At 45.8% G+C, this 142,377-nt stretch overlaps 3 protein-coding genes, 5 long non-coding RNA genes and 2 pseudogenes across 8 annotated transcripts; 5 read left to right on the top strand and 5 right to left on the bottom strand.

The window, feature by feature from the left end:
- LOC147571227 (pleckstrin homology domain-containing family M member 1-like) overlaps positions 1–33,906 on the bottom strand; it is a 66,514-nt pseudogene extending 32,608 nt beyond the window's left edge.
- Positions 16,877–19,862, bottom strand: LOC147571228 (uncharacterized). The gene is made up of 2 exons (XR_015247600.1): positions 18,283–19,862; positions 16,877–17,058 (listed from the first exon to the last, which is right to left on the bottom strand). It is a non-coding gene; the product is annotated as an uncharacterized LOC147571228 (long non-coding RNA).
- LOC147571224 (uncharacterized) lies at positions 33,857–59,042 on the top strand. The gene is made up of 5 exons (XM_086696512.1): positions 33,857–38,747; positions 41,248–41,319; positions 43,396–43,467; positions 58,324–58,395; positions 58,958–59,042. Exons 1-5 carry the CDS (start codon positions 33,922–33,924, stop codon positions 59,040–59,042), a joined length of 5,127 nt encoding a protein of 1,708 aa, XP_086552638.1. The 5' UTR covers positions 33,857–33,921.
- LOC147571226 (uncharacterized) lies at positions 48,161–53,289 on the bottom strand. Its single transcript, XR_015247593.1, has 3 exons — positions 52,997–53,289; positions 48,911–52,709; positions 48,161–48,218 (listed from the first exon to the last, which is right to left on the bottom strand). It is a non-coding gene; the product is annotated as an uncharacterized LOC147571226 (long non-coding RNA).
- On the top strand, positions 54,918–56,111 carry LOC147571225 (uncharacterized). Its single transcript, XR_015247598.1, has 2 exons — positions 54,918–55,221; positions 55,848–56,111. It is a non-coding gene; the product is annotated as an uncharacterized LOC147571225 (long non-coding RNA).
- Positions 59,043–68,263: 9,221 nt separating the features above from the next.
- On the bottom strand, positions 68,264–73,867 carry LOC147571223 (pleckstrin homology domain-containing family M member 1 pseudogene; annotated as a pseudogene).
- A 60-nt stretch (positions 73,868–73,927) lies between these two features.
- Positions 73,928–125,907, top strand: LOC147571220 (uncharacterized). Its single transcript, XM_086696511.1, has 17 exons — positions 73,928–78,811; positions 81,312–81,383; positions 83,446–83,517; positions 87,378–87,449; positions 88,199–88,279; positions 98,376–98,447; positions 99,010–99,079; positions 106,829–107,018; positions 109,287–111,094; positions 111,476–111,580; positions 115,743–115,792; positions 117,322–117,376; positions 117,456–117,598; positions 117,700–117,781; positions 122,832–123,018; positions 123,884–124,909; positions 125,240–125,907. The coding sequence occupies exons 1-15, from the start codon at positions 73,986–73,988 to the stop codon at positions 122,877–122,879; spliced, it is 7,746 nt and encodes a 2,581-aa protein (XP_086552637.1). The 5' UTR covers positions 73,928–73,985; the 3' UTR covers positions 122,880–123,018; positions 123,884–124,909; positions 125,240–125,907.
- Positions 91,361–93,464, bottom strand: LOC147571222 (uncharacterized). Its single transcript, XR_015247595.1, has 2 exons — positions 93,053–93,464; positions 91,361–92,765 (listed from the first exon to the last, which is right to left on the bottom strand). It is a non-coding gene; the product is annotated as an uncharacterized LOC147571222 (long non-coding RNA).
- LOC147571221 (uncharacterized) lies at positions 94,974–96,159 on the top strand. Its single transcript, XR_015247597.1, has 2 exons — positions 94,974–95,277; positions 95,896–96,159. It is a non-coding gene; the product is annotated as an uncharacterized LOC147571221 (long non-coding RNA).
- Positions 125,908–127,212: 1,305 nt separating the features above from the next.
- LOC147571219 (integrin beta-3-like) lies at positions 127,213–141,839 on the top strand. Its single transcript, XM_086696510.1, has 5 exons — positions 127,213–128,005; positions 129,169–129,269; positions 131,376–131,495; positions 137,635–137,801; positions 139,131–141,839. The coding sequence occupies exons 1-5, from the start codon at positions 127,674–127,676 to the stop codon at positions 139,194–139,196; spliced, it is 786 nt and encodes a 261-aa protein (XP_086552636.1). The 5' UTR covers positions 127,213–127,673; the 3' UTR covers positions 139,197–141,839.
- The last annotated feature ends 538 nt before the right edge of the window (positions 141,840–142,377 follow it).

The following is a 142,377-nucleotide window of genomic DNA, read 5'->3' as shown; positions in this document are numbered from 1 at the left end:
AAGACAGACCATACACAGGATTTGATCCATGGGCCATAAATAATAAATATAAATAAAGGCAGATGGTATATGAACACTTACATAACAAGGTTCATATGGGTGTCCATAATTGCTCAGACCTCATTACCCCTTTTCCTCTACAACTGAAGGGCTTTTTCCTAGATCTTGTCTATAAAATTAAAAAGTTGAAAACGCATAGGAGGTATTTAATGCTAGAGATGGGCTGGGTCCCCACAGACTTACAGAGTTATACAATTTAATAGAGAGAGTTACAGAATTCTACTGTTAGAAGAAATTGTTGCAATTATCTAATTTGAACCCTGTATTTTTTAATAAATAATATAACTAAAAACTCATAATAAATGATGAACTGATTAACTTACAAATACTGGAGGGATAGCAGGCCTTCAAATGTGTCTTTACGTAATTCGGTCAGATAATTTTCACTGAGAATTCTGCAAAATGAAAAGGTCATTTCTGGGTCAAAATGCAAAATAACTACAACTATTTGCTACACAGGACCGCTAGATGTGAGAGAAACCTGGGTAATGGTGCCACCAAATACACTAATTCTTATTTAATGTAGGGATGGCGACCTCTGCTGTTTGATTCAAATATTTTCTTCTCACATACTCCTTTGTCTCTCTCTCTCTCTCTCTCTCTCTCTCTCTCTCACACACACACACACACACACACACACACACACACCCCTATCCACTCTTCACACCAAAATGTACATTTAATGCCTACTCTCTGGATCACAAAATCTCTGTTAGAATCCAGCCCTGAGTGGCAAAAACATGGACAGAACTGCCACTTCCTCCTCTCTTTTCCCAAATTTTATTGTGGAAGCCCTATTTATAACCATATCAGTGCTACGAGTAAAGCCATCTAATTTTTTTCCCCAACCAAAAAGTATCTGTGAGAACTAAAAATGTGCATAAAATGCACATAACATAAATGCTCAGTTTAATATGTATAGAGTAAATACCCGTGTAACGCTATTTGTTCTTTCTACTGTTGGTGGATACTAGATTTTTCTAATTTTTAGTTATTATAAACAGTGCTGCTTTGAACATTTTTCTGTTTATATCCTAGTACACATTTGCCTAAGTTTCTCCAGGATTTAACAGGGGTACAAAATTGCCTTCCTAAGAGGTTGTGCTATTTCAAGCTGGCAGATTGAAACATGCCAGGTCTCTACCAAACTCCAAACTCCACCAAAGTCCCTAAGAATGATTAGAAAAGATACAATTAGAAAATCCACAACCTTAGCTCAAAGCCAAGGGAGTAGCTCTACAAACACTCCCCACCAGAAATGCCTTGGAGCCACCTACAGGGTGATTAGCTGGGATACTGCAGTAGGACCAAGGACAGCACATCAACCCCACATCCTTCCTCCTGGGATCTGGCAGCAAAGGGTGTTTTCTTCCAGGCAGGAGCCATTGGTGTTAGAAGGGGGCAGGGTCCCAGAACCCTGGAGGAAGGGTCTACACTCTGACTAGCCATTAGAAGTCACCTCCCACCTCTTCTTTAACTCTCAGGGGGACCTGTCACCAATAACAAGCCCCGTGGTTCATTTCACCTCTTCCTTAGGACCAGAAAACAGAAGCAAGTCAAATCTCAACTACAAAGATAAATTGCACTCAGGAATGACCATGTGGAGTGAGAAAGCCAATTCCATTCAGGACAGAAAATAAAAAACAAATATAACAGCTTATAGTCAATGACACAGTTAACAGAGAAAACACAAAAGGATTTGAGAATACCAACATTAATGGGGCACCTGCGTGGCTCAGTCGGTTAAGCATCCGACTTCGGCTCAGGTTGCAGTCCATGGGTTCAAGCCCTGCACTGGGCTCTGTGCTGAAGCTCAGAGCCTGGAGCCTGCTTCAGATTCTGTATCTCCCTCTCTCTCTGCCCCTCCCCAACTTGCACTCTGTCTCTCACTCTCTCTCTCTCTCTCTCTCAAAAATAAACACTATAAAAAATTTAGAATAGCATCATTAATATATCCTCAGATAGAGGTAAACAGTACATCTAATAAAAAGAACCAACTCAAGATTATATGAATGAAAAGTATTATCATTAGTAAAAAACTCAGTCTATGAGCAGCAGAAATGGTCGTTGAATAAATTAGAAAACTTGAGGGGCGCCTGGGTGGCTCAGTCGGTTAAGCGGCCGACTTCAGCTCAGGTCATGATCTCGCGGTCCGTGAGTTCGAGCCCTGCGTCGGGCTCTGTGCCGACAGCTCAGAGCCTGGAGCCTGTTTCAGATTCTGTGTCTCCCTCTCTCTGACCCTCCCCCGTTCATGCTCTGTCTCTCTCTGTTTCAAAAATAAATAAACGTTAAAAAAAAATTAACACAGAATTGCAATCGGTAGAGGTTGAGTTGGGATATGGAAGGGGAAACACCTTTCCTCAGAGCTACTGACTTCAAAGTTCTGGACCAAGAAGGACCTTAGAATGCATATAGATATAAAATTTTTTTTTCTAAAGTCGTCTCCACGCCCAGCTTGAAGCTTAACGCAGGGCTTGAACTCCCCACCCAGAGATCAAGCCGTGAGCTGAGATCAAGAGTCAGATGTCCAACCGACTGAGCCACACAGGCGACCCGTCCCTTCTTATACTTTTTATATGAGAATAGGGCTCCCTATTTTAAAGGGCTCCGTTTTAAAACTGTTACAAAGTAGGTTTTATATTTGCACTCAAACCAAACACTTCATCATTATGGTCTCTGGTATAAACCAAATCAAAAGAAAAGGGAAAAAAGTGTAGCAGCAACAACAGATTAGTGTCAATCAAGAGTTGGGGCCGACGTCATTTAGGAGCTGTGAGTTACAATGAAACTTATTCTGACGACCTTAGCTCAATGATGGCTCTTTCTAAACTAAAGAAGACTCCGTTTGTATTGTTCCTTTACACTCCATCCAATCCTGCCACACCTTAGATTTTTTTCGGACGTCCCTGGGCTCTCCAAGTGAATAGTAAACTAGGTGTAGGGGCCCTGACTCCCACCATCTCTACCAACCCAGAGCAGTGAGTTGGCAGGTGCTGGACAAACAATTTATCATCTGTAAGTGTGACTTTCCCTTCACCTAGTCTACTTAGCAGGTAGTCGCGGCCTCGAAGATCCCATGAGCCGTCCGGCCCAACGTCCCCACGCATCAGGCCGGACCCTCCATCCGCCGCCGACTTGGGCATCCCGCCAGAGACAGAACTTCCGAGCCGCCCCCGGCAGCGCCCCGGCGGAAGGACTCGGCCTCCACACTGGCGGGCGCCCGAGGCCCCAGCCAGGGGAGCCGGCCTCGCCCAGCCTGGCTGCGCCCCCGCCCGTGCCCCGACGCGGCCCTCACTTGTGCGTTTGCTGGTACAGCGGCTCCACGTCGCCGGCCCCGCCGGGTCCGGCCCTGGCTTCCCTGGAACACGTCCTCACGGCCCCCCCCCCCCCCCCCGTCCGGCTTCCGGCTGCCGGCTCCCGGTCGCAGGACCCGCCCCCTCCTGCCGGCCAGGGCTGCCCCGGCGCGCGCCCTGCCGGTGGTGATGGAGACAGAAGAGGAGGGCGACGGAGAAGAGGCCCGGACAAAAAGGCTAAGAGTAGTCAGAGGCACTGCCGCAGATCGGGGACGAGGAAGCATAGTTGTGGGTAGGGGGGCGGGCTTCGGCATCGAGTCAGGCGTTGACAAGGGCAGTCGGAGAAGTAGGGACGTGAGGTCCTCAGAGCAAAGCTGCAGGAGAGCTGGTGTACACCTGCCATTCCCCAGCGGAGGCAGGCTTGGGGGGGCTGTTCTCGCTCTGCTTCCCAGTAAGCTGCTCAGTTGTGGGTCTGGAGCTTGCGCTCCGCTGGGCTCTTGTGCGCAAGCATCTCCTATGTCAAATATGTCCGGTTACTACTCCCCCCCCCCCCCCCCATTTATCCTTCCAATAAACTCCCAATGAATGAGTGGTAACCGTGTCTTGTGTGCTGTGGGGAAACCGGTTCCTCTTGCCCTCAAGAGAGGTCGCGGTCTAGGAAAGGAAGTGAGATAAGGGTACAAATAAACAGCTGCTTTTTTTTTTTAATTGTTTTTTCAACGTTTTTTATTTATTTTGGGACAGAGAGAGACAGAGCATGAACGGGGGAGGGGCAGAGAGAGAGGGAGACACAGAATCGGAAACAGGCTCCAGGCTCCGAGCCATCAGCCCAAGGGGAGGCTGAGAAACGGAGCTCCTTGCGTCCCCGCCTGGAACCAGAAGGCTGTCACCCTCTCCTGCGCGGGGACTAAAAGTTCCACACCCAGAAAACGGCGAGGGGTCACTGTCTCTCTGTGCAACCTCAGCGCACTAGCTGGCTCTCCCTACCAGTCCTGCATTCACTGGTGCTCTTATCCAGCAGGGCCCAGTGGGTGTGAATAACTCAGCTCTCAAGGCAAGAACGACGCCTCAGTGCATATTTGAAAAGCCAAATCAAGTACACCGGGCTCCGGGGCAGGCGTCGGACTTGGCCTCCCTTGGGCCCAGAAAGCCTTCCTTTCTCCAAACAGCCCCTGCCACCTGGCCTTCCCCGCCCCGCCCCCGCCCCCACCTCTAGCCCAGCAAAGCCACAGGCTGACACTGCCTCCCAGCGCCCTGCTGGCCCAGCCTGGCTGGCTCTAGGCCACTCATCCGAGGAATTGAGACAGCGAGGTGGTCCCCCCTCAAAAAACCCTCAGTCCTTCCTCCTTTGGTCTCCCTTATTCCCCCCGCATCCTTTCCTACTCTGCCCTCCTGCTCCAACGTGGTTGGGGACCCTCAGTTCCAGTCCCCCCCGCAACCTCTGTTTGCTGGGTGTCGAGGGAGGGAAGGGCTGCCGGGCCCAGTGGAGAGGAGTGCGCGCGCGCGGGCACCGACTTCGGGGTGCGCGCCGCGTGCGCCTGCCTGGGGGGCCTCCACGTGGCCGAGCAGCGCGGGGTCCTGGCAGCGCCCCTCTTCCTTCCTTGCACGCCCAGGAGCTCTCTCTGTTCTTCCCTCGTATGGGGCCTTCATTCAGGGCCTGAGCGCACCGTTCCTTCCATCTGTAACACTCTTTCCTGAGTCTTCCCCTTTCTAACTCTGACTCATTCTCCAAGGCTCATCTTATATGTACATTCCTCCAGGAAGTCTTCCGGGCTCTGCCCTCCTCCACTCCGGATTAGAGGGCTCACCTCTGTACTTCCAGGCATCCTGCCTCCCTTCTAGCTCCCTCTAGGCTGTTGTAGCAGCTCTACAGGCTGTTGTAGCTCTAGGCTTACTCATCTGCCTTCCCTGTGAGAGGGTAGGACCGGGTCTACCTTGCTCAGTGTGGAGCTCACAAAGCTGGCTCAGTGCTGAGCACTTGGTATGTTCTCAGTAAATAACTGTTAGATGAACGAGTAAATGAATGAATACATGAACAAATAAAAACCACTCCCAAAGCTTGCGGTAATTTCCCCAACCTAGTGGGAAGGTGATTTCTGCTCGGCTCTGGCATTTTTCCTAAGGGGGCGTCTTGGGCGGGCACTAGCTGCATGCGTGTGTGTGTGTGTGTGTGTGTGTGTGTGTGTGTGTCCGGGACGCTCACCTCTTGCTCAGCTCCTTCAGGGCCCCACTTCGGCACAGGCCCAGGTAATCCCCCAGAAGCTTCAGCTGCTCCCGTCTCCTCCGGACGAGGCGCATCTGCTCCACATGCTCGTACAGCGAGGCATTCACCAGCTGCAGGTTGATGAGGGGTGGGCCCGGATCTGCGTCAGGAACTTCAGAGCCTGCCGGCAGATCTGGGACACCACCAGACGGCAGACGGTGGCGGTTGGGGGGGGGGGGCGGGACAGAATGGCCGTTCGGTGAGCATCTCTGCGACAGGCACAGTATTACCCACCCACTCACCCGCCCTGCCACCACCGTCCAAGGGAAGCGGTGCCATCTTCATTATACAGATGAGGAAATGGAGGACCAGAGATGATGTGACCGGGCCTAGGTCCACAGCTCATAAAAGTCAAGATCTGAACCCAGTTGCCCTAACTCCCAAACCTACTCTCCCTCCCAGGCACTAGCTGCGGTCCCTCCCCGGCCACGTTGGGTCAATGCCCCTCTCCCCCCGGGCCTACAGATCCTTCCCACTATTTCCTGTCTTCCCAGCCCCCATTTTCCTGCCTAACAGAAACAGGCACTGCCCCAGCGCCGACCCGGGAACCAGGTGACTGTCTGAGTCAGGCTCCAGCCACAGGAAACTACAGATCAGACACAGCTTAACAAGGTTTCCCGAGCGCCCCCACCCCAAGCTCTGGCCAGCAGCACCAACCAGGGCTCCCCCAAGTCCCCGTGTGGAGGGGAGCGATCAATCCCAGCCTCTCCCACTGACAGGGTGTTACAGGTTCTACCCTCGGCCCTGACCCTAATGCCAAAGCCGGTTACTGAGCGCCTACTATTTGCCCGACGGTGGGCTGCGGATCTCAACCATATCCTTTCTTCGGGCTGATGACAATTCAATGGGGGAGGTGTCACCACCCCCATTTTACAGATGAGTAAATGGAGGCTCAGAGAAGCTAAAGTGGCTTATCCAATCTACCTGCAGAAAGCAGAGCCCGGGTCTAAACTGAGGTGTTGTCTCTGCACACTTGGCTGCCTCATTAACTACCAAGAAGCTTCTCTCCCCTTCAGTCTCCTCCTTGGTGTAATAAGAAGGCCGGAGGATCTGAGATGGTCTCCACCATCAACTACCATGCAGTGGTTAGGAGTCAGGCTTTCAAGTCAGAATTGAATTCGAATCCTGGCTCTACCACTGCCTACCAGTAGGACCTTGTGACACTTATTTAACCTCTGTGACTCAGTTTCCTTGTCTATAAAGTGGGGAAAAGAAAAGCATCTCTTACGGAATTATTTTGAGTTTAGGTTAAAATAATGATAATAATAATAATAATAATAATAATAATAATAATGCAGGGGCGCCTGGGTGGCTCAGTCGGTTAAGCGTCCGACTTCGGCTCAGTTCATGATCTTACGGTTCACGGGTTTGAGCCCCATGTCGGGCTCTGTGCTGACAGCTCAGATCAGAGCCTAGAGCCTGCTTTGGATTCTGAGTCTTCCCCTCTCTCTGCTTCTCCCCCACTCGTGCTCTCTCTCTCTCTCTCTCTTTCTCTCAAAAATAAATAAATGCAAAAAATAAAAAATAAAAAAAAAAAAAGTTGTCCGGATGTTGTAAATAGCGAGTGTGTTTTATGGCCAAAGAATTATTTGCATCTGTGGCGGTTCTGAGGTTTAATATTCTATATGCAGTTAGTTAAATACTTACCACTGAGGGCAGGAGTGAGGACAAGGTAACCAACAAAAAGCCAAAGTGAAGCTAATGTCCTTGGGGTTCCGGTCCCCAGCAAGGTGGAGGCTGGGGTGGCACGGAATCTAAGAGTCACGTTCCCTGTGCTCTGACGACACATCCACACGTCAAGACTGCATGGCCAATAGGCCTGGGTCTTGAGAAACAAATAGCTTCTTCTTTGTGCTTCTGTGTCTGTCTTAAGCAGAAATCTGTGCCTTTGGGAGAAAGCCAAGTTTGTGCTCCTCCAGGCAGGCTCTGACTAAGTGAATGAGGGGCTGAAGGTGTGGCAGGCCTCAGGAGAAAGAAAGGGCACTGATGTAAGGCTCTAAGAGACTGGCGGGTGCCATCTCCTGTAATGTCCTCTGAGGCAGATACTTATTAATCCTTCTTTATAGATGAGGAAACTGAAGTTAAATAATTTGCTAATGGTAACATAGCTAGGTAGGTGGGTAAGCTCAGGTGGAGAAGAAGAAAAGAGAGATCTTAGAATACATCTTATTCAAAAGCATTTGGTGAACATAAAAAAGTACTCAAGACTAAATCACACTAAATGGTACCAAGTGGACAGAGCCTGTTATAAATCAGTATGAGTCCAGAACGATCCCAACTTTACAAATGTATGTAAACAAATATACAGAAAAGGCTGACTGCTCCAAGGGGAAGTACAGCCAGTTGGCCAGCCCACCCATCCATCCACCCGTCCATCAGTCCACATCCATCTACCCATCCCTCCATCCACATCCATTCACCCAACCATCTGTCTACATCCACCCGCCAACCCATCCACCCATCTATCTATTCACAACTATCTACCCACCCATCCCCCATCCATCTAGAAATATAATCTATCCTAACTATCTTTCCTTATCTATTCTTCCTCTCCCTCTCTTTCTCTCTCTCTAGTTGCTGGTGCCTTAAACAGTTTTCTCCATGGCCATGGGAGCTGCAGAGAACCACCCTCAGACCTCCACCTGAGGAACGAGGCAGGCACTGACAGAGTTCTGCCCAGGGGCTACAGACCAGCAGCACAGTTTTCTCTTGGTTGGCCCTCCCACCATCATGGGGCCTGAACCAGTGACCCTAAATTCCCTAGAGCCAAACTCCTCCACACAAAGAGCAGCAACAAAGGGGAGCGACCATTCCTTTGTCACTCCTCAGCCCTGTGTGGCCACGACTGGTTGGGCCCAAGGCTTACCGGGCGCTTGGTGAGGTCCCAGTTGTGGATGATCCTGGCCGGAATCACCGAGGCATCGTCCTGGTGGCAGATGTCGCAGTAATAGAGGCCAGAGAAGGCACAAAGCTTGGGTCGTACAAACGAGAAGCCAATCTGCCGGGAGCAGCCTGGGGAGAGGGACGGCAGGAGAGTGAGCAGTGGCGGGGCCAGAGTCTGGGGACAACGCAGAAGCTCCTAGGCAGAAGGACCTGCTATTTAAGGAAGGGGCAGACATACAAGGAGGACACAAAGATCAAACAACCGTCACTCACATGCCCACCGCTGAGAAACAACCCCATTACTTAGTCTTTACGACAAAACACCATTAACAATTATTGCTGCCATTTTGCAGCCGAAGCAGTCGGTGCACAGAGAGGTCAGGAGACCTGCCCAGTCACAGGACGATTAAGTGGCAGAGCCGGTAATCGGATTTGGGTTGGGTTGGTGTTAGAGCCCACATCCTCTTCTACCTAGCTGCCTGTGTTCAGTGTTCCCACTGCTTGCTCACCAATGCCAACCTCCCGTAGGCCCACCCCTCCACTGGGGCCCAGAAACGGAAGCAACCGAGTCAGCGCCTCAGCAAGCAGGGTAGGAGCTGGGGACATGGGGCCGGCCGACAGGCAGGGAGTAGGTGGGGAGGCCAACCGGAGGCAGGACCGTCTGGACACTGCCTGGTGCCAGCTTGGAGTCAGACAGGCCGGACATCTCTGGACAGTGGTGCAGGGTCCGGCTTCAGCTCCTCTGCTGGAGGTCCCTCCACAGCGGCGGGCGGTGGGAGTCAGAGTGGGGCTCAGATCCTGAGCACATGCCTGCCTCCCACAGGGCCAGGGGAAAGAGGCCCTCTGGCCTTGGGACGAGAAGGGCTGGCTCTTCTGCCTAATAGCTGCCTCATCCTAACCTTCGTCGAGGTTTTACGAGGTTCCATTTCAGTATCTATAAAACTCAGCTGCTCCTTGCTCTCCTGTGGGGGTGATGACCAAGTTTAAATGAGATGAGGCTTTGAAAGTGCCCTGTGAACCATGAAATACAGCCAGATGCCGGCGGTGGGCATCCACCCGGCCACAAAGCCATGCCTGCAGCAGGAAGGAAGCCCAAGCCCCCAGATTCAGTCTCGGCCTGAGGGCTGGCGGGTGAGAGGCACAGTGAGAGCCGCCCCCTGCCAGCATTCACACCCACTGGGGGACCCTCCTCACCAGCCCTGGGGGGCCTGGCCTCCTCCACGAGCCCAACACCCACAGGCGGAAAGTTCAGAGCGTGAGTGTTAGGGGTTGGCGGGTGTGAGGAGGGAGTGAGCAGGGACTTGAAAATGTCTTCTGCAGGAAGAAAACCGCAGACCACTTCCTTCCAGATGCCCGAAGCAGACTTTCCCTCCGGTCCCACAGGCTCCAGCCAACAGGATGGTCCTCAAACCACCTGCAGCTGCGTCTCCTGCTAGGGCACCCTGCGGCAGGGCAAAGTCCTCACAGTCCCCCTGGAGAACCGAAGGTGATGGAAACAGGGGTCTGGGTCGGGGAGAAGAGCTAAAAATGGAACGTGAGCCATGGAATATCTCACAGCCTTGAAAAGCAATGGGGTGGAGAGGCCCTGCGGGGACACGGCCAGAGCGAGCCTCTAGGACCGTCAAGGTCCTCATCTGGCTTCACCACAGGACAGGTTATTGTTAGGACTAAGTTAAATAATCCAAATAAAGCAGCTGGCCCGGTGGTCCCACACAGAAGGATCAGACTTGAGGACAGTAATGATACGGCAGATGTACTGACGTAGAATAATATCCATGATACATTCCTCAGTAGAACAAAACCAAGTTGCAGAACAATATATACAGCTGTGCTGGCCCGTACGGTGGCCACAAGCCACAGGCGCCCATTTCAATTTAAATACCTTTAAGTTAAACTGAAAATTTGGTTCCTTAGTCACACTAGCCACATTTGAAGTCCTCAGGGGCCACAGATGGCTTGTAGTTACCATATTAGACAGCACAGATCTAGGATATTTTCACCATCGGAGAATGTTCTATTGCACAGCACTCAGTAGGATGAGCTGTGCACCCACAGGTCCCAACCCTCGGCAGGGCTGCTGGCCTCGGTGGGTGCTGGGGAGGAGCAGAGGCTACGTCTGCTGCAACATCCCAGGGGTGGCATGGGGACGCTCGTGGAGAGCCAGGACAGGGCAGAGAGCCTAAATCGGGAGCCCCACCCGAGGCAGAGTGAGGCGGGCAGGCTGGGGGTGGCGGGACAGCAAGGGGGCACCTGCACAGAAGCAGCCCTGGGAGTCGAGGCCTTTCTCCGTGGGGATGGCCACGAGGTACCGCAGCAGGAAGCCGTTCTCCCGCGTGGCGAACTTCAGCACCTCCTGACAGTTTTCGTCCAGACTCCCGCCCAGTGTCACCGCCTCCTCGGCCCTCTCCAAGTAGGACGCCAGGACCTTGCGCACCAGCTCCCTCCACAGGGCGGCCTCCTCAGCATTCCCGGCCTGCAGCTTCAGGACGGCCTTGGCCGTGATGATTTTGAAGAAGGATGGGCCCCCGAGGCTCGTGTCTGGCAGGATGTCTCGGATGGTCTCAACTCCGTGGCTGTCACTTAACATTTTCTCGTTGTTTCTCACTCGGAAGCACTTCAGAGACTCCAAGGATAGGGAAAAAATATAGGGCATCCAGGTCCTGTCCGTGTACAGGTACAGAAGGGATTCTTTAATAGCGTCTGGCTCGGGAACTTGGGCAGAGGACCAACAGAACTGTGTGCCCTGGAGAGTCTCGGGCTCAGTGGGTGGGTCCGGGTGGGAGGGGAGGCCACCCTGGGGGGCGTCTGGGGGGTCCTCGGGCTGCTCCGGGTACTGGATGTTCACCCACTCATCCTCCTGCTGGGGCCGGCACTTCTGTAGGGCCTCCCGCACCCGGTCCAGCCAGTCCTCGGCTTCGTCCTGGGAGGAGGCCCGCAGGGCCAGCAGCTTCCTGCCAGAGAAGACCAGCTCGAAGCGGCCGTCGCCGTGGGCTGGCCCCACGGCCTCGCATCGCAGCAGGGAGCAGTTCTCCACGCAGGTGCGTTCCTCGGTGTTCAGGTAGAGGCGGAACTCCAGAGGGGAGAGCTCGCAGAAGAGTTCCTTCCAGATGCCCATCGCCCCCCGCCGCTCCACGGTGCCCAGCTTCATGAGACCCCGGAATGGGTTGGACAGCCCTGGGGGCAGAAAGAGGCACTTTAGACGGCGGGCCAAGCCTCTACCTCCCGAGGCCCTGCAGCGGGTGGGGACAGGGGCTGCCGCGAGAACGCTTTAGGAGTGCCTTCGTCCCATCCGCACCCTCAGCTGTTGACCTTGTTCCTGAATTTTACTGAGAAAAAAAAAAAAAAAAAAGGACTAAAAAAATTACCTCCACAGAGCCCTCACTATGGCATCTGTACCCACACTCAGACTTCCCCCTTGTCACCGGGGATGAACTTCCGGCTCAGTCTGAGGCCTACTCCTCCGTCTGCACAGGGGACCCCTCCCCACTGCCCACTCAAGGACAGGGACGTCTCTCCAGCAGCCCCCCCCCCCGCCCCCCACCGTGTCACTGCTTTGTCCCTTCCCTCCTGGCTCGTTCCCATCAGCACACAAACACGCTGTTATTTCTGCCATCTTTAAAAATAGCTTTCTTGATGGCACTCACATTTCTAATTACCACCCTGTTCCTCTGTCCCCTTTACAGAAAACCTCGAGGAGGTGTCACAACTGTCTCTGGTTCCCCTGCTCCCGTTCCATCTTGAATCTGCTCCAGTCAGGTTTTTGTCCCCTCCTTCCACTGAAACGGCACTTGGGAAGCCCCATGCCCTCCTTGTCACCAAATCCCAAGGCTAATCCTTGGTGCCAATCTGGCCTGACCCATCAGTATCTCAGGACACAGCTGAGACCCTCCTGCCCTCATGAGACACTTCCCTCACACGGCTGCTGAGGGGCCACTCTGGGTACTCCTCCGCCACGACGGGCCACTCTTCTGTCCCCCGGGCTCACTCCTCCGCCTCTCCCTGACATGTCAACATTGGAGCACCCCAGAGCTCAGTCCTGGGTCCCCTTCTCCATTGACACCCGCCTCCTACCTGATCGTGCCTACGCTCAGGGCTTTATGCCAACAGCTCCCCAGCGTTTATGTCCAGCCTGAACCTTGCCCTTGAACTTCAGGTTCAGATCTCCACCTGTGCCATGTATGGCTGATATCTAATAGGCATCTCAAAATTGACATGCCCGAAAATCAATTCCTGCCCCTCCCACTGCAAACTAGCTTTTCTCCCAACATCCCTCATCTCATAAATGGCAAACTGCATCCTTCGAGCTGCTTGGGCTAAAAACCTTTCCTTTCTGTCACACACATACACACGCAGCCCGTCAGCGAATTCTGCTGGCACATCCGGAACCCTCTGCTTCTCACCACCTCGACCGCTACCACACGGGCTCCGACGGCTGTCACCCCTGGCCTGGCTTGTGGCGAGAGCCTCCTGACTGGTCTCTCTCCCCTGAGGTCCTTCAACATACGAGCCAGGATGACTCCCCATTTAAAGGAAGTCAGATCACGTCCCTTTGCCCCAAACCCTGCAATGACTGCCATCTCCCTCGGAGGGAAAGCTAACGTCCCTTCTGTGGCCCGCGAGGCCCTCCGTCACTCCGCCCTCATCTCTAACTACCCCCTTCCCATCTCCTTGGTTTCCTGGGCACGTGCCCATGGCAGGATCTTTGCATCTGTTCCCCTGCTGGAGCCACACAGGTCGGCCCGTGCCTTCCTGCCTCTCTCCCTGCACATCTCCTCAAATGTCACCTTCTCTGTGAGGGCTTCCTTGGCCACCCATATGAAATAGTACGCTCCCCCCCGGCACTCCCCAAGTTCTCCACAGCAATTATTATCACCAGTCCATACTATACATTTACTTGTTAATTCCCTTCTTCCCTGCCTCTTGCACTAGGATATAAGAAGTCTGTGAAGACAGGGACGTTGCTTTGCTTCCTGCTGTGTCCCCAGCACCCAGAACAGCCTGGCACAGCACAGATACTTAATAAATACCCGCTGAATGAGCGTGTGCCTGGACACCACACACCCCTCTATGCTCCCTGGTTCCTAGGGCTCTGCCAGCAACTGGGGGGTCCAAAGGATGCACAGTTCTCTCTTCCGCAGCCTGAACTAGCCTTGGAGATTTCAGATAATTGTATAGGGTCTTCCTACCCTTCAGGGAACCTGACGGCCTAGGCATGAGGCACACTTTCTCTGGCATGGTTACACGGACTACAAGAAAAACCTAAAAGAAGCCAGTGTGGAGACCAGGGCTCTCCTGAGCTAGGAACCTGGCCGGAATCGTCTGCTGGGTCATGGCAAACAGAAAATGAAGTGAGAAAGAGACCGGCTCCAGGGCAGACTTTTCTGTTTGTGGGGGTTGTGGAGAAATTCGCTTATGGTTACTGAACGCTTTTTAGAATTGCACAGGGTGCGGAACTCGAGCTGGCCTCGTTGTAAACAGCGCACAGAGGACGGCTAACAGATGGCAGAGCTGATACACCCCCACCAGAGCTGTTAAACAAACCATCGAAGACAGAGGTCTCGGGAAGGGGCACTGAAACGCCTTCCGGAGGCAGGGTTTGCTCTGAGCTACAGGCAGAACCCAGAGTCGTGCATAGTCACACGACCTCGGGGGGGGGGGGGGGAAGTTTCAGTATTTCAATATATGAAACAGGTTTGGGGGCATGATACTGTGGAGCTCTCATGAGAAAATATAGCACTTTTCCTGAAATGCTTCCCTGAATTACTCAGCAAGGGTGTTCCTGATTACATTTTGGGAAGAGGTTTTGCTCGTGAGAATACACTACCCAACCAGTAATGGAAAAGAGGGCTCTGGCACTGCTCTCCGAAAGGCACTGTCCCCGCGGCAAGGTCACTGGAACCCTGCGGTCACCTACCCATCTGCCTGCGGTGCACCACCCTGAAGTTCTGGTGCTCCTGGGCCGCCGCTGCCCTGCTTGGCCGGCCTCCTGGGGAAGGCACGCAGGCTTGGTCTAAGGCCCCTGTGGAGTGGCTTTTCCTTGGCCCTTGAGAAAAGTGCCGGAGGAGCCCAGGCCTGGACTCCGGAGTCCCTCCGGAAGAAGCCACGGAGTGTTCTGAAGGGCTCTCTGTGGGCGGCTCCTGGGGAGGCCGGTAGAAGTCATCCTCTGAAATCCAGCTCCTGCTCTTCTAGTGGGAAGGGAGGGAAGACACAGGTGGTGGTTGAAGGTTTTTGTGTGTTTGTTTTGTTTTACAGACATCTTGATGGAGACACAATTCACCGATCATCAAAGGAACCATTTAGAGTGCACGACTGAATACTTTCAGTGTATTCACAGAGTTGTGCAACCAGCACCACGAAGTTCAGAACATTTTCATTCCTCCAGAAAGAAACCCCGTGCTCGGGAGCGGTCAGTTCCCATTTCCCCTCAACCGCTCCAGTTCTAGGCCACCACTAATCTACTTTCTGTTTCTAGAGATCTGTCCATTCTGTTTACATAAACAGAATCTTCATTTATGGTTTGTCTTTTTATTCATTTGTATGTATATTTATTTTGGGGTGTATGGGGGGGAGACAGCATGAGCAGGGGAGGGGGACAGACAGGCAGAGAAAGAGAGAGACAGAATCCTAAGCAGGCTCTACACTCAGTGTGGAGCCTGACGTGGGGCTCAGTCTCACGAACCTGGGATCACGACCGGAGCCAAAATCAAGAGTTGAACGCTCAACTGAGCCACCAAGGTGCCCCAATATAAAAGGAATCTTATAAATGTGGTCTTTGTGTCTGCCTTCTCTCTGAACATCAGGTTTTCTAGGTCCATCCATGTTGTGGCAGGCATCGGTATTTCTTTATTACTAACTAGTATTCCAAGGTATGGATGTAGCACATTTGGTCTGTCCGTTCATCAGCTGATGGGCATCTGGGTTGTCTCTGCTTTGGGGCAATTATGAATAATGCTGCCACGAACATTCACGTAACCATTTCTTTTTTTTTCTTTCTTTTTTTTTTTTTTTTTGTTGGGCAGACTGGAGGGCCTTTTATTCGCGAGGATCGGGGGTGGGGTCCCAGGTGTGGAGAGACAATAAATACTGAGGAATGTCGGGGTCTCAGTGCATCCAAAACGTGGATTAGGGTGCTGGGGTCCTGGAACTTGGCGGGTCGGAGGACAGGTCAATAAATACCCAAACTGCCGAGGCGGGCGGAGCCTGCTGTGGCCCCCAGAGCTACATACGTGAGGAGGGCGCGCGAGTCCCCGAAAAAGCGGGGCTGGCGAAAGCAAAATGTTCTCGAGAAGGCGGGCGGGGCTCGCACTAGACGTTCGCCGCGGGAAGAGAACATTCCCGGGATAGTAGGGCCTCATGCACAGGGATTTGTGGTCTGCGAGCCGATAGGCGGGGGGCGCGTGGAGGGTGAAAAACTGATGGCCGAGCCCTGGCCCTGCTGTCTCCTCTAGATCGCAGTTTGCCCATCCACGGCGGGGCCTCAGCCAGGCCGGAGTTAGTAGGTGGTTGGTCTGCCATTCTCCCCAGCAGCAACTGCAGCATTCCTGGTTGCAAGCCTCCATGGAGCCCCCTGCTCCTCCCTCCCCGGCCGCCAGGGGGCGGGCCCGGATCGCAGGGCTGGAGCTCAGCCGGAGACCCACGCTGGGAGGCGGTGTGAACGGGGAGGCGGTAGGAATGGCTTCTGCGCCGTGCTCAGGTCACCCAACCCTCCAGCTTGGGGTCCTAGGGTTCAGGGGGCGAAGGCGGCTCCCGGGTGGCGCCAGACCGGGGCGAGACGGTGGGCGCAGGCCACCAACCCTGTGCAGCCCAAGGCGGCGGCAGCAGCCAGAGCAACGGCGAACAGGAGCAGGGAACGCGCCTCCGATAGGTCAGGCTGGCAGGGAGCAGCAGGTGGCGGCGGTGCATGGGGCCTGGCCCCACCAGCCGGCCTTGGCCCAGAGCCACGGCCGGGGGGCCATATGGGAAGGTGCATCCGTGGCCCGGGGACTGGGGACCCCCGTGACAGCTGCGTCTCCCCCGGCCTGCAGCAGCTCCATCCGCTCCTGCAGCTGCCGCACGCACGCCTCCACGTCTCGGTTCCGGGCCTCGGCCTCACGGAGCTGACCAACTTGACCATGGCCCTCCCCTCTTCTCCAGTCCCTGGGCGTCCTCAGGAGAAGGCCTGCCTCACCAAAAGGCCCTGTTTGGTTTGTCTCTGTCTCCACGTAACCATTTCTGTGTGGACCTATGTTTTCCGTTCCGTTGGGTACATGTCTATGAGTGCAACTGATGGGCCATTCGGTAACTATGTCTAACTTTCTGAGGAATTTCCAAACTCTTTCCCTAAGTGACTACACCATTTTACATTCCCACCACATATGGGGATTCCAATTTCTCCACATCCTTTCCAACGTTTTTATTATCTGTTTGATTATAGCCATCCTCACGTGTGTGAAGTACCGTCTTGTGGTTTGGGTTTGCAATTTCCCCAGTGTCTAAGGACAATGACACCGAGCATCTTTTCACGTGCTCAGTGGACACCAGTAGATCTTCTTTGGAGAAATGTCTATTCGAATTCTTTGCCTATTAAAAAAAATTTTTTAATGTTTATTTATTTTTGAGAGAGACAGCGGGGGGGGGGGGGGCAGAGAGAGAGAGGGAGACACAGAATCGGAAGCAGGCTCCGGGCTCTAAGCCGTTAGCACAGAGCCCGACGTGGGGCTCGAATTCACGAACCATGATCTGAACCGAAGTCGGAGGCTTCACCGACTGAGCCACCCCACCCAGGCTCCCCTAAGTCTCCAACTGATTTTGAGTTAATTCTTGTGTATGGTGTGAGGAAGGGGTCTACCTTTATTTTGTCGCAGGTGGACATCCCATCATCCCAGCACCAGTCACTAGTGCCCAGCGACTACAGTTTGTCAGCCCTGCTTATAGGGTTTGAGATGAGGGAGGCATGGGTGAGCAGGACCCAGGACCCCTTCTGTTGCTGAGACTGAAGCTGCTCACCAGTGGGAGAAGTGGGGTGGGTCTGGGGTCACAGAATTGTGGGAAGGGATTTTAGCTTCCCCCCTCCCCCATTTCAAGCACTCCCTGCCTTTCTGTGCCTAAGCATGGATGAGCAGAGTCAAGAAGAAAGCTGGCTGGACTGCCCTAAGTGGCTGTCTACACAGAGGAAGTGACTCACACGAGAGGTGGGTCCAGCCCAGCTATTTTGTTAAGTGTCACCAGCCTCACCCTGAAGTTGCTATTTCCACCCCCTAAATGAGACTGCCCTCTCTGCTCCCGTAGACGCGGAAGGGGAGTAAGGCTTGGGCTGCCCTAGAGGGATTGGTTTGCACAGTTTAATCCATTCAGATGCTTTCTGGCACCTTAAGCCAAGAGTGGAGAACTCTGAGTCGGGAGTATCGGGGCCTCAGGGCTGGGCTCCAGGGCTCCCTCTGAAAACCCTCGGAATTAGCAGGTGCTTCCTTCAGTCAGTGACAGGACAATGTGTCAATCAGGGTGGCTACTTGGGAAGCATTTGCAACACAAGATTCTGAACAAAGCCTGCCTGGGCCATAGAGACCCAGGGGAGCTCCCCGAGGAAAATGGGCAGGAGCCCCACAGAGCCTGGCACACACACCTGGGAAGTCCTGCGGCCTCCCAGCTCACTATTCCTTAAGACTCAGCTCAGGGGCCGTCCATCACCTCCTCTGGGAAGCTTTCCTGACTATTTCCCAGCCTACACTCCTCCCGCTGCCTAGCTGGGTCAGGGACTCCTCGGGGCTCCCACGGCATTCTTTGCCCACCCCACCCAGCACCTACCAAGCTGTATGCAATGGCCACTCTTCTTTCTGCCTGGCACAGAGTTATCACAGGTGAGGGAATAATTCTTGAGTATCAAACGTCTTTGGCATAAAATAACAAGGCTGGGGCAAGGGGACTGGAAGGAAGGAGACAAATGTGAATTGTGAGGTGATAGAAGTTCACTGGTGAGGGCTCCTCTCTCCAAGGAGGTGAGGGAGACGATCGGGAAGTGTTCAGACTCGGTCCAGCGGCCACAGGTCAGCCCCCAGGAAATGATACTCCAGGAAACATCTTTTGTTCTCTTAGACAACAGACAAAACCAGTGGGAACACTGGGTCCTTGGAGCTACTGCACACAGGCCTGGACGGAGCTCTGTAGCTGTGCCCCAGCCAGGGCCCCCGGTCACCAAGCGGAGTGTGGGGGGAGCACCCCACTGTTCCCCCTCCCCCTTCCTACCACCTACCTTCCTACCTTCTGCTCATTCAAGCCCCCACATCTGGCCAGTTCCCTGCCGCTCTAACGGTGGAGGAAACCGCCACAGACCACGGGTCAAAGCCATGGCAGCACCTGCCACGAGGGGCCCGAGACAGAGGAATGCCACTTTCACTGGGTGAAGTCTTAGAATCCAGACTGTCCTCTGGAGTGCAACTGAGAAATCCGTTCACAGCCCCCCGGAGTCCACAAATAGAAGTCCCCTTAGCTCCCCCACTCCCGGCCCCTTTCCTTCCTGGCACTTGTCACCAGTGTAATTATGATGTGGGTAATGACTTGCCTGATCCAGTGTCTGTCCCCAAGGAGCAGGGCCCTTGTCCGTCCTGTTCCATCACCGTACCAAGTATGGTGCTTGGCCCAGAGCAGGGCCTCTGTGGTGAATGAATTTAAAATAATGGTTTTTGTTTCTTTTTTAAAGAAAGACTGAATGGCTCTCATGGTTATACGACTTGACAGTCAGAACCCTCTACTCACCCCCCCACCCCCACCCCACGCCACCAAAGTGTCAAATAAATGGCAGTGACTAAGTGACAGAAGCACAGGAAAATGAGACTCACAGGGGTGACACGCGGGGTGGAGCCGGGGGTCCACCAGGTGGGCTGCACGGGAGTGCCCAGCGACTATCTACTTAGGGGAGGGATGAGTGGGTCCTGTGGGCTCTCAGCCACCTGAGTCCCCTGAGGCCTGCGGGGAGGCGGAGCCCGCCCTGGTCAGACCCACCAGCCCAGCCCATGCACTTGGCGGCCTACTTCTCAGCGTAAACTCCCAAGCTGGCATCTCGAGAGTCTCTGAGAGTTCGAGAGCCGTTAATTACGCCTGCACTCACCCAGGTACGGTGTGCAGAGCTGACCTTACAGAAGGGAACAGACATGCTCTTCCGTATCACGGAGCCGATATTCGAGTCCAGAGGCAGGAAATCAAGTGAAGCAGGCAAATGGGAAAGGGAGTCACTGGGGACGGTGCTTTTGGGACAGGGTGCTGGGGGAAGGCGGAGACAAGGGTGAGGAAAAGGGGCGAGCTGGGAAAGGGTCCGGGCAGATGGAATGGCAAATGGAAACGCCTGGGGCTGAAAGGAGCCTGCGGTGGCAGAAGCTGCCGGAGGCCAGAGGAGCAACGCCCGGTGAGCCGAGGAGCTTGGGTGACAAGTTAAGCTGCCCTGTCCCATCAGCTCTGGGACCCTGGCAAGACAGGATGTCGGAGCTGAGACACAACACGAGTCAGGTCTTGGACGGGAGTGAACTCAGCTTGGTCAACGCCACTCTGTGGCATCCTACTAGGGCGCGCAGCCCCAGACCCTAGGGGTAGCCCCCTGCTTCCAGCTCAAGCCAGGGGCTGTGGAGTCGTTCTTCTTTACCCTTCAGGGTGTTGACAGTTGTCGGCTCAAAACCTTCAGAGTCCTCTGACATTCTGGGCCCTGAAGACTCTTCAGGATAGTAAAAAATGGAGACTGTGACCTCACTTATACAGCTACATGGCTTATACAGTCACATTCAGTCAGTGGTGCTAGTCGGTCCGATATCTGTATGGACAAAACGTGACTTTTGACTCTTACCTCACACCATACACAAAACTCAGTCCCAAGTGGATCATAAATCTAATTGCAAAAGGTAAAACAACAAAGCTTCTAGATGAAAATACAGGGGTCTTCACAGCTTTGGGTAGAGATCTTAAAAATAGACACAAAATACGTAAACCACAAACAGAGAGGCCAATAAATTGAAGAGCATTAAAACCAAGAATTTCTGCTCCACGAAAAATACCATTAAGAGATTTAAAACACAAGCCATAGGGGCACCTGGGTGGCTCAATCAGTTAAGCATCCAACTCTTGATTTCGGCTCAGGTCATGATCTCACAGTTTGTGAGTTCAAGCCCCAAGTCAGGCTTTGCACTGACAGTGTGGAGACTGCTTGGGATTCTCTCTCTTTCCCTCTCTTTTTCTTTTGTTTTTTTAATGTTTATTTATTTTTGAGAGAGAGACAGAGACAGAGTGCAAGTGGGCAAGGGGCAGAGAGAGAGAGATGGAGACACAGAATCCAAAGCAGGCTCCAGGCTCCAAGCTGTCAGCACAGAGCCCGGCGCACGGCTTGAACTCGTGAACCGCGAGATCATGACCTGAGCTTAGCCGACTGAGCCACCCAGGCATTCCTCTCTCCCTCTTTTTCTGCACGCGCATGAGCGTACACACTCTCTCTCAAAATAAATAAATAAACGTTAAAAAAACAGGCAAGCCATAGACTTGAAGAAACGTTTGCTATATGTATATGCGACATATTTTTTTCTCTAATAAAAGACATATCCATAATATGTAAAGAGCCTCTACCAATGAATCAGGAAATACACACAACTCAATTTAAGAATGAAGCAATGACTTAGAGACTTCCAACAGCCAATAAGCAAACGAAAAGGTATCAAGATCGTTAGTCATCAGGGAAATGCAAATTAAAACCACAGTGAGGTCCCACTGCACACCTATTAGAGTGGCCGAAATGAAAAAGACTGATGACCCACTGGCTAGGATAAAGAGCAATGAAAATGCTCACATATTGCCAATGTGAGTACAAGTCAATGCAAGCACTGTTAGAAAACTGCTTGGCAGTATGCACTAAAGGTAAACATACGCCTTCCCAATGACTGGGCGATTCCGCTCCTAGATATAAACCCCCAGAAAAGAGTGCAGAGGGGTTCACAGAAATACAAATGTAAGAACGTTCACATCAGCTTTCATCATAATAGCCCAAACCTGGAAACAACCCAAATGTCTGTTAGCAGGAGAATGGATAGATGCACTGTGATATACTCTTACAATGGAATGCTACAGAACAATGGAAAAGAACAAACTATAGCCTCATGCTATATGCACAGGTGAACCACACAGACATAATGCTCAGTGAAAGAAGCAAAAGAGTATGCATTGTACAGTTCCTTCCATACGAATGAAGTCGAACAATAGGAGAAATTAATCTACGGTGCTAGAAGTCAGAATAGAGGCTTCCTTTAGAGGGGAACAATGGGACAAGGCATGAGAGAGCCTTCTGGTGGGCTGGAAGTGTTCTATGTTTCCATCTGGAGGGTGGCCATAGAGGGTACATCGTATATAAGTACTCACTGAGATGTGTACTAAAGATCACTTTACAGCATTCCTCGAAAACGTTCTAAAGGGGGAAATAATAGTCTTTTTTTCTGGTAAATTTTTAAAAATCTTTATTTTTGAGAGAGAGAGAGAGAGCGCGCGCGCAGGGGAGGGGCAGACAGAAAGGGAGACACAAGAATCGGAAGCAGGCTCCAGGCTCTGAGCCGTCAGCACAGAGCCCGACGCGGGGCTCGAACTCACGAACCACAGATCACGACCTGAGCTGAAGTCGGACGCTTAACCGACTGAGCCACCCAGGCGCCCGGAAATAATAGTCTTTTGAACAAATGGTGCTGGTACCACTGTACATCAATATGCAAAAGAATCGAGCTGGGCCTCGTCCTTATACCACATACAAAAGTCAACTCAAAATGGATCATAGATCTCAATGTAAGAGCTAAAACTATAAAATTTTTAGAAGAACGCATCAATCTTTGTGACCTTGGGCTAGGAAACGGGTATACACGGGACACCAAAAGCACAAATGGCGAAAGAAAAAAATAGGTAGACTGGACTCTATCAACATTGAAAACGTTTATGCTGTAAATGTTACCACCAAGAAAGTGAAACGACAACTCACAGGATGGGAGGAAACAGTTGCTAATTATGTATTTAATAAGGGTATACAACCCAGAATATATAAAGAACTATTATAATTCAATAATAAAAAGACAAATAATCCCATTTTAAAATGGGCCAAGGGGTACCTGGGTAGCTCAGTGGGTTCAGCATCTGACTCTTGGTTTTGGCTCAGGTTGTGACCTCACGTTTCGTGAGTTCAAGCCCTGCATCGGGCTCTGTGCTAGCGGCAAGGAGCCTGCTTGGGACTCTCTCTCCTTCTCTCTCTGCCCCTCCCCTACTCATGCCCGCACTCCCACAAAATAAATAAGTGAAAAATAAACAAAATAAAATAAAAATGGGCCAAGGTTCTGAATAGACATTCCTCCAACGTAGATCTACAAATGGCCAAAAGTCACACAAACAAGATGATGCTTGACATCATTAGTCATTAAAGAAACGCAAATCAAAACCGTAAGTAGATACTGCTCCTGCCGCCTGCTAGCTATAATGACAATTTTTAAAAAGACAGTAAGAACTGTTGGTGAGGATGGAATACATTGCTGGTGGGAATATAAAATGGGGCCGCTGCTTAGGAAAACAGTTTGGTAGTTCCTCAGAAGGTTAAATATAGAGTTACCATGTGACCCAGAGATTTTGCTGCTGGGTATACATCCAAGACAATCAAAAATATACCCACACAAAAACTTGTACATGAATGTTCATGGCTGTGTTATTTATATTAGCCAAAAAAATGGGGGGAAAAAAACAAAAGTCTATCCACTGATGAAGGACAAAATAAAATGTGACGGGTTCATACAAAGGAATCTACAATGAATTATTACTCCCTGAAGCACAGATCAGGCTCCAACAACGATGAATCCTGAAAACAGTATGTTAATTGGAAGAAGCCAGTCACCAAAGGCTGCATATTACAGGATTCCATTTCTGTGAAATGTCCAGAATAGCAAATCTATAGACAAAGGAAATAAGTAGTTGCCAGGGGATGAGGGGAGTGAGGCGGGAGGAGGAGGATGGGACGTCACTGCTAATGGTAAGGGATTTCTTTTCTTTTCTTTCTAAATGTTTTTGTTTATTTTTTGAGAGAGAGATAGAGACAGAGCATCAGCAGGGGAGGAGCAGAGAGAGAGGGAGTCTGAAGCATGCTCCAGGCTCTGAGCTGTCAGCACAGAGCCCGACATGGGGCTCGAACTTGTGAACCACAGATCATGACCTGAGCTGAAGTCAGACCCTCAAACGACTGAGCCACCCAGGCATCCCAAGGGATTTCTTTTATGGGGGATGAAAATATTTTCAAATTCGATTGTAGTGATGGCTGCACAACCTTGTGAATATACGAAAAAAAATGGAATTATACACTTTAATTAGGTGAATTGTATGGTATATGAGTTATATCTCAATAAAGCTATTTAAAAGTGTGTGTGTGTGTGTGTGTGTGTGTGTGTGTGTGTGCGCGCGCGCGCGCGAGCGCGTGTCCTAATCTATTTCACGGCCTTGGCCCCATCCTGAGTTACAGGATCTGGAAGCTACCGGATGAGAGATATGCACGGATGGAGCTGAAAAAGCAAGACTATATCCTAACGTGACCCCAGACAACAGCTGGGATAAACCTGGGGTTCTGTATGTCTGCATGCACACGTGCATACAACTTCCTACCCTGGCTATTCATCCTAAAGGACAAATGTGAAATGGCAAAGAGCTCAGGTCCACAGCTTTGACAACCGCTTCACTGGGCCGATGGTTCTCAAGCCTCTGACCCATGGCTCTGTGCAGGAGATTCCCAGGGCTGGCTTCCCTCGGGGTTATCAACAAAGGAGACCGGCCCATTCTAGAGCTGCACTGCCCAACAGAAACAGAATTCCAGCCACATGTATCATTTTAAATGTTTTACTAGCCACGTTTTTAAAATGTAAAAAGAGGGGCGCCTGGGTGGCGCAGTCAGTTAGGTGTCCGACTTCAGCCAGGTCACGATCTCGCGGTCCGGGAGTTCGAGCCCCGCGTCGGGCTCTGGGCTGATGGCTCAGAGCCTGGAGCCTGTTTCCGATTCTGTGTCTCCCTCTCTCTCTGCCCCTCCCCCGTTCATGCTCTGTCTCTCTCTGTCCCAAAAATAAGTAAGTGTTGAAAAAAAATTAAAAAAAAAATGTAAAAAGAAACACGTGTAATTAACTTTTATATTTAACCCAACATCAAACATATTTTCATTGTAACACATAATCGATAAATGATTGAGTATTTCACCTTCTTTTTTTTTCAGACGAAGCCTTCAAGATCCAGTGTTTATTTCACAGAGCTTATCTCAGTTTGAGCTAACCACATTTTACACGCTCATTCAACAGCCACGTGTGGCTAGTGGTTACCATAGGGGATGGTGCAGTTCTAACCTGGCTCATATTGCAAGATGAGTATTCTCAAAGTCTGGTATTTTAGCAAATCTGAATTTAATAATAACAAGAGCTGAGGAGGAAACCAAGGCTCAGTGAGGCAAAGGGCCTCGCCCGAGGCCTTGAGCTGATAAGTGGCAGTGGTTATGCGCAGGGTCTATGATCAGATGAGAATTATCTTCTCTACGGGGTCAATGTGAGAGGACAAGAGAGACCCATGGGAAGGGACTGGCACCGTGCCTGGCTCACGTCCGCCGTGACAGATATGAGGGGCTAATGGAGACAAGGCAGAGACCACTCGGGGTGGCTAGCTGGGGAGACCCTGCACCAGCTCTGAGACATTTCCCCAAGACCTCTCCCCGAAAAGCTTGTATCACTCACCGGGCTGGTGGGTGAGGACACCCCAAGGCTCCGTGCAGCTCCGTCATCCTCCACAGACTTCTGCTGGCCGCTCCCCGGGCTGAATGCTCTGGCCGCCGCCTCTCCCACGGGACTGGAAGGCCTCTGGTCTAAAATGCTCACCGAGGGGACAGCTTTGGCAGTGCCCAACTGCAGCAAGCCCAGGGTGCCAGGTGCCTGGGGAGGCGGCTCCTGCTTGCGGTCCCCATCTTGAGTCCCAGAGGATGCTTGGGGCGGGAGGGGCTCTGCGGGCACATCAAAAGGGATGCTGGCCTCCAGGCCGGGGAGGGGGAGTGAGGCCCGCCCCGTGGGAATCTCCATTTCTCCACTCAGTCCGCTCAGTCCATTGGTTGGCACAGAGTTTACCTGGGCTTTGCTGAATTCCGACAATACCCTGGAAGTTTTTAAACAGAGAAACCTGTGTGACAAGCTGTCAGCTAGAATGCCCAAGGCTATTGGGACGGCGGTAAGAAGGCAAAACTGCTGTCTGGGGATTTCCAAAACAAAACATCCTCGTCATCCACCCACCGTGCTCCTCTGCTTACACACAAGCCTTCCTCTGACACGCCTCACAAAGTTTCTCCCCAGCTGGGACTGAGGTAGAGTGGGCGGCCAAGGGAACTGCGGGGCCCGGGATCTCCGGTGCAAGCGCTGGTCCACCAGAGCTGGGCCGTATGTGGGGTCCCAGATGCCTCCTGTTCCCAGGACCTGCTGCCGGAGATCAGTGTACACGGGGTGCAGGAGTGTGCACGCAAGTATACATGGGGTGTGCACCTGCTCACTCTTCCAATGGTACTGCCTCTTCCTGCCCTTCAGTGGTGCTTCAGGGACTACAGGGAGCCAGTGTTACTGTCTTTACATACACACACACACACACGCACGCACATGAAAACTACTCTGGGCCTTCTAAAATGTGCACTGGCTAGTGGCTGCTCCCCTTCTCCTGAGGCTTCTGAGAATCCACATTCTGTTTCTGAACTAGAACTATTTGCTGTCTCCTCCTTTGTTTATGAACCAATAGAGTATGTCACGGGCGAATACAGATTCCTACAACAACAAAGCTACCCGGGGCCCAAGAGATTGCCCATATCTGCCCTAATGGTTTACACTGGGTCAGAAGACGTGCCAAACTCCCCTTAATGTGGGCTCATTTCCATAAGGATTTTAGAACTCAAGTTTCTACCTTAATGTCTTCTGGCTGAGCTGTGTGCTCTTATCTACATCATAACCCCAAACAACATTTCAAGACATGCTAGTCAAACATTGGTGAACAACCCATACATTTATGGGCAACTGATCTGCAGCCCAAGACATTTCAGTGGGGAAAGAATAGTCTTTTCAACAAATGGTGCTGGGATAAGCGAACAGTCCCATGCAAAAGAAGAAAGTTGGACCCCTACCTCATACCATATAAACAATGAACTCAAAATGGATCAAAGACCTAAAAGTAAGAGCTAAAACTATAAAACTCTTAGAAGGAAACAGGTATACATCTTTGGATCAGGCAATGGTTTCTTATATGACAGCCAACAAATAAGTAAACAATAAAAAATAGGTACGCTGGACTTTATCAACACTAAAAGCTTTTGGGCTTCAAAAGGATACTATCAAGAAAGTAAAAAGATAACCCATAGAACAGGAAAAAAATCTGCATATCTTATATCCAAGGATTATCACATATCTGATAAGGGTCTAGTATCCAGAATATAGAGAGCTCTTACAATTCAATAATATTAGAACAAATAATCTGACTGAAAAATGGGCAAAGGTTTACAGAGACACTTCTCTAAAGGTATACAAATGGAAAGTACATGAAAAGATGCTCGATATCATTAGACGGGAGTGAAATACAAATCAAAACCGTAATAAGATACTACTTTATGCCTACCAAGATGCCTATAATAAAAAAGAGAGAGGGGCACCTGGGTGGTTCAATCAGTTAAGCATCCGACTTCGGCTCAGGTCATGATCTCACGGTTCGTGGGTTCGAGCCCTGTGTCGGGCTCTGTGCCGACAGCTTGGAGCCTGGAGACTGCTTCAGATTCTGTGTCTCCCTCTCTTTCTGCCTCTCCCCAACTCATGCTCTGTCTCTCTCTCTCTCTGTCTCTCTCTAAAATAAGAAACATTAAAAATTTTTTAAAAATTAAAAAGACAGAGAATAACAAGTGTTGGCAAAGGTGTAGAGAAAATGGAACTCCTACACGCTGCTGGCGGAAATGTGAAGTGGTGCAGCCTCTGTGGAGAACAGTTTGGTAGTTCCTTAAAAGTTAAACATAGAGTTACCATATGAGTCAGCAATTCAACTCATGGGTATATACCCAAGAGAATGAAAAGACAATGTCTGCACAAAAACCTGTACACGAGTGTTCACAGCAATATTATTCACAGTAGCCAAAAAGTAGGAATAGAACAAATGTCCACTAACTGAAAAGATAAAACAAATTGTGGTGTATTCACACAATGGAATATGATTCAGCCATGACCCATGCTACAACACGGATGAACCCTGAAAACCTACTAAGTGAAGGAAGGAGGTCACAAAAAGCCACATAGTGTATGATTCCGTTGGTATTAAATGTCCAGAATAGGTAAATCCATAGCTAGTGGGTAAGGGGTTTCCTTAAAGGGTGATGTTGGTTGGCTTTGGTTGGCACACTGCTGTGGCCCCACAATAGGTTCCTAAAGTTCACGGACTTCATTCCTTTACCCGTAAAACCGGCACGGTAACAGCACCCACCTATGACTGTGTTCAAGGCTGAATGAGATCATATAGGTAAAATGCTTATAGAGTGTCTGGCACAAAGTAAGTACTCAATAAACATTAACCTCAATTTGTCATTGGTTGTTCTTATCGCCACTGGCAAGACTGCTTAGCCTCTACACACATGGCTATAAAAATGTAAGGAAAGAGAATTACGGAAAGATTCACCAGCATTACCGAAATGGTTATCAATTATAAATGACCCCTCGTCTGTAAGACACATTTTAATGATGGAGTGGACTGGGTGTGGGAATAAAGAAACACCACCCGACAGCAAGAAGCTTGTGTGATAAATTAGAGTTTCCACCAAATCAACACCACGGTCAGGATGAAATCAAGTTCACAGGAATCTCACCAGGATCAGAGCTGGTCGGCAGGACCCAGAGAGAATAAGAGACATGCACATCAAGTGGGAAAAAGTGCTAGAGATGAGGTTTTGAAGGAAAAGTGAAAGAAAGAGAATTTTCAAAACTTTTGAAGAAAATGCAACCAACATAGGGCTGAAACGGTGACACCGCTCCGGTCCTTCCACTTCTGTCCAGCTCAGGGCAGCGTTTTTCAAAAACTGCCTGTTGAAAAATTCTAGAAGTTTGTGCTTTCATTTAGAAGACAGTCTGGAAACATATACGTATTATACACATACGTATATTGCGCGTACACAGAGGCGTAGGTGTGGAATAAAAGCATGGGCTGGAGAATCGGCATGACCACCCCATAAAGTGCCCCCGCCAAGCGATTCTGAGCCTGCGCTTTTCCTGAGCGCGTGGACTAGCGCGTTGGGGTCCACGGCACCACCTGGCGGTCAGGGGTGCTCATGAAAGTACAGGAGGGGGCCGCATGTGCGAAGAATCATTTCCCCCAAGAGAAGGCCTCATGATAACGACCTCTGACAAATATCACCAAGCACAGATCTGCAGCCGTGTATACACAGACAAGTAGCGCGAGAACTGACATCACGGGGACCCCCAGTAGTAAAATGATGATGACACCGCCTATGGAGCACTCACCCTGTGATTGGCACTGCTCTAAGCGCTTTGCATACCTTAACTCACTTCCTAGCATTCTTATCCCCGTCTTGCAGATGAGGACATCAAGGTCAGAAAGGTTGAGTATCTTGCCCGGGGTCGCAAAGCTGGTTAATGGAAGACTCCAGCAGTCTGGCTCCTGAGTCCACACTCCTAACCACCGGCCCCTAGCTGTGCTTCTCAGCGATCACTGTAATTCAGACCCAACCAACACAAAAGAAGCTATTCAGGCCATCAATCCTCTATTCACAAAGCAAACTGCAGTTTGGTTTCCAGAAAACATTAAGTTAATACATTTCCTTGGAATGTTACATCTTTTGTACTTTATGTTTAACTTGTAGATGATTTTAAAAAACTTTTTTTAACATTTATTTTGATAGAACGCCTGTTCTCTCTCTCTCTCAAAATAAATCAACTTTAAAAAATCCACGTAAACAAATATTTAAGTAATATGACAAAAATAAGCGAACTCTTAACTGCTGATGTGACTCTTCACCCTCAGACACACCCTCTAAGAGCTGGTGTGTGTGGACGTGCGAAGATAACTTCAAGCCCAGCACTCAGAGTGACGGTGCTGGATGTGTGTTTGTGCATCTGTGTGCTCTGTGTTTGCTGGTTCCGCACGCCACTGCCCCGCGCTGGTCTGTACATCCTGACCCTCTTCCCTTGACTTCTCCCACAATGCCCAGGATGACGCTTCCCACACAGGGTGGACGGTCACTGATTCAACGGCCTTAAGCTGGAATTTTCCAATCACAAGACTCACGAAAGATAAAAGCAGGGCACATGACAGACAGAGGGCCGGCGGGCTGGCCTGTGGGAGGAGGAGACACAAGGAAGGGTTCAGACAGGTGAGTGAACTTAAGTCACGCCATGGGCCCAGCCGATAGAGCGGGGATTGCTCCCTTCCAGGATGTTCTACCTAAATTCTTGTTTGATGTTTGAAAGTTCTAGCTAATGTGCTCTGTTGCTCAGAAGCTGCTTCAGCCGTAATTCGCCCCCAGGCATCTGATCTGATTCTCAGCCAGAGAATCCCTATGAGGGAGCCTCCACTTTACAGATGAAGAAACAACCTCACAGAGCCAACGCTTGGCCTGCCGTTACTGGACTTGTGACTGGTAGAACAGGGCTTGAGGCCGGATCCTGCTACAAGCCAGTCCGTACCGGCACCCAATCTGGTGTTCTTCCCACAGCAGCTGGGAAACCTGTAAAGACTTGAATGAACCAAGAAGGTAGGGGCACACAGGAGTAGAAAAGAAGATCCTAGACACTGGCTGAGGGAACATGGGTCTGGCTGAAGGAAGCGCTTAATAAAAGTTTACCATTTTCGGGGCGCCTGGGTGGCTCAGTCAGTTAAGCGTCCGACTCTTGATTTTGGCTCGGGTCATGATCTCATAGTTCCTGGGATCAAGCTCTGCATCACGCTCTGCACTGACAGCAAGGGGCCTGCTTGGGATTCTCTCTCTCCCCCTCTCTCTCCCTGCCCTTCCCCAACTCATGCTCGCTTGCTCTCTCTCTCTCTCTCTCTCAAAACAAATAAATAAACTTGAAAAAAAAGTTTATCATGTTCTACCTATTAGATGAGCAAATATCCAAAAGTTTGATAATACCTTCTGCCTACAAGGCCGAGAGGGCACAGGTACATTCCTGACAGAGTGTAAACAGGCGGTTATCTATGAAAATTGTAGATTCATTTATCCTTTGCCTCAGCAATTCTGTTTCTGGGACTTTACTGAACAGAGATAGTTGCATAGAATTAGAATATCACATACACACGGTTATTTATAGAAAGAGTGAACTCCAGTGTCCAGTAAATACAGGGCTGGTCAAATAAACTAAGGTACATTCATACAATGGAAACACATGCCACGGGGAAAAAAAAAAAAAAACTGAAGAAACTGATATGAAGCTCCAAAACAAAAATTCTGATCTCTTCTGAGACAAGGTATCAAACAGTATATTTATAATAGCTTTGTGGGGATGAGGCAGAGATAAGAAATATAAAAGACATTTAAAAAGTCTATCTATTCATATCTGTTAGGTGCATTTAGAAACATCAGAAAAAGACATGTAAAGGGGGTGCCTGGGTGGCTCGGTCAGTTAAATGTCTGACTTCAGCCTAGCTCATGATCTCACGGTTCGTGAGTTCGAGCCCCACGTTGGGCTCTCTGCTGTCAGCACAGAATCTGCTTCAGATCCTCCGTCCCCCTTTCTCACTGCCCCTCCCCTGCTCATTCTCTCAAAAATAAATAAATAAACTTTAAAAAAAAGAAAAAGAGGGGCGTCTGGGTGGCTCAGTCGGTTAAGCGGCCGACTTCGGCTCAGGTCATGATCTCACGGTCCGCTCTGTGCTGACAGCTCAGAGCCTGGAGCCTGTTTCAGATTCTGTGTCTCCCTCTCTCTCTGCCCCTCCCCCGTTCATGCTCTGTCTCTCTCTGTCTCAAAAATAAATAAATGTTAAAAAAAAAATTTAAAAAAAAAACAAAAAAAGAAAAAGAAAAAGAAAGATGTAAGGAATTAACAATTATGGTTACAAAGGTGGAAAAGACGTTTCACTGTAGGTAGACTTTTTTTTCTTACCATAAAAATAAATCTATTAAAAAATGAATGTTTCTTTTTTTTTTTTAATTTTTTTTTCCCAACGTTTATTTATTTTTAGGACAGAGAGAGACAGAGAATGAACGGGGGAGGGACAGAGAGAGAGGGAGACAGAATCGGAAACAGGCTCCAGGCTCTGAGCCATCAGCCCAGGGCCTGACGCGGGGCTCGAACTCCCGGACCGCGAGATCGTGACCAGGCTGAAGTCGGACGCTTAACCGACTGCGCCACCCAGGCGCCCCAAAAAATGAATGTTTCAAAAGGGCCTGAACGAAGAAGGCTCTGCTGTGGTGAGCATGGTTAACATAGAGAGATGGTGACTCACTACGTTGTACACCTGAGACTAATATAACACTGTGCGTCAACAATACTCAAATAGAAAAAAGTTCTTTTAAAGAGATAGCTCTGCCCAGGGTCCCTTCTCTAGTCAAGTTCATTGCTCCCTGTGCTCTTCCTCCACTCACTTGCTTGGCCCCTTTTGTGCACCACCTCCTCCAGGCCTCATTCAGGGTCTGTGTCCTTCAGAGGCCTTCTGGGAGGTCGCAGCGTAGCACCCTGACGCGCTGGGCTTCACTGCGTCTTTTGGAAGTCGTACATCTAACTCCGAACCGTTAGTTTCCGCCCTAGAGGCAATAATATTTTACACGAAGCCTCAGACAAATTAGGTAACTTGTCGAAGATCAGCCAGGGGCAGAGCCGGAGCCTGATTCAGCTCTGAGCCCTCCCTGAATCCATTCTCCTCGCTGCCCCATGTTGCCTCCAGTTATAAGTCCCGGCAACTCCAGTCCCTGAGGAAGAGCCACGGTCCTCTTTTCCTTTATGCTCTTAGAGAGGTCAATGCTCAGTGACAGGCAATCACATGCCATAGGAAGGGAGAGAAAGAGGAAGAGGAGAAGGAAGGAAGGAAGGCAGGGGGAGGAGAAGGAGTGGGGGGAGGACACTCACTCTTGCAGAGACGGGTCTGAGTCATCGGCATTTGCTGTCCCCAGATCGGAGTCGTAGGACATGGGCTCCTCGGAACGGTCTGGACTCTTGGAGCCATTCACTTGGAGTGGGCAGCTATCAGAGTTTAGGCTGCAAGACAGCTGGGATGAACTGGCGGTGTCCAGGCTGAGGGAGGAGGCCGTGAGCTTCCGGTTCCGTCGGATCTTATGGCCTGAGTGCTGGACTTCGATGTCCTCCGAGCCTGAGGAATGGGAAACTGAATCCAGAGACTCTTTCCGCTGTAGTTCTGTCCCAGAGGTGGTGAGGGGGTCGAGCTCAGAGAGTGGGCAAAGCCCAGAGAGAGCCAGTGGGGTAAGCGTCCACTCGTTTAAGATGGCGGACTTGTAGGAGAGCTGGAAGGATAAGGACGTCAGTCCCTGCACTTTTGAGAGTGAGAAAGAGCGTGAGCTGGGGAGGGGCAGAGAGAGAGGGAGACGCAGAATCTGAAGCAGGCTCCAGGCTCGGAGCTGTCAGCACAGAGCCCGATGCGGGGCTCCAACCCATGAACCACGAGATTATGACCCTCTCTGCCACTCCTCCACTCGCACTCTATGTCTCTGTCTCTTGCTCTCTCCAAAATAAACATTAAAAAAATTTTTTTTAAAACAACAATAAGCGGGGCGCCTGGGTGGCGCAGTCGGTTAAGCGTCCGACTTCAGCCAGGTCACGATCTCGCGGTCCGTGAGTTCGAGCCCCGCATCAGACTCTGGGCTGATGGCTCAGAGCCTGGAGCCTGTTTCCGATTCTGTGTCTCCTTCTCTCTCTGCTCCTCCCCCGTTCATGCTCTGTCTCTCTCTGTCCCAAAAATAAATAAACGTTGAAAAAAAAATTAAAAAAAAAAAAAAACAACAATAAGCATTTATTCCTCAAAAAACATATTTTTTAATGTTTATTTTGAAGAGAGAACAAGAGAGAGAGAGTACAAGCAGGGGAGGGGCAGAGAGGGAGACATAGGATCTGAAGCAGGCTCCAGGCTCTGAGCTGTCAGCACAGAGCCCAATGCGGGGCCGAAGCCATGAATGGTGAGACCATGACCTGAGCCAAAGTCAGCCGCTCAACCAACTGAGCCACCTGGGCGCCCCATTCCTCCAAAGGGACTGGGGGAGTGGTGGCCTTTGCAGGGTGGAGGGAGGCCTGGGCCCCAAGTGATTCTGGGAATAGGGCCCGCTCTGGTGGTGCAGAGCCCATCTCCAGGGGCTAATAAAGGTGGCCTCAATAAAGACGTCAATAAATAAAGGGTGGGGCTTAGGCGGGGGAGGGGCGCGCACTTGCTAACAGTGCACGCGCGCATCACGGGGCTGCCATAATGGTTTGGCTCCCGCTCAGTTCCCAGCGCCAGTACCCCACTCGCCTGGGTCGCTGCGCCCCGGAGCCTCCGCAAGTCATGTCCCGGCTGCGCCTGTTGGCCCCACTGCTTGTCCTTATGTGGCAACCGTTGTGGCTGCTGGTCCAGGCAGCTCAGCCTCCAGAGTGGGCCCTGGACCCTGCCCAGCTGACCTCCGACCCCCTGGAGGCGGCTGAGCCCTGGTCGTCGCGCTCCTCTGATCCCCCACCCGAATCGCCCCAGGCGCTTACACCCCCAGCTGGGCTGGGGGGCTTTAATTACCTGGGGTCCTCTGCTCCAGCCCAGATGTTGGCCCCGCCTAAGGAGTTGACGGAGACTTTGGTTCCATTCCTGGACACGGATTCCGTTGGAGAACTACCCCCAGGGCCAGATGAGGATCTGAATGACCAGCTAACCCAGCATCAAAGGCTCCCAGAGGTGGTTCCAATGCCAGGTTGGGATTATTTAATGTTTCCCAGGGTTACAGGTAAGCCTTTAGATGTGGAACTTACCACAACTCCAGGGCCTGAGAAAGGTGTTGCACCTTCTATAGCCCAGCAAGAGGCCCCACCTCAGCCTCTTGAACATACTGAGGAAGCAGAACTTTCTCTAACCCAGCAAGAGACCTCGGGTAAGCCTCCAGAGGAGGTTGAGCCTTCAAGTGAGCGGGAGACCCCAGGTCAGCATTCCGAGCCTCCTGGGGTGATTGATCCTTCTCTAAGGCAGCAGGAGACCCCAGCTCAGCCTTCAGTGCCTCGTGAGGAAGCTAAGCCTTCTCTAAGCAAACAGGAACCCCCAGCTCAGCTTCCAGACCCTTTTGGAGAAGCTGAACTTTCTCCAACCCAGGAGGAGGTCTCAGCTCAGCTTGCAGAGCTCCTTAATGAGGCAGAATCTTCAACCCAGCAGGAGACTCCAGCTCAGTCTCCAGAGGAGATAGAATCTTCTGCAACCCTGCAAGAGCAACCAGCTCAGCCTCCAGAGCTGCCTTCCAGGGAGGTGGAACCTTCTCCAACCCAGCAGGAGCACCCAGCTCAACCTCTATGGCATCATAAGATGACAGTTTCACCTCCAGGTCACTACCGTGATCAACATTTAAACCTGCCCAATGTCAGTTTGAAACCTCCAGATGTGCAGCTTACCATGACTGCAGAACCCACTACAGAGGTGGGACCTTCTGCAGTTCAGCACGAGACTAGAGCTCAGCCCTCAGTGCCTCTTAATGTGGAACCTTTTGAAACCCAGCATGAAGCCCCAACTCTGCCTCCACAGTCCCCTGAGGTTGAATCTTTGCCAGTTCAACAGGAGACTCCAACGCAATCTCCAGAATCTACCACACAGGAGAAACTTCCAACACAGCAGGAGACCCCAGTTCAGTATCCAGAATATCCTGGCGAAGTTGAACCTTCTCCAACCCAGCAGGAGGTCCCACATCAGCATCCAGCGCCCCCTGAAAATGTTGTATCTTCTCCAGTCCAGCACGAAGTCCCAACTCCACCCGAAGATTTTCCTGAGGAAATTGAACTTTCTCCAAGCCAGCAGGAGAGCTCAGCTCTGCCTCAAGTGCCTGTTGCAAGTAGAGAACCTTCTCCAATCCAGCAAGAGGTCCCAGCTCAGCAACCAAAGCCCAATGAGGGGGTCGAGTCTTTTCCAGTTCAGTATGAGCATCCAGCTCAGCCTCCAGGGTCCTCTACAGATGTTGTAGCTCAGTCTCCAGTACAGCATGAGGTGACATTCTCACCTCCAGGTCCAGGTGAAGCTCAGCATCCAGTGTTGCCTAATATCACAGTTAAACCTGTGGATCTGAGGATTTTCATAAGTCCCCAGGCAACTAAGGAGGTTGAACATCTTCCAGTGCAGCAGGATGTCCCTGCTCAATCTCCTATTCCCCCTGAGCAAGTTGAATTTTCTCCAGCTCAGTCCAAGCGTCTTTCCCAGTCTCCAGAGTCCCCTGAAGATGAGTCTTCTCCAGGCCAACAAGAGGTCCTAGCTCAGACTCCAGACCCCCGTAAGGCTGTGGAACCTGCTTCAGGCCAACAGGAGGCCCCAGCTCAGTCTGTAGTCCCCCAGCTGGCCCCAGCTGTATCTCCTGAGCCCCCTAAGGAGGTAGAACCTTCTCCCACACCACAGGAGGCCCCAGCTCAGCTTTCAGAGCCTCCTGAGAAGGTAGAACCATCTCCAGTTCAGCAGGAAGTCCCAGCTCAGCCTTCAGAGCCCCCTAATGAGGCAGAATCTTCTCCAACCCCGCAGGAGGCCCTGGTTCAGTCTCCTGTCCCCCAGCAGGCCCCAGCTGTATCTCCTGAGCCCCCTAAGGAGGTAGAACCTTCTCCCACACTGCAGGAGGCCCCAGCTCAGCCTTCAGAGCCCCCTAATGAGGCAGAGTCTCCAACCCAGCAGGTGGCCCCAGCTCAGTTTCCAGTCCTCCAGGAGTCCCCAGCTATATCCCCTGAGCCCCCTAAGGAGGTGGAACCTTCTCCCACACCTCAGGAGGCCCCAGTTCAGCCTTCAGAGCCCGGTAATGAGGCAGAATCTTTTCCAACTCAGCAGGAAGCCCCAGTTGTATCCCCTGAGCCCCCTAAGGAGGTAGAACCTTCCACACAGCAGGAGGCCCCACCTCAGCCTTCAGAGCCTCCTGAGAAGGTGGAACCATCTCCAGTCCAGCAGGAAACCCTATCTCTACCTCTCGAGCCACTTAAGGAGATAGAACCTTCTCTAACACAACAGGAGGTACAAGCTCAGCCTTCAGAGGCCCCTGAGAAGGTAGAACCATCTCCAATTCTTCAGCAGTCTCCAACTCAACCTCCGGAGCCCTCTAAGGAGGCAGAAACTCCTCCAGCCCAGCAGGAGGCCCCCGTTCAGCCTCCAGAGCCACCCGAGGAGGTTGTAGCACAACCTCCAGTCCGTAATGAGGTGACAGTTCCACCTCTAGGACAAGAGCAAGCTCAGCATCCAAACTTGCCCAATGTTACTATTCAGCCTGCTGACCTGGAGCTTACTGCAACTCCAGAACCTACTGTGGAGGCTGAGCATTCTACAATCATGCAGCAGACTATAGCTCCTCCAGAGGACACTGCGGTGACACCTCCACATCCAGAGCAGGTCCAGGCTCAGCATCCAAATTTGACTGAAGCCAGAGTTCAGCCTTTAGACCCGGAACTGACCATAACTCCAGAACCCACTACAGAGGTTGAAACTTCAACCACGCAAGAGATCCCAGGTCACCCTTCAGGGCCACCTAAGAAGGTTGTAGTTCAGCCTCCACTGTTTCGGGAGGTGACAGTTCCAACTCCAGGTCTGGATCGATCTCGTCATCCATTGTCACCTAATGTAACAGTTCAGCCTTTGGACCTAGAGCTTACCATAACTCCAGAACCCACTATGGAGGTTAAAGCTTCTACAGCCCTGAAGAAAACTACAGCTCCTCCAAAGGACCTTGAGGTAACATTTGCACATCTAGAGCAGGTTCAGGTTCAGCCTTCAACCTTGAATAAGGCCAAAACTCAACAGACCCCAGACCAGCCTCCAGAGCCGCCTAAGGAACTTGTAGCTCAACCTCCAGTATATCAAGAGGCAGCAGTTCCAACACCAGATCAGGATCAAGCTCAGCGTCTGTGGTTGCCGAATGTAACAGTTCAGCCTTTGGACTTGGTGCTTACCGTAACTACAGAACCCACTACGGATGTTAAACATCCCTCAGCCCTGCAGCAGACTACCGCTCCTCCAGAGGACCTTGAGGTGACATTTCCACATTCAGAGCACATTCAGCATCCAACCTTAACTAAAGTCACAGTTAAACCTTTGGACCCAGGGCTTCCCATAACTCCAGAATCCACTACGGAGACTGAACCTTCTCTAACCATGCAAGAGACCCCAACCCAGCCTCCAGAGCCACCTAAGGAGGTTGTTCCGTATCCATCCCAACAGGAAGTGACAGTTCCTACTCCAAGTAAGGATCAAGGTCAGCAACCAACATTGCCCAGTGTCACAGCTCATCATGTGGACTTGGGGCTTACCATAACTCCAGAACCTACTACAGAGGCTGAACATTCTACACCCATGAAGGAGACTACAGCTCCTCCTCCAAAGGACCGTGAGGTGACACTAGCACATCCAGAGCAGGTTCAGAGTCAGCATCCAAACCTGACTGAAGTCACAGTTCCACCTATGGACCTGGAACTTACTGTAACTGCAGGATCCAGTGTGGAGACTGAACCTTCTCCAACCATGCGAGACACCCCAACTCAGCCTCCAGAGCCACCTAAGGAGGTTGTAGTTCAATATCCATTCGAGCAGGAAGTGACAGTTCCAACTCCAAGTAAGGATCAAGGTCAGCATCCAGCATCACCCATCATCCCATTTCGTCATGTGGAGCTTACTATAACTCCAGAACCTATTACAGAGGCTGAACATTTGACAACCCTGAAGAAGACTACAGCTCCTCCCCCAAAGGACCTTGAGGTGACACTTGCACATCCAGAACAGGTTCAGAGTCAACATCGAAACCTGACTGAAGTCACGGTTCCACCTATGGACCTAGAAATTCCTGTAAGTCAGCAACCAGAGTCATTTGAGACAGGTTTTCCTCCAACAACTCAACATTCTGTGGTGCATTTTGTAAACTATACCTCAGAAAAGGCATACACAACTTTAACTTGGCAACCAGAACAGAATGCCACCACAGACCTCAAAATATGTGAGCGCTGTACCTGCAAAGATGAGACACTGTCGTGTGTTGGTCTCAGCCTACAGCAGAGGCTCCGCAGAGTGCCCGAGCCGGAGCCCGACACCTACAACGGCACCTTCACCATCTTGTAAGAATCGCCTTTACTTGTTCGTTCTCTGCCTCCTGCTTGACATGGCCGTCTCTTCCTCAATGTCGTCCTGGGCCTTCCTCATCTCCCCAACCACGTTGACTGACTTTCTGTTTTTACCTTTTCTTTGTCAACTATCCCTTATCTTCATTTTCCTTTTTACTACTGTTCGCCCTTCTCCAATCTTTTACTTGTAATTGTCCTTATTCTTTTTCCTTATCCAATTTTTAGCCCCATTATTTCATTCCTTAACCTCTACTCTCCCATTTTTGCTCCATCCTCTATAATAGGATACAACAGAGTAGTGAAGAGTAGAGATTCTGGAACTAGATTGCCTGCGTTTGGGCCGAGGTCTGTCATCTATTAGCTTTGTGACTCAGTTTCCTTTTCTGTGAAATGGAAATTATGATAGCTACCATCTCATGGGATTATTGTGAGATCTAGATGAGGTAATACATATGAAGCACTTGGATCAGTGCCTGGCAAAATATGAGTGTTAGCTGTTATTATTTTGATTCCCCAGACCTCATCTTTGACCCCCGGCCTTCCACATACAGTACTCGGTTTGGGCCCAACCCAAGAGTAAGTACGATGGGCGCCACACTAGGATGAAATCGTCTTCAGAACATGAAATGACAGGTGGGAAGAAAGGAAATGGTCATAAAAAGGGAGGTGGCATGTAATTAAGTACTAAAAGAGGTACCATGGGTGTTGGAATTCAGCAGACTCTGTACTCAGTGGAGTATGGAGGTCAGGGAGAGCTGCATGGATAAGCTAACACTTTAGCTGAGACTTAAAGAGTGGCTCTGATGTGTTAAATAGAGAAAAAAATGGGTATAAGTCTAGGCAAAGGCATGGCTGCAGGAATGATCAGGAATTAAGAATTAGGTTAGGGGCGCCTGGGTGGCTCAGTCGGTTGAGCGTCCGACTTCAGCCCAGGTCACGATCTCACAGTTCGTGAGTTCGAGCCCCACGTCAGGCTCTGGGCTGACGGCTCAGAGCCTGGAGCCTGCTTCCGATTCTGTGTCTCCCTCTCTCTCTGCCCCTCCCCCATTCATGCTCTGTCTCTGTCTGTCTCAAAAATAAACAAACATTAAAAAAAAAAAAAAGAATTAGGTTAAGCAGTTAAAGATCCAATTACGAGAAACCTTGACTATCAGCTAGAGAGGTTTGAACGTTACATTCTGAGTTACAGAGGGCCATTGAAAGTTTTCAAGCATGAGATACAGACCATTGAAACGAGGATTATTTTCAGTTCCCCATATAGGGCGATCTGGAGAGGAGAGCTTGATCCAGCGAGACCAGATAGAATGTTCTAACAAAACCTAGGGGTAAAGTAACAAGGGGCCGAATCAGAGTTGCTGAAAAGAGTAGAAAGAAAAGCCTTGAGAGCACTGCAAAGGAGGAAGTGACAAGATAGACTAACTGATGACAGTCGCGGGTGGGGTGTGCACGGGAAAGAGAAAACTCAGATATTACTCTGAAACTTCTGTCCCAGAAAAGGAGAATGATGGAAGTTGAGGCATCTTTTACCAGGGAACATAGGAGCAACCAGAAGGCTTCAGGTTGACTGGAAATGTCCACCAGGCACAGGGGCAGATGGGTATCTGTTTTGAATTTATTCCTGACTCCCCTGAAAAAAATGTGTATATAAACTGACCAGGTAAGCTGTTGTTGAGGGAAGAGGACAAAACTACAGGTAAAGGTTCAAAGTCATACGCAGGGTTAGCGGTTGAAACTGAACCTCAGGCATTTAATAGCTTCTTTTAAACATGTGTAATTCATGGATACATGAGTTATCATGGATACTTTTTTTTGTTTTTAATGTCACAGGTATAGAGGATAAAACGTGAAAATCCCACCCCACCCTCCCTACCACTCATAAGATAACTCCTGTCACCTTTTTGGTGTGTGTCCTTCCTTCCCATCTCTTTCCTTTGCATTTTTTCCTAATTTCCTAATGAGGGGATACTTTTTAATTCCTTGCCCAGTGATTTGTTGCTTTTCCCTATGCAATATGTCTAAGAAATCTTTCCGTGTTAGTTATTCTAATTTCTAACTTCCCTTATCCTTCTAACACCTAGAGAGGTTTCAGTAGAGGGCTTCTTTACATTTGTTTGCTGATAATGGTAAATTTTTTACCATTTTTTTCGTTGAATTATTATTTTCTCATTGATTTGTGGAAGGAACCATTTTAGACACATAAGTGATTTGGGGGAAAAAAATACTTACCTCCAGAGTAATGAACAGGCGTTATCTACCCAAGGAATGGAACAAATAGGACGTTCAGGTTCTAAGGAGCTGCCTTGTTTGTGCCAGTGGCCCCACGCTAGCTCTTTATTAATTGCACCACCTGGGATGCTGATAGCTGCGGAAAGTAGAAAGTTGGCATTTACTGCATTGGAATATTCCCCACAGGGTTGCCAGTGATTCTCTTATTTATTCCGTTCATTCCCTTCCTACCTATTCAAGGATCTGAACTGTGTTTGTTTCTTCACAGAAATTTCCAAGGAAACTCTATTTCTTACATTGATAAAAATGTATGGAAGGGATACCGTTGGGCTGAGAAACTGTGAGTATATTCTCTCCAAATATGAATACAAAAAAAAAAAAACAAAAAAAAAAACTAACTGCATTCTAAGGTCCTTCTTGGTCCAGAACTTTGAAGTCAGTAGCTCTGAGGAAAGGTGTTTCCCCTTCCATATCCCAACTCAACCTCTACCGATTGCAATTCTGTGTTAATTTTTTTTTAACGTTTATTTATTTTTGAAACAGAGAGAGACAGAGCATGAACGGGGGAGGGTCAGAGAGAGGGAGACACAGAATCTGAAACAGGCTCCAGGCTCTGAGCTGTCGGCACAGAGCCCGACGCAGGGCTCGAACTCACGGACCGCGAGATCATGACCTGAGCTGAAGTCGGCCGCTTAACCGACTGAGCCACCCAGGCGCCCCTCAAGTTTTCTAATTTATTCAACGACCATTTCTGCTGCTCATAGACTGAGTTTTTTACTAATGATAATACTTTTCATTCATATAATCTTGAGTTGGTTCTTTTTATTAGATGTACTGTTTACCTCTATCTGAGGATATATTAATGATGCTATTCTAAATTTTTTATAGTGTTTATTTTTGAGAGAGAGAGAGAGAGAGTGAGAGACAGAGTGCAAGTTGGGGAGGGGCAGAGAGAGAGGGAGATACAGAATCTGAAGCAGGCTCCAGGCTCTGAGCTTCAGCACAGAGCCCAGTGCAGGGCTTGAACCCATGGACTGCAACCTGAGCCGAACTCGGATGCTTAACCGACTGAGCCACGCAGGTGCCCCATTAATGTTGGTATTCTCAAATCCTTTTGTGTTTTCTCTGTTAACTGTGTCATTGACTATAAGCTGTTATATTTGTTTTTTATTTTCTGTCCTGAATGGAATTGGCTTTCTCACTCCACATGGTCATTCCTGAGTGCAATTTATCTTTGTAGTTGAGATTTGACTTGCTTCTGTTTTCTGGTCCTAAGGAAGAGGTGAAATGAACCACGGGGCTTGTTATTGGTGACAGGTCCCCCTGAGAGTTAAAGAAGAGGTGGGAGGTGACTTCTAATGGCTAGTCAGAGTGTAGACCCTTCCTCCAGGGTTCTGGGACCCTGCCCCCTTCTAACACCAATGGCTCCTGCCTGGAAGAAAACACCCTTTGCTGCCAGATCCCAGGAGGAAGGATGTGGGGTTGATGTGCTGTCCTTGGTCCTACTGCAGTATCCCAGCTAATCACCCTGTAGGTGGCTCCAAGGCATTTCTGGTGGGGAGTGTTTGTAGAGCTACTCCCTTGGCTTTGAGCTAAGGTTGTGGATTTTCTAATTGTATCTTTTCTAATCATTCTTAGGGACTTTGGTGGAGTTTGGAGTTTGGTAGAGACCTGGCATGTTTCAATCTGCCAGCTTGAAATAGCACAACCTCTTAGGAAGGCAATTTTGTACCCCTGTTAAATCCTGGAGAAACTTAGGCAAATGTGTACTAGGATATAAACAGAAAAATGTTCAAAGCAGCACTGTTTATAATAACTAAAAATTAGAAAAATCTAGTATCCACCAACAGTAGAAAGAACAAATAGCGTTACACGGGTATTTACTCTATACATATTAAACTGAGCATTTATGTTATGTGCATTTTATGCACATTTTTAGTTCTCACAGATACTTTTTGGTTGGGGAAAAAAATTAGATGGCTTTACTCGTAGCACTGATATGGTTATAAATAGGGCTTCCACAATAAAATTTGGGAAAAGAGAGGAGGAAGTGGCAGTTCTGTCCATGTTTTTGCCACTCAGGGCTGGATTCTAACAGAGATTTTGTGATCCAGAGAGTAGGCATTAAATGTACATTTTGGTGTGAAGAGTGGATAGGGGTGTGTGTGTGTGTGTGTGTGTGTGTGTGTGTGTGTGTGAGAGAGAGAGAGAGAGAGAGAGAGAGAGAGAGACAAAGGAGTATGTGAGAAGAAAATATTTGAATCAAACAGCAGAGGTCGCCATCCCTACATTAAATAAGAATTAGTGTATTTGGTGGCACCATTACCCAGGTTTCTCTCACATCTAGCGGTCCTGTGTAGCAAATAGTTGTAGTTATTTTGCATTTTGACCCAGAAATGACCTTTTCATTTTGCAGAATTCTCAGTGAAAATTATCTGACCGAATTACGTAAAGACACATTTGAAGGCCTGCTATCCCTCCAGTATTTGTAAGTTAATCAGTTCATCATTTATTATGAGTTTTTAGTTATATTATTTATTAAAAAATACAGGGTTCAAATTAGATAATTGCAACAATTTCTTCTAACAGTAGAATTCTGTAACTCTCTCTATTAAATTGTATAACTCTGTAAGTCTGTGGGGACCCAGCCCATCTCTAGCATTAAATACCTCCTATGCGTTTTCAACTTTTTAATTTTATAGACAAGATCTAGGAAAAAGCCCTTCAGTTGTAGAGGAAAAGGGGTAATGAGGTCTGAGCAATTATGGACACCCATATGAACCTTGTTATGTAAGTGTTCATATACCATCTGCCTTTATTTATATTTATTATTTATGGCCCATGGATCAAATCCTGTGTATGGTCTGTCTTGATACAACCTATGAGTTCAGAATGATTTTCATGTTCTTAAAGGGCTGTAAAAGAGAAAAGAAGAGAGAGAAACAGAGAATATGTGACAGAGACCGTATATGGCCTGCAAAGCCTAAAATATTTACTGTGTGGCCTTTACAGAAAAGGTTTGAAAAAGTTGGCTTAGTAAAATGAGAGGAATTGAAGTTAACCTCAAATTGTCACCTACAAGACAAGAAAATATAGAACACTTACATTAATTTGAATGCCATTAACCCAGAATTTTTAAATAATTTAATCTAAATGAAATATTTAAATATGAAATATTTAAGCAGGTGAATTATGTAAGCAGTATTACCAAGTACATATTAAATTATCAAGAGAACAGATTAGGGATTTCAGTGTGGGAAATTTTATTAGTTTATTTTTTTATTATTATTTTTTATGTAATTTATTGTTAAGTTAGCTAACATACAGTGTGCTCTTGGCTTCAGGAGCAGATTCCTGTGATCGGTGTGGAAATGCTTATGCCACCATAAAAATAGATGTTTAAAATGATGGTTAAGGGGTTGGGGCTCCTGGGTGGCTCAGTTGGTTGGGTGTCTGACTTTGACTCAGGTCGTGATCTCACAGTTTGTGGGTTCGAGCCCCGTGTCGGGCTCTGTGCTGACAGCTCAGAGCCCGGAGCCTGTTTCAGATTCTGTCTCCCTCTCTCTCTGCCCCTCCCCCACTCATGCTCTGTCTCTGTCTCTCTCAAAAATAAATAAACATTAAAAAAAAGATGGCTAAAGGGCACGTGGCTGTCTCAGTCATTAGAGTCTGCAACTCTTGATCTCGAGGTTGTAGGTTAGAGCCCCATGTTAGGTATAGAGATTACTTAAAAAAAATGAAATCTTTAAAAATATAATGATGGTTAAGTGGTATAGTTAGAAATGTTTACACTAAACAAACATCAGAAATGCCTCTAACTTCGCTAATTACAGAATAAACATCTCTCCAGCCTCATTGTCAAGGAAGAAATGTTTGCATATATCTCTGTACATTAGACATACAGAGATACTAATGTTCTTTGCTATGGAGGTTCAGTGTTTATTCTTTGCCCATGCCATCCAAAGCTGTGTATTTCATTAATCCTTTTTTTAAAAATTTTTTAATGTTTATTTATTTTTGAGAGAGAGAGAGAGAGAGAGAGAGAGAGAGAGAGACAGAGTATGAGCAGGGTAGGCACAGAGAGAGAGGGAGACACAGAATCCGAAGCGGGCTTCAGTCTCTGAGCTGTTGGCCCAGAACCCGATGCGGGGCTCGAATTCATGAACAGTGAGATCATGACCTGAACCGAACGAAGTCAGATGCTCAATCGACTAAGCCATCCAGGCGCCCCTCATTAATCCTTATTAATGATGTGCTTTAGAAAATAGATTCTTCTTGCAAATGTAGAAGGCTTAAGGGTAGTGAGTAAAAGGAATCTCATATGACACTAAAAATAGTCCTTCAAATTATCAAACCTTCCAAGTCTTAGGGGACAACCACTTTGTATTGGTCTTCTTGGCTACCTCTGCCATCTGGGCTCCAAACGTTACAAACACAGTTTGGAGAAAAACAAAAGAGACAAACTGCGCAATGGATTGGGCCTTTCATTATTTCTACTATGAGGTACTTTGTAAGCCAATTATTTCATGTTAGGTGAAGTGTTCTCATTCATTCATTCAAAAAAAAATGTGAATCAAAACCTAAAAAAGAATGTGACAGGCCCTATGCCCAGTACCATAGGCACGCAGATGGTTAAGACAGGCTTCCCACCCTTGTAGGAACTCATGATTTCACAGGGAAAATAAACAGAAGCTTAAACCATAACGCATAAGCACTAAATGGATGATGAAGCACTGACAGAGTGCAGAAGCGGGAGCCACAAAGTCATAAAACCACATTTCTTTTCAGTCATTTTGCTCCTTCTACTCACTACCCAGCTGTTAATTTATTTTATAAATATTTGAGTTTGTTCTTTGTCCATGCATCAGTTTTAAACACAGTAGACAACGCAGATGAGCAAGACTAGTCCATACTTTCATGGAGTTTATGCCCAGAGGAAATGGAATGCCAGAATAACTATATTAAGAAGAAATTGGGGCACCTGACCGGCTGAGTCAGTAGAGCATGCGACTCTTGATCTCAGGGTCGTGAGTTCAAGCCCCAGGTTGGGCGTGGAGTCTACTTTAAAAAATTCAAAGAAGGAGAAGAAGGAGGAGGAGGAGAGGGGGAGGGGAAGAAATGGATTTGGGCAATGAGAAGTATAAGTTGTTTTTGGAACATAGAAGAGGGGGGAAGACTTCAAGTTGGATCAGGGAAGTTACTAGAGAAATGCTGTTTGAACAGAACCTTGAATGGCTATGACGTGTCATCGGATAGACATCTTGGGAAGAATATGCTTGCAAAATAGAGTGAGTGAAAGGCAAAATGCAGGAGAAATTTCTTTGGTATCTGTAGAGTAGGAAACTAGAGCCAGATTTAGGATTTTGAAGGCCTTGGATAATATGCCAAGCTACCGTGTTATCACAGCAGTGCTCTAGGACAAACTTTAGACTGCACCAGGGTCACTTGGAGGCCTTGTCAGAACACAGGTTCCACCTCCACAGTTCCTGATTCACTCAGTCCGGAGTAGAGCTGAGAATTTGCATCTTGAGTAAGTTCCCAAGTGACTCTGATATTTGAGAACCACTCCTGGAGAATTAATCTGGTGACTGTGTGCAGTATAGATTAGAATGGGAGAGACCAGAGATGACAATGCCAGCCAGAAGATGGTGGTACCCATGTAGGTGGAAAGTGAGGGACTCGGCTGAAATCAATGGAAATAAGAGGGTCAACTATAATCAAGAATGGGTGTTTCCAAATAAAAATCCAGTACCATGTTGTTTTTTTGTTGGCCCCACTTGCAACTGAAGCAGTTGATAAATTCATAGAGCGTTTAGGCAATGTACAACCAAAAATAAATTTCTATTAATATGATAATATAATTCTGAGTTCGTTCAAAGTTAGGTATTGATTAGAGGAGTAACTTCTTTTCAAGTTAAATGAAAAGGTATCTTTTATCTCTTCTGGTATTGACTTGGTGTCGAGAAATACAACTAAACCAGGAAGGTGTGCTAATGTGAGAATATCCCTTTTAATATTAGAAATTATATGTGGAGATCACAACTTTGAGCTCATAATTTAGAAATTGATGAGGCCACAGAAAGTCATTTAATCAATTCTTCTGCTCTCAGGAAAGATTACTTCCAAGATCTATCAAGATCTATAGTTGTATGTTTTATGTATGAAGATCACAAAGGTGAGACTCTTAAGAAAGGTGAGGGCAGGGTTAGGGGCTCTGGAAGGTTCAAATAACAATTCCTAATACTCAGAGTTTAGCCAAAAGCTACTTATTCAATACTATCATCCTACTAATTAGATATCTTATAGCTAATTGAGGCAATATTTTCCTTTTCCTTTTCCTAGAGATTTATCCTGCAATAAAATACAATATATTGAAAGACGTGCATTTGAATCCCTACCTTTTTTGCAGTTTATGTAAGTTACAAATATAATTTCATTATATTTGGAATTTTTATTAAACTTAATTGTAAACCTCTTTGTTATTCACTTTGAATGAATGAAACTTTATTAGTCGAAAGCTACTAAAATTATGTAGCAAATCTTTTTTGTCTGTGGCAGTTTGGTGTGAGAGTTATTATAGAGATCAGAGTGAATCGTTCTAGAGCAGCAGTTCTCTGCCAGGGTGCTTTTGCATCCAGGTGACACTTAGTAGTGTCTAGAGACATTTGTGATTGTCAGACTGTAGATGTGCTGCTGGCATCTAGTGGGTGGAGGCCAGGGCTGCTGTCACACCCTACAGTTCACAGGGCAGCACCCCCCCCCCCCATAACAAAGATTATCCAACCATAAATCTCAACAGTGCTAAAGTTATGAAACATTTTTCTAGAGAAATAAACTTACTTCTCTAGAAAAAAATACTTACTTAACACAAGTATTTATTGAGCATTTACTGATTTGTATCTAATGCACCACATGTATAAACATGAAAGTATAAATCTTTCATGCAAATATTTTTTTAAAAAGGCAAGCATCTTTCATAGTGAGATTTCTTTAGTGTATGGAGAGAGTATTGTGGTTATGTTTCGTTATCTATAAATTAGAATCACTGCCAAAGGATAAATATTCTGAAAATATCTTGTTTTTCTTCTTCATTTGTGTCTTGTTTTTTTGTTGTTGTTGTTGTTTTTTTGTTTTTTTGTTTTTTTTTTTGGTGTGTGTAGAAATCTTCGTTACAATTTACTCATCAAACTGAGCTTTGGAACATTTCAGGCCTGGCATGGAATGCAGTTTTTACACAAGCTGTAAGTGAAATAGAAAATGAATACATGTAAAAAAAAAAAAAAAAAACTACATGTAAAAATATCATACAGTGATTGGTTAGGTGTGTGTTAATAAACCCAGTATGAATTCTGGAAAGTAGGTCTTAAAATCCATTTTTTTTTTCAAATGAGGAAACTAAGGTACAAAGAGGCCAAGAGACTTGTCTTAACTCCTAAATGGCACTCTCTGCCCTCCCTCGTACCCAGCTTTGTGTGGGCAGTGAAGGCCCCAAGCAAGTAACACCCAAGTCAGTATTATCATGGGAATTCGTGACAGTGATGCTTCCCCAAGGTGTGCGTGGTCCTTGAAATCCACTTCTGAATTTAACTTTGATTCTGGCTCACGTGCAAGTTTCCTGTGCAAAAGAGAACTGCGAAGAACTAAGTTTAGCACAGAGTTCTCCAGGCAGCAAAAGGTGTGGGTGCTTCCTCAGCCATCAGGAAAGCAGCAAGAACTCCTGAACACCTGCCACAGGGCACTGCTCTCCATGTGCTTTCTTTCCTGACCACTCTTCAATTAAGAAGTGTGTGACTCCCTTTCAGCAGGGACATTCTGTGATTTCTCTGTCAAAAAGCAAATCATACTGGGCATGTTCAGTGGCCTGAGGGGGATGTTGAGACTCAAGGTTGAAGACCCTCCACTAAAGCAGACGCTGGAAAAGACTGGCTCACTGTCTTGTGGTTCAGAAATCCGATTTCACAGCTTATCTTCCGTTAGATGAAAGTGTTTACGGTGTGTCTGGAGCTGGAGTAAGTTCCTGCGGGTGCCCAAGAGCAGGGGCCTCCTCTCTCATTAATTTGCTGATGCCTAACTTGGGGAAAGAATACTGAGGGTCAGTTTTTTGTTTTGCCAGCATGCCAGAGAACGGGCTCATTGAGTTTCTCCACCAAGAGGTTTTAGTGGTGTCAATATAATGTCTTAAAAGTCACCACCTCTACTAAGCATCTTATAACACCAAGAGTCTCTTCTAAGAATCTGAATTTCATAGTTATGTAGGCAATACAGGACAAAATAGGGTGGAATCCGTTGATAACAATGAATGAATTCATTGAAAAACAATCCGTGCCACGCGCACTCTATGTCGACAATGTACTAAGTACCGGGGGTACAAAGAATATACAGGGACTGTCCCCAAGAATCTTTCATACTGGAAAAAGGAGAAAAAGATGGCCTTTTTCTTGTAATTTACTAAGATATTTGTAAACTGATGGAAACCCCTGTCTTGCCCGACTGAGATCTCTATCAGTTAACCATTTGTTTTCTTTCCTTTCCTTTGTCCTCCAGCAGCCAGAATGACACATATCCCACCTGGGGCGGGGGCATGTGCTAATTTGTATTTTGCCCTCAACTTGCCCCATGCTCCCTCATCAATCTTACATGACAGAGAAAGGTAATTAAAGAACCAGAGCTAGCTGGTATTGAGAATAAATTAATACTCATGCCATGTGTGTTATGCCCAGAATTCGTGATCCCCAAATACCGCCAGGGAGCCGAGTCCGGTGTAAAAGCAAAAGAGCCTTTATTGGAGCTAGCTCGAGCTCAATCCCCTACCTGCACTGTCGAAGCTGTGAGATACCCGGGAGAGAGAGCCAGTTTCAAAAGGACAAAGGTTTTACTGGTGCCTAGTGGCAGTTGGTGAGGTAATGGCTGCGGCCTCAGCTGATTGGCTGGGGAAGGGTCCTGGGGAAGAGTCCTGTTAGGCAGTTGGGGGGGGGTTACTCAAGGGGAGGAGGTGTGGTCAAGGTGAAGGACACAGAACAAGATGGAGTCGGCCGGTGTAGGCCCGCCCTTTCAATGTGGTTTGAATAGAGCTGTACTACTAAAACGAATTCACAGTTAACTTCCAAAACATTATCACAGTACAGTAAGTGTGTATTGGAGGTTGGGCTCCTTGTTTGGGGCCAAACTTTTCTTTTCTTTTTTCTTTTTAACGTTTATTTATTTATTCTGAGAGAAAGAGAGCGTGCGCAGGGGAGATGCCATCCCGTGAATTCAGTCACGTTATTACCTATGTGACTTATTACTGGGGTGTTTATAAGTTGAAACAGTATTTTCTCCAGCATTAAATAAGTTTGTAAACCTTTTGGGCCCCAGCTGAGGTGGATTTATCTTGAACTGACTGAAGCTTAAACTTCAGGTCTCCTCACTTACATAGGCCCCTTCCAAAGTCTTGGGAGGGACCCTCGCAATTCCTGTACGCATAATTTTGCATGTTTTGATGAGGCAGGATTTCCCAAAGTAGATGAGGTTCAGACCCTACAAGGCCTTGATTCACCCCTGGGTTTCAGGTAATTATATCTCAGTAAGTTTTTTGAATGAAGCCTCTTAAGTTATTGATAAACACTGAGTGAACACGTTAGCGGTGTGGTAAAGTCTATTTTGAATCTGAAATCCACCTCAAAGCCATGCCAAGAGTTTATTAATAAGGTACCACTTTTTGAATGGTAGTAATAATCCTGTTTCTTTCAGATGAAATCAGGAATGAAATATATTATGGAAAACCAACAGTGGTTGATAATCCTAAATGTTAAGTATAGTTTTTTTTTTTTTTCCTGACTTTAAAGTGCTTCTCCTTCATTCACCTACACAGGTCCAGACTGGTGGCTTATTTTAAAAAATTCACTTCATTGGTTCTAACAGTACGAGCTCCATGATTTTAGAAGCTGAAGGACTCTACGATGTAGAAAGGCTGTACCTTATCGGGATAGAGCACATTCACATGCTGGCTCGTCTGTGGCGCATCCGTATTGTGCCAAGAACATAAGCTCTAAGGGAGAATAAGGAAAATCTAAGCCTTGCCCCTGTTGAATTATTGTTGAGAATATCATTGAGGTAGGTGTGGCCACCCTCTGAAGGCAAACTCGAGCCCCAGTCACAGACACGCCCTAACGCTCCCCCAGTCAACCGGCATCTGCTTCCTTTTAGACAGCTGTGTGCCCACAAAAGTTGACACACTTCAGGATATTGTCATCGCTTTTTGGTATGTACTGGAAATCCTGGCAGCTTCTTCTCAGATTCAGAAAGGCATAAACGTTAAGGATGAAGATAACAACTCAGGGCTGTCCTTTTGGGGTGATTTAGGGTAACTTTTATTATTTTCCGTGTGTGGTAGTTCAAAAGCTTTGCCATAGTCATACCCAACTATTACTTTTCTTCTCCCAGCTGCATCTGAGTCTTCCCACGTATATACCAAGGCATCTTCTTTCTCTGGGAAGCATGGTAGTTGCTCCTCCGCCCCATATCATTTCTTTAATACCGACCTCTATTAGGTATTTACTGCGCTCCGGCACTATGCTAAGACCTTTCGCTTGTGCTGCAAGTAAGACAATGTGTCTTAAACTCTTAGAATAGAGCCTGGCACGTGGGAAGTGCTCCGGACGTGGCCCCTCACACGGCACTTCATTTTCGTCTTTCCAGCAACTCTTGTGACACAGGTAGTATTATCCTCATTTTGGGGATGAGGAACTTGAAACTCAGAGACATCGGGTGACTTGCCTAGGTTCACACTGTCAATAAGTGACAGAACCACTTCAGAAGCTTCGCGAGTAATACAATTCCGCATTCCCTGGCACTAGGTAGGACCTGAATGACAACTGGCCTTTTGGGCGTCGTCCCTTGGAGTCAGCTTCTCACTGGAATAGGACCTTTCGAGCAGGGAGCTCCTTTTCCCTATGCTTCTGGAGTTCCTGGCCATGCCACCTATGGGCATCCCCAGGCTTCCTGCTCACCGCCTGGTGCAACTATCACATCGTCACTGCTAGGCACCCACTCTGTGCCCAGCCTTATGCTAGGTGCTTTGCACATGCTCTTTCCTTTAATCCTCAAGTTGCCTTATGAGGTAAATGCTGCTAAAAGGACTCGGAGACGTTCGTTACTTAAGTCCCTTCACCAGGAAGTGACAGCCAGAATTCAGACCTAGGTCTGCCTGATTCCAGGGCCCTTGCTTCTTGGGCTGGTCCTCACTGCCAGAAACTCCTCTTCAAGGCTATTCTCAGAACTTTAATTAAAACATAGGCTCACCATTTCAGATTCTTTAGGCTTCGCCCCTCCCCCCGCCCAACCCCTGAGAAAGGATTTACGTGATGCCCTTAGATGTCTTGCATTGAGGAGCTTCCCATGGGGAGTCACGTTCTCATGGCTCATGGACCTATGTAGATGAATAAAGGAAAGGGGTTATTCTATCCCCAGGTACTTCAAACAGACTGGAATAGGGTCTAGATCACTCCACTTATCTCTTCAACTGCTTTCCTCCAACGAGCCAGTTTTCCCTCCATGCCTTGGGATTCCAGCGTAGAGAGTTTGGAGTTTGTCCTATTTGAAATTTATTTTCACTGCCTGCTTTGGACATTTTTTCAGCTAAAGCTGTTAGGATTTCAGTACATTCAGGACAGTGGTGACAAGCTTCAGTCCTCAAGTCTTCTCTGTCTCCTCAGTTAATAGAAAGGAAACGTAGCCCATCTGTCTGGACCTCTGTAGAAGAATTTGGAGAAAAAAAAAATAACACGTAAGAAATGTTCCCTTATTTTGTGAGCTACCTTTAGTCTGTCCCGTTGCTCTGCAACAGAAAGCTTTTGCAAAAATACTTGAGTTTTCCTCTTCAAATAAGATACAGTTTTTTAAAAAACAAAAGAATACCTAGAACAGTATTTCTTCAACTTTGATTATGAGACAGTCTTTGAGGATAACTGTTGTTATGTTTGACTCCCATAAAGATAAGCCCACGAATATCCAAAAGCCAATAGACTGAGTCAGCACACCTTTTATCTGTAAGATGAGGGAATTGAACGGAAATGGAGATGATCTCTAGTGCAATGTCCACCGTTCGTTCGTATCGCAGTCTGTGGAAAAACAATTGCTGTCGGTCCAGCAGAGGTAACCTGTCGGGTCAGTTCTCATTCTCCCCTTGGCTCAGGCACAATAGCTCCATGAAGAAAAGGCGGCACTAAAGACAGGAGGAAATAGGATAATTTGGAGTGGCCTGTATTTTGTTTTCACTACAGATAAACACGGGGCATTCATCTCAGCAGGAGGGCTGCCTGGGTAAGAGGAAGCACTGAGCCGATGGGTATAAGGCCATGGGTGAGCTACCAGGAAAGAGGGGGGGACAGTGGGGGTAGAGCACTGAGATAGTTGGGGGGAAGGATAACGAACTACTAAATTGTTTTGGCTGCATAACTCTTCATAGTCTTTCTTAATAGGGAGCCGGGGGTGGGCGCGGGGTGGAGGGGGGAGGGGAGCAGTGGGCAGGGGAAGACACACACGTGGAAGAGCTTACTTGCACAGAGCCCACCAGTAAGCTTGTAGGTATGAATGCCATTGTTATTGTTTCAAAGCCAAAGGACATTCAGAGCCTCAAGGTTGAGGAACTGTGTTTAACCAGACATGTGACACTCACGTTCTTTCTCTTCATAACATTGTCTGACTGGATATTAACTAGTGTTACACAAACCCGACATGTTAATGGGCCTGAAAAAACGTAGAAGAATGGGCTGGAATAGGAAGAATAGGGGAGTTTCCAAGGCAGGAACAAAAACGCATGGCTCCCAGCCGCACCGCTAACTCCCTCTGACCTCCGTTGTGGAAGAGTTTGAATCTTCGCTCCCCTTTTCTCCACCTACTAACATGTTTATCTTCTGGCAACTGGTTCTCTATTTATCACAACGTGGTTCTTTTTTTTTTTTTTTTTTTTCAAATTGAGATATAGAATATGCATAATAGAATATGCAACGTTATAAAGTATATAGTGCAATGGTATACTTTGATAGACAGTAATCACTGCTAATTCCAGAACATTGTCATCACCCCCCTCAAAAGAAATACCATACCCATCAGCCTTTACTCCCCATTCTCCCCTCCCCCCAGGCCCCTGGCAACAACTAATTTACCTTCTGCCCCTATGGATTTGCCTATTCTGGACATTTCATCGAAATGTGTGTCTAGTTTCTTTCACATAGCTTGTTGGCTTCAAGATTTATCCGGTTGTAGCATGTTTCAGTACTTCATTCTTTTTTTAATGTTTATTTATTTTTGAAAGAGAGCGCACACACAAGCGGGGAAGGGGCAGAGGGAGAGGGGGACAGAGGATCCAAAACCACAGAGCCTGATGTAGAGCTCGAACTCATGAACTGTGAGATGACGACCTGAGCCAAAGTCAGATGCTTAACCGACTGAGCCACCCAGGTGCTCCAATCACATTTTGTTCATCCATTCGTGAGTTATTGGACATTTGGATTATTTTGACTTTTTGGCTCTTATGAATAATGCTGCTATGAGTATTCATGTACAAGTTTTTGTGTGGTCATATGTTTTTAATTCTCTTGGGTACGTACCTAAGAGTGGAATTGCTGGGTCATGTAGTAACTCTATATTTAACCCTTTTGAGGAACTGCCAAACTGTTTTCCACAGTGACTACACCATCTTACATTCCCACCAATGTATGAAGATTCTGGTTTCCCCAAATCTTGCTACCACTTATCATTGTCTCTCTGTTCGATCATAGCCATCTTAGTGAGTGTAGAGTAGTATCTCATTGTAGCTTTGATTTCTATTTCCCTAATGACCTAAGACATTGAGCATCTTTTCATGTGCTTATTGGCCATTCATGTATTTTCTTTGGCGAAATGTCTCTTCAAATCCTTTACCCATTTAAACATTTGATTATTTGTCTTTTTCTGAGTTTTAAGAGTTCTTTATATATTCTGGATATTCTGGATACTAGACTTGTATCAGACATATGATAGTTTTGGGTTGTTTTTTTATTTTTAAATAAAGTCCAGCTTACCTATTTTTCCTTTGGTTTGTTGTGCTTTTTGTGTCATGTCTAAGAAACTGTTGCCTAAATCCAAGGTCATAAAGATTTCTCTCCTGAGAGTTTTATAGCTTGAGCTCTTCCATTTAGGTCTTTGACTCATTTTGAGTTAATATTTATATATGGTGTGAAGTGTAGGAATCCAACTCCATTATTTTGTATGGGGATATACGGTTGTCCCAGCATCATTTGAAAACACTAGTCTTCCCACATTGAATGGTGTTGGCACCCTTGTTGAAAATCAGTGGGCCATAAATGTGAGGATTTATTCCTGGACTGTCAGTTCTGTTCCATCAGCTTACATGTCTGTTCTTATGCCAGTACCACACCGTGATTACTGTAGTTTTGAAGTAGGTTTTGAAACCAGGGCGTGTGAGTCTCCCCATTTGGTTGTTCTTTGTCAAAATCGTTTTGGAGCCCCTGGGTAGCTCAGTTGGTTAAGTGGCCGGCTCTTGATTTCAGCTCAGGTCATGACCTCACAGTTTGTGAGATGGAACCCCGTGTTGCCATCTGCACTGACAGCATGGAGCCTGCTTGGGATGCTCCCTCTCCTTCTCCCTCTGCCCCTCCCCTGCTCACACTTTTCCCCACTCACACTCGCTCATGTTTGCTCTTCTGCACGGGTGTGTATGCTCGCTGTCTCTCAAAATGAATAGATAAACTTTTTTTTTTTTTTTTTTAAAGATCATTTTGGGCTATTCTCGGTCCCTTGAATTGACATACAGATTTTAGAATTAGCTTGCCAATATTTGGAAAGAAGTCAGTTGGGGTTTTGATAGGGATTATACTGAAACCACAGTTCAATCTGGGGTATAGTGCCATTTTAACAATATTTTCTTCTGATCCGTGAACATGGCATATCTTTACGTTTATTTCAATCTTCTTTAATTTCTTTCAACAACGTTTTGTGGTTTTTAGTGTGATTCTTGCACTTCTTTGGTTAAATGTTTTCCTAAGTATTTTATTCTTTTGAGTACTGTTATACATGGAATTGTTTTCTTAATTTCATTTTTGGAATAGTCATTGCTGATGTATAGAAATAAAGCTAATTTTTACATATCGATCTTGTGTCCTGTAACCTTGCTGAACTCATTTATTAGTGCTAAGGTTTTTTTTCTACATTCCCAGGAATATGTCTTGTGGTCTTCTAGTTACCCAGGAAGATGTTGGAGCATTTCAAAGTCCCTATGGACATCTCATTTCTCAGCTTTTCCCTTTTAGGCTTTTTGTTTAGGCTATTTTTTGTCTTGTGATCAATTGCCTCACATAGCTGCCAGATTAAAACATTTATCTATAATTGTTTTCAAAAAAGGCCCCTTGGGAAGAGGCTATTTTAGCACTGTGCAGTTCTCAGTGAGGTCAAGGGCAAGGCTTTCAAGTGAAGTTTTTTAGGGACCCCACTAGACAGGTAAAACAATGACAGTTTGTTCTTTGGGAATGAGGCTTTAAGGAACTTCAGCTCCATTTTGTTCCCCTGGGATGTGGGCAATTTTTAAGGTTATCATCAGGATGGAGAGCAGAGGTTGAGGACAAGTTAAAACAACAGAGCTCACTGTTCTTATAGAAATTAGTAATTTTTTCTTTAATACATGCTCTCCGGGTTGCTGCAAGCCCATTGGTTAAAATTTCCAAAGTTCTGAGAAAGTTGATTTTGACCATTTTTGCTAGTTGTTGTTGTTGTTGCTTTTACGGAAGGATGAATTTTCAGACGTCCTTCCTCTCTCATTTTCACTGATTCACCTGTAACAGGGCTTTAAAATCTCTAAAGTCTCAGGGCACCTGGGTGGCTCAGTTAACTGCCTGACTCTTGATTTCGGCTCAGGTCATGATCTTGCGGTCATGGGATCAAGCCCCATGTCAGGCTCTGCACGGGGCATGGAGCCTGCTTGGGATTCTCTCTCTCTCTCTTCCTCTGCCTCCCTTCACTCATACTCTTGTACTCTCTCTCTCAAAAAATAGAATAAAAAAATAAGAAATGAAATCTGTAAAGTCTCAATGATCACAGGCTAATTAAATACTTAATCATGGGAGATGATTAGAGGAAAGGAATAAAAATAGAAAATGTAATTCTTAGAGAAGCTCTCCCAGATGGAGAGATGAAGTTCAGCAAAGTGTTTCTATATTTAATGCTCTCAAAGTTAAGTTTAAGGTAACGGCTATTTTAAACCCCCTTTTTTCCATACAATTTAAATACAGGCTTTGGAGTCAGAACTGAGTTCAGATTCCATCTCTGCTTCTTGACTGGCTGGACAAACTGGGACAAATTATACAACCTCTCTGTACTTCAGTTTCCTCACTTGTAAAATGGGGTAATGATGTATCTATCACATAAGGTTATTGTGAGGTTTAAATGTGAAATGCTGATCACAGATGCCCCATAGCTCAATAGTATTGGTTGTGATGATTATCCTTATAATTTTGCAAAAGTACAGTGATGATTCTTGAGCAGAGTCAACCTAAAGGCAGATTTTCTTTTCTTTCTTCCTGTTTCCTTCACTTTATTTTTGCTGTAAAGAACTGAGAAGAAAATCTACTCAGCATTTTGGAATAAAAACTTGTGTCAAGCAGTGACAAAATGTTATTTATTCAACAAGCCTTCACTAAGTAACTAGTAAATAACAAGCACTCTGTCAGGCACAGGGACAAAAATGACAATAGAGTATGGTCCCTGCCCTCAGGGAGCTGGCAGTCCAGGAGATGGATAAGGAAACGGGATCATATGCCACCTAACAAAGGCTGTCATAGGAGAATACACATGGTGGGGGTATAGCTTTCACCATTTCCTCTTAGATTAATCCCTTTGTCTTTGGCCCCCAAACTGAGGAATTGGTCCTATTTTTGTCTTTAACCGGGTGTTTTAAACTGTGGAATTTTTTACATTTCTAGAGATAAAGGAAAAGCACCTAGAATTATAGAGGACACTAGAAACAGTATTTCCTACAGAGCCTGGGCTTCCTACCAGCATAGTCACTTCTAGGGTTTTCAGCCCAAAAAGTTCTTTGGCATATCTTGGCTTTGCTGTCCACGTAAAAAAAAAAAAAAAAAAAAAAAAAAAAAAAAATTTTTTTTTCTCTTTCTGTTCTCCACTTTATCGTCCAGAGAGCTGGGTAGTTCCCAAAGGAAGAGTGCTTTACAGAATGTAAGGGTGATTTATAGGCAAAGGCAGAAAATGATTAGTTTTAACCTTCCAGTTCCATACCCCCAAAATGAACATAAACGTTCGTGGTAGTCATTACTGGAAATGCAGATCATTTTAATTCCATTGCATTTTTCAGAATTATCAGTCGTAACCCTCTGTCAGCTGTTGAAGATTCCTATCTTTTTAAGTTGCCAGCATTAAAATATTTGTAAGTATTGCAACAATCTCATGGCTCATGAGATGATTTCTGATCTTTTTTGTTGTCATCAAAAGATTAAGTATTTTGCGTTTTGGGAAAAAGTCCTAATTTAAGTTTTAACTCGGTTATTGAAATAAGCATTATTAGCAAAGAAAAAACGTATATGGGCAAGATAGCCTGCAGAGGAAGGAATAGTATTGAAGAACACATAAGAGACATGGGACTTGCAGATGTAGGTAGAAATACCATTTATCTCAAAGTGGAAAGTGGAGTAAGGTGTATATTAAAAGAAAAAAAGACTAATCAAGAGAGGTGGATGCAATTGAGAATGAAAATGAGGATAAGAGTAAAAAGGATTGTACTGTTGAGCACCAAGGTGATTAATTTGATGATGCACATAAAATGTCTTCATTGGGAGTTTTCTGAAATTATTGTCCATAGCAAGAAAACTCTTGAGCTGACTTGACAAAGAAGCCAGAATTGAAGTAACCACATGTTGTTAAGTATCTTTTTAGGTACAGAATTTTTATCCTTGGGTTCAAATCACGCATGTTTGGGCTTTCTCCTTCAGAGACATGGGATCAACACAGGTGTCACTTACAACAGTTGAGAGCATCCTCATGATGACCCTTGAATTTGGAAACACTGTAAGTTGATTTTTCTTATGTGTATTTTCACTTAGTTGTTGATTTAGATTTGTTTTATTGTCTTCTTAAGTCAGATTTATTGAGGTATAAAATTTACTCTTTTTAAGCGTACAGTTTGATGAGTTTTGACAAACGTGTAGTTATGTAAGCACCACCACATTTGAGACGTAGACCATTTCTGTCACCCCAAAAGGCCCCTATGTGCCTTTGCAGCCAATCCCCTTTTGTCACCACCAGCCCTGGCAACCACCAACCTAATTTTTGTCCCTATAGTTTTGCCTTCTCCACAGTGTCTTATAAATGAAATCATACAAGGGGCACCTGGGTGGCTCGGGCAGTTAAGCGTCCGACTTCAGCTCAGGTCATGATCTCGCGGTTCGTGAGTTCAAGCCCTGCATCGGACTCTGTCCTGACAGCTCAGAGCCTGGAGCCTGCTTCGGATTCTGTGTCTCCCTGTCTCTCTACCCCTTCCCCATTTGCCCTCCATCTCTCTCTCTCTCTCAAAAATAAATGAACATTTAAAAAAATAAATAAATGAAATCATACAGTATGCAGTCTTCTGTGATTGGTTCCTTTCAGCATAATCCTTTTGAGATTCATCCATGTGTTTTTTTAACTTTTTAACGTTTATTTATTTTTGAGAAACAGAGAGCATAAGCAGGAGAGGGGCAGAGAGAGAGAGAGAGAGAGAGAGAGAGAGAGAGAGAGACACAGAACCCGAAGCAGGCTCCAGGCTCTGTCAGCGTAGAGCCCAATATAGGGCATGAACCTGCGGAACATGAGATCACGGCCTGAGCCAAAGTCGGTCACTTATCTGACTGAGCCACCCAGGCACCCCAGAGACTCATCCATGTGTTTGCACATGTCAGTAGTTCATTTCCTTTTTATTGCCGAGTAGTATTGCAGTTGTGAGGATATACCAGTTTGTTTATGCGTTCATCAGTTAATGGGCATTTGAGTTGTTTCTAGCTTTTTGGCCTTTATGAATAAAGTTGCTTAAAACACTTACATGCAGGTCTTCGTATGAGCATATGTTTTCATTGGGGGAGGGGGGGAGGGGGTAAAATACCTAATGGCAGGATTGCTACATCATATGCTAAGTGTATATTTAACTGTTTAAGAAACTGCTTACCTGTTTTCTAAAGTGGATGTACCATTTTGCATTCCAGCCAGCAGTATATGAGATCTTCTATCTATCCTTTCTTCTAATGTCTTGATCTATTTTTCATAAGGTGAATGTTGGCCTTAAAATTGAGTTGGGAAGTAGTCCCCTCTCTTCAATTCTCTAGTACAGTTTGTGCAGAATTGGCATTATGTTTTCCTTAAATGTTTGCTAGAATTCACCAGTGAAGCCATGTGGGCTTGAAGCTTTCTTTGTGAGAAAGTGTTAAACTACAGATTTTATTTTTGTAATAGTGCTACTTAAATTACATACTTATTTTTTGGAGTAGTTCATGTCTTTCGGGGAATCTATTTCATCTTGCAGTTGTTGACATAAAGTATTTTATAATATTCCCTTATTATCCTTTTAGTATCTGTAGAATTGTAGTGATGTCATTCCTCTCATTTTTGATATTGATAACTTGTGTCTTCTCTTGTCTTTTCTTGATAAATCTGGCCAGAAGTTTATCAGTTTTACTTATCTTCTCTAAAAAGTGCCTTTTCATTACACTGACTTCTCTATTTTTGTTTTCCTTTTTAAAAATTTCTGCTTTGATCTTTATCATTCCATTTTCTCTCCTTACTCAGTGATGAATTTCCTTTTCTTTTTCTAGTTTCTTAAAAGTGGACACTGGGGAAGATGAATACTATATGAGCAACATCCCACATGTTGACATGTGTTTTCAGTTTCAGTCGGTACAAAATAGTTTTTAATATCCATTTTGACTTATTTGACCAATAGGGTTCCTTAGGAGTGTATTGGTTAGTTTCTAAATATTTGGAGATTTTACAGATCTGTTAATTTGTTATTTAATTCCATTGTGGTCACAGAACAATATGTTGGATGACTGAAATCCTTTTAAATTTATTGAGGCTTGTTTTATAGCCAATGAATTCTGGTAATAGATGAGAATATGGTCTATTTTGATAAATATTATGTGCCCACTTGAAAAAAATATGTAGTCTGCTGATTTGGTGTGGAGTATTCTATAAATGTCAACTAGGTCAAGTAGGTTGGTAGTATTTTTCAAGCCTGATGTATCATTACTCATTTTCTATATATTTTTTCTGTCAATTATTGAGAGAGGGGATATTGAAATCTCCAACTATAATTGTGTACTTATGTGTCCCTCTTTCCTATTCTCCTTAATATATTTGGAAGTTCTATTATCAGATACATAAATTTTTAAGTTATGTCTTTTCTATTAGTTGACATTTCTATCACAATGGAATAACCTCATTTATCCCTGGTAATATCTTCGCTTTGAAATTGACTTTGTCCTATAGTAAATATAGCCACTCAAGGTTTCATTTCATTAGTGTTAGCAAAGCATAATTTCTTCCATATTTTTAACCTACTTATATCTTTGTATTGAAGATGAATCTTATAGACAGCATATAGTTGGCTTTTGCTTTTTTATCCAGTATGACAACTCTATCTTTTAATTAGGTGATTGCACCATTTATAGTTAATGTAATTATTTATAGGATTACATTTAAAGCTACTGTCTACTCTTTTCTATGTATCCCATCTGTTCTTTGTTTCTTTTTCTTTTTCTTTTTCTTCCTGCTCTTGGGTTGATTTAGTACGTTTTATTATTTTTTGGTGGGGGGATAAATAGTTACAACTCAGGTTTTGTTATTTTAGTAGCTGTTTAATGGTTTGTAGTGTTCATGTTTAACTTATCACAGTCTATCTTCAAATGATATGATATGATTTCATGAATAGTATAAGAACCTTATAATAAATAGTGTACTTCCATTGTTCCCCTCCTGACCTTTGTGCTGTTGTTTTCATACATTTTACTTTTAGCACACCATATTATTTTTTTTGTTTAAATAGTCAATTATCTTTTTTTATTTTTTTATTTTTGAGAGAGACAGAGTGCAAGTGGGGGAGGGGCAGAGAGAGAGGGAGACACAGAATCTGAAGCAGACTCCAGGCTCTGAACTGTAGACACAGAGCCTGATGTGGGGCCTGAAATCACAGACTATGAGATCATGACCTGAGCTGAAGTCAGATGCTTAACTGACTGAGCCACCCGGGTGCCCCTCAATTATCTCTTTTATTGAAGTATATATAGATCATGTAATATTAAATTAGTTTCAGGTGTACAACACAGTGATCTTTTATATACATTATGAAATGCTCACAACACAGTGATCCATTATATACATTATGAAATGCTCACCACAATAAGTATATTACAGTATTATTGACTATATTCCCTATGCTGTACTTTTCATCTGGTGACTTATTTATTTTATAACTGCAAGTTTGTACCTCTTAACCCTTTTCACTCATTTTGTCCATATCCCCAGTTTGTTCTCCATATTTACAAGTGTTTTCTCTTTTTTGTTGTTGTTTATTCATTCATTTGGTTTTTTGTTTATTTTTTGTTTATTTTTTACCTTGTTTTATTTTTATTTTTTAAAATTTACATCCAAATTAGTTAGCATATAGTGCAACAATGATTTCAGGAGTAGATTCCTTAGTGACCCTTACCCATTTAGCCCATCCCCCCTCCCACAACCCCTCCAGTAACCCAGTTTGTTTTCCATATTTATGAGTCTCTTCTGTTTTGTCCCCCTCCCTGTTTTTAGATTATTTTTGTTTCCCTTCCCTATGTTCATCTGTTTTGTCTCTGAAAGTCCTCATATGAGTGAAGTGATGTGATTTTTGTCTTTCACTGACTAATTTCACTTAGCATAATACCCTCCAGTTCCATCCATGTAGTTGCAAACGGCAAGATTTCATTCTTTTTGATTGCCAAGTAATACTCCATTGTATATATATACCACATCTTTCATCCATTCATCCATCAATGGACATTTGGGCTCTTTCCATACTTTGGCTATTGTTGATAGCGCTGCTATAAACATTGGGTGCATGTGCCCCTTCAAATCAGCATTTTTGTATCCTTTGGTTAAATGCCTAGTAGTACAATTGCTAGGTTGTAGGGTAGTTCTATTTTTAACTTTTTAAAAACCTCCATACTGTTTTCCAGAGTGGCTACAGCAGTTTGCATTCCCACCAGCAGTGCAGAAGGGTTCCCCTTTCTCCACATCTGTTGTTTCCTGAGTTATTAATTTTAGCCATTCTGACACATGTGAAGTGGTATATCATTGTGATTTTGATTTGTATTTCCTTGATGATGAGTGCTATTGAGCATCTTTTCATGTGTCTGTTAGCCTTCTGGATGTCTTCTTTGAAAAACTATCTATTCATGTCTTCTGCCCTTTTCTTAACTGGATTATGTATTTGATTTTTTTGGGTGTTGAGTCCTTTATATATTTTGGATACTAGCCCTTTATCAGATTATGTCATTTGCAAATATGTTCTCCCATTTCATCAGTTGCCTTTTAATTTTGTTGATTGTTTCCTTTGCTGTACAGCTTTTTATCTTTTTTTAACGGATGTTTATTTTTGAGAGAGAGAGCACAAGAGTGGGGTAGGGGCAGAGAGTGAGGGAGACAGAGGATCTGAGTAGGCTCCGCACTGTCAACAGAGAGTCAATGCGGAGCTCGAACTCACAAACCGCGAGATTATGACCTGAGCTGAAGTCAGAAGCTTAACCGACTGAGACACCCAGGTGCCCCAGAAGGTTTTTATCTTGATGAGGTCCCAATAATTCATTTAAAAAAATGTTTGTTTGTTTGTTTGTTTATGTTTATTTTTGAGAGAGAGAGACAGAGTGCAAGCAGGGGAGGGGCAGAGAGAGAGAGGGAGACACAGCATCTGAAACAGGCTCCAGGCTCCAAGCTGTCAGCACAGAGCCTGACACGGGGCTCAAACTCACGAACTGTAAGATCATGATCTGAGCCAAGTCAGATACTTAACCAACTGAGCCACCCAGGTGCCCCTATTAATTAATTAATGCACGGATGGAGCTGAAAAAGCAAGACTATATCCTAACGTGACCCCAGACAACAGCTGGGATAAACCTGGGGTTCTGTATGTCTGCATGCACACGTGCATACAACTTCCTACCCTGGCTATTCATCCTAAAGGACAAATGTGAAATGGCAAAGAGCTCAGGTCCACAGCTTTGACAACCGCTTCACTGGGCCGATGGTTCTCAAGCCTCTGACCCATGGCTCTGTGCAGGAGATTCCCAGGGCTGGCTTCCCTCGGGGTTATCAACAAAGGAGACCGGCCCATTCTAGAGCTGCACTGCCCAACAGAAACAGAATTCCAGCCACATGTATCATTTTAAATGTTTTACTAGCCACGTTTTTAAAATGTAAAAAGAGGGGCGCCTGGGTGGCGCAGTCAGTTAGGTGTCCGACTTCAGCCAGGTCACGATCTCGCGGTCCGGGAGTTCGAGCCCCGCGTCGGGCTCTGGGCTGATGGCTCAGAGCCTGGAGCCTGTTTCCGATTCTGTGTCTCCCTCTCTCTCTGCCCCTCCCCCGTTCATGCTCTGTCTCTCTCTGTCCCAAAAATAAGTAAGTGTTGAAAAAAAATTTAAAAAAAAATGTAAAAAGAAACACGTGTAATTAACTTTTATATTTAACCCAACATCAAACATATTTTCATTGTAACACATAATCGATAAATGATTGAGTATTTCACCTTCTTTTTTTTTCAGACGAAGCCTTCAAGATCCAGTGTTTATTTCACAGAGCTTATCTCAGTTTGAGCTAACCACATTTTACACTCTCATTCAACAGCCACGTGTGGCTAGTGGTTACCATAGGGGATGGTGCAGTTCTAACCTGGCTCATATTGCAAGATGAGTATTCTCAAAGTCTGGTATTTTAGCAAATCTGAATTTAATAATAACAAGAGCTGAGGAGGAAACCAAGGCTCAGTGAGGCAAAGGGCCTCGCCCGAGGCCTTGAGCTGATAAGTGGCAGTGGTTATGCGCAGGGTCTATGATCAGATGAGAATTATCTTCTCTACGGGGTCAATGTGAGAGGACAAGAGAGACCCATGGGAAGGGACTGGCACCGTGCCTGGCTCACGTCCGCCGTGACAGATATGAGGGGCTAATGGAGACAAGGCAGAGACCACTCGGGGTGGCTAGCTGGGGAGACCCTGCACCAGCTCTGAGACATTTCCCCAAGACCTCTCCCCGAAAAGCTTGTATCACTCACCGGGCTGGTGGGTGAGGACACCCCAAGGCTCCGTGCAGCTCCGTCATCCTCCACAGACTTCTGCTGGCCGCTCCCCGGGCTGAATGCTCTGGCCGCCGCCTCTCCCACGGGACTGGAAGGCCTCTGGTCTAAAATGCTCACCGAGGGGACAGCTTTGGCAGTGCCCAACTGCAGCAAGCCCAGGGTGCCAGGTGCCTGGGGAGGCGGCTCCTGCTTGCGGTCCCCATCTTGAGTCCCAGAGGATGCTTGGGGCGGGAGGGGCTCTGCGGGCACATCAAAAGGGATGCTGGCCTCCAGGCCGGGGAGGGGGAGTGAGGCCCGCCCCGTGGGAATCTCCATTTCTCCACTCAGTCCGCTCAGTCCATTGGTTGGCACAGAGTTTACCTGGGCTTTGCTGAATTCCGACAATACCCTGGAAGTTTTTAAACAGAGAAACCTGTGTGACAAGCTGTCAGCTAGAATGCCCAAGGCTATTGGGACGGCGGTAAGAAGGCAAAACTGCTGTCTGGGGATTTCCAAAACAAAACATCCTCGTCATCCACCCACCGTGCTCCTCTGCTTACACACAAGCCTTCCTCTGACACGCCTCACAAAGTTTCTCCCCAGCTGGGACTGAGGTAGAGTGGGCGGCCAAGGGAACTGCGGGGCCCGGGATCTCCGGTGCAAGCGCTGGTCCACCAGAGCTGGGCCGTATGTGGGGTCCCAGATGCCTCCTGTTCCCAGGACCTGCTGCCGGAGATCAGTGTACACGGGGTGCAGGAGTGTGCACGCAAGTATACATGGGGTGTGCACCTGCTCACTCTTCCAATGGTACTGCCTCTTCCTGCCCTTCAGTGGTGCTTCAGGGACTACGGGGAGCCACTGTTACTGTCTTTACGTACACACACACACGCACGCACATGAAAACTACTCTGGGCCTTCTAAAATGTGCACTGGCTAGTGGCTGTTCCCCTTCTCCTGAGGCTTCTGAGAATCCACATTCTGTTTCTGAACTAGAACTATTTGCTGTCTCCTCCTTTGTTTATGAACCAATAGAGTATGTCACGGGCGAATACAGATTCCTACAACAACAAAGCTACCCGGGGCCCAAGAGATTGCCCATATCTGCCCTAATGGTTTACACTGGGTCAGAAGACGTGCCAAACTCCCCTTAATGTGGGCTCATTTCCATAAGGATTTTAGAACTCAAGTTTCTACCTTAATGTCTTCTGGCTGAGCTGTGTGCTCTTATCTACATCATAACCCCAAACAACATTTCAAGACATGCTAGTCAAACATTGGTGAACAACCCATACATTTATGGGCAGCTGATCTGCAGCCCAAGACATTTCAGTGGGGAAAGAATAGTCTTTTCAACAAATGGTGCTGGGATAAGCGAACAGTCCCATGCAAAAGAAGAAAGTTGGACCCCTACCTCATACCATATAAACAATGAACTCAAAATGGATCAAAGACCTAAAAGTAAGAGCTAAAACTATAAAACTCTTAGAAGGAAACAGGTATACATCTTTGGATCAGGCAATGGTTTCTTATATGACAGCCAACAAATAAGTAAACAATAAAAAATAGGTACGCTGGACTTTATCAACACTAAAAGCTTTTGGGCTTCAAAAGGATACTATCAAGAAAGTAAAAAGATAACCCATAGAACAGGAAAAAAATCTGCATATCTTATATCCAAGGATTATCACATATCTGATAAGGGTCTAGTATCCAGAATATAGAGAGCTCTTACAATTCAATAATATTAGAACAAATAATCTGACTGAAAAATGGGCAAAGGTTTACAGAGACACTTCTCTAAAGGTATACAAATGGAAAGTACATGAAAAGATGCTCGATATCATTAGACGGGAGTGAAATACAAATCAAAACCGTAATAAGATACTACTTTATGCCTACCAAGATGCCTATAATAAAAAAGAGAGAGGGGCACCTGGGTGGTTCAATCAGTTAAGCATCCGACTTCGGCTCAGGTCATGATCTCACGGTTCGTGGGTTCGAGCCCTGTGTCGGGCTCTGTGCCGACAGCTTGGAGCCTGGAGACTGCTTCAGATTCTGTGTCTCCCTCTCTTTCTGCCTCTCCCCAACTCATGCTCTGTCTCTCTCTCTCTCTGTCTCTCTCTAAAATAAGAAACATTAAAAATTTTTTAAAAATTAAAAAGACAGAGAATAACAAGTGTTGGCAAAGGTGTAGAGAAAATGGAACTCCTACACGCTGCTGGCGGAAATGTGAAGTGGTGCAGCCTCTGTGGAGAACAGTTTGGTAGTTCCTTAAAAGTTAAACATAGAGTTACCATATGAGTCAGCAATTCAACTCATGGGTATATACCCAAGAGAATGAAAAGACAATGTCTGCACAAAAACCTGTACACGAGTGTTCACAGCAATATTATTCACAGTAGCCAAAAAGTAGGAATAGAACAAATGTCCACTAACTGAAAAGATAAAACAAATTGTGGTGTATTCACACAATGGAATATGATTCAGCCATGACCCATGCTACAACACGGATGAACCCTGAAAACCTACTAAGTGAAGGAAGGAGGTCACAAAAAGCCACATAGTGTATGATTCCGTTGGTATTAAATGTCCAGAATAGGTAAATCCATAGCTAGTGGGTAAGGGGTTTCCTTAAAGGGTGATGTTGGTTGGCTTTGGTTGGCACACTGCTGTGGCCCCACAATAGGTTCCTAAAGTTCACGGACTTCATTCCTTTACCCGTAAAACCGGCACGGTAACAGCACCCACCTATGACTGTGTTCAAGGCTGAATGAGATCATATAGGTAAAATGCTTATAGAGTGTCTGGCACAAAGTAAGTACTCAATAAACATTAACCTCAATTTGTCATTGGTTGTTCTTATCGCCACTGGCAAGACTGCTTAGCCTCTACACACATGGCTATAAAAATGTAAGGAAAGAGAATTACGGAAAGATTCACCAGCATTACCGAAATGGTTATCAATTATAAATGACCCCTCGTCTGTAAGACACATTTTAATGATGGAGTGGACTGGGTGTGGGAATAAAGAAACACCACCCGACAGCAAGAAGCTTGTGTGATAAATTAGAGTTTCCACCAAATCAACACCACGGTCAGGATGAAATCAAGTTCACAGGAGTCTCACCAGGATCAGAGCTGGTCGGCAGGACCCAGAGAGAATAAGAGACATGCACATCAAGTGGGAAAAAGTGCTAGAGATGAGGTTTTGAAGGAAAAGTGAAAGAAAGAGAATTTTCAAAACTTTTGAAGAAAATGCAACCAACATAGGGCTGAAACGGTGACACCGCTCCGGTCCTTCCACTTCTGTCCAGCTCAGGGCAGCGTTTTTCAAAAACTGCCTGTTGAAAAATTCTAGAAGTTTGTGCTTTCATTTAGAAGACAGTCTGGAAACATATACGTATTATACACATACGTATATTGCGCGTACACAGAGGCGTAGGTGTGGAATAAAAGCATGGGCTGGAGAATCGGCATGACCACCCCATAAAGTGCCCCCGCCAAGCGATTCTGAGCCTGCGCTTTTCCTGAGCGCGTGGACTAGCGCGTTGGGGTCCACGGCACCACCTGGCGGTCAGGGGTGCTCATGAAAGTACAGGAGGGGGCCGCATGTGCGAAGAATCATTTCCCCCAAGAGAAGGCCTCATGATAACGACCTCTGACAAATATCACCAAGCACAGATCTGCAGCCGTGTATACACAGACAAGTAGCGCGAGAACTGACATCACGGGGACCCCCAGTAGTAAAATGATGATGACACCGCCTATGGAGCACTCACCCTGTGATTGGCACTGCTCTAAGCGCTTTGCATACCTTAACTCACTTCCTAGCATTCTTATCCCCGTCTTGCAGATGAGGACATCAAGGTCAGAAAGGTTGAGTATCTTGCCCGGGGTCGCAAAGCTGGTTAATGGAAGACTCCAGCAGTCTGGCTCCTGAGTCCACACTCCTAACCACCGGCCCCTAGCTGTGCTTCTCAGCGATCACTGTAATTCAGACCCAACCAACACAAAAGAAGCTATTCAGGCCATCAATCCTCTATTCACAAAGCAAACTGCAGTTTGGTTTCCAGAAAACATTAAGTTAATACATTTCCTTGGAATGTTACATCTTTTGTACTTTATGTTTAACTTGTAGATGATTTTAAAAAACTTTTTTTAACATTTATTTTGATAGAACGCCTGTTCTCTCTCTCTCTCAAAATAAATCAACTTTAAAAAATCCACGTAAACAAATATTTAAGTAATATGACAAAAATAAGCGAACTCTTAACTGCTGATGTGACTCTTCACCCTCAGACACACCCTCTAAGAGCTGGTGTGTGTGGACGTGCGAAGATAACTTCAAGCCCAGCACTCAGAGTGACGGTGCTGGATGTGTGTTTGTGCATCTGTGTGCTCTGTGTTTGCTGGTTCCGCACGCCACTGCCCCGCGCTGGTCTGTACATCCTGACCCTCTTCCCTTGACTTCTCCCACAATGCCCAGGATGACGCTTCCCACACAGGGTGGACGGTCACTGATTCAACGGCCTTAAGCTGGAATTTTCCAATCACAAGACTCACGAAAGATAAAAGCAGGGCACATGACAGACAGAGGGCCGGCGGGCTGGCCTGTGGGAGGAGGAGACACAAGGAAGGGTTCAGACAGGTGAGTGAACTTAAGTCACGCCATGGGCCCAGCCGATAGAGCGGGGATTGCTCCCTTCCAGGATGTTCTACCTAAATTCTTGTTTGATGTTTGAAAGTTCTAGCTAATGTGCTCTGTTGCTCAGAAGCTGCTTCAGCCGTAATTCGCCCCCAGGCATCTGATCTGATTCTCAGCCAGAGAATCCCTATGAGGGAGCCTCCACTTTACAGATGAAGAAACAACCTCACAGAGCCAACGCTTGGCCTGCCGTTACTGGACTTGTGACTGGTAGAACAGGGCTTGAGGCCGGATCCTGCTACAAGCCAGTCCGTACCGGCACCCAATCTGGTGTTCTTCCCACAGCAGCTGGGAAACCTGTAAAGACTTGAATGAACCAAGAAGGTAGGGGCACACAGGAGTAGAAAAGAAGATCCTAGACACTGGCTGAGGGAACATGGGTCTGGCTGAAGGAAGCGCTTAATAAAAGTTTACCATTTTCGGGGCGCCTGGGTGGCTCAGTCAGTTAAGCGTCCGACTCTTGATTTTGGCTCGGGTCATGATCTCATAGTTCCTGGGATCAAGCTCTGCATCACGCTCTGCACTGACAGCGAGGGGCCTGCTTGGGATTCTCTCTCTCCCCCTCTCTCTCCCTGCCCTTCCCCAACTCATGCTCGCTTGCTCTCTCTCTCTCTCTCTCTCTCTCTCAAAACAAATAAATAAACTTGAAAAAAAAGTTTATCATGTTCTACCTATTAGATGAGCAAATATCCAAAAGTTTGATAATACCTTCTGCCTACAAGGCCGAGAGGGCACAGGTACATTCCTGACAGAGTGTAAACAGGCGGTTATCTATGAAAATTGTAGATTCATTTATCCTTTGCCTCAGCAATTCTGTTTCTGGGACTTTACTGAACAGAGATAGTTGCATAGAATTAGAATATCACATACACACGGTTATTTATAGAAAGAGTGAACTCCAGTGTCCAGTAAATACAGGGCTGGTCAAATAAACTAAGGTACATTCATACAATGGAAACACATGCCACGGGGAAAAAAAAAAAAAAACTGAAGAAACTGATATGAAGCTCCAAAACAAAAATTCTGATCTCTTCTGAGACAAGGTATCAAACAGTATATTTATAATAGCTTTGTGGGGATGAGGCAGAGATAAGAAATATAAAAGACATTTAAAAAGTCTATCTATTCATATCTGTTAGGTGCATTTAGAAACATCAGAAAAAGACATGTAAAGGGGGTGCCTGGGTGGCTCGGTCAGTTAAATGTCTGACTTCAGCCTAGCTCATGATCTCACGGTTCGTGAGTTCGAGCCCCACGTTGGGCTCTCTGCTGTCAGCACAGAATCTGCTTCAGATCCTCCGTCCCCCTTTCTCACTGCCCCTCCCCTGCTCATTCTCTCAAAAATAAATAAATAAACTTTAAAAAAAAGAAAAAGAGGGGCGTCTGGGTGGCTCAGTCGGTTAAGCGGCCGACTTCGGCTCAGGTCATGATCTCACGGTCCGCTCTGTGCTGACAGCTCAGAGCCTGGAGCCTGTTTCAGATTCTGTGTCTCCCTCTCTCTCTGCCCCTCCCCCGTTCATGCTCTGTCTCTCTCTGTCTCAAAAATAAATAAATGTTAAAAAAAAAATTTAAAAAAAAAACAAAAAAAGAAAAAGAAAAAGAAAGATGTAAGGAATTAACAATTATGGTTACAAAGGTGGAAAAGACGTTTCACTGTAGGTAGACTTTTTTTTCTTACCATAAAAATAAATCTATTAAAAAATGAATGTTTCTTTTTTTTTTTTAATTTTTTTTTCCCAACGTTTATTTATTTTTAGGACAGAGAGAGACAGAGAATGAACGGGGGAGGGACAGAGAGAGAGGGAGACAGAATCGGAAACAGGCTCCAGGCTCTGAGCCATCAGCCCAGGGCCTGACGCGGGGCTCGAACTCCCGGACCGCGAGATCGTGACCAGGCTGAAGTCGGACGCTTAACCGACTGCGCCACCCAGGCGCCCCAAAAAATGAATGTTTCAAAAGGGCCTGAACGAAGAAGGCTCTGCTGTGGTGAGCATGGTTAACATAGAGAGATGGTGACTCACTACGTTGTACACCTGAGACTAATATAACACTGTGCGTCAACAATACTCAAATAGAAAAAAGTTCTTTTAAAGAGATAGCTCTGCCCAGGGTCCCTTCTCTAGTCAAGTTCATTGCTCCCTGTGCTCTTCCTCCACTCACTTGCTTGGCCCCTTTTGTGCACCACCTCCTCCAGGCCTCATTCAGGGTCTGTGTCCTTCAGAGGCCTTCTGGGAGGTCGCAGCGTAGCACCCTGACGCGCTGGGCTTCACTGCGTCTTTTGGAAGTCGTACATCTAACTCCGAACCGTTAGTTTCCGCCCTAGAGGCAATAATATTTTACACGAAGCCTCAGACAAATTAGGTAACTTGTCGAAGATCAGCCAGGGGCAGAGCCGGAGCCTGATTCAGCTCTGAGCCCTCCCTGAATCCATTCTCCTCGCTGCCCCATGTTGCCTCCAGTTATAAGTCCCGGCAACTCCAGTCCCTGAGGAAGAGCCACGGTCCTCTTTTCCTTTATGCTCTTAGAGAGGTCAATGCTCAGTGACAGGCAATCACATGCCATAGGAAGGGAGAGAAAGAGGAAGAGGAGAAGGAAGGAAGGAAGGCAGGGGGAGGAGAAGGAGTGGGGGGAGGACACTCACTCTTGCAGAGACGGGTCTGAGTCATCGGCATTTGCTGTCCCCAGATCGGAGTCGTAGGACATGGGCTCCTCGGAACGGTCTGGACTCTTGGAGCCATTCACTTGGAGTGGGCAGCTATCAGAGTTTAGGCTGCAAGACAGCTGGGATGAACTGGCGGTGTCCAGGCTGAGGGAGGAGGCCGTGAGCTTCCGGTTCCGTCGGATCTTATGGCCTGAGTGCTGGACTTCGATGTCCTCCGAGCCTGAGGAATGGGAAACTGAATCCAGAGACTCTTTCCGCTGTAGTTCTGTCCCAGAGGTGGTGAGGGGGTCGAGCTCAGAGAGTGGGCAAAGCCCAGAGAGAGCCAGTGGGGTAAGCGTCCACTCGTTTAAGATGGCGGACTTGTAGGAGAGCTGGAAGGATAAGGACGTCAGTCCCTGCACTTTTGAGAGTGAGAAAGAGCGTGAGCTGGGGAGGGGCAGAGAGAGAGGGAGACGCAGAATCTGAAGCAGGCTCCAGGCTCGGAGCTGTCAGCACAGAGCCCGATGCGGGGCTCCAACCCATGAACCACGAGATTATGACCCTCTCTGCCACTCCTCCACTCGCACTCTATGTCTCTGTCTCTTGCTCTCTCCAAAATAAACATTAAAAAAATTTTTTTTAAAACAACAATAAGCGGGGCGCCTGGGTGGCGCAGTCGGTTAAGCGTCCGACTTCAGCCAGGTCACGATCTCGCGGTCCGTGAGTTCGAGCCCCGCATCAGACTCTGGGCTGATGGCTCAGAGCCTGGAGCCTGTTTCCGATTCTGTGTCTCCTTCTCTCTCTGCTCCTCCCCCGTTCATGCTCTGTCTCTCTCTGTCCCAAAAATAAATAAACGTTGAAAAAAAAATTAAAAAAAAAAAAAAACAACAATAAGCATTTATTCCTCAAAAAACATATTTTTTAATGTTTATTTTGAAGAGAGAACAAGAGAGAGAGAGTACAAGCAGGGGAGGGGCAGAGAGGGAGACATAGGATCTGAAGCAGGCTCCAGGCTCTGAGCTGTCAGCACAGAGCCCAATGCGGGGCCGAAGCCATGAATGGTGAGACCATGACCTGAGCCAAAGTCAGCCGCTCAACCAACTGAGCCACCTGGGCGCCCCATTCCTCCAAAGGGACTGGGGGAGTGGTGGCCTTTGCAGGGTGGAGGGAGGCCTGGGCCCCAAGTGATTCTGGGAATAGGGCCCGCTCTGGTGGTGCAGAGCCCATCTCCAGGGGCTAATAAAGGTGGCCTCAATAAAGACGTCAATAAATAAAGGGTGGGGCTTAGGCGGGGGAGGGGCGCGCACTTGCTAACAGTGCACGCGCGCATCACGGGGCTGCCATAATGGTTTGGCTCCCGCTCAGTTCCCAGCGCCAGTACCCCACTCGCCTGGGTCGCTGCGCCCCGGAGCCTCCGCAAGTCATGTCCCGGCTGCGCCTGTTGGCCCCACTGCTTGTCCTTATGTGGCAACCGTTGTGGCTGCTGGTCCAGGCAGCTCAGCCTCCAGAGTGGGCCCTGGACCCTGCCCAGCTGACCTCCGACCCCCTGGAGGCGGCTGAGCCCTGGTCGTCGCGCTCCTCTGATCCCCCACCCGAATCGCCCCAGGCGCTTACACCCCCAGCTGGGCTGGGGGGCTTTAATTACCTGGGGTCCTCTGCTCCAGCCCAGATGTTGGCCCCGCCTAAGGAGTTGACGGAGACTTTGGTTCCATTCCTGGACACGGATTCCGTTGGAGAACTACCCCCAGGGCCAGATGAGGATCTGAATGACCAGCTAACCCAGCATCAAAGGCTCCCAGAGGTGGTTCCAATGCCAGGTTGGGATTATTTAATGTTTCCCAGGGTTACAGGTAAGCCTTTAGATGTGGAACTTACCACAACTCCAGGGCCTGAGAAAGGTGTTGCACCTTCTATAGCCCAGCAAGAGGCCCCACCTCAGCCTCTTGAACATACTGAGGAAGCAGAACTTTCTCTAACCCAGCAAGAGACCTCGGGTAAGCCTCCAGAGGAGGTTGAGCCTTCAAGTGAGCGGGAGACCCCAGGTCAGCATTCCGAGCCTCCTGGGGTGATTGATCCTTCTCTAAGGCAGCAGGAGACCCCAGCTCAGCCTTCAGTGCCTCGTGAGGAAGCTAAGCCTTCTCTAAGCAAACAGGAACCCCCAGCTCAGCTTCCAGACCCTTTTGGAGAAGCTGAACTTTCTCCAACCCAGGAGGAGGTCTCAGCTCAGCTTGCAGAGCTCCTTAATGAGGCAGAATCTTCAACCCAGCAGGAGACTCCAGCTCAGTCTCCAGAGGAGATAGAATCTTCTGCAACCCTGCAAGAGCAACCAGCTCAGCCTCCAGAGCTGCCTTCCAGGGAGGTGGAACCTTCTCCAACCCAGCAGGAGCACCCAGCTCAACCTCTATGGCATCATAAGATGACAGTTTCACCTCCAGGTCACTACCGTGATCAACATTTAAACCTGCCCAATGTCAGTTTGAAACCTCCAGATGTGCAGCTTACCATGACTGCAGAACCCACTACAGAGGTGGGACCTTCTGCAGTTCAGCACGAGACTAGAGCTCAGCCCTCAGTGCCTCTTAATGTGGAACCTTTTGAAACCCAGCATGAAGCCCCAACTCTGCCTCCACAGTCCCCTGAGGTTGAATCTTTGCCAGTTCAACAGGAGACTCCAACGCAGTCTCCAGAATCTACCACACAGGAGAAACTTCCAACACAGCAGGAGACCCCAGTTCAGTATCCAGAATATCCTGGCGAAGTTGAACCTTCTCCAACCCAGCAGGAGGTCCCACATCAGCATCCAGCGCCCCCTGAAAATGTTGTATCTTCTCCAGTCCAGCACGAAGTCCCAACTCCACCCGAAGATTTTCCTGAGGAAATTGAACTTTCTCCAAGCCAGCAGGAGAGCTCAGCTCTGCCTCAAGTGCCTGTTGCAAGTAGAGAACCTTCTCCAATCCAGCAAGAGGTCCCAGCTCAGCAACCAAAGCCCAATGAGGGGGTCGAGTCTTTTCCAGTTCAGTATGAGCATCCAGCTCAGCCTCCAGGGTCCTCTACAGATGTTGTAGCTCAGTCTCCAGTACAGCATGAGGTGACATTCTCACCTCCAGGTCCAGGTGAAGCTCAGCATCCAGTGTTGCCTAATATCACAGTTAAACCTGTGGATCTGAGGATTTTCATAAGTCCCCAGGCAACTAAGGAGGTTGAACATCTTCCAGTGCAGCAGGATGTCCCTGCTCAATCTCCTATTCCCCCTGAGCAAGTTGAATTTTCTCCAGCTCAGTCCAAGCGTCTTTCCCAGTCTCCAGAGTCCCCTGAAGATGAGTCTTCTCCAGGCCAACAAGAGGTCCTAGCTCAGACTCCAGACCCCCGTAAGGCTGTGGAACCTGCTTCAGGCCAACAGGAGGCCCCAGCTCAGTCTGTAGTCCCCCAGCTGGCCCCAGCTGTATCTCCTGAGCCCCCTAAGGAGGTAGAACCTTCTCCCACACCACAGGAGGCCCCAGCTCAGCTTTCAGAGCCTCCTGAGAAGGTAGAACCATCTCCAGTTCAGCAGGAAGTCCCAGCTCAGCCTTCAGAGCCCCCTAATGAGGCAGAATCTTCTCCAACCCCGCAGGAGGCCCTGGTTCAGTCTCCTGTCCCCCAGCAGGCCCCAGCTGTATCTCCTGAGCCCCCTAAGGAGGTAGAACCTTCTCCCACACTGCAGGAGGCCCCAGCTCAGCCTTCAGAGCCCCCTAATGAGGCAGAGTCTCCAACCCAGCAAGTGGCCCCAGCTCAGTTTCCAGTCCTCCAGGAGTCCCCAGCTATATCCCCTGAGCCCCCTAAGGAGGTGGAACCTTCTCCCACACCTCAGGAGGCCCCAGTTCAGCCTTCAGAGCCCGGTAATGAGGCAGAATCTTTTCCAACTCAGCAGGAAGCCCCAGTTGTATCCCCTGAGCCCCCTAAGGAGGTAGAACCTTCCACACAGCAGGAGGCCCCACCTCAGCCTTCAGAGCCTCCTGAGAAGGTGGAACCATCTCCAGTCCAGCAGGAAACCCTATCTCTACCTCTCGAGCCACTTAAGGAGATAGAACCTTCTCTAACACAACAGGAGGTACAAGCTCAGCCTTCAGAGGCCCCTGAGAAGGTAGAACCATCTCCAATTCTTCAGCAGTCTCCAACTCAACCTCCGGAGCCCTCTAAGGAGGCAGAAACTCCTCCAGCCCAGCAGGAGGCCCCCGTTCAGCCTCCAGAGCCACCCGAGGAGGTTGTAGCACAACCTCCAGTCCGTAATGAGGTGACAGTTCCACCTCTAGGACAAGAGCAAGCTCAGCATCCAAACTTGCCCAATGTTACTATTCAGCCTGCTGACCTGGAGCTTACTGCAACTCCAGAACCTACTGTGGAGGCTGAGCATTCTACAATCATGCAGCAGACTATAGCTCCTCCAGAGGACACTGCGGTGACACCTCCACATCCAGAGCAGGTCCAGGCTCAGCATCCAAATTTGACTGAAGCCAGAGTTCAGCCTTTAGACCCGGAACTGACCATAACTCCAGAACCCACTACAGAGGTTGAAACTTCAACCACGCAAGAGATCCCAGGTCACCCTTCAGGGCCACCTAAGAAGGTTGTAGTTCAGCCTCCACTGTTTCGGGAGGTGACAGTTCCAACTCCAGGTCTGGATCGATCTCGTCATCCATTGTCACCTAATGTAACAGTTCAGCCTTTGGACCTAGAGCTTACCATAACTCCAGAACCCACTATGGAGGTTAAAGCTTCTACAGCCCTGAAGAAAACTACAGCTCCTCCAAAGGACCTTGAGGTAACATTTGCACATCTAGAGCAGGTTCAGGTTCAGCCTTCAACCTTGAATAAGGCCAAAACTCAACAGACCCCAGACCAGCCTCCAGAGCCGCCTAAGGAACTTGTAGCTCAACCTCCAGTATATCAAGAGGCAGCAGTTCCAACACCAGATCAGGATCAAGCTCAGCGTCTGTGGTTGCCGAATGTAACAGTTCAGCCTTTGGACTTGGTGCTTACCGTAACTACAGAACCCACTACGGATGTTAAACATCCCTCAGCCCTGCAGCAGACTACCGCTCCTCCAGAGGACCTTGAGGTGACATTTCCACATTCAGAGCACATTCAGCATCCAACCTTAACTAAAGTCACAGTTAAACCTTTGGACCCAGGGCTTCCCATAACTCCAGAATCCACTACGGAGACTGAACCTTCTCTAACCATGCAAGAGACCCCAACCCAGCCTCCAGAGCCACCTAAGGAGGTTGTTCCGTATCCATCCCAACAGGAAGTGACAGTTCCTACTCCAAGTAAGGATCAAGGTCAGCAACCAACATTGCCCAGTGTCACAGCTCATCATGTGGACTTGGGGCTTACCATAACTCCAGAACCTACTACAGAGGCTGAACATTCTACACCCATGAAGGAGACTACAGCTCCTCCTCCAAAGGACCGTGAGGTGACACTAGCACATCCAGAGCAGGTTCAGAGTCAGCATCCAAACCTGACTGAAGTCACAGTTCCACCTATGGACCTGGAACTTACTGTAACTGCAGGATCCAGTGTGGAGACTGAACCTTCTCCAACCATGCGAGACACCCCAACTCAGCCTCCAGAGCCACCTAAGGAGGTTGTAGTTCAATATCCATTCGAGCAGGAAGTGACAGTTCCAACTCCAAGTAAGGATCAAGGTCAGCATCCAGCATCACCCATCATCCCATTTCGTCATGTGGAGCTTACTATAACTCCAGAACCTATTACAGAGGCTGAACATTTGACAACCCTGAAGAAGACTACAGCTCCTCCCCCAAAGGACCTTGAGGTGACACTTGCACATCCAGAACAGGTTCAGAGTCAACATCGAAACCTGACTGAAGTCACGGTTCCACCTATGGACCTAGAAATTCCTGTAAGTCAGCAACCAGAGTCATTTGAGACAGGTTTTCCTCCAACAACTCAACATTCTGTGGTGCATTTTGTAAACTATACCTCAGAAAAGGCATACACAACTTTAACTTGGCAACCAGAACAGAATGCCACCACAGACCTCAAAATATGTGAGCGCTGTACCTGCAAAGATGAGACACTGTCGTGTGTTGGTCTCAGCCTACAGCAGAGGCTCCGCAGAGTGCCCGAGCCGGAGCCCGACACCTACAACGGCACCTTCACCATCTTGTAAGAATCGCCTTTACTTGTTCGTTCTCTGCCTCCTGCTTGACATGGCCGTCTCTTCCTCAATGTCGTCCTGGGCCTTCCTCATCTCCCCAACCACGTTGACTGACTTTCTGTTTTTACCTTTTCTTTGTCAACTATCCCTTATCTTCATTTTCCTTTTTACTACTGTTCGCCCTTCTCCAATCTTTTACTTGTAATTGTCCTTATTCTTTTTCCTTATCCAATTTTTAGCCCCATTATTTCATTCCTTAACCTCTACTCTCCCATTTTTGCTCCATCCTCTATAATAGGATACAACAGAGTAGTGAAGAGTAGAGATTCTGGAACTAGATTGCCTGCGTTTGGGCCGAGGTCTGTCATCTATTAGCTTTGTGACTCAGTTTCCTTTTCTGTGAAATGGAAATTATGATAGCTACCATCTCATGGGATTATTGTGAGATCTAGATGAGGTAATACATATGAAGCACTTGGATCAGTGCCTGGCAAAATATGAGTGTTAGCTGTTATTATTTTGATTCCCCAGACCTCATCTTTGACCCCCGGCCTTCCACATACAGTACTCGGTTTGGGCCCAACCCAAGAGTAAGTACGATGGGCGCCACACTAGGATGAAATCGTCTTCAGAACATGAAATGACAGGTGGGAAGAAAGGAAATGGTCATAAAAAGGGAGGTGGCATGTAATTAAGTACTAAAAGAGGTACCATGGGTGTTGGAATTCAGCAGACTCTGTACTCAGTGGAGTATGGAGGTCAGGGAGAGCTGCATGGATAAGCTAACACTTTAGCTGAGACTTAAAGAGTGGCTCTGATGTGTTAAATAGAGAAAAAAATGGGTATAAGTCTAGGCAAAGGCATGGCTGCAGGAATGATCAGGAATTAAGAATTAGGTTAGGGGCGCCTGGGTGGCTCAGTCGGTTGAGCGTCCGACTTCAGCCCAGGTCACGATCTCACAGTTCGTGAGTTCGAGCCCCACGTCAGGCTCTGGGCTGACGGCTCAGAGCCTGGAGCCTGCTTCCGATTCTGTGTCTCCCTCTCTCTCTGCCCCTCCCCCATTCATGCTCTGTCTCTGTCTGTCTCAAAAATAAACAAACATTAAAAAAAAAAAAAAGAATTAGGTTAAGCAGTTAAAGATCCAATTACGAGAAACCTTGACTATCAGCTAGAGAGGTTTGAACGTTACATTCTGAGTTACAGAGGGCCATTGAAAGTTTTCAAGCATGAGATACAGACCATTGAAACGAGGATTATTTTCAGTTCCCCATATAGGGCGATCTGGAGAGGAGAGCTTGATCCAGCGAGACCAGATAGAATGTTCTAACAAAACCTAGGGGTAAAGTAACAAGGGGCCGAATCAGAGTTGCTGAAAAGAGTAGAAAGAAAAGCCTTGAGAGCACTGCAAAGGAGGAAGTGACAAGATAGACTAACTGATGACAGTCGCGGGTGGGGTGTGCACGGGAAAGAGAAAACTCAGATATTACTCTGAAACTTCTGTCCCAGAAAAGGAGAATGATGGAAGTTGAGGCATCTTTTACCAGGGAACATAGGAGCAACCAGAAGGCTTCAGGTTGACTGGAAATGTCCACCAGGCACAGGGGCAGATGGGTATCTGTTTTGAATTTATTCCTGACTCCCCTGAAAAAAATGTGTATATAAACTGACCAGGTAAGCTGTTGTTGAGGGAAGAGGACAAAACTACAGGTAAAGGTTCAAAGTCATACGCAGGGTTAGCGGTTGAAACTGAACCTCAGGCATTTAATAGCTTCTTTTAAACATGTGTAATTCATGGATACATGAGTTATCATGGATACTTTTTTTTGTTTTTAATGTCACAGGTATAGAGGATAAAACGTGAAAATCCCACCCCACCCTCCCTACCACTCATAAGATAACTCCTGTCACCTTTTTGGTGTGTGTCCTTCCTTCCCATCTCTTTCCTTTGCATTTTTTCCTAATTTCCTAATGAGGGGATACTTTTTAATTCCTTGCCCAGTGATTTGTTGCTTTTCCCTATGCAATATGTCTAAGAAATCTTTCCGTGTTAGTTATTCTAATTTCTAACTTCCCTTATCCTTCTAACACCTAGAGAGGTTTCAGTAGAGGGCTTCTTTACATTTGTTTGCTGATAATGGTAAATTTTTTACCATTTTTTTCGTTGAATTATTATTTTCTCATTGATTTGTGGAAGGAACCATTTTAGACACATAAGTGATTTGGGGGAAAAAAATACTTACCTCCAGAGTAATGAACAGGCGTTATCTACCCAAGGAATGGAACAAATAGGACGTTCAGGTTCTAAGGAGCTGCCTTGTTTGTGCCAGTGGCCCCACGCTAGCTCTTTATTAATTGCACCACCTGGGATGCTGATAGCTGCGGAAAGTAGAAAGTTGGCATTTACTGCATTGGAATATTCCCCACAGGGTTGCCAGTGATTCTCTTATTTATTCCGTTCATTCCCTTCCTACCTATTCAAGGATCTGAACTGTGTTTGTTTCTTCACAGAAATTTCCAAGGAAACTCTATTTCTTACATTGATAAAAATGTATGGAAGGGATACCGTTGGGCTGAGAAACTGTGAGTATATTCTCTCCAAATATGAATACAAAAAAAAAAAAACAAAAAAAAAAACTAACTGCATTCTAAGGTCCTTCTTGGTCCAGAACTTTGAAGTCAGTAGCTCTGAGGAAAGGTGTTTCCCCTTCCATATCCCAACTCAACCTCTACCGATTGCAATTCTGTGTTAATTTTTTTTTAACGTTTATTTATTTTTGAAACAGAGAGAGACAGAGCATGAACGGGGGAGGGTCAGAGAGAGGGAGACACAGAATCTGAAACAGGCTCCAGGCTCTGAGCTGTCGGCACAGAGCCCGACGCAGGGCTCGAACTCACGGACCGCGAGATCATGACCTGAGCTGAAGTCGGCCGCTTAACCGACTGAGCCACCCAGGCGCCCCTCAAGTTTTCTAATTTATTCAACGACCATTTCTGCTGCTCATAGACTGAGTTTTTTACTAATGATAATACTTTTCATTCATATAATCTTGAGTTGGTTCTTTTTATTAGATGTACTGTTTACCTCTATCTGAGGATATATTAATGATGCTATTCTAAATTTTTTATAGTGTTTATTTTTGAGAGAGAGAGAGAGAGAGTGAGAGACAGAGTGCAAGTTGGGGAGGGGCAGAGAGAGAGGGAGATACAGAATCTGAAGCAGGCTCCAGGCTCTGAGCTTCAGCACAGAGCCCAGTGCAGGGCTTGAACCCATGGACTGCAACCTGAGCCGAACTCGGATGCTTAACCGACTGAGCCACGCAGGTGCCCCATTAATGTTGGTATTCTCAAATCCTTTTGTGTTTTCTCTGTTAACTGTGTCATTGACTATAAGCTGTTATATTTGTTTTTTATTTTCTGTCCTGAATGGAATTGGCTTTCTCACTCCACATGGTCATTCCTGAGTGCAATTTATCTTTGTAGTTGAGATTTGACTTGCTTCTGTTTTCTGGTCCTAAGGAAGAGGTGAAATGAACCACGGGGCTTGTTATTGGTGACAGGTCCCCCTGAGAGTTAAAGAAGAGGTGGGAGGTGACTTCTAATGGCTAGTCAGAGTGTAGACCCTTCCTCCAGGGTTCTGGGACCCTGCCCCCTTCTAACACCAATGGCTCCTGCCTGGAAGAAAACACCCTTTGCTGCCAGATCCCAGGAGGAAGGATGTGGGGTTGATGTGCTGTCCTTGGTCCTACTGCAGTATCCCAGCTAATCACCCTGTAGGTGGCTCCAAGGCATTTCTGGTGGGGAGTGTTTGTAGAGCTACTCCCTTGGCTTTGAGCTAAGGTTGTGGATTTTCTAATTGTATCTTTTCTAATCATTCTTAGGGACTTTGGTGGAGTTTGGAGTTTGGTAGAGACCTGGCATGTTTCAATCTGCCAGCTTGAAATAGCACAACCTCTTAGGAAGGCAATTTTGTACCCCTGTTAAATCCTGGAGAAACTTAGGCAAATGTGTACTAGGATATAAACAGAAAAATGTTCAAAGCAGCACTGTTTATAATAACTAAAAATTAGAAAAATCTAGTATCCACCAACAGTAGAAAGAACAAATAGCGTTACACGGGTATTTACTCTATACATATTAAACTGAGCATTTATGTTATGTGCATTTTATGCACATTTTTAGTTCTCACAGATACTTTTTGGTTGGGGAAAAAAATTAGATGGCTTTACTCGTAGCACTGATATGGTTATAAATAGGGCTTCCACAATAAAATTTGGGAAAAGAGAGGAGGAAGTGGCAGTTCTGTCCATGTTTTTGCCACTCAGGGCTGGATTCTAACAGAGATTTTGTGATCCAGAGAGTAGGCATTAAATGTACATTTTGGTGTGAAGAGTGGATAGGGGTGTGTGTGTGTGTGTGTGTGTGTGTGTGTGTGTGAGAGAGAGAGAGAGAGAGAGAGACAAAGGAGTATGTGAGAAGAAAATATTTGAATCAAACAGCAGAGGTCGCCATCCCTACATTAAATAAGAATTAGTGTATTTGGTGGCACCATTACCCAGGTTTCTCTCACATCTATCGGTCCTGTGTAGCAAATAGTTGTAGTTATTTTGCATTTTGACCCAGAAATGACCTTTTCATTTTGCAGAATTCTCAGTGAAAATCATCTGACCGAATTACGTAAGGACACATTTGAAGGCCTGCTATCCCTCCAGTATTTGTAAGTTAATCAGTTCATCATTTATTATGAGTTTTTAGTTATATTATTTATTAAAAAATACAGGGTTCAAATTAGATAATTGCAACAATTTCTTCTAACAGTAGAATTCTGTAACTCTCTCTATTAAATTGTATAACTCTGTAAGTCTGTGGGGACCCAGCCCATCTCTAGCATTAAATACCTCCTATGCGTTTTCAACTTTTTAATTTTATAGACAAGATCTAGGAAAAAGCCCTTCAGTTGTAGAGGAAAAGGGGTAATGAGGTCTGAGCAATTATGGACACCCATATGAACCTTGTTATGTAAGTGTTCATATACCATCTGCCTTTATTTATATTTATTATTTATGGCCCATGGATCAAATCCTGTGTATGGTCTGTCTTGATACAACCTATGAGTTCAGAATGATTTTCATGTTCTTAAAGGGCTGTAAAAGAGAAAAGAAGAGAGAGAAACAGAGAATATGTGACAGAGACCGTATATGGCCTGCAAAGCCTAAAATATTTACTGTGTGGCCTTTACAGAAAAGGTTTGAAAAAGTTGGCTTAGTAAAATGAGAGGAATTGAAGTTAACCTCAAATTGTCACCTACAAGACAAGAAAATATAGAACACTTACATTAATTTGAATGCCATTAACCCAGAATTTTTAAATAATTTAATCTAAATGAAATATTTAAATATGAAATATTTAAGCAGGTGAATTATGTAAGCAGTATTACCAAGTACATATTAAATTATCAAGAGAACAGATTAGGGATTTCAGTGTGGGAAATTTTATTAGTTTATTTTTTTATTATTATTTTTTATGTAATTTATTGTTAAGTTAGCTAACATACAGTGTGCTCTTGGCTTCAGGAGCAGATTCCTGTGATCGGTGTGGAAATGCTTATGCCACCATAAAAATAGATGTTTAAAATGATGGTTAAGGGGTTGGGGCTCCTGGGTGGCTCAGTTGGTTGGGTGTCTGACTTTGACTCAGGTCGTGATCTCACAGTTTGTGGGTTCGAGCCCCGTGTCGGGCTCTGTGCTGACAGCTCAGAGCCCGGAGCCTGTTTCAGATTCTGTCTCCCTCTCTCTCTGCCCCTCCCCCACTCATGCTCTGTCTCTGTCTCTCTCAAAAATAAATAAACATTAAAAAAAAGATGGCTAAAGGGCACGTGGCTGTCTCAGTCATTAGAGTCTGCAACTCTTGATCTCGAGGTTGTAGGTTAGAGCCCCATGTTAGGTATAGAGATTACTTAAAAAAAATGAAATCTTTAAAAATATAATGATGGTTAAGTGGTATAGTTAGAAATGTTTACACTAAACAAACATCAGAAATGCCTCTAACTTCGCTAATTACAGAATAAACATCTCTCCAGCCTCATTGTCAAGGAAGAAATGTTTGCATATATCTCTGTACATTAGACATACAGAGATACTAATGTTCTTTGCTATGGAGGTTCAGTGTTTATTCTTTGCCCATGCCATCCAAAGCTGTGTATTTCATTAATCCTTTTTTTAAAAATTTTTTAATGTTTATTTATTTTTGAGAGAGAGAGAGAGAGAGAGAGAGACAGAGTATGAGAGAGACAGAGTATGAGCAGGGTAGGCTCAGAGAGAGAGGGAGACACAGAATCCGAAGCGGGCTTCAGTCTCTGAGCTGTTGGCCCAGAACCCGATGCGGGGCTCGAATTCATGAACAGTGAGATCATGACCTGAACCGAACGAAGTCAGATGCTCAATCGACTAAGCCATCCAGGCGCCCCTCATTAATCCTTATTAATGATGTGCTTTAGAAAATAGATTCTTCTTGCAAATGTAGAAGGCTTAAGGGTAGTGAGTAAAAGGAATCTCATATGACACTAAAAATAGTCCTTCAAATTATCAAACCTTCCAAGTCTTAGGGGACAACCACTTTGTATTGGTCTTCTTGGCTACCTCTGCCATCTGGGCTCCAAACGTTACAAACACAGTTTGGAGAAAAACAAAAGAGACAAACTGCGCAATGGATTGGGCCTTTCATTATTTCTACTATGAGGTACTTTGTAAGCCAATTATTTCATGTTAGGTGAAGTGTTCTCATTCATTCATTCAAAAAAAAATGTGAATCAAAACCTAAAAAAGAATGTGACAGGCCCTATGCCCAGTACCATAGGCACGCAGATGGTTAAGACAGGCTTCCCACCCTTGTAGGAACTCATGATTTCACAGGGAAAATAAACAGAAGCTTAAACCATAACGCATAAGCACTAAATGGATGATGAAGCACTGACAGAGTGCAGAAGCGGGAGCCACAAAGTCATAAAACCACATTTCTTTTCAGTCATTTTGCTCCTTCTACTCACTACCCAGCTGTTAATTTATTTTATAAATATTTGAGTTTGTTCTTTGTCCATGCATCAGTTTTAAACACAGTAGACAACGCAGATGAGCAAGACTAGTCCATACTTTCATGGAGTTTATGCCCAGAGGAAATGGAATGCCAGAATAACTATATTAAGAAGAAATTGGGGCACCTGACCGGCTGAGTCAGTAGAGCATGCGACTCTTGATCTCAGGGTCGTGAGTTCAAGCCCCAGGTTGGGCGTGGAGTCTACTTTAAAAAATTCAAAGAAGGAGAAGAAGGAGGAGGAGGAGAGGGGGAGGGGAAGAAATGGATTTGGGCAATGAGAAGTATAAGTTGTTTTTGGAACATAGAAGAGGGGGGAAGACTTCAAGTTGGATCAGGGAAGTTACTAGAGAAATGCTGTTTGAACAGAACCTTGAATGGCTATGACGTGTCATCGGATAGACATCTTGGGAAGAATATGCTTGCAAAATAGAGTGAGTGAAAGGCAAAATGCAGGAGAAATTTCTTTGGTATCTGTAGAGTAGGAAACTAGAGCCAGATTTAGGATTTTGAAGGCCTTGGATAATATGCCAAGCTACCGTGTTATCACAGCAGTGCTCTAGGACAAACTTTAGACTGCACCAGGGTCACTTGGAGGCCTTGTCAGAACACAGGTTCCACCTCCACAGTTCCTGATTCACTCAGTCCGGAGTAGAGCTGAGAATTTGCATCTTGAGTAAGTTCCCAAGTGACTCTGATATTTGAGAACCACTCCTGGAGAATTAATCTGGTGACTGTGTGCAGTATAGATTAGAATGGGAGAGACCAGAGATGACAATGCCAGTCAGAAGATGGTGGTACCCATGTAGGTGGAAAGTGAGGGACTCGGCTGAAATCAATGGAAATAAGAGGGTCAACTATAATCAAGAATGGGTGTTTCCAAATAAAAATCCAGTACCATGTTGTTTTTTTGTTGGCCCCACTTGCAACTGAAGCAGTTGATAAATTCATAGAGCGTTTAGGCAATGTACAACCAAAAATAAATTTCTATTAATATGATAATATAATTCTGAGTTCGTTCAAAGTTAGGTATTGATTAGAGGAGTAACTTCTTTTCAAGTTAAATGAAAAGGTATCTTTTATCTCTTCTGGTATTGACTTGGTGTCGAGAAATACAACTAAACCAGGAAGGTGTGCTAATGTGAGAATATCCCTTTTAATATTAGAAATTATATGTGGAGATCACAACTTTGAGCTCATAATTTAGAAATTGATGAGGCCACAGAAAGTCATTTAATCAATTCTTCTGCTCTCAGGAAAGATTACTTCCAAGATCTATCAAGATCTATAGTTGTATGTTTTATGTATGAAGATCACAAAGGTGAGACTCTTAAGAAAGGTGAGGGCAGGGTTAGGGGCTCTGGAAGGTTCAAATAACAATTCCTAATTCTCAGAGTTTAGCCAAAAGCTACTTATTCAATACTATCATCCTACTAATTAGATATCTTATAGCTAATTGAGGCAATATTTTCCTTTTCCTTTTCCTAGAGATTTATCCTGCAATAAAATACAATATATTGAAAGACGTGCATTTGAATCACTACCTTTTTTGCAGTTTATGTAAGTTACAAATATAATTTCATTATATTTGGAATTTTTATTAAACTTAATTGTAAACCTCTTTGTTATTCACTTTGAATGAATGAAACTTTATTAGTCGAAAGCTACTAAAATTATGTAGCAAATCTTTTTTGTCTGTGGCAAAGTTTGGTGTGAGAGTTATTATAGAGGTCAGAGTGAATCGTTCTAGAGCAGCAGTTCTCTGCCAGGGTGCTTTTGCATCCAGGTGACACTTAGTAGTGTCTAGAGACATTTGTGATTGTCAGACTGTAGATGTGCTGCTGGCATCTAGTGGGTGGAGGCCAGGGCTGCTGTCACACCCTACAGTTCACAGGGCAGCACCCCCCCCCCCCCATAACAAAGATTATCCAACCATAAATCTCAACAGTGCTAAAGTTGTGAAACATTTTTCTAGAGAAATAAACTTACTTCTCTAGAAAAAAATACTTACTTAACACAAGTATTTATTGAGCATTTACTGATTTGTATCTAATGCACCACATGTATAAACATGAAAGTATAAATCTTTCATGCAAATATTTTTTTAAAAAGGCAAGCATCTTTCATAGTGAGATTTCTTTAGTGTATGGAGAGAGTATTGTGGTTATGTTTCATTATCTATAAATTAGAATCACTGCCAAAGGATAAATATTCTGAAAATATCTTGTTTTTCTTCTTCATTTGTGTCTTGTTTTTTTGTTGTTGTTGTTGTTTTTTTGTTTTTTTGTTTTTTTTTTTGGTGTGTGTAGAAATCTTCGTTGCAATTTACTCACCAAACTGAGCTTTGGAACATTTCAGGCCTGGCATGGAATGCAGTTTTTACACAAGCTGTAAGTGAAACAGAAAATGAATACATGTAAAAAACCAAAAAAAACTACATGTAAAAATATCATACAGTGATTGGTTAGGTGTGTGTTAATAAACCCAGTATGAATTCTGGAAAGTAGGTCTTAAAATCCATTTTTTTTTTCAAATGAGGAAACTAAGGTACAAAGAGGCCAAGAGACTTGTCTTAACTCCTAAATGGCACTCTCTGCCCTCCCTCGTACCCAGCTTTGTGTGGGCAGTGAAGGCCCCAAGCAAGTAACACCCAAGTCAGTATTATCATGGGAATTCGTGACAGTGATGCTTCCCCAAGGTGTGCGTGGTCCTTGAAATCCACTTCTGAATTTAACTTTGATTCTGGCTCACGTGCAAGTTTCCTGTGCAAAAGAGAACTGCGAAGAACTAAGTTTAGCACAGAGTTCTCCAGGCAGCAAAAGGTGTGGGTGCTTCCTCAGCCATCAGGAAAGCAGCAAGAACTCCTGAACACCTGCCACAGGGCACTGCTCTCCATGTGCTTTCTTTCCTGACCACTCTTCAGTTAAGAAGTGTGTGACTCCCTTTCAGCAGGGACATTCTGTGATTTCTCTGTCAAAAAGCAAATCATACTGGGCATGTTCAGTGGCCTGAGGGGGATGTTGAGACTCAAGGTTGAAGACCCTCCACTAAAGCAGACGCTGGAAAAGACTGGCTCACTGTCTTGTGGTTCAGAAATCCGATTTCACAGCTTATCTTCCGTTAGATGAAAGTGTTTACGGTGTGTCTGGAGCTGGAGTAAGTTCCTGCGGGTGCCCAAGAGCAGGGGCCTCCTCTCTCATTAATTTGCTGATGCCTAACTTGGGGAAAGAATACTGAGGGTCAGTTTTTTGTTTTGCCAGCATGCCAGAGAACGGGCTCATTGAGTTTCTCCACCAAGAGGTTTTAGTGGTGTCAATATAATGTCTTAAAAGTCACCACCTCTACTAAGCATCTTATAACACCAAGAGTCTCTTCTAAGAATCTGAATTTCATAGTTATGTAGGCAATACAGGACAAAATAGGGTGGAATCCGTTGATAACAATGAATGAATTCATTGAAAAACAATCCGTGCCACGCGCACTCTATGTCGACAATGTACTAAGTACCGGGGGTACAAAGAATATACAGGGACTGTCCCCAAGAATCTTTCATACTGGAAAAAGGAGAAAAAGATGGCCTTTTTCTTGTAATTTACTAAGATATTTGTAAACTGATGGAAACCCCTGTCTTGCCCGACTGAGATCTCTATCAGTTAACCATTTGTTTTCTTTCCTTTCCTTTGTCCTCCAGCAGCCAGAATGACACATATCCCACCTGGGGCGGGGGCATGTGCTAATTTGTATTTTGCCCTCAACTTGCCCCATGCTCCCTCATCAATCTTACATGACAGAGAAAGGTAATTAAAGAACCAGAGCTAGCTGGTATTGAGAATAAATTAATACTCATGCCATGTGTGTTATGCCCAGAATTCGTGATCCCCAAATACCGCCAGGGAGCCGAGTCCGGTGTAAAAGCAAAAGAGCCTTTATTGGAGCTAGCTCGAGCTCAATCCCCTACCTGCACTGTCGAAGCTGTGAGATACCCGGGAGAGAGAGCCAGTTTCAAAAGGACAAAGGTTTTACTGGTGCCTAGTGGCAGTTGGTGAGGTAATGGCTGCGGCCTCAGCTGATTGGCTGGGGAAGGGTCCTGGGGAAGAGTCCTGTTAGGCAGTTGGGGGGGGGTTACTCAAGGGGAGGAGGTGTGGTCAAGGTGAAGGACACAGAACAAGATGGAGTCGGCCGGTGTAGGCCCGCCCTTTCAATGTGGTTTGAATAGAGCTGTACTACTAAAACGAATTCACAGTTAACTTCCAAAACATTATCACAGTACAGTAAGTGTGTATTGGAGGTTGGGCTCCTTGTTTGGGGCCAAACTTTTCTTTTCTTTTTTCTTTTTAACGTTTATTTATTTATTCTGAGAGAAAGAGAGCGTGCGCAGGGGAGATGCCATCCCGTGAATTCAGTCACGTTATTACCTATGTGACTTATTACTGGGGTGTTTATAAGTTGAAACAGTATTTTCTCCAGCATTAAATAAGCTTGTAAACCTTTTGGGCCCCAGCTGAGGTGGATTTATCTTGAACTGACTGAAGCTTAAACTTCAGGTCTCCTCACTTACATAGGCCCCTTCCAAAGTCTTGGGAGGGACCCTCGCAATTCCTGTACGCATAATTTTGCATGTTTTGATGAGGCAGGATTTCCCAAAGTAGATGAGGTTCAGACCCTACAAGGCCTTGATTCACCCCTGGGTTTCAGGTAATTATATCTCAGTAAGTTTTTTGAATGAAGCCTCTTAAGTTATTGATAAACACTGAGTGAACACGTTAGCGGTGTGGTAAAGTCTATTTTGAATCTGAAATCCACCTCAAAGCCATGCCAAGAGTTTATTAATAAGGTACCACTTTTTGAATGGTAGTAATAATCCTGTTTCTTTCAGATGAAATCAGGAATGAAATATATTATGGAAAACCAACAGTGGTTGATAATCCTAAATGTTAAGTATAGTTTTTTTTTTTTTCCTGACTTTAAAGTGCTTCTCCTTCATTCACCTACACAGGTCCAGACTGGTGGCTTATTTTAAAAAATTCACTTCATTGGTTCTAACAGTACGAGCTCCATGATTTTAGAAGCTGAAGGACTCTACGATGTAGAAAGGCTGTACCTTATCGGGATAGAGCACATTCACATGCTGGCTCGTCTGTGGCGCATCCGTATTGTGCCAAGAACATAAGCTCTAAGGGAGAATAAGGAAAATCTAAGCCTTGCCCCTGTTGAATTATTGTTGAGAATATCATTGAGGTAGGTGTGGCCACCCTCTGAAGGCAAACTCGAGCCCCAGTCACAGACACGCCCTAACGCTCCCCCAGTCAACCGGCATCTGCTTCCTTTTAGACAGCTGTGTGCCCACAAAAGTTGACACACTTCAGGATATTGTCATCGCTTTTTGGTATGTACTGGAAATCCTGGCAGCTTCTTCTCAGATTCAGAAAGGCATAAACGTTAAGGATGAAGATAACAACTCAGGGCTGTCCTTTTGGGGTGATTTAGGGTAACTTTTATTATTTTCCGTGTGTGGTAGTTCAAAAGCTTTGCCATAGTCATACCCAACTATTACTTTTCTTCTCCCAGCTGCATCTGAGTCTTCCCACGTATATACCAAGGCATCTTCTTTCTCTGGGAAGCATGGTAGTTGCTCCTCCGCCCCATATCATTTCTTTAATACCGACCTCTATTAGGTATTTACTGCGCTCCGGCACTATGCTAAGACCTTTCGCTTGTGCTGCAAGTAAGACAATGTGTCTTAAACTCTTAGAATAGAGCCTGGCACGTGGGAAGTGCTCCGGACGTGGCCCCTCACACGGCACTTCATTTTCGTTTTTCCAGCAACTCTTGTGACACAGGTAGTATTATCCTCATTTTGGGGATGAGGAAGTTGAAACTCAGAGACATCGGGTGACTTGCCTAGGTTCACACTGTCAATAAGTGACAGAACCACTTCAGAAGCTTCGCGAGTAATACAATTCCGCATTCCCTGGCACTAGGTAGGACCTGAATGACAACTGGCCTTTTGGGCGTCGTCCCTTGGAGTCAGCTTCTCACTGGAATAGGACCTTTCGAGCAGGGAGCTCCTTTTCCCTATGCTTCTGGAGTTCCTGGCCATGCCACCTATGGGCATCCCCAGGCTTCCTGCTCACCGCCTGGTGCAACTATCACATCGTCACTGCTAGGCACCCACTCTGTGCCCAGCCTTATGCTAGGTGCTTTGCACATGCTCTTTCCTTTAATCCTCAAGTTGCCTTATGAGGTAAATGCTGCTAAAAGGACTCGGAGACGTTCGTTACTTAAGTCCCTTCACCAGGAAGTGACAGCCAGAATTCAGACCTAGGTCTGCCTGATTCCAGGGCCCTTGCTTCTTGGGCTGGTCCTCACTGCCAGAAACTCCTCTTCAAGGCTATTCTCAGAACTTTAATTAAAACATAGGCTCACCATTTCAGATTCTTTAGGCTTCGCCCCTCCCCCCGCCCAACCCCTGAGAAAGGATTTACGTGATGCCCTTAGATGTCTTGCATTGAGGAGCTTCCCATGGGGAGTCACGTTCTCATGGCTCATGGACCTATGTAGATGAATAAAGGAAAGGGGTTATTCTATCCCCAGGTACTTCAAACAGACTGGAATAGGGTCTAGATCACTCCACTTATCTCTTCAACTGCTTTCCTCCAACGAGCCAGTTTTCCCTCCATGCCTTGGGATTCCAGCGTAGAGAGTTTGGAGTTTGTCCTATTTGAAATTTATTTTCACTGCCTGCTTTGGACATTTTTTCAGCTAAAGCTGTTAGGATTTCAGTACATTCAGGACAGTGGTGACAAGCTTCAGTCCTCAAGTCTTCTCTGTCTCCTCAGTTAATAGAAAGGAAACGTAGCCCATCTGTCTGGACCTCTGTAGAAGAATTTGGAGAAAAAAAAAATAACACGTAAGAAATGTTCCCTTATTTTGTGAGCTACCTTTAGTCTGTCCCGTTGCTCTGCAACAGAAAGCTTTTGCAAAAATACTTGAGTTTTCCTCTTCAAATAAGATACAGTTTTTTAAAAAACAAAAGAATACCTAGAACAGTATTTCTTCAACTTTGATTATGAGACAGTCTTTGAGGATAACTGTTGTTATGTTTGACTCCCATAAAGATAAGCCCACGAATATCCAAAAGCCAATAGACTGAGTCAGCACACCTTTTATCTGTAAGATGAGGGAATTGAACGGAAATGGAGATGATCTCTAGTGCAATGTCCACCGTTCGTTCGTATCGCAGTCTGTGGAAAAACAATTGCTGTCGGTCCAGCAGAGGTAACCTGTCGGGTCAGTTCTCATTCTCCCCTTGGCTCAGGCACAATAGCTCCATGAAGAAAAGGCGGCACTAAAGACAGGAGGAAATAGGATAATTTGGAGTGGCCTGTATTTTGTTTTCACTACAGATAAACACGGGGCATTCATCTCAGCAGGAGGGCTGCCTGGGTAAGAGGAAGCACTGAGCCGATGGGTATAAGGCCATGGGTGAGCTACCAGGAAAGAGGGGGGGACAGTGGGGGTAGAGCACTGAGATAGTTGGGGGGAAGGATAACGAACTACTAAATTGTTTTGGCTGCATAACTCTTCATAGTCTTTCTTAATAGGGAGCCGGGGGTGGGCGCGGGGTGGAGGGGGGAGGGGAGCAGTGGGCAGGGGAAGACACACACGTGGAAGAGCTTACTTGCACAGAGCCCACCAGTAAGCTTGTAGGTATGAATGCCATTGTTATTGTTTCAAAGCCAAAGGACATTCAGAGCCTCAAGGTTGAGGAACTGTGTTTAACCAGACATGTGACACTCACGTTCTTTCTCTTCATAACATTGTCTGACTGGATATTAACTAGTGTTACACAAACCCGACATGTTAATGGGCCTGAAAAAACGTAGAAGAATGGGCTGGAATAGGAAGAATAGGGGAGTTTCCAAGGCAGGAACAAAAACGCATGGCTCCCAGCCGCACCGCTAACTCCCTCTGACCTCCGTTGTGGAAGAGTTTGAATCTTCGCTCCCCTTTTCTCCACCTACTAACATGTTTATCTTCTGGCAACTGGTTCTCTATTTATCACAACGTGGTTCTTTTTTTTTTTTTTTTTTTTCAAATTGAGATATAGAATATGCATAATAGAATATGCAACGTTATAAAGTATATAGTGCAATGGTATACTTTGATAGACAGTAATCACTGCTAATTCCAGAACATTGTCATCACCCCCCTCAAAAGAAATACCATACCCATCAGCCTTTACTCCCCATTCTCCCCTCCCCCCAGGCCCCTGGCAACAACTAATTTACCTTCTGCCCCTATGGATTTGCCTATTCTGGACATTTCATCGAAATGTGTGTCTAGTTTCTTTCACATAGCTTGTTGGCTTCAAGATTTATCCGGTTGTAGCATGTTTCAGTACTTCATTCTTTTTTTAATGTTTATTTATTTTTGAAAGAGAGCGCACACACAAGCGGGGAAGGGGCAGCGGGAGAGGGGGACAGAGGATCCAAAACCACAGAGCCTGATGTAGAGCTCGAACTCATGAACTGTGAGATGACGACCTGAGCCAAAGTCAGATGCTTAACCGACTGAGCCACCCAGGTGCTCCAATCACATTTTGTTCATCCATTCGTGAGTTATTGGACATTTGGATTATTTTGACTTTTTGGCTCTTATGAATAATGCTGCTATGAGTATTCATGTACAAGTTTTTGTGTGGTCATATGTTTTTAATTCTCTTGGGTACGTACCTAAGAGTGGAATTGCTGGGTCATGTAGTAACTCTATATTTAACCCTTTTGAGGAACTGCCAAACTGTTTTCCACAGTGACTACACCATCTTACATTCCCACCAATGTATGAAGATTCTGGTTTCCCCAAATCTTGCTACCACTTATCATTGTCTCTCTGTTCGATCATAGCCATCTTAGTGAGTGTAGAGTAGTATCTCATTGTAGCTTTGATTTCTATTTCCCTAATGACCTAAGACATTGAGCATCTTTTCATGTGCTTATTGGCCATTCATGTATTTTCTTTGGTGAAATGTCTCTTCAAATCCTTTACCCATTTAAACATTTGATTATTTGTCTTTTTCTGAGTTTTAAGAGTTCTTTATATATTCTGGATATTCTGGATACTAGACTTGTATCAGACATATGATAGTTTTGGGTTGTTTTTTTATTTTTAAATAAAGTCCAGCTTACCTATTTTTCCTTTGGTTTGTTGTGCTTTTTGTGTCATGTCTAAGAAACTGTTGCCTAAATCCAAGGTCATAAAGATTTCTCTCCTGAGAGTTTTATAGCTTGAGCTCTTCCATTTAGGTCTTTGACTCATTTTGAGTTAATATTTATATATGGTGTGAAGTGTAGGAATCCAACTCCATTATTTTGTATGGGGATATACGGTTGTCCCAGCATCATTTGAAAACACTAGTCTTCCCACATTGAATGGTGTTGGCACCCTTGTTGAAAATCAGTGGGCCATAAATGTGAGGATTTATTCCTGGACTGTCAGTTCTGTTCCATCAGCTTACATGTCTGTTCTTATGCCAGTACCACACCGTGATTACTGTAGTTTTGAAGTAGGTTTTGAAACCAGGGCGTGTGAGTCTCCCCATTTGGTTGTTCTTTGTCAAAATCGTTTTGGAGCCCCTGGGTAGCTCAGTTGGTTAAGTGGCCGGCTCTTGATTTCAGCTCAGGTCATGACCTCACAGTTTGTGAGATGGAACCCCGTGTTGCCATCTGCACTAACAGCATGGAGCCTGCTTGGGATGCTCCCTCTCCTTCTCCCTCTGCCCCTCCCCTGCTCACACTTTTCCCCACTCACACTCGCTCATGTTTGCTCTTCTGCACGGGTGTGTATGCTCGCTGTCTCTCAAAATGAATAAACTTTTTTTTTTTTTTAAAGATCATTTTGGGCTATTCTCGGTCCCTTGAATTGACATACAGATTTTAGAATTAGCTTGCCAATATTTGGAAAGAAGTCAGTTGGGGTTTTGATAGGGATTATACTGAAACCACAGTTCAATCTGGGGTATAGTGCCATTTTAACAATATTTTCTTCTGATCCGTGAACATGGCATATCTTTACGTTTATTTCAATCTTCTTTAATTTCTTTCAACAACGTTTTGTGGTTTTTAGTGTGATTCTTGCACTTCTTTGGTTAAATGTTTTCCTAAGTATTTTATTCTTTTGAGTACTGTTATACATGGAATTGTTTTCTTAATTTCATTTTTGGAATAGTCATTGCTGATGTATAGAAATAAAGCTAATTTTTACATATCGATCTTGTGTCCTGTAACCTTGCTGAACTCATTTATTAGTGCTAAGGTTTTTTTTCTACATTCCCAGGAATATGTCTTGTGGTCTTCTAGTTACCCAGGAAGATGTTGGAGCATTTCAAAGTCCCTATGGACATCTCATTTCTCAGCTTTTCCCTTTTAGGCTTTTTGTTTAGGCTATTTTTTGTCTTGTGATCAATTGCCTCACATAGCTGCCAGATTAAAACATTTATCTATAATTGTTTTCAAAAAAATGCCCCTTGGGAAGAGGCTATTTTAGCACTGTGCAGTTCTCAGTGAGGTCAAGGGCAAGGCTTTCAAGTGAAGTTTTTTAGGGACCCCACTAGACAGGTAAAACAATGACAGTTTGTTCTTTGGGAATGAGGCTTTAAGGAACTTCAGCTCCATTTTGTTCCCCTGGGATGTGGGCAATTTTTAAGGTTATCATCAGGATGGAGAGCAGAGGTTGAGGACAAGTTAAAACAACAGAGCTCACTGTTCTTATAGAAATTAGTAATTTTTTCTTTAATACATGCTCTCCGGGTTGCTGCAAGCCCATTGGTTAAAATTTCCAAAGTTCTGAGAAAGTTGATTTTGACCATTTTTGCTAGTTGTTGTTGTTGTTGCTTTTACGGAAGGATGAATTTTCAGACGTCCTTCCTCTCTCATTTTCACTGATTCACCTGTAACAGGGCTTTAAAATCTCTAAAGTCTCAGGGCACCTGGGTGGCTCAGTTAACTGCCTGACTCTTGATTTCGGCTCAGGTCATGATCTTGCGGTCATGGGATCAAGCCCCATGTCAGGCTCTGCACGGGGCATGGAGCCTGCTTGGGATTCTCTCTCTCTCTCTTCCTCTGCCTCCCTTCACTCATACTCTTGTACTCTCTCTCTCAAAAAATAGAATAAAAAAATAAGAAATGAAATCTGTAAAGTCTCAATGATCACAGGCTAATTAAATACTTAATCATGGGAGATGATTAGAGGAAAGGAATAAAAATAGAAAATGTAATTCTTAGAGAAGCTCTCCCAGATGGAGAGATGAAGTTCAGCAAAGTGTTTCTATATTTAATGCTCTCAAAGTTAAGTTTAAGGTAACGGCTATTTTAAACCCCCTTTTTTCCATACAATTTAAATACAGGCTTTGGAGTCAGAACTGAGTTCAGATTCCATCTCTGCTTCTTGACTGGCTGGACAAACTGGGACAAATTATACAACCTCTCTGTACTTCAGTTTCCTCACTTGTAAAATGGGGTAATGATGTATCTATCACATAAGGTTATTGTGAGGTTTAAATGTGAAATGCTGATCACAGATGCCCCATAGCTCAATAGTATCGGTTGTGATGATTATCCTTATAATTTTGCAAAAGTACAGTGATGATTCTTGAGCAGAGTCAACCTAAAGGCAGATTTTCTTTTCTTTCTTCCTGTTTCCTTCACTTTATTTTTGCTGTAAAGAACTGAGAAGAAAATCTACTCAGCATTTTGGAATAAAAACTTGTGTCAAGCAGTGACAAAATGTTATTTATTCAACAAGCCTTCACTAAGTAACTAGTAAATAACAAGCACTCTGTCAGGCACAGGGACAAAAATGACAATAGAGTATGGTCCCTGCCCTCAGGGAGCTGGCAGTCCAGGAGATGGATAAGGAAACGGGATCATATGCCACCTAACAAAGGCTGTCATAGGAGAATACACATGGTGGGGGTATAGCTTTCACCATTTCCTCTTAGATTAATCCCTTTGTCTTTGGCCCCCAAACTGAGGAATTGGTCCTATTTTTGTCTTTAACCGGGTGTTTTAAACTGTGGAATTTTTTACATTTCTAGAGATAAAGGAAAAGCACCTAGAATTATAGAGGACACTAGAAACAGTATTTCCTACAGAGCCTGGGCTTCCTACCAGCATAGTCACTTCTAGGGTTTTCAGCCCAAAAAGTTCTTTGGCATATCTTGGCTTTGCTGTCCACGTAAAAAAAAAAAAAAAAAAAAAAAAAAAAAAAAAAAATTTTTTTTTCTCTTTCTGTTCTCCACTTTATCGTCCAGAGAGCTGGGTAGTTCCCAAAGGAAGAGTGCTTTACAGAATGTAAGGGTGATTTATAGGCAAAGGCAGAAAATGATTAGTTTTAACCTTCCAGTTCCATACCCCCAAAATGAACATAAACGTTCGTGGTAGTCATTACTGGAAATGCAGATCATTTTAATTCCATTGCATTTTTCAGAATTATCAGTCGTAACCCTCTGTCAGCTGTTGAAGATTCCTATCTTTTTAAGTTGCCAGCATTAAAATATTTGTAAGTATTGCAACAATCTCATGGCTCATGAGATGATTTCTGATCTTTTTTGTTGTCATCAAAAGATTAAGTATTTTGCGTTTTGGGAAAAAGTCCTAATTTAAGTTTTAACTCGGTTATTGAAATAAGCATTATTAGCAAAGAAAAAACGTATATGGGCAAGATAGCCTGCAGAGGAAGGAATAGTATTGAAGAACACATAAGAGACATGGGACTTGCAGATGTAGGTAGAAATACCATTTATCTCAAAGTGGAAAGTGGAGTAAGGTGTATATTAAAAGAAAAAAAGACTAATCAAGAGAGGTGGATGCAATTGAGAATGAAAATGAGGATAAGAGTAAAAAGGATTGTACTGTTGAGCACCAAGGTGATTAATTTGATGATGCACATAAAATGTCTTCATTGGGAGTTTTCTGAAATTATTGTCCATAGCAAGAAAACTCTTGAGCTGACTTGACAAAGAAGCCAGAATTGAAGTAACCACATGTTGTTAAGTATCTTTTTAGGTACAGAATTTTTATCCTTGGGTTCAAATCACGCATGTTTGGGCTTTCTCCTTCAGAGACATGGGATCAACACAGGTGTCACTTACAACAGTTGAGAGCATCCTCATGATGACCCTTGAATTTGGAAACACTGTAAGTTGATTTTTCTTATGTGTATTTTCACTTAGTTGTTGATTTAGATTTGTTTTATTGTCTTCTTAAGTCAGATTTATTGAGGTATAAAATTTACTCTTTTTAAGCGTACAGTTTGATGAGTTTTGACAAACGTGTAGTTATGTAAGCACCACCACATTTGAGACGTAGACCATTTCTGTCACCCCAAAAGGCCCCTATGTGCCTTTGCAGCCAATCCCCTTTTGTCACCACCAGCCCTGGCAACCACCAACCTAATTTTTGTCCCTATAGTTTTGCCTTCTCCACAGTGTCTTATAAATGAAATCATACAAGGGGCACCTGGGTGGCTCGGGCAGTTAAGCGTCCGACTTCAGCTCAGGTCATGATCTCGCGGTTCGTGAGTTCAAGCCCTGCATCGGACTCTGTCCTGACAGCTCAGAGCCTGGAGCCTGCTTCGGATTCTGTGTCTCCCTGTCTCTCTACCCCTTCCCCATTTGCCCTCCATCTCTCTCTCTCTCTCAAAAATAAATGAACATTTAAAAAAATAAATAAATGAAATCATACAGTATGCAGTCTTCTGTGATTGGTTCCTTTCAGCATAATCCTTTTGAGATTCATCCATGTGTTTTTTTAACTTTTTAACGTTTATTTATTTTTGAGAAACAGAGAGCATAAGCAGGAGAGGGGCAGAGAGAGAGAGAGAGAGAGAGAGAGAGAGAGAGACACAGAACCCGAAGCAGGCTCCAGGCTCTGTCAGCGTAGAGCCCAATATAGGGCATGAACCTGCGGAACATGAGATCACGGCCTGAGCCAAAGTCGGTCACTTATCTGACTGAGCCACCCAGGCACCCCAGAGACTCATCCATGTGTTTGCACATGTCAGTAGTTCATTTCCTTTTTATTGCCGAGTAGTATTGCAGTTGTGAGGATATACCAGTTTGTTTATGCGTTCATCAGTTAATGGGCATTTGAGTTGTTTCTAGCTTTTTGGCCTTTATGAATAAAGTTGCTTAAAACACTTACATGCAGGTCTTCGTATGAGCATATGTTTTCATTGGGGGAGGGGGGGAGGGGGTAAAATACCTAATGGCAGGATTGCTACATCATATGCTAAGTGTATATTTAACTGTTTAAGAAACTGCTTACCTGTTTTCTAAAGTGGATGTACCATTTTGCATTCCAGCCAGCAGTATATGAGATCTTCTATCTATCCTTTCTTCTAATGTCTTGATCTATTTTTCATAAGGTGAATGTTGGCCTTAAAATTGAGTTGGGAAGTAGTCCCCTCTCTTCAATTCTCTAGTACAGTTTGTGCAGAATTGGCATTATGTTTTCCTTAAATGTTTGCTAGAATTCACCAGTGAAGCCATGTGGGCTTGAAGCTTTCTTTGTGAGAAAGTGTTAAACTACAGATTTTATTTTTGTAATAGTGCTACTTAAATTACATACTTATTTTTTGGAGTAGTTCATGTCTTTCGGGGAATCTATTTCATCTTGCAGTTGTTGACATAAAGTATTTTATAATATTCCCTTATTATCCTTTTAGTATCTGTAGAATTGTAGTGATGTCATTCCTCTCATTTTTGATATTGATAACTTGTGTCTTCTCTTGTCTTTTCTTGATAAATCTGGCCAGAAGTTTATCAGTTTTACTTATCTTCTCTAAAAAGTGCCTTTTCATTACACTGACTTCTCTATTTTTGTTTTCCTTTTTAAAAATTTCTGCTTTGATCTTTATCATTCCATTTTCTCTCCTTACTCAGTGATGAATTTCCTTTTCTTTTTCTAGTTTCTTAAAAGTGGACACTGGGGAAGATGAATACTATATGAGCAACATCCCACATGTTGACATGTGTTTTCAGTTTCAGTCGGTACAAAATAGTTTTTAATATCCATTTTGACTTATTTGACCAATAGGGTTCCTTAGGAGTGTATTGGTTAGTTTCTAAATATTTGGAGATTTTACAGATCTGTTAATTTGTTATTTAATTCCATTGTGGTCACAGAACAATATGTTGGATGACTGAAATCCTTTTAAATTTATTGAGGCTTGTTTTATAGCCAATGAATTCTGGTAATAGATGAGAATATGGTCTATTTTGATAAATATTATGTGCCCACTTGAAAAAAATATGTAGTCTGCTGATTTGGTGTGGAGTATTCTATAAATGTCAACTAGGTCAAGTAGGTTGGTAGTATTTTTCAAGCCTGATGTATCATTACTCATTTTCTATATATTTTTTCTGTCAATTATTGAGAGAGGGGATATTGAAATCTCCAACTATAATTGTGTACTTATGTGTCCCTCTTTCCTATTCTCCTTAATATATTTGGAAGTTCTATTATCAGATACATAAATTTTTAAGTTATGTCTTTTCTATTAGTTGACATTTCTATCACAATGGAATAACCTCATTTATCCCTGGTAATATCTTCGCTTTGAAATTGACTTTGTCCTATAGTAAATATAGCCACTCAAGGTTTCATTTCATTAGTGTTAGCAAAGCATAATTTCTTCCATATTTTTAACCTACTTATATCTTTGTATTGAAGATGAATCTTATAGACAGCATATAGTTGGCTTTTGCTTTTTTATCCAGTATGACAACTCTATCTTTTAATTAGGTGATTGCACCATTTATAGTTAATGTAATTATTTATAGGATTACATTTAAAGCTACTGTCTACTCTTTTCTATGTATCCCATCTGTTCTTTGTTTCTTTTTCTTTTTCTTTTTCTTCCTGCTCTTGGGTTGATTTAGTACGTTTTATTATTTTTTGGTGGGGGGATAAATAGTTACAACTCAGGTTTTGTTATTTTAGTAGCTGTTTAATGGTTTGTAGTGTTCATGTTTAACTTATCACAGTCTATCTTCAAATGATATGATATGATTTCATGAATAGTATAAGAACCTTATAATAAATAGTGTACTTCCATTGTTCCCCTCCTGACCTTTGTGCTGTTGTTTTCATACATTTTACTTTTAGCACACCATATTATTTTTTTTGTTTAAATAGTCAATTATCTTTTTTTATTTTTTTATTTTTGAGAGAGACAGAGTGCAAGTGGGGGAGGGGCAGAGAGAGAGGGAGACACAGAATCTGAAGCAGACTCCAGGCTCTGAACTGTAGACACAGAGCCTGATGTGGGGCCTGAAATCACAGACTATGAGATCATGACCTGAGCTGAAGTCAGATGCTTAACTGACTGAGCCACCCGGGTGCCCCTCAATTATCTCTTTTATTGAAGTATATATAGATCATGTAATATTAAATTAGTTTCAGGTGTACAACACAGTGATCTTTTATATACATTATGAAATGCTCACAACACAGTGATCCATTATATACATTATGAAATGCTCACCACAATAAGTATATTACAGTATTATTGACTATATTCCCTATGCTGTACTTTTCATCTGGTGACTTATTTATTTTATAACTGCAAGTTTGTACCTCTTAACCCTTTTCACTCATTTTGTCCATATCCCCAGTTTGTTCTCCATATTTACAAGTGTTTTCTCTTTTTTGTTGTTGTTTATTCATTCATTTGGTTTTTTGTTTATTTTTTGTTTATTTTTTACCTTGTTTTATTTTTATTTTTTAAAATTTACATCCAAATTAGTTAGCATATAGTGCAACAATGATTTCAGGAGTAGATTCCTTAGTGACCCTTACCCATTTAGCCCATCCCCCCTCCCACAACCCCTCCAGTAACCCAGTTTGTTTTCCATATTTATGAGTCTCTTCTGTTTTGTCCCCCTCCCTGTTTTTAGATTATTTTTGTTTCCCTTCCCTATGTTCATCTGTTTTGTCTCTGAAAGTCCTCATATGAGTGAAGTGATGTGATTTTTGTCTTTCACTGACTAATTTCACTTAGCATAATACCCTCCAGTTCCATCCATGTAGTTGCAAACGGCAAGATTTCATTCTTTTTGATTGCCAAGTAATACTCCATTGTATATATATACCACATCTTTCATCCATTCATCCATCAATGGACATTTGGGCTCTTTCCATACTTTGGCTATTGTTGATAGCGCTGCTATAAACATTGGGTGCATGTGCCCCTTCAAATCAGCATTTTTGTATCCTTTGGTTAAATGCCTAGTAGTACAATTGCTAGGTTGTAGGGTAGTTCTATTTTTAACTTTTTAAAAACCTCCATACTGTTTTCCAGAGTGGCTACAGCAGTTTGCATTCCCACCAGCAGTGCAGAAGGGTTCCCCTTTCTCCACATCTGTTGTTTCCTGAGTTATTAATTTTAGCCATTCTGACACATGTGAAGTGGTATATCATTGTGATTTTGATTTGTATTTCCTTGATGATGAGTGCTATTGAGCATCTTTTCATGTGTCTGTTAGCCTTCTGGATGTCTTCTTTGAAAAACTATCTATTCATGTCTTCTGCCCTTTTCTTAACTGGATTATGTATTTGATTTTTTTGGGTGTTGAGTCCTTTATATATTTTGGATACTAGCCCTTTATCAGATTATGTCATTTGCAAATATGTTCTCCCATTTCATCAGTTGCCTTTTAATTTTGTTGATTGTTTCCTTTGCTGTACAGCTTTTTATCTTTTTTTAACGGATGTTTATTTTTGAGAGAGAGAGCACAAGAGTGGGGTAGGGGCAGAGAGTGAGGGAGACAGAGGATCTGAGTAGGCTCCGCACTGTCAACAGAGAGTCAATGCGGAGCTCGAACTCACAAACCGCGAGATTATGACCTGAGCTGAAGTCAGAAGCTTAACCGACTGAGACACCCAGGTGCCCCAGAAGGTTTTTATCTTGATGAGGTCCCAATAATTCATTTAAAAAAATGTTTGTTTGTTTGTTTGTTTATGTTTATTTTTGAGAGAGAGAGACAGAGTGCAAGCAGGGGAGGGGCAGAGAGAGAGAGGGAGACACAGCATCTGAAACAGGCTCCAGGCTCCAAGCTGTCAGCACAGAGCCTGACACGGGGCTCAAACTCACGAACTGTAAGATCATGATCTGAGCCAAGTCAGATACTTAACCAACTGAGCCACCCAGGTGCCCCTATTAATTAATTAATTAATTCAGAACATGGACACACACATACATGTATGCATGGGGGGGAGCAGAGAGAGAGGGAGAGAGAGAATCTCAAGTGGAGAGAGAATCCTGATGCGGGGTTCAATCCACGACCCTGAGATCACGACCTGAGCCAACACCAAGAGTCAGGCATTCAACCCGCTAAGCCACCCAGGCACTCCTCAGTAGTTCATTTGTACTTCTGTTTCCCTTGCCTCTGGAGACATGTCTAGTAAGAAGTTGCTTTAGCTGAGATCAAAGAGGTTTCTGCCTGTGTTCTCCTCTAGGATTTGGATGGTTTCCTGTCTCACATTTAGATCTTTCATCCATTTTGAATTTATTTTTGTGTATGGTGTAAAAAAGTGGTTTAGTTTCATTCTTCTGCATGTTACGGTCCAGTTTTCCCAACACCATTTATTGCGAAGACTATCTTTTTTCCATTGGATATTCTGCTTTATCGAAGATTAGCTGACCATATATTTGTGGCTCCATTTCTCGGTTCTCTATTCTATTCTATTGATCTATGTGTCTGTTTTTGTGCAGTACCATACTGTCTTGATGAGTACAGCTTTGTAATACAGTTTGAAGTCCAGAATCAAGATGCCTCCAGCTTTGTTTGTTTTACCCCAACATTATAATTCGGGTTCTTTTCTTGTTCCATCCAAATTTTAGAATTGTTTGTTCTAGCTCTGTGAAAAATACTGGTGTTTGATAGGGATTGAATTGAATGTGTAGTTTGCTTTGAGTAGTATAGACATTTTAACAATATTTGTTCTTCCAATCCTTGAGCATGGGATGTTTTTCCATTTCTTTCTGTCTTCTTCAATTTATTTTCATAAGCGTTCTATTGTTTTCAGCATACAGATCTTTTACCTCTGATTAGGTTTATTCCTAGGTATCTTATGGGTTTTGGTGTATTTTTTTTTAAATTTTAGAGACAGAGTGTAGAAGTTGGGGAGAGAGTGAGAGGAGAGAGAGAGAGAGAGAGAGAGAGAGAGAGAGAGAGAGAGAGAGAGTCTTAAGAGAATCTTAATCTAATCCATGCTGAGCGTGGAGCCTGACACAGGGCTCGATCTCACGACCCTGAGATCCTGAGCCGAAATCAAGAGTAGGATGCTTCATTGACTTAGCCCATCCAGGCACCCCTTGTTTGTTTGTTTTTTTCTGAGATTCTACATATAAGTGAAATCATATAGTGAAATGATATACATACATATAGTGAAGTGAAATCATAACCTATATAGTTACCAGTTCTAATGTTCTTCATTCCTTTGTGTGGATCCACATTTCCGTCTGCTATCCTTTTCCTTCTGCTTAAAAATACTTTCTTTAGGGGCACCTGGGTGGCTCAGTCAGTTAAGCATCCAACTCTTGATTGTGGCTCAGGTCATAGTCTCACAGTTTGTGAGCTCAAGTCCCGCGTTGGGCTTTGCTTGGGATTCTCTGTCTCCTCAGTGCTCTTTCCCCCTTGCACACGCATACTGCACGTGCCCTCTCTCTCTGTCTCTCAAATAAACATTTAAAAAAATACTTCCTTTGGCATTTCTATAGTGTAAGCCTGCTAATGATGAATTCTTCCAGCTCTTGTATGTCTCAGATAGTCTTTATCTTGCTTTTATTTTTGAAAGCTTTGGGTATAGAATTCTAGCTTGATAGCTATTTGGTCCCCCTCTCCTTTTCACTGCTTGAAAGATGCTGCCCCACCGAGTTCTGGCTTACATTATTTCCAACAAGAAATATGTTGTCATTGTTATATCTTTGTTGCTCTGTATGTCGTGTGTGGTTTTGTTCCTTTGGCTGCTTTTAAGATTTGCTCTTTATCGCTGGCTTTGACCAGTTCGATTATGATGTGCCGTGGTGTAGTTTTATCCGTGTTTAATGGATTAAACTAAACATGTAGTTTAATCCATGCTGTGCTCAGAGTTCATTGACCTTCCTGGATTTGTGAGTTTATAGGGTTTACTTATTTGGAAATGTGGGGGCTATTATTTTTTCAAATTTTTTTTATATCTCCTCTCCTTCGTGGACTCTAAGTATACATATATTAGGCCACTTGAAGTTGTTGCACAATTCATTGAGTTAAGTAGAGGCATGGGGTTTTTTCCACATGTGAAATACTGTTATAATAACTTTTTTAAATGTCCTTGTCTGCTAATTGTAGCATTTGTGTAGATTATGGATTAGTTTTTGATTGATTGCTTTAAAAAAAAAATTTAACATTTATTTATTTTTAAGACACAGAGAGTGATCAGGGAAGGGGTAGAGAGAGAGGAAGATAAATCTGAAGCAGGTTCCAGACTCCGAGCTCTCAGCACAGAGCCTGATGTGGGGCTCAAACCCATGAACCACGAGATTATGACCTGAGCCAAAGCTGATTGCTTTTTATCCTCAGTATGGGCCATATTTCAGATTTATTCAAACTCTTAGAAGTCTACCCTCTTTCTGTGTGCTCTCCACCCAAAGTGAGACTTTGGCTTGGAAGCAGTTACCTGTGTATTAAACTACCGATCCGTGTCACCCAGTTCTAATCTCTATCTCATTCTAAGGATACCATACCCCATACCATCCTTACCTTTCTGTTGGGCACCTCTGTCCTTCTATCTGGGTATTTATAATATTCAAGAGCAGCAGTTGGCCAACTGGTCCCTACCCAACCATCCAGGCCATGTGCCTCAAGAATTCCTTTTTGCACAGCCCTGTGATGACTTTGGCCCGCCTCTTCTACCTACTCAAGTAACTCCTTTACCACTAATTTAATTCTCTGTGTTTCCATTTATAGGATATTACCTAGCCGTATGGCCTGCTGTCTCTGCCAATTTAAAAATACTATTGACGTTGTCTGTAAGACAGTCAAGCTACATTGTGACAGTGCATGTCTGACAAATGGCACACGTTGTGGTAAGTCCTAATTGCCTGATGATAAATTTGTAAATTTTTATTTTATTTGTGGTTTAACTTTTATTTTTAATCAACAATGATAATTTTTTTTAATATTTATTCATTCTTGAGAGAGAGAGCCTTCACGTGCGTGAGCTGGGAGGGGGCAGAGAGTGAGTGAGGGGGACAGAGAATCCGAAGCAGGCTCTACACTGACAGCAGCAAGCCCCATGCGGGGCTGAACTGTGATATCATGACCTGAGCCAAAGTCGGATGCTTAACTGACTGGGCCACCCAGGCACCCTAACAATGGTAAATTTTTAAACTAATGATGTCATTGCATTATTTTTACTCATTCGGAGTTCAGATCCCTAAATTTCTAAGAACTATTCCTTTGTTAAAAGTCAGATTCTCAGTTACATTATTAAGTCAACTACCCCAAAATGAAAACCTGTTCACATAGTGCATCACAGTTTATAAGCTGATTTTACGTGCGTTAGGTCTCAGGTGCCCTTTGTCTTATAGGACAGGTGGAGATACCTTTTTGTTTATTTTGTTGTTTTTAACAAGTGTGTAAGAGTACCAGTGATGCTGATTTCTGAAAAAGTTTTATTTGGAGCCTCTGTGTTTCTGTTCCCTAACCAGAAGCTGCTACCCAACCGTTCTAACGGATGAGAGGGCTCTTCTATTCTTGGGCTGTCCAACTCTTGTTCTGAATCTTAAGCTTTTCTATCCCAAACACAGGTGCTTTTAGGTATTTTTCTGTTCTTAGGTTTTATTGGCACTAACTTGGTGACTTCCAAAATGTGCTTTTGCACCTGGATAGCTTGAATATGGGTCCCTGTCAATGGTCTAGGGCACAGCATAAATTACACTTTGCTACTTCTTTTTTTTTTTTTTCAACGTTTTTTATTTATTTTTGGGACAGAGAGAGACAGAGCATGAACAGGGGAGGGGCAGAGAGAGAGGGAGACACAGAATCGGAAACAGGCTCCAGGCTCTGAGCCATCAGCCCAGAGCCCGACGCGGGGCTCGAACTCACGGACCGCGAGATCGTGACCTGGCTGAAGTCGGACGCTTAACCGACTGCGCCACCCAGGCGCCCCACACTTTGCTACTTCTATAAGCAGTGTTGCTTATTTTCCAAAACAATGTTTTGCCAATTATCTTACTCCCTTCTCCCTTAGAGGTGGGCAGAATAGGCATTTTTTTTTTTTTTAATCTCCTTTGACAGGCGAGGAAAAATGAGATCAGAGGTGCCTTAGCCTAGCACTCAAGTCTCCTCTCCCGTTTTGGGCGCTCCGCCAGCCCGCTGCTCCTCCTCTCTCGTGACCTTTATAACCTCCTCCTCTGACTCTCACCAGCACCGCTAAAAATACGTTTAATTCTTCTGGAAAACCCCAGCTGCACAGTGCTGTTCAGTGTACACAAGCTGTACGCTTGACCTTCATGTAGTTGGAAGCTCTGGATGGTTCTCTCAGTAAAGCTAGAAATCTGGAAATGAAAGGAAATGAAAGCAAAGTAGGCATTTGACCAAAGTTTCTTTATCCCTTCTGCATTTTAAAACCTCAAGTATCATTCCGTTGATTTTTTTGAACGCCCCACAGTGGCATCTCTCTCATACCTGGAAAATCTCTTAACCTATACCCCACATCTCTGCCCAAGTTTAAGCAAAGAACCAGGGTGGACTTAGCGGGTCTCGTTTTTAGTTTTTTCTCTCTAGAGCTTATGTTACGGGAGGTGCGATATAGGGGAGCAGGGACCAAACAAAGGAATTGGTGGGTGGGCGGAGAGGGCGTGTCCAGATGAGGACCTGCTAGTGACGGGTGTTGTCCCGTGCCTATGTGATGGTAGCAAGAACTCAAGCCCACTGAAGACATAGAAGGAGAAAGACTCGTGCTCCCTCTGCCCCCGAAGCAGGACAGGGTGGGGTATGTGAATGCCAGGAGTCGCACTAGAGCTGCACACAGTTTAGCCGAGTATCTTCCAGCCTTGGCTTTTCTTGAGGCCTGGGCAATCGGCCCTTAGGGACCAATGGAATAACTCTAAATATAGTTATTCACACTATGGAATGTTCTGAGGAAATAGCTACTTTTTCAAAAAGCATCTTTTTCTCCTTTCGTTGTTGCCAATCGTAGGTCCAAGTTTGAGTTCGTCTCCTCTCTAAATGGCGCTCAAGTATTTGCCGATTCTTAATTTGCTTGACTGGGATGTATGACTGTGCATTGACAAAGAGCTGTGCTATCAGTCGTTCATTATCAAAACTCATCTCTTCTTCTTCTTCGACAGATCAGGAAGTATACCTAAGGAATGCAGAAGGATCATTCATGAAGGTATTGAAAGCTCGAAAGAAGAGTGCCAGCACGGAGCTGACTATTGAGCCAGAGAAGGCATCCTCAGACATAGATCGTGTCAGTTTGTCAGCCTTTATGAATGAGCAGCTAGACTTCAATGACAAAAGTGATGTCATCAGTGCACTGAATTACATATCGCCTTATTTCTCGGAGGGCAATCTAGAAGACGTAGAATCGACGCTGTTACCGTTCATTAAATTTCTGTTTTCAAATGTGCAAGAGGGAGACAAGCCCGTGGGTCACTCGATGAACGACACAGGGGACCCTTCTCTTAAACCTGGATCCAACAACTCAACTTACAAGAATAAACTGAGAAAACTCTACTTTCTGGAAAATTTGTTAGATGCAGAAATTCAGGAAAAAATTGATGAGGTGAAAAAGAAAGAAAAAACAGCCATGCTTATACATTCCAGCCTTTTAGGTCCCAAGTTTAAACGTCAAATCTTTCCAAAGAAATTGGAAACTGCCCAACCGCAGGAGAAGAGCCTAGACAAGGTTGAGAGTGTGGGGAAAAAGTTCCTGAGAGTGAACAAGGTCATCAAGGGCCCAAAGGGCATACGGAAAAGGCACTTAAAAGAACTGAGACGTCAGAACATCCAGAGGAAACAGAACGCCCAGCCATCTGTGGAGAACATGGCCAAAGAAACAAGACTCAGGAGACCATCCCCAGGGGAGCTTCACGTGGCGCACAGGCCCAGCAAATTAGTGGGAAGCTCCTTCAACACAGAGCCTTCGTTCATAGATGAGCACAAGGCAGTGGTCTCTTCTTTCCTGAAGCAATACTCTTTGGGCAGGCCTTCTGCCACCCCCGCTCCAAAATCCCCACCTGACGTGAAAAAAAAATCAAAAGACTTCATGTACAGCATTTTTCTTTTAGAAGATGCAAATGCTAGAGTTAGAAATATGAAGGCTTTTGGGCCAGCCTCACACCCCAGAAAAACACACCGCTTTCATAAAAGTCGCTCCAATGTGGTCCACAGAACACCCAAGGCCAAACTGAATCGAAAGTCCAGAAAGGAAAGTTCACTCAGTAATAGACAGCTGCTTGCAAAGAGGCCTCCATCCTCTGCAGTCAGGAGCCTCATAAATTCCCCTTCACGAGAGGATTTTTCATCTCCGGGAGAACTGAGTCCTCAGAAAAATCCTTTTCCAGAATTATTTGCTCCTTCAGGAACTTACAGAGAAAACACTACTGTGGAGAACACTACTGCCCAAAATGTTTCTGAAGAAAATATTTCTACAGGAAACACTACTGTGCCAGAACAAACCCTCCCTGAATTCACAAACCGTAAGAATCTTTCCACTGCTAATTCTACTGTTACTGCAGACAACTCTACGCCGACCGTTAAACAAACCAATGATACACAATGGGAATACCACAATGCGGGCACTGGCTTGCCCCCAAAAGCCACAGGCTTCACTGTGTCAAAGCTCTCGTCCTCAGGTGATCTGTTTGAAATTCAGTTAAACCAGCAGCTACAGTCCCTCATCCCCAACAATGACGTGAGAAGCCTCATTTCTCATGTTATCCGGACTTTGAAAATGGACTGCTCCGAGACCCACATGCAGCTGGCCTGTGCCAAGCTCATCTCCAGAACAGGCCTCCTGATGAAGCTTCTCAGCGAGCAGCAAGAAGTAAAGGTGTCCAAGGCAGAGTGGGATACGGACCAATGGGAAAATGAGAACTATATCAGTGAGAGCACAGAAGTCCAGAGTGAACAGAGAGGGCAGGAGTCAAGGGAGGTGAGGATAAATCCCAAAATGTGGGGTCTCGACATTTAGGTGGTTTAGGACATGGACCCAAGCACAAGGACCAGGGGCTCCTAGTCCGGGTCTTGTCTTGGCCACATAATTTTGCCTAAGGCAATGATCTGCCACTTTGCTCATTCAGGAAACAGTGCCGCTGTTCCCAGAGTAGACAAAAAGAGGACCTAACATACAAGATACATAAATTCTTGAAGAAAATCCTAATGATTAAGATTACATATCACATTAGATTTGGTATATTCCTTAAGAACCTATAAGCGATTCATCGGAAAGAATGGGGTTTTAGAGTCGTTAAAGAATAGTTAACTTTCATCCTATCTCTGTTTTCTAAAAACATTGTTCTTTCCCTTTTTTTAGCTCACAAAAGAAGTTCCAGGCTATGGCTATAACAACAAACTCATCTTGGCAATATCTGTGACTGTAGTAGTGATGATTTTGATCATAGTTTTCTGTCTCATTGAGGTAAGGACAACAATTAATTCAGATTCCCAGACTATATTCCTTCTTTATAATAGATTCAGAACCCACAAACTGAAAATCAAAGCCACTTTCCCACCTATCACGACCTGATATCCCTCTTCAGTCTGGAGGAAGGAGATAGGCTTTGTCCTTTCATTGCAAAGTATATTCCAGGGATTTTAAAAGGAACCCCACTGCCGGGAGACATCTGTGGATTGTAACCAAGATAACAAGCCATTAGCTTGTTCTGAGACATTAGGTCTAAGAAGGCCACAGTTGACACGATAGTAAAATTTCTTCAACTCAAAAAAATTATGTCGATTCGATGCACTCACCAGTCATCCTCCTCCTACCACTGATTTCTTTCCTCGTTGGCTAAAATGATGAGAGAGAAATAGTCTTCACCTTCATGGAGCTATCAGTCATCTCGGAAGAAAGGGCATGGCTTAGAGATAAAAGTGTCATCTTGTTGATTAATTAGATGTACCTACAGCTCTCTCCTCCACTTCGCAAGGCATTGTGTAGACAGGTTCAGTTAAAACCCTGCAGCTAAAATCCTGCATCAGGCTACTCAAAGCTTGTCATAATTACAGTTGCCTATTCCTGGAGCTTGCCTGTTTACCTTTTATTCAATTATGTATGAATTGAATATATATTCAATATATTTATTCAAATATACATATGCTTATTATATATATATGTATATATATATATATATATATATATATATATATATATATATATTGCCATCTGTCATGGCAACCCTCCATTTCAGCCAAAGCAGCCCCCCACCATCCCGTAGTCAGACCATGCCCATTCCTACTTTTGTTGGTGACTTTGCCCACTTGAAATTCCTTTATTTCACTCTGCTGGTGGAAGTCCCATGAGCCTTCAAAAGCCAACTCGAGTTCATCTTTCTTCACAAAGCCTTCCCCGAATACTGTAATACTCCTGGACCTAGTCCTTCTGTGAGATTGTCACCATTTCTTAGGGTCTACAGTGACGCATTCCCCTCCCCTGATAACAAAAATATGCTAAACAGTTTGTTAAAAGGCAGCTCCTCAAGAGAGAAATATCAAGGTCATGGATCAGAGCAGAGATATGTAAGGCTTCCTGGTCTCTCAGACTCGAGTAAAACCTGACTGGATGTATTAACTGCTAAGGAGAAACATGTCTGTCTTCTGGAGGGTTGGTCAGTAGTAAAGGCATAGAAATGGTGGGAAGAGACCAACATGGGCAGTGCCCACCTAGCCTTGCCTAAGAGTAGAGATGGCACCTCAGGCAGCAGATGAGAGTCAGGCCCACCAGCCGGGCTGTGCCCGCGGGGCAGATGGATGGATCTAGCTACCTCAGTCCTTTCCATTAAACACTGGATTCAGCTAATTACTTTTCTTCCACTTCTCTTCTCACCAAATAGCCTTCTGATTATACTTCAGCGTGCCACAGAGGCCTGTCTCCACAGGAGGTAATGCCCAATCATGTAGACACAGATGCCCTATCTATGGAACGGATGTTTTCCTTATTGTCAAGTCTTGACCTGACATTCTGATTTTGATCAATCCTGTGACATTGGTGAGGTGATATTGCCTCCATGTAGAAAGAAGTGCGTTCTCTCTTGATGAGATCAGAGTCTGATTTCTCAGCCTAAGAGCCTAGGAACTAGCGTGGGGTCAGCTTACCATGACCTCTGGGAAGAGAAATCATTGGCCATTGTCCAGTCAGTACTCTGCATCTTGAGGTGGCCTGCAGCCTTTTGCTTTTGGGGAAGTTCTATAAACTCCTATTGCTGTTTTAAATTCCTATGTGGTTTAACCTTGTGTGTATATTTTTTTATGTGGTTTCATTATTTCCTCTCCCTACTTAGATGATACACTTTTTGAGGTCAGAGACCATGCAGTTTTTTTCCTGTAGTGGACAATAATGATGTTCAAAGGAAGAGATGAGGCATTGTGTCAATTTCACAAGGAGGAATAATGCAACCTAATATTTATGTGAAGTAGCCTACAGAGTCCAGCAATAGACAGATCCGTGGGTGACTAGGACTTTTGAAATGTTACCTTTTAGAGGCGCCTGGGTGGCTCAGTTGGTTAAGCGTCCTACTTTGGCTCAGGTCATAATTTCATGGTTCAGGAGTTCGAGCCCTGTGTTGGGCTCTGTGCTGACAGCTCAGAACCTGGAGCCTGCTCTGGATTCTGTGTGTGTCTCTCTCTCTCTTTGCCCCTCTCTCACTCTTACTCTCTCTCTCTGTCACTCTCAAAAATAAATAAACATTGAAATGTTACCTTTTAGTATTCAAATCAGTGGACGAAAATAAATAAATGGTAGTAGAACAACTGCTTAATTATTTGGGAGGAAAATAACAACAGATCCCTATTTCTCACCTTAAAAAAACATATTTCAGTCAATGTAAAAAAAGAGAAACAAGAACCCGCCCAAGTATTAGAAGAAAATAGAATCAATACTTTTATGATCTTGTGGTGAGAAAAAGCTTTGTGACCTGATACCACATGCAGAAACATTTGATAGATTTGATCGTCTTGTCTGATTTATGCTTGGAATAAACCAGACATCTGATTTAATCCCCACAGTCCTGTGAGGATGATATCACCATCCTTCTTTCATACATAGAAGGGGATCAGCTTAAGGCCCCTGTGGCAAAACCCAAAGCAGAACCCAGCTGTGCCTGCAGTCAGCCTGTCTCCTATCCCACGGTTCCGTCTCCTTCACGATAAAAACACTGACAAATATTTGAAACATTGAAATTCAGTGAAAGCCCTTGAAAGGATGAATATATCTCATATGAAGAGAGTTTTATAAATCAACAGGAAGAGGACAAACAATCCAGGGGATCAAGGGGGCAAGGACTACGATGAACAGGAGGGTGTGGACAGTCCGTCACCATATCTACCTCATGGCTTATGGGACATGGGTCTTGTTAACAAGGCCTTTTCGCCTCATGGTATAAAAACAGTCTCTGATATTTTCTTCTGTACTCTTATAATATTTGTTGTGATTTATTTATTTTTAATCTGTATGGAATCTGTGTGGTGTTTTGGTACGGTCGAGGTAGGGGATCTAACTTTTTTCCCTTACGTAAAGATCCAGTTACTTTAAAATCTTTTATTGAATGGTTCATTCTTTCTTCATGGATCTAAAATACTATTTTTATCTGGACTCTATTCTATCAATCTGGTTTTCTTTTCCTGTATCAGTATCACGCTACATACTTAACTGCAGTTGCTCCGTAAGAACGTATTTTAATGTCTGCTCTGTGATCTTCTTTTTCATACAGTTTGTAGCTATGCTTGCACATTTTCTCTACCAAATGTCAGCTGGCCAGTTTTTGTTTAAAAAACTGTCTTGGGATTTGAATGGGATTGCCTTGACTTTGTAGGTTAATTTGAAGGGAACTGACATCTTTACACTATTCTGGGAAAATAGTGTCTCACATCATGTATTCCTTTCTTCTTAATGTCCTTCAGAAGAGCTTTAGTGTTTTCATCTCATAGGTCTTACCCATTCTTTGCTAAGTTTATTCCTAGGTACTTTATGCCTTTTTATTGATCATTGTAAATGGGATAATTCTTCCGTTTTTTGATTAATTATTTATGGAACATAGGAAAGTCATTGAGGTTTACATGTTGATCTCTTGATTTTATATCTAGCCATCTTACTGAATTCTCATATTTCTTCCAATAAAATTTTAGTTGATTCTCTTGGGCCTTTCAGTTTGTCTGTAATTTCGTATGCAAATACGTCTTAGTTCTTCCTTTCCACGACTCCATTTTTTCCCAGTGCATCAGTTAGGACCTCCTCAACACCAATGAATAGAAGCAGTGATAACACACATCCTACTCTTGTCCTTGACTTTAAAACAGTGCTGCTGTTTAGGTTTCTGGTAGACACTTTTCTTTTCCTCCTCCCAAGAATTTTTATTAGGAATTATCTGTCGAATGTTATCTGAGACAGTCAGTAAAACGTATTACCAGCTGCACACAAGTTAGGTGTTATTGAAGAGTCAAAGGACTATTAAACAAATTCCTGTCCTAGGAAAAGTTATCATCTCACTGGGTAGAGAAGACCTAAAATGCAAAGGAATGAATAAAGATTTGGAGGGAGTGGTTATTGTGATGGGTAACTGTGATCATGTTTTCTTCCAAAACAGATTTGTTATCATAGAGCAGCAGCCAAGGAAGGTAAAGAAGGAAGCTCAAGGTAAATATTAGTCTGGCAATCGTTACAGTAGAATTTTAGAACTAGATTTTCAAACTCATCTATTTCAATCCCCTTGTTTTACAGCCAGGAAATCACCAAAGGCAGAAAGAATACATATTTGGCCTAATGCTTTACCTGGATCCAGCAAAGTTAGCTGCCCAGCCAAACCCGAGTTAGAATGGGACTGGCACAGAGCACCTGCTCACTAGACCTTTAAAGAAAGATCGTGGGGGGACGGGGGTGGAAATGTTCAGACCCGTTGCTGCTGGCGGTGGGCATCGGGCCTGGCCACAGACCTTCTCAGAGGCTCTGGAGAAGGGATAGGGAGGGCCAAAAGTCGTGGGGTGAAGGGGCTAGTCTTCAAGCATGATGGAAGGTGGAATACATGAGTCCGTCTATAGAGGGAGGGGGAAACTTCCTTCTTCCTCCTTCTGGTTTTCGAGGCCCCGCTCTCCATTCCCTTTATCCAGACCCAATAGAATTTGAACTGGGAGAGACCTTAGATAATCATTTATCTCTTCCTTTTATAATAATGAGATGGAGAAGGAGAAAAGGAAGATGTCTTGCCGGACGGTTGTATCACTAGTACCACTAGAACCAGAAAGAAGATGGTTCCTTTCCAGTTGGGCACGTCTCTGACTACACTGTTCTTGGGCTGTGAACTGCATTTTATGTCACAACTCAGTGCACACATACCGTATAGACATAAGTCCCTTCTAAAACAAACTTACCATACACTCTGATTCTTTCTGTTCTGTTTTTTTTAAGTTTATTATTTATTTGGTGGGGGGGTGGTGGAGCAGAGAGAGAGAGAGAGAGAATCCCAAGCAGGTTCTACACTATCAGCACAGAGCCAGACACAGGGCTCAATGTCACAATCTGTGAGATCATCACTTGAGGCAAAATCAAGACTTGGGCTGCTCACCTGACTGAGCCACCCAGGTACCCCCTATTCCGTTTGTATGCAAAAAGAGTATTTTGTGTTTTAGCGCTAGCCGTGTGTTTTAAGGTGATTTCACGACCCACTCCCTCATCTGCCTGCAGTGTGACAGTCAGTGAGCTAGATAACTGCTGGTTGGACTCAGGCATTCACTCGGTGCGATTCATCTCGTAAGGTAAAGCAGCTAGGAAAATGGAAACACCTCCCCACCCGCCAGCAAATGATGCCTGGGAGGCTAAGCCTGGCGGGGACGGATGTAAAATGCTTCTGGAGAGAGTTAGGTGCTTCTGCCGTGTGGTCACCCAGTTTGTTGACTGCACAAGGGCACTTGGCCAAGGGCCAGAAGGGGAGCAGGGTGAAAATCCTGCCTATACTTCATGTCAAGTTACATACAAAGGTCTCCCAGGGACACTGTGGGGCCATTATGGACAGACACAGGACAATTCTGAGAGCCCAGCATGTATGGAATTATTTCTGAGATCCCAGGTCTGTGTTGATTTTGCTTGCTAATAAGACTGGAGAAATACATTGTGAGAGGCATGGAAAATGGTACGAATCACTAATTGTCTGTGTGTGTGTTTCCTTCAAGGGGCTTCTTTGGATCTCTGCTGTGTAAGAGCTGTTCAAAGGAAAGTGACAGTCAGGTAAATCTGAGGAGGATAAAGTACCGTGGCTGGAGAAGGCAGGGGAAACGGACCTAACATTGTCCTTTCTGTTTTCTAGGAGGGCTTTTTCTGTAGAAGGCGGCCACTTTGGCTTAGGGACTTGTACAGACCTCTCAATGCCACACGCAAGAAAAACATGGCACAGAAGCTATACGACAAGGATTATTCTTATAAGGATGAGGTTTTCCATATGGAACTAGGGTACGTGATTGGGGAAGATTTTCTCTAAAATGGGGAAATTATGAAGAGTCGAATTGTTCCTTTCGAGAGTCAAAGCCTTGGCATTCTTCTCCTTTTCCCAGGGAGGCTGGCAAAGCCACAGCAGAGAAGGCCACAGATTCCACTACTGAAGAGCTGGGTGACGAGAGTGAGACACTATGTGAGGTTGTCACAGAGTGAACGCCGTCCTGCCTCAGGCCACCTACAAAGTTTACTTTCCGATACTCGCTTCTCAGCATTGCTTATAAAATACTTTTTCTTCTCATATTGAAATGTATAAATCCATAACCAATTCTAGCCACGTGGTAAGGAACTAAAACGTAAACAGTTCAGAATTTATCTACAGACAACAGGGGCCACGGGCGAGAGAAGCAGGACTGAAGCCAGAGTCCCTCGTGGTAGCCAGGATTTCCGCAAGACACAAATGGGCAAAGTAGGGTGAATGGGGCGTCTTTCCCTCATTTCCCTGATACAGTCAGTCTCTGGAAACCGGACAACGTATCTTTAAGGGGCTTAGACTATTAAGTTCATTCACAGCTTATTCTGGTGCTCTCTCCCCTGGCTCACCAAATACCAGTTACTCACAACGCGCTTGACCCCCTGCCTGTAGAGGATCATCTCTTTCTGGCCCCTCCGTGAGGTCTTTGGGGTTGCCAGAGTATTTGGATCGCTGAGCCTACCTCCACTGTCGGGCTGAGGCCTGTCTGTCTTCCCAAGAGCTCAAACTCAGACACAAAATGTGTAGCGGGAAGCAGGGTGTTCCTCAACCTTACAAGCTAGTAGACAATTCCCATTGGGTTTTTGTGTTTGTTTTCTTTAAAAAAAAAAAGTCCCCACCCTCAGAGAGCTAGCAGGGAGATGCTGGAGGGTTAGAGTAAAGAATGTGTGAGAGCAGTAATCACCCAGGACTGCCCTGCTCAGGCCTTTATTTCAGAAAACTTATTGGTGGGGGCACTTCCTGTTCACCTGTACCACACTAGCCTCTGCTGACCCCACTGAGGGTCGGATGCGTGCGGCTGGGCTCTCTCCAGTTCAGCCCAGCACCGCACCTACCACTGCTTTCCTACCCAGCTCGGATCAGGGCTGCACGATTCCAAGAGATAATGCAGCACAACGTGCAGAAGCCGCAAACATCCCTCCACTTCTGCAGAGGAGGGCGTTAACCAGTCACATTTGGGATGTTGGGAGGAGTCGGGGTGCCTGGGTGGCTCCGTCCGTTGAGCATCCGACTTTGGCTCAGGTCATGACCTCATGGTGTGGGAGTTTGAGCCCTGCATTGGGCTCTCTGCTGTCAGCACAGAGCCCACTTCAGATCCTCCGTCTCCCTTTCTCTCTGTCCCTCCCCCCAGCTCACACACTGTCTCTCAAAAATAGATAAACATTAAAAATAATGAAGTCATCTATACTTTCTGAGTAAATGAATGACAGATTTTAGAAAAAGGACGTCAGAGTCAAAATACAGTAGTGAATAAAAGAAATCCTGAATGAACAAGGTTTGATCATCTCTTTTCTTAATGTCTGTTTATTTTGAAAGAGAGCAAGGGGGGAGGGGCAGAGAGAGAGGGAGAGAAAGAGCCCCAAGCGGGCTCCGTGCTCAGTGTGGAACCCGATGCGAGGGACTCGATCTTACGACCGTGAGATCACAGCCTGAGCTGAAATCAAGAGTCGGATGCTTAACCGACTGAGCCACCCAGGCGCCCCTGACAATCTCTTTACATGCCCCCAAATAAATGCTGGTGGCTTAGCAATAGGTGATGGAATATGGCACCAACCGCTGGCCACCAACAGAGTCCCCCGAGGGGACAGTAGGACTGGGGCACAGCCCAGCAGATTTGGCAGGGTTGGTAGGAACGGTTCCAAGCGGAGTGATTGGCCCATCAGTGCCTCTTCGGCTCTATTAGTTTGCTGCTGCTGGGCAAGGACACCTGTTCTCCGGGTGCCTGCTCCCGTTCCCCCAGCGTTTTAGTGAGAATGGCCCCCAAGTGTCTGTCTCGGTGTGGTGACTTCAGTGAGCCAACAAATAACTGTGTTGAAAGCACAAGACTAGAGAGTAACAGTAATCGGAAGCAGCAGCAGCAGCTAGTTCACTATTTGCTTACTTGGTGTCAAGGCCTGGGTTGGGCGTGTTGCAGTCTTAATTTCGCCCAACAGTCCGTGAAAACATACTTTATTATCCCCATCTGGCAGATAAGGGGACAGGGCTTAAAGGATGTAGGTAACCTGTTCAGGTGCCCAAAGCCGCAAATCCAAAACTGCCAGGTAGGGGTTTAATCCAGGCCTGTTAACTCCAAAGCCTGCTGACGGTTATACTGCCCTGCTGCAGGGTGCAGGGGTACAGAGACGTCTAAGCCATGGTTACCATCAAAGAATCAATAATTAGAACGATGAGGATGGTGGCAGCTACTGTTTGTTGAGCACCTGCTTTGAGCCAGGCGCAGTACCAGGCCCTGTAGTCACTCTTAGGTCACAAGGGCAGAAACTCCTCATGCCAGCCCAAACTCCTTAATGAGCTGGGTGGAGCGGGGGCTGGTGGTGACTTTTTGAATAAGAGAGGTGGACACAGAGACAGAGCTGACGAGAAACCAAGAAGACCCATCTGTGCATAGTTGGGCTTCCCAAAGTGTGGGCCGGGATTCCAGGCAACTCCATTCTCCTGTTTTGGAATATTTCCATTAGCGCAAATGTGGTTCATAGAGTGAAGCTTAGAAAATGTTGTTTCTATAACACTACCTCAAATTTGCACAATACTTATTAGTCTCAAATGCTACCCTGCCATATTTCTTTTAATTTTTTTTTTTAATTTTTTTTTTCAACGTTTATTTATTTTTGGGACAGAGAGAGACAGAGCATGAACGGGGGAGGGGCAGAGAGAGGGAGACACAGAATCGGAAACAGGCTCCAGGCTCTGAGCCATCAGCCCAGAGCCCGACGCGGGGCTCGAACTCACGGACCGCGAGATCGTGACCTGGCTGAAGTCGGACGCCCAACCGACTGCGCCACCCAGGCGCCCCTCTTTTAATTTTTTTAATGTTTATTTTTGAGAGAGAGAGAGAGCGTGCGGGCAGAGAGAGAGGGAGACACAGAATGTGAAGCAGGCTCCAGGCTCTGAGCTGTCAGCACAGAGCCCGACGCGGGGCTCGAACCCATGAACCACGAGATTATGACCCTCTCTGCCACTCCTCCACTCGCACTCTATGTCTCTGTCTCTTGCTCTCTCCAAAATAAACATTTAAAAAAATTTTTTTAAAACAACAATAAGCATTTATTCCTCAAAAAACATCTTTTTTAATGTTTATTTTGAAGAGAGAACAAGAGAGAGAGTACAAGCAGGGGAGGGGCAGAGAGGGAGACATAGGATCTGAAGCAGGCTCCAGGCTCTGAGCTGTCAGCACAGAGCCCAATGCGGGGCCCGAAGCCATGAATGGTGAGACCATGACCTGAGCCAAAGTCAGACGCTCAACCAACTGAGCCACCCAGGCTCCCCATTCCTCAAAAGTTTTGAGTCAAAATTTCGGGAATAGCTTGGGCACTTCTGCCTCTGGGTCTTTGGTGAGATTCTCAAGATACCACAGGGCTGCAGTCATCTGAAGGCTTGACTGAGTCGGAAGGGTCCACTTCCAAGGTGGTTCACTCACTTAACATGGCTGTCAAGGGGGTTGGAGGGAGGCCTCAGATCCTTGCCATATGAGCCTGCCCACATGCTGTTTGACTGAATGTCCTCACAGCATGATGGCTGGGTACCTCCAGAGTGAGTGAGCTGAGAAAGAGAGACAGAAATGACAGAAGGTAGCCTTCCTATGACCTCACCTCAGACGGCACAGAGCAGCATTTAGCAGTGACTTAGTCACTAAATCCAGTTCCCATTCAAGGGGTGGGAATTTAGACCCCACCTTTTAAAGAGAGGAGTCGGGGTGCCTGGGTGGCTCAGTTGGTTAAGCGTCTGGCTTCAACTCAGGTCACCATCTCGCGGTCCATGAGTTCGAGCCCTGCGTCAGGCTCTGGGCTGATGGCTCAGAGCCTGGAGCCTGCTTCGGATTCTGTGTCGCCCTCTCTCTCTGCCCCTCCCCCATTCATGTTCTGTCTCTGTCTCAAAAATAAATAAACGTTAAAAAAAAAATAAAAATAAAGAGAGAAGAGTCAAAGAATTTGTGAACATATTTTATTTTTTATTTTTTTCCAGCACTCATTCAGTAGATCTTTTTTTTTTTCAATATATGAAATTTATTGTCAAATTGGTTTCCATACAACACCCAGTGCTCATCCCAAAAGGTGCCCTCCTCGATACCCATCACCCACCCTCCCCTCCCTCCCATTCCTCTTCTGCTCCTGGTCACCCCCTATGTGGCCATCTTTCCATCATTCATCTTTCGAAGCCAAGTTCAAACAGCAGCCCTCCCCGAGAAGCCCCTCCCAACATTCTATATTCCTTCCACAATTATTAACTGAGCACTTACTATGTACCGGGAACTGTTTTAGGGGCTGGGGACAGAGACATCAACAAAGCCCCTTCCTTCACAGTGTTCGCATTCTAGGGGGAGAGGCGAGTCCCAAACACACACACAAACATATGAAGCACTTCCTGGTGGTGATAAATGTTATGCAGCAGAATAAAGCCAGGGGAGTGAGAGGTAACCTTGTCCTTGAAGGGGAAGTCAAGGAATACCTCTCTGAGGCGGTGACATTGAGCAGCACTGAATGAGGCAAAGGACCGGGTCACCCAAATGTCCGGGGAAGAGCATTCCAGGCAGAGGGAGCAGGCAGTGCAAAGGCTTCGTCCTCCTCCATGGTGGGGCTAGCTTCCTTCTGCCCAGATTTTGCACACACCTGTCTTGTGCTGTCCTTCTCGTTTTATCTTGTCTTACGGTCCTTTAAGGTGTGCGTCTTCATTCTTGTACTATAGGCCCTCTGAAGGCACCAGCTGCCTTTGACCCAGCTAAATGTCCCTCACTGGGTTTTGCACGGGTCACGGCACACAGCAGGCGATCATCAAGTGCAGGAGACGCGGATGGACAGCGGGATGATGAGCGGTTGTACTGAGGGCCAGGTGGATGGACCGAAGGGCGAGGGGAGAAGCTAATGGGTGCTTCCAGCCAGCTTGCCCCATCTAGCCTCTTAGGCCTTGTTCCTTTCTTCTGCTTCCCCATCTCCCTTTCTCCTCCGTATCCTTTGTCCCTCAGTTCAGAGCCCTCTAAAAACTTCTTCTCCCTGTTCTAAGGGCTGTGCCTGGCTTTTGTGGAGAGCAACTGCAACCTATCAAAGGTAAATGAAAATGCAGACGGCAGCTTCGACTATGGCATCTTCCAGATCAACAGCCACTACTGGCGCAGTGACTACAAGAGTCACTCGGAAAACATGTGCCACGAGGACTGCAAAGGTCTGGCCGGGGTCTCAGGGTGGGAGAGGTGAGAGGATGAGTGGGGTCTACTCTCAGGACTTCTCTTCCCACTCCAAGCCTGGGAATGCACCCAGAGGGATGGCCCGAGGAGTCCAGGAATGCCTTTGCTGAGCAGAGGATTAGACTAGTGGCTACGATGCCCCTCCGGTTAGGAGATTCTCCGGGGTGCAGGCTCCAGAAAGGCTCTGCACACCCAGTAGCAGAGGACAGCAGCGGCCAAACTTTATCGAGAGTGTGTTCTATACTAAGCACTTCCCATGCCAGCTTCTCACGCGGTGGAAACTATTATGATCCCCGCTTCACAGACGAGCAAACTGAGGCTCATAGAACCAGTGCTGAATGCCAGACTGGTGGCCCTGAAGGCTCAGCTCTAACCATCAAGTGCTGACTTTGTTTGGTTAAAGGCCTGGTTGATTGGAGGCCAAGGACAAACTCCCCACCTCAGAGCCACTCCTGGAGGCTCCACAGGTCCATGACTTTGCCCCTTACTCCCTCTTTGGTACTCTGATCGACATCCCTGCACTCTTCACCTGAAGAGCCTCTCTCATTAGGCAAGGTTTACCTTGGCCTCTGTGCTGCCTGTTTTGACATTTCCTTTCCCTAGAAACCCTCAAACGTGGCGTGAACCAGCATGTACCCTAGCTAGGATGTGTGGTAGTAAACATACATTTACTCCTGCCCCTCCTGCCCCCACCCCTAGCCACTCTTGACCTCTAGCAGCCATTGTAGGGATATCTCAGTGGGCCTCTGGGAGGGAGCCCTTGCCTAATCTGGAAGGACTCAGCCCCTGGGGGGCAGGGAGAGCCAGTGTCTGCCTCAGTCTCTGGGACTGTCCTCTGTGTTCTCACGGGTATTCTCTGTCTCCCCTTCAGAACTGCTGAGCCCCGATCTTCTCTCAACCATCAACTGTGTGAAAAAGATTGTGTCTGGACCAGGGGGAATGAAGAACTGGTGAGGAGGTCACTGTGGGACTAAGTTAGCAGGCAGAGCCCCAAGAAGGATGTAGTGACAGGAGGGGACAGGAGGCAAGGACTCGACCCCTTCTAACCATCTAGAAAAACGTGGGAGAGCGGCGGGGCTCGGAAATGGGACTTATAAGACTTGGGATCTGGGTCTTTCTCTGATGTTGTATTAAAACCGTTTTGGACACAGTAGCAAAGCAACTTGAGTTAGCTGAGCGAGATGGCTTCGGAGGGGACAAGGTGTCTCACCGAGCTTACCCAAGGGGTCTCTTCTCGGGAAGAGAACGGAGGCGGAGCTGGGAACTGTCAGTGTGGCTTTCCTGACAAGTTTCTGCCTCCTCGTGTATTTCCTTCACTACTTTCTTTGTAGAGCAGTATATTCTGCTCCACATTCCAGAGGACAGATCGTGGCTGCCCCCAAGCTAACGGGCTAATGTTCTGAGCAGTCAGGGAGGCTGGCTAGTCTCAGCCCCGGAGTCCAAGGGGCTGGGATAGAGAATCTGATTGGCTCAGCTTGGACCCATCATCCCCGAGTGGTTCAATGAGCTGTAAGTGTGGGAGCAGTTAAGCAGTACCATCATGCTGGCCACGGGTGGGGGATGGGGCTGGCCCTCTCCATAATTCGCAGCAACATTTTCTATAAAAGGTGCGTAGCTCCTCAGCTGAGCAAATACCCCCAAAGCTGTCAGCTTCCCAATGGTAGACAGTGCAATGGTTGCTTCACTTTTCTGAGCTTCAGATTGGAGATAGATGATAGATAGATAGATAGATAGATAGATAAGTTGCCTCTACAGGTGCCTGTGAGGATGGAGGGGGTTAAGTGCCTTGTCTACTCTAGGAACACCATGCGGAAGAGACGCTGACGGCTATTAGGGATGACCCTCTCTGGAGGGAGAGTCGATAGTTGCCCCTGAGATTGACGGATTGGTTATGTATGTACGTATGTATGTATGTATGTATGTATCTTTCTGTGTGTTTAGTGACTCTCAGCCTTGTAAAATGGTGCGCTCCCCCTTCGGGGCCAGAGGAGGATTTGAAAACATGGGAGCATACTGGACGGGGGGAGGAGCCAAACACCACAGAGAAGAGAAATTTAAAGGAAGGCTCAGAGGGGCCACAGGGGGACAGACCAGAGAGCGAACAATGAAGGGGGTTCTGTGCATTGCCGTGCTGTGCTGTGCTGTGCGTTCACTAAGTGCTGGGTCATGGATGTGGAGAAGGAGCTACTAAGTAGGAAGCAAGAACCCAGCCTTCTTCTCTCCACAGGGTGGCATGGAGGTTGCACTGTGCGGGCAGGCCACTCTCCTACTGGATGACGGGGTGTCACAAGGAATGAGACAGGCGTGGAGCCATTCCAGCGTTCCTCTTCTCGCCTGGGGATCCTTCATGCCTTCTTCCTCTTGCCTCCACTTCACGTTATTTTCTTTCCTTCCCATGTTCAAAAAGGACTGACCAGAGCCCCAGGAATAAATGGTTTTCTAGGGCTTTCTCCTTGTACCCATCCAGGCCCAGGCCCCTGGTTCCTGACTGTCATTCGCAAACCAAGAGAGGACCACAGTGAAGAAGTTGTTATATCTGGGGAATTGTTAAAGCATTCCTTGTGCAAAGAATGTGTTGATTTATTCATTTTTAATTCCAGATATCTTCGAGTACCTAGTATGGCAGGAGGGTGGTAGGTACTAGAAGAAGCAAGGTAAATCATAACTATTGTTCTTGAGGTGTTCACCATCTGCCTGGAGAGGCAGAGACATACACGAATACTGGCTACAGCGAATGAGTGGATACATACAATGAATACATGGTGCTGATGTGGAGTTGAACCTGCAAAATGACAACGCAAAGACAGAAAAGGGGCAGTTGGAGGAATGTTCTACCCATGGCTACAATCGGAACTGCCTGAATAAACTGTCCCACCTGGGCCACTGCTGTCCCTACTTCTGAGCCTTAACTACTTCAGCTCTGAAGTGAGAGATTTGACATTTGAGTGGTTCCCAGACTTTTGGATTTCACAGACCTTTCTCAAAGGTTACTTTGTTTGGCCTCACAAAGGAAACACTATGGGACAAGGGTTTCTGAGGAGGCAGAGGCCTCCGGGTGCTGCCAGACCTCTGTGGCGTCTGCCTTTCCCTGTTCGGGAGCCACCACTGAAAGCTGCTTGTAGTAGACACTGTGGGGCCCCTCCAGCTGCTGTTAGGGCTGCTGATAATGGCTCACAGCTGCCCCTTCCTTGGAATTATCTTCAGCTGACAGGAGCCGTCTTGCCCTCAGACCTTGGCCAATGACTGGTGGACAAAGGTTACACAAGACCATTCCCTTTGCCTCCGGGTGGAGCGGGCTCTACTCTCCAGATATTTGGAGCTGGGGCAGCTGACCTTATGTTTACCATCCAGAAAGAAGCAGACATCTCTTTCCAAGGCAGCGAAGGTGTGTCTGAGTCTTGAATACCAGTGTATTCAAGTATAATCCAAGTATAATTCAAGTGTATTACTAGAGGATGGTGCTAGGATCACTGGCAGAGAGACTCATTGACCAAGGGCCGCTAGTCAGACCCACTGGGGTCCCTGGGGAGCAGAAGATGCCAGCTAGTGTCTGTTTGAGCCTATGCACCTCGCTCTCCTCCACCATCTTGGGGCCCATCCGCTCACACAGTGACATGATTTTCAGACCCGTTGAGGTTACTTCCCCTTGGCTCCCTGCCTTTCCTCTGATTAACAGTCAGATTTTTATTATTCATCCACTTCTTCCCGATTTGGAATCCTTGAGAATGAGTCACCTTTTCTTCTGAGTTTGGGAGAGCCAAGTTTTCAAGCCTTGTTAAGTGATTAGGGGGATGTAGCACTGAGAGTTAACACCTGCATTTAACCAATCTACCCCCCACCCCGATCTCTCTCTCCCATTCCTACATTCATGCAGTAAAGTGAGTAGGTCTTTCCTACTAGGGCTGATGGCTCTCTGCAGTACTGTGATAATACAACACAGGGCACATGCTGGTGAATGTGTGTGTGGTTCCCAGGATTTTTTGTTCTTTTTTAATGTTTATTTACTTATTTTGTGTGTGTGAGAGAGAGAGAGGGAGAGAGAGAATCCCAAGCAGGCTCCAGGCTGTCAGCCCAGAGCCTGACGCAGGGCTTGACCTCACTAACCAAACCGTGAGATCATGACCTGAGCTGAAATCAAGAGTCAGATGCTCAACCAACTGAGCCACCAGGCACCCTACCCAGGAACTTAACTAGGACATAAGCTCCATGGTAATAGGGACCTTTCCTGTCTCATTCACTGCCGAATCTCCAGTGCCCAGCGTGAGCTCAATAAATATTTGTTGCATAAATGGATAAAGAAACATTAATTGCATGCCTACTGTATTTCAGACGTTACGCTAATCCCTACCGACGGACAAATTGGTATGTCCTCTCTCACTGTGGAGCTCAAAATCTAGAAAGAGAAACAGATAGGCAAGCAAATGGGCTGGTCATGAGGGTTAAGATAGAGGTATATGTAAGTGCTGAGAGAACACGTAGTAGACAGTTAATTTGCTCTGGGGCGGTCAGAAAAAGTTATGGGGAGGAAGGAACTTTTGAGTTGAGCTTTGAAAGGTAAGTGGGAGTTTGGTAGCGATCACAGGACGAAAGGGCGTCAAGGCAGAGAGCTAGCAGCATGAGGCTAGAAGGATAGAAGGTGGTGACGCTTCCGTGGGGTGTTAATGAGTGGCCGTGGGAGGAGGGTGGATGAGGGTAAAGCTGGAGAGCAGGCTGAGCCGCGGGTTGGGGCCCCTCACCTGCTGCCCGCCCCCTCGGGCTGTGTGCTTTCAGGTCACGGCCAGTGCAGCTGTGGGGACTGTCTGTGTGACTCCGACTGCACCGGCTTCTACTGCAACTGCACCACGCGCACCGACACCTGCATGTCCAGCAACGGGCTGCTGTGCAGCGGCCGGGGCAAGTGTGAGTGCGGCAGCTGCGTGTGCATCCAGCCCGGCTCCTACGGGGACACCTGTGAGAAGTGCCCCACCTGCCCTGACGCCTGCACCTTTAAGAAGTGAGTGGGCAGAGAAGTGAGTTGGAGCCAGTCGGGTGCTAGAAGGAGGGAGGGGGCCCCCCAGGCTAGAATCCCCAACCCTCCAGGTTCTTATTCACCAAAGCTTCAGGAGGAGGCGTCCGCTGCAGCTAAGAGGCTAGCTTTCCTCTTCCCACGGAAAAGTTTGGGCAAAGGTGGAGGTAGAGCCAACCGTGCAGGGGCCAAAGTAGCACCCGCTGGACTCCAGTTGGAGAACCCCCTCTCCTGGGATGGCATCCTGAATCCCTGAGTTGGGAGGAAGGCTAAACCAGGGAACTTCTGGGGAACGTTCCCATGTTCCGATCCTGTGGGAGAGTTGGGCTGGAGTTATGAAGGATTCTGTGAAACAGGAGATGTTCGCTAGTACAAACTCCACTCATCTGGGGTCAGGGGAAGCTCCTGCCATTTCTCTTGCCACTTTAAGCAGGGCTGGGCTCATAGGCATGCGACCTGTGCATTTGTACAGAGCCCTGTGCTTAGAAGGGCCCCATGCTTGGTTTACCGCTCTGCCGGCACTGTCTTGTAATGCTTAGGGATTTTTGAACAAGGGACCTGACATCTTCTTTTGTGCTGGGTCCCCAGATTACATGACCGGTTCTGCCTTTAAGGCTCCTGGAAGTGGCACACGCCTCACCTCCTGTCACACTCTCGGATGGGACATGAAGAAGTTTAATGAGGGGACTGGGGCCTTCTGCCTGCCAGGCCCTGCCTCTGGGTGAGGAGGAACTCCCACCCCTGAACTCCAGACCCGACCCTCTGGGTCCCCCAGAATTGACTTACAGGGGTTTTTGTTTCGGTGTTTGTTTTCCGAGGTGGGGCAGCTTTCTGGTGTGTGGAGGTCAGAGCTGGACTGACACACACGTAGGTTTGCTCCTCTCTCGTCTTTTTTGTTTATTTATTTTTGAGAGAGAGAGGGAGACAGAGTGCAACTGGGGGAGGGGCAGAGAGAGGGACACATAGAATCTCAAACAGACTCCAGACTCTGAGCTGTCAGCGCAGAGCCTGACGCGGGGCTCGAACTCGCGGGGCTCGAACTCGAAGACGGCGAGATCATGGCCTGAGCCGAAGTCGGATGCTTAACTGACTGAGCCACCCAGGCGTCCCTCTCCTCCCTTGTCTTCGTCTCTGTGTCGTCTCTCTTTTAGGGAGTGTGTGGAGTGTAAGAAATTTGACCGGGGAGACCTACGTAAAGAAAATACCTGCAGCCGTTACTGTCGTGATGAGATTGAGTCTGTGAAGGAGCTCAGTAAGTTCAGCATGTCTTAGAATCGCGCACATATGCGGCTGCTGAAGTTTTCAGTTGATCCCAGAACGTGTCTATGTCTCATCAGTAAAATGGAAGAGTAATCCCTGCCTCAAAGGCATGTTGTACAGACCTGCTGCACACGAGGCACTTAATAAAGGCCAGCTTCCCTGAGTCCTCTTGTGCCCTCTGCTAATTTGTTCCACAGTCCCTCCCCATTCTGCTGCTTCCTGGAACCCACAGACTCAGCAAGACCCTACAGACAACTTTTAAAGTATGTAGAAATCAACCCTAACTTGACCTCCCCAGGGAAAGGAAGACAATGCATCCCATTTTACGGATGAAGAAACCTAGGCTAGGTGACGTCAGTTTAGGAGGCTAGTAACCATTTACTGAGTTTACTTAACTGAGAGTGTTAAGCAATGCCCAGGCATACTGCTCTGCTGGTTTGGAGGGAAACCTTCACCCTTATGGATTTTAGCTAAAATCATAATGCTGTAGCCTTTTTTGGCTCTCTGGAGCCCTTCCTAGAATAAGACAGATAAAAATACAGTGGTGAACAAAACTCTTGCCTGCGGTCATTCTAGTTTGAATTTCACCTTGACCGAAAAGGGGATAATCTTTGTTGCTGTCAGCGCATCTGATGTGGTTATCTGGGTCAGCGAGGCATTGGTTGGTCTAGGGAGATGGCAATCTCTCCTGAGATAGCTGTCTCTCACGAAGGCAGGAAACATGTTTTCAGTGAGAGCCACAGTGAGACACAGCCAGTCAGTCGGCTTCTGGCTGGGGGTGTTACAGAAAAGGGTCAGCTCTCTGGATCCTTTGGCTAATATCAGAAGTGGGGCTGGTTGGGGGGGGGGGGTGAGGGGCATGATTTGGGGATTGAGTTTGAAGAGACGGCTTTTCCTCCTGAGGAGAATCGGTATGCTGTGATTATCTCAGGCAGGTGAGACTGCTGAGAGAGATGTGAGATGTTATTATTACCTGGACCAGAGGGGAATCTCAGGTTAGTTGAACATATTTCTGTTACCCCCTACCCCCGTGCCATGATAATCATAAAGATAAATGCTTGTTTGTATGGAATTGTGTAACTTATAAAAGTTAGGCAAGTATCTTTTCATACACATGATCTTGTCTTTTTCTCAGCCACCTAGTAGAGTAGAACTGTGGTACTGTTGTTATCTTCATTTTGCAGATGAGCAAACTGAATCTCAGGAAAGCTACATAACTTGCCCGAACAAGTTAAGCTTAGAACTGAATCTGGAAATCCTTACTCTTTCCACTGTACTCTTATACCACTGGTTTTCGGGAGGCTTATTGAGTTCAAGTCTGGTGTGCTCTGAGACTCCTGTTTTAGTTCTGTTCCATCACATACTTGTGTTGACCTTGGTGCATTTGCTTAACGTCATCGTGTGTCAGTTTTACCTGTCTGGTTGCATCACTATAGGACGTGGTGCAAATGATAGAGGGGCACCTATAGTTTCCCTGTCAGAATAACAGGCTTCAGAATTAGAAGGGGTGAAGCCTACAAAAAAGTGATGGGAGTCAGAGAAGAGAGGCTGGCTCTGAAGAGGAACACTGGATCAGACGCAGAAACGGAAGAAATGTAAGGGCTTTGCCAACAAACTATTGAGAATAGTTGAGCCAGGAGGGAAAGGAAAGAGAGGGAAGGGAACACCCTTCTGTATTAGGTACTGTTCACTTGACGTCATTTAGTTCTCTACCAGTGTTGTGAGGTGGGTTATCCTTTTCCTTTCATAGATGAAGAAAGAGCCAGTGAGGTCAAGTAACTTCCCCAATATTACGCAGCTGACAGGTGGTAGAGCCAGGCTTTGAATCACACTGTGTCATGTGTTCTGTCATGTCCCTTCCAAGGGAAGGAATACGAACCAAAAAGGGTCTAGGAGGGACAAAAGTCAGCAGCGAGGGTCATCTAGAGGCAATTGCCAGGCACAACAGCCATCTCAAATCTAGGCATCTTGCCTAATGTCAGGCATAGGGTTTCCTGTTGCATACTTTCTCAGAAGTCCCATGACTGGGGTTTGGGGATGGCCCTGTCTTCCAGGAATTGCCTTGTTTTTCACTCTCCCATATTTTCCCCTTCCTCAGAGGATACTGGCAAGGATGCAGTGAACTGCACGTACAAGAATGAAGATGACTGTGTTGTCAGATTCCAGTACTATGGAGACTCCAGTGGAAAGTCCATTCTCTGTGTGGTAGAGGAGCCAGGTGCGTGAACCACCAGGGCCCCTGACGCTGCACCTATAGGGAGAGGGAGAGCCACGTTAGGCAGCGATTTCCACCCATTACGCCTCTTACACAGAACAGCCAAGTTAAGACTACCTTACAAGTGGTAAGTTAGGGCCTGTCATCTGGGTGTGGGAGATATTTAAATACCGATCTTAGTGAGAAAGTGACTTGCTAATTGAGGAGACAGAAAAAGAAGGTGGGTAAGGAAAGGAAGAAGGTAGATATGGATCCCACCAAGGGACAAAATACATCCTGGCATTTTTTTGAGGGGACAGTATTAAGAAGTGAGGAATTTAAAGTCTGGGACTCTTCAGCGTCCGCTCTACTTAAGGTCAGGTGGTTGCCAAGGGCAACCTGTTCGCTGCTTCAGACGAAGGCCTGATGCTTTGAGGTGTTGACCTTACCAGGGTCACCATGAGACACAGTACTGGGTTTGAGGCACCAACCCAAGGTGTTCTGAGCACTGAAAAGATAGTGCTTGCTCTCACAGCCTTCTGGAAGCAGGAGGAGCTCATCCGTCATACACAGACCAACCACAGGTTTGTCGCCATCCAGCGTAGTAGATTAGCTCGCTTCCCCTTACCACCCCCGTCTCCTTCCTTTCTCTTACGCAACAGATGAAGCTATGAATCACTAGACAATATTTTCGAGTACTTATTGTATATCAGGCGGTAGACTAGGTGCTGGGAATATAACAATAGATAAAGCAGATGTGGCACTCACAGGCCAGGGGGAGAGGGACATGTAAATTGATAGTGATACTGCTGAGGGACAAGGGCTGTGCCAAGGCGGGGGGTAGACAGGAGCTTCTGTGAGTGAAGGAACAATGTCTGAAGGCAGAGACTAAGTCAGTTGGTTGTTCGTCAGTTGATTCCCACAGCTGTAGATATTTCTTCAGGTCCTCCTTCAGACCAGGGTCCAGCAAACACTTTCTGTTCAGGGCCAGGGGTTAAATATTTTAGGCTTTGGCGGCACCTGGGTGGCTCAGTTGGTTAGGTGTCTGACTCTTGATTTCAGCTCAGGTCATGATCTCACGGTTCATCGGTTTGAGCCCCACATTGTGCTCCGCACTGACAGTGTGGAGCCTGCTTGGGATTCTCTCTCTCTCTCTCTCTCTCTCTCTCTCTCTCTCTGCCCCTCACCCACTTGTGCTTTCTCTGTCTCAAAATAAATATTTTAGGCTTTGTGGGCCTTGTGGTCTCTGCCATGACTACTCTGCCATTGTAACAGGAAGGCAGCCATAGTCTATATATTTTTTTTTTAATTTTTTTTTCAACGTTTATTTATTTTGGGGACAGAGAGAGACAGAGCATGAACGGGGGAGGAGCAGAGAGAGAGGGAGACACAGAATCGGAAACAGGCTCCAGGCTCTGAGCCATCAGCCCAGAGCCCGACGCGGGGCTCGAACTCACGGACCGCGAGATCGTGACCTGGCTGAAGTCGGACGCTTAACCGACTGCGCCACCCAGGCGCCCCAGCCATAGTCTATATTTAATGCACAAGCCTAAGTATATTTAGAAAGACAGGTGGCAAGCCACATTTGGCTCCCAGACAATAGCTTGCTGGCCCCTGCTTTAGGAAAGTGGGTCTCAAACTTTTCTATGTTCCCCTTGTTAAAAAATCGAGAGTCCTAAGCCCCATGCTGCTTCCATGAGCCTCTATGTTCTTTTTATTAGATTTTTTTATTACATTTTTAAATGTTTATTCATTTTTTGAGAGAAAGATGGAGCACGAGTCGAGAGAAAGATGGGAGGAGCAGAGGGAGAGGGAGACACAGAATCCGAAGCAGGCTCTAGGCTCTGAGCCCAACGCAGGGCTCGAACCCATGAACTGTGAGATCATGAGCTGAGCCAAAGTCGGACACTTAACTGACTGAGCCACCCAGGTGTCCCCAGCCTCTGTGTTCTTGAACAGTGCTCCTGGCAGTTGTGAGACGCCCCAATATTTGAGTGCCTCTGCTTTGGACACATCACTTCCCCTAGTGAGCCTTCTCAGACCTCCTCCATCATCCTTTCTTCTGATTCGGTTGGGTGCTCCTGTTTGAGTCCCAGAGCAGCTGTGTTTCCCTTAGATGGGCCTTCATCCCACCATTAACTTGCTTCTTTAATCACCCATCTCCCTCAGTAGATCACGTGCTCCACGAACACACGAACCATCTGTCTTATCTATGGTTATATCTCCATACTTGGCTCAGTCATCTACAGAGAAGATACTTAGTAAACGGGTTTTTTTTTTTTTCAACGTTTATTTATTTTTGGGACAGAGAGAGACAGAGCATGAACGGGGGAGGGGCAGAGAGAGAGGGAGACACAGAATCGGAAACAGGCTCCAGGCTCTGAGCCATCAGCCCAGAGCCTGACGCGGGGCTCGAACTCCCGGACCGCGAGATCGTCACCTGGCTGAAGTCGGACTCTTAACCGACTGCGCCACCCAGGCGCCCCAGTAAACGGGTTTTGAATGAGTTACTAGGACTGATTATTCGAGTTGACGGGCAGGCTTGCATACATGTTGATACCTGCTCGGAGAACTTTGGCTGCTTGGAGAAGGAAGCGGGTGACAGTGGAAAGAAGCTCTACTACATCCGGGTCAGCAGGGTGTTGCTGGCTGCATGGGTACCGGAGAGCATGGCGCCCCCTACCGTGATATTGTTCACCTGCCTTTCCCAGGGCTCTCACCCTTCAGAAGGGAGAAGGAAGGTAAAGGAAAGGGTATGACCTTAGTTTGATTTAGCGACTCAAGGGAAAGCTGACATGGGAAGGGGAGAGGGCAGAGTCTGGGTATGTATCTGTGGGGGAGCACATGTGGATTATTTGGCCATGACCCCTCACACTTTCCCGCCCACCTGTGTTAACGCGTTTCATGGGTTTTTCCACACCCGCCCTATTTGCACCTTTGTGCTTTCTCATTTCTGAAGGGCAGTACGTTCTTGCTTTGGGGTTTAACGTTACTTCATCTCTGCTATAACAATCCTTGCAGGTGCTTCTGCTGTAACACCAAAATCTTGTGGCTTGATATTCTTAGACTGGAATCCACTACCTGAAATTATGGGGCAGAAAGATGGTGATAACCTGAGCTTGTACAAATAACCCCCCAGGGTAGGGGGTGGAGTAGCTTTTCTGATGTAGATCCCATCCTCCACATGAGGAGATGGGACCCCAGACCCATATTCCCTATCTTGTTGCCCTGGAATTCTGAATTTGACCTCTCTTCTCACCTACCGCCCCCGACTATTTTCAGGGGTTCTGGCTTTGTGCAGAATGTGTCATCTGAGGTCCCAGAGCATAGGAGGGGATTATTCTCATTCTCTTCCCCAACTCACGCCTTTGCGGATGGTCTCCCTGAAGGGGAGGGCCACTGCAAGGCAGTAGAGACAGCACTGCCAAAGGGCTTGGCCTTGACTGGGTGGTGTTCAGCCTACTATGTGGAGTGGGCTCGGCTGAGCTGGGTCCTTATCACTCCCAGATAGAGTTGCCTCGTCGAATACAATATGTCCCATTCAACATTTAGTACCTACTTAGGCTAAAAAATTATTGTTTATCTGAAATTCAAGTTTAACTGGATTTCCCGTGCTTTTGCCAAACCTGCTAGCCCTGCCCAGTCTTTCCTGACCTTGGCTCGCCACCATGGGTCCTCATCACCGTGGCTGAGAGATCTCTCTAGAGACCAGCTGATCTCGTCATCTTCTTCCAGGAATCCTGCCATCTACTCCTTTCAGGACAAATGCTTAATAGACGTTTTTGCCTGAAGACCTCTTGACATTCTACCTGTCCCACCCATACTGACATGCAGAATTGAAGAGATTTCACTCTGAGGTTTGAGGGTCAGCCCTCTCTTCCCAAGAATTCATGATTGTTGTTCCCGGAAGAGCTGGTGCCCTTCACTCCTGGGAACTCAGACACTGGAACCTCACAGCCTCTCTCCAGATGCTCCTTTAATTATAGACAGGTTATAATTTGGTAGCTTGGGAAATAGCTAGCTTGGGTCTGCATCGGTGGTTGTTTTTGGGTCATGTGTGGTGAGCATAGGGTGTATGTTTAGAGAAGAAGGTGGGAGACAGTGTGGAAAGTGGGCATGACCACCTCTCCAGACCCATCAATACCCGTATATCCAAACACCTAATTACATAACACCTGAGAAGTTACTGGAGTGAGGTCACCAATCAGACACCTGTGGTTTATGGGAAGCAGAGCTCTGCAGAGCACAGTCCGCTTGGTCTTCAGAGGGGTGATGCACCTCTGTCTGTGTTGGTTGTTGACTAGGGTTGAACAGGAAGTCGGCTTTCAATAGGGTTAGGATTAAAGATGATGAAATATTTTGGGAAGGAACCCAAAATATTGTCTGGGTTGGCAGGCTTCCTGGTCTCTAAGTGTGCTAACAAGGACATTAGGTTCCCAGCCCTCAGAGATGTACATATCCAAACCAGAGAAACAAATACAAATGCCCAAGGAGCTAGGTAAATAAGTTAGTGAAAACAGTCAGGTGTAACAAGAACACGAGTAATAACAGTAGCTGATAGTTATTGAGCACTGAGTCTGTGCTCGGCAGAGTTCTGAGTTCTTTAAATATATTTAACTTATTTATTTTTACAGGTTTCTTTTTTTTTAAAATATTTATTTTGTGGGAGAGAGAGAGAGAGTGTGCACGAGTTGGGGAGAGGGGCAGAGAGAGAGGGAGAGAGAATCCCAAGCAGGCTTCATGATCAGCATGGAGCCTGATGCCCGGGTGGCTCAGCTGGTTAGGCATCCTACTTCAGCTCAGCTCACAATCTTGCAGTTCATGGGTTCAAGCCCCTATTGGGCTCTGTGCTGACAGCTCAGAGCCTGGATCCTGCTTCAGATTCTGTGTCTCCCTCTCTCTCTGCTCCTCCCCCACTCATGCGCTCTCTCTCTCTCTCTCTCTCTCTCTCTCTCTCTCTAAAAAATAATAATCATTAAAAAAAGAAATAAGTTGGGGTGCCTGGGTGGCGCAGTGGGTGTTCGACTTCAGCTCAGGTCATGATCTCACAGTTCGTGAGATCGAGCCCCGTGTTGGGCTCTGTGCTGACAGCTCAGAGTCCGGAGTCTGCTTTGGATTCTGTGTCTCCCTGTCTCTCTGCGCCCCCCCCCCCCATACATGCTCTGTCTCTGTCTCTCTCAAAAATAAATAAACATTAAAAACAATTTTTAAAAGTATATATTTAACTATTCTTCATAAGTTTTGGAATTCAGTGCTATTACTTTCTCCATTTTAAACATGGAGAGATAGGAAACAGACACCCAGAAAGGTTAAATAGTTTATCAAAGGTCACATAGCAAAGTAAGTTGTCAGCCAGGATTCGAACCCTGGCGGTCTAGCTCCAGAGCCCACAGTAGCACAGCCTCCATGACAAGTTACATGTTGCCTCTGTTTAGTGGAGAAAAGAGGGTGGTGACAAGTCTGGCAAACTAGAAAATGTGTCCCATCTAAAGGGGACAGCAGCTACTCACATCTAACCAGGGCTGCCCTGTGGGTGCAGTGTTTCCAGACCTTTTTATTTATGTTAAAAAAAAAATTTTTTTTTACTTTTATTTATTTTTGAGAAACAGAGTGAGACAAAGCATGAGCAGGGGAGGGGCAGAGAGAGAAGGAGACACAGAATCTGAAGCAGGCTCCAGGCTCTGAGCAAGCAGTCAGCACAGAGCCTGATGCGGAGCTTGAACCCACGAACTGTGAGATCATGACCTGAGCTGAAGTCGGACGCTCAACCGACTGAGCCACCCAGGCGCCTCTATTTATTCATGTTTTTAAAGGGAAGAAGAAGAATCTGAAGTTTTAGGGGGATAATCTCCTGATTATTCAATGCTGCCAACAAAATAAAAATTTAATCAAGCTTTTGTTTTAAATCCAGTAGAGTTAACATAAAATCAACTTTTTAATAAACACTTGAGTAGGTTAGATTCTACCGGGGGTGACCTGCTTATGACCTCTAATTTAAACTACTCAGGACAGATTATTGCTGTCTTAAATATTGGTACTCCCCCCCCCTTTAAAAATTTTGATTTATTTTGTAAGCCCTGTTTCCCTCAGAGAGATTTCTAGTAATTTCTTACTTGGTCAAGTTGCCTTTACAACGTCCCTGCTCTGTGCTCTCTCCTGACAGAGTGTCCCAAGGGTCCTGACATCCTGGTGGTCCTACTCTCAGTGATGGGGGCCATTTTGCTCATCGGCCTTGCTACTCTGCTCATCTGGAAGCTCCTCGTCACCATCCATGACCGGAAGGAGTTTGCTAAGTTTGAGGAAGAGCGAGCCAGAGCAAAATGGGACACAGTAAGAGTCGGGGCTGGGCATTTTCTTAAGTCATTGGTTTGAGAGCCTCAACTGGAAATAGTAGGTACTTAGGGGAGCCAGGTTCAGCCAGCACCATAATTTCCCAGTTAGTCTCTGTTGTGGAAATTGGGAGATGGTCCTGTTGTCTTTATTCCTGAAAGCCACCTGAGTCTCTCCCTGCCACACAGTGACCATAGGTCCCGTCGGTGAGAACTGACTGAGTACAGGTAGGGCCCAGCTCTGCTCTGGACACTGACACAATCAAAAGGAAACATATTCTCTAATTGAGGAAGACAGGACAAATGATGGGGGGGGGGGAACGTTATTATTGCCAGTTTGTAGATAAGAAAACTGAGCACAGAGAGGTTCAATGGCTTGCCCAATTGTGGGAGGGAATCAAGTTATGATAGAAATTACTCTTTGAGCCAGACTCTTAAAACATATCCTCTCTGCAGTTTATTCTGATTGCATTCAATCAAGCATCTATCGAGAACTTTCTATATACTTAATTTTGCTCTGTTCTCCTTTGGCTCATCTTCCACATTCTGACTTTTTTTTCTGGACCTTCCAAAATGGCTGTTTGACTCCATGAATGTCTAGCGGGAGGCTGGAAGTTTGTTCTCATTTAATGGTCACCTCAGGCCTTGGTACTCAAGGGTCCCAAGACACTTGAGATGTTTCTGTTCGTACAGTGTAGAAATCTGGAATCTCAGCGGCACGTGAGAATGTGTTGTATTTCTTGAAATGGGACTCCTAAAGACGGCCAGATCTTATGGGATTTATCACTTTTTGTTAGAAAATAATTTGGGCAACCCAGTGAGGGTCTTATTTTTTCCTGCTAACATGACAGTGGGTAGTGCTTGGAAGGATGAGATGAGAACAAATTAAAATGATTTTGAGTGAAAGCTATCCTCTCTGTTTCAGCTACCACCTGCTACATTTCTTGTCTCTGCCCGCATCCCTCAGCATAGTCACAATAAAAGAAAAAAAAATTGGAGAAGGGCAAAAGAGAGAGTTCAGGAGAGAAGCAGGAAATAGATACTGGCTACAAGTGGTACTGAGGTGTTTGGGGATCACCAAAAAGTAATGGGTTGCATTCAACCCCTTCGAAACAGCAGCACAATGGCATTCCACTTTCTCTCTCCTCTTATTTCCTACCCACTCCCATCTCAGGAGCGAATATGGGGTTACAATGAGCATTAAGCGATTCATGGATGGTGTAGCCCGGAGAAAGGTGTCTTGGGTAAAGTCTTCAGGCGAAATGTAATCGTTGAGGGCAGGGAAGAATTGAGGAATTCACCGTAAGACACATTTCTGTTCTCTCCGCAGGCCAACAACCCACTGTATAAAGAGGCCACATCCACCTTCACCAACATCACCTACCGGGGCACTTAATGACAAGCAGTCATCCTCAGTTCGCTGTCAGGCTGTCCCAGAATTGTGGATACCTCTGCTGTCATGTTTACAGGGAACGAAATCTGTGGGGCAGGATAGGGGGCTGGGAGTGGGGTGGGTTACAAGAATGTCAGTATGTGGAGGTGTGGGTCTCTGTGCGTGTGTACGCGTGAGTGTGCTGCATGTGGGGGAGTGTGTAATTTAAAACTTGAGGTGTGTCCAGACACGTGGAGCTCCTCAGCCTTTGTCCGCAGAATGCCTCCTTCAGGGATCCTTCCTGCTTAACCTTAGGGTGACCCACGTAGCTGAGCAGGCACTGTTCATTACCTCAGTGAGAAGCCAGCTTTCCTTTTCCGGCCATTTCTCCCGAAGAGAAGGGCAGGGCTGAGCCTCTCATTCCAGAGGAAGGGGCCTTGACTCTGCCTTGAGTTTACGGTTCTTGGGTCCGACGCTCAGCAGCTCTGATAGCAAATGCTGGGCTCTGCAGCCTTGTTGTGTCATCTGGACTTTGATCTCCTTTGCCTTCCCTCAGGCTGAAGGAGAAATCAGAAGCAAGCGGAGCCATGGGAGTTGCCTATGTCTTTCGCTATCCCCTCAATCCAGTATGGTTCTCTCACAAGGGGAGCCCTTGCCAGCAATTCTGTTGGGAGTGAGGATGGGAAGGCCACTCAGGGGTCATGCATGGCCTGGATGAACGTGCCAGAGTCCCCCAGTTCATAATCATCACCCTTCAGATTTGTCTCCTTGGCACCCCACCCTAGAAGTTCGATCGGAGGATGCGTGTTACCCTTAGAGCAGCATCACCTCTTTACCTTCTACGTCCACACTCTCACTGCTGTAGACATTTGCTACATACTGGGAATTTCTTTCATGACCGGACGCTTTTCCTCCCAGGGAGAGTGCTGTGATGAGAGCCAGAGATCTGGCCCCGCCCTTCAGGCCCTCTGCCCCTTGTCCAAGGCACCCCCCCCCCCCCCCCGCCCCTACACCCAATCTGGTGCTTCTGTGTGCTACATCCGTCCATGGGGCTGATTGCACTTATCTACCTCTCGGCTGTCTTGTGAAGGAATCATTCCCATGGGTCTCTGAGTCTGCTGGGCATATGTGCCACATTTAGAAGGATGGGCCAGTTGGATCAGCGTGTGTGGCCTATTCTCCTATGGGCTGGGCAACCTCATTTTAACTCAGTCTTTAATCTGAGAGGCCACAAGTGCAGTTTTATTTTATTTTTCTCATTGGGTCACCTGAAACCATGATGAGGCTTGCTTAATCTAAAGGAATACGTACAGAAACACATTTGCATTTATATTTATTTGAGGAGGAGGAGCATATTTAAAAAAAAACAACAACAACCCCACACAGACTTGGGATGGATACAGACCCTCCCACTTGGCATCACTCATAGGGAGTTGCTGTCCATTTGCTGGATCTGTAGGGGCTCTCTCATCCTGGGAGCCTGTGGGGATGGCCCCCCGGGCATGCTGGGCCATTTCTGAGCAGGAGGGGTACAAGTGGTTCTTTTCTCCTAGCAGTTGCTTCCTTGGTGTTCACATTGGTCTAAACATTAACAACCACCCTCACCCCCCATTCATCAAGAAAAAGGAAAGAGCTATAGACCGTGGTCTGACGATCAGAAAATGTAAGTCCTGGCCTCATTGTTGCAGCTGAGGAAGCTTTACCCTTAATTAAGGCAAGCCTCTCTTCCTTCCCTTCGGGGCTCAGTTTTCTAGTTTGAAAAATGATAGTTTGGACCAGCCAGTCTGGAAGGTGTCTTTCAATATCGAGAATCTGAGATGCTGGGACTTACTGTGGCATCAGACATTCAGTCAAGATTCCGTGAGATGTTGATACTACTTTTTTTGTTGTTAAGTTGGGAGATCTGAGAGACCGGCTTTTGCAAGAGCGGATGTCATTCCACGTCACCTTTCTCAATGAAAAAGCCTCATTCTGGCCTCTCTTAGAGCCCCTTCTCCGATGTTTGTTAGCAGTCACATTTCCTAATGTAGCACTCAAGCTCCACTTAGTTTATTATTCCTTAGCTCACTTTGCACACGTTTGCATCCACATATAAGGGAGAGGAATCCATTAAGAAGTAGCTGAAATGTGTATTCTGCATTCGTGTGTTAACACTGAGAATAAGCCTTGGAATTAGGAGTAGGGCAAGTGACTGAGCCTTGTCTCACCCATGGATTACTCTTTACTGAAAGGGATGGTAGTACAGTAGAGGGGTAAATGGGGGAGGGGAGGGTCGATAATGAATCCAAGAAGTTTAGAACCTAACTATACCCTTTGGCTACTGAGACAAGAGTCCATTAAAGCAGTAGTTGGACCTTTTCTTTAGATAAGATGGTTTATATGAAGACACTATATCAAAGGAGGAAGAACATATATTTAAAGGATGAAAAAATCAGTAGGACTCTTCTCTGAGCTTCTGGAAGGAGACTCCTAGGCTTTAAAAAGGCGCCGGGTGGTCCAGTTAGGTGTTTGACTTTGGCTGAGGTCATGAACTCGCATTTCGTGAGTTCCAGCCCCACATCAGCCTCTGTGCTGACAGCTCAGAGCCTGGAGCCTGCTTCGGATTCTGTGTCTCCCTCTCTCTCTGTTCCTCCTCTGTTCACGCTTTCTCAAAAATAAATGAAGATTGGGGCGCCTGGGTGGCGCAGTCGGTTAAGCGTCCGACTTCAGCCAGGTCACGATCTCGCGGTCCTGTGAGTTCGAGCCCCGCGTCGGGCTCTGGGCTGATGGCTCAGAGCCTGGAGCCTGTTTCCGATTCTGTGTCTCCCTCTCTCTCTGCCCCTCGCCCGTTCATGCTCTGTCTCTCTCTGTCCGAAAAATAAATAAACGTTGAAAAAAAAAAAATAAAAATAAATAAATGAAGATTAAAAAAAAAAAAAAAGACCAATACTCTTTGTATGCGGGGAGAACCTGTAGCTGTGTTCGCGAGACAGCAAATGGCAGTCAGTTTGGGCATCACGTAGGGTGAACATCTAAATAGTATTTTGGTATCAGCACAGCCCAAAGAAGTTATTTATTTGTGCTCAGCTCATCTGGAGAGAATTTATGTTCAGTCTCAGGGTGTGTGGATAGTAATGGGAAGCTTGGGATGCTCCTGACAAGTTGTCACATAACGAATCCCATCTCTCTCTCTCAGATATTCCTAGACCATCCATGATTTCAAGAT

The sequence above is a fragment of the Puma concolor genome, unplaced genomic scaffold (genome assembly GCF_028749965.1).
Source record: "Puma concolor isolate L17-30 unplaced genomic scaffold, mPumCon1.1.hap2 unalloc_scaffold_39, whole genome shotgun sequence".
Classification (NCBI taxonomy): Eukaryota; Metazoa; Chordata; class Mammalia; order Carnivora; family Felidae; genus Puma; species Puma concolor.
Note: the sequence above shows the minus strand (reverse complement) of the source record. Positions and strands in the feature narration are given on the sequence as shown.

Coding starts and splice junctions, on each gene's coding strand:
- LOC147571219 (XM_086696510.1), top strand. CDS start 127,674: ATGAGTGGCCGTGGGAGGAGGGTGGATGAGGGTAAAGCTGGAGAGCAG. Junction 128,006..129,168: donor GACGCCTGCACCTTTAAGAA/GTGAGTGGGCAG, acceptor TCTCTCTTTTAG/GGAGTGTGTGGAGTGTAAGA. Junction 137,802..139,130: donor CCAGAGCAAAATGGGACACA/GTAAGAGTCGGG, acceptor TTCTCTCCGCAG/GCCAACAACCCACTGTATAA.
- LOC147571224 (XM_086696512.1), top strand. CDS start 33,922: ATGGTTTGGCTCCCGCTCAGTTCCCAGCGCCAGTACCCCACTCGCCTG. Junction 41,320..43,395: donor TACCGTTGGGCTGAGAAACT/GTGAGTATATTC, acceptor TTCATTTTGCAG/AATTCTCAGTGAAAATTATC. Junction 43,468..58,323: donor CTGCTATCCCTCCAGTATTT/GTAAGTTAATCA, acceptor TGCATTTTTCAG/AATTATCAGTCGTAACCCTC.
- LOC147571220 (XM_086696511.1), top strand. CDS start 73,986: ATGGTTTGGCTCCCGCTCAGTTCCCAGCGCCAGTACCCCACTCGCCTG. Junction 107,019..109,286: donor GACAAATGGCACACGTTGTG/GTAAGTCCTAAT, acceptor CTTCTTCGACAG/ATCAGGAAGTATACCTAAGG. Junction 115,793..117,321: donor GGTAAAGAAGGAAGCTCAAG/GTAAATATTAGT, acceptor GTTTCCTTCAAG/GGGCTTCTTTGGATCTCTGC.